Below are 144179 nucleotides of genomic sequence, written 5' to 3'. Positions count from 1 at the left end.
ACAAAGAAGGGGAACTTGGAGCTTGTGTCTGGCTTGGTCCTAGGTAAATAAAGGGGTATCCATGAATCTTATCTAAGTTACACGAAGGATGTTTTTTTTCTTCTGATTTTATTGAGATATAATTGACATACAGCACTGTATGAAGTTTTAGATGTACAGCATAACGATTTTTAAAAAGTTTTTATGGGAGTATAGTTGCTTTACAATGTTGTGTTAGTTACTGCCATACAGCAAAGTGAATCAGCTATTATATACATATATCTCCTCTTTTTTGGATTTCCTTCCCATTTAGGTCACCACAGAGCATTGAGTAGAGTTCCATGTGCTGTACAGTAGGTTCTCATTAGTTATGTATTTTACACATAGTAGTGTATATATATGTCAATCCCAATCTCCCAGTTCATCCCACACCCCCCCCGTTCCCCCCTTGGTATCCATATGTTTGTTCTCTACATTGGTGTCTCTGTTTCTGTTTTGCAAATAAGTTCATCTGTACCATTTTATAGATTCCACAGATAAGAGATATTATATGATATTTGTTTTTCTCTTTCTGACTTACTTCACTCTGTATGACAGTCTCTAGGTCCATCCGCGTCTCTGCAAATGGCACAATTTCATTCCTTTTTGTGGCTGACAGCATAATGATTTGACTTACATACATCATGAGATGATTACCACAGTAAATTTTGTGACCACACATCATCTTATGTAGACATAAAATGAAAGAAATAGAAAAAAATGTTTTTTCTTATGATGAGAACTCTTTGGATTTATTCTCTTAACAACTTTCATATATAACATACAGCATGTTAATTATATTTACCGACGACATGTGGTATAGGTACTCAACAGAATATTATTCAGCCTTAAAAAAGGAAGGAAATTCTGACACACGCTGCAACATGGATGAATCCTTTTTTTTTTAACATCTTTATTGGAGTATAATTGCTTTACAATGTTGTGTAAAGAGCCAGGAGGTGGACCCTGGGGATATCCAGTCCAGTGGATACCAGGAGATAGGTGGATGGAAATCTTTTGTTAATGCAACGCTGCTCATTGAGTTTGTTGTAGCCAAGCTGTCAGTGCGCTTGGCAATGCTGTTCATGGTCTTGGTTACCTCTCTCATAAGGGCGTGCGTAACCTGAGTATTTTACTAGACGTTTTTTGGTAGCCAAGAGAGTGCCTTTTCCAGGGAGAAATCTGTCCCTTGCATGGGCTGCTGTAGGGATAAGTCCTTCAAGGTATATATCAAGTCAACAGGGCTTTAAACTGTAGTATTTCCTCAGATGCTGGCGGGGTTGGCGGGGGGTGGGGGTGGGGGCGGGAACGCCAGCTGCAAGGCAACCTAGAGTTCCAGTAAGAATCTGGGCAGTTGTATTTCAGTTTTTGGTGATGCCAAGACAACAGGGAGGGAGGAACATTGACAATGTTAGTTTGTATGGTTGTAGGCAGCTTCGGAAGGAAAATAAAGGAACTGAAAATTTAATAGGGTTTGACAATGCATGCAAGATGATAGGATCTAGTCTAGTTTACAGGTGCTCATATCTATCAGTTACCTGCAATTTACAAAGGCTTAAACTAGTTCAAAAACAATGACCAGGGCCAGAATTTGGTAATCCACAGGGTGTGCTATAGTTTTCCAATGAAACACAAAAATTCCCTCCATCGTTACCTGTTTTGATCAAAGATAATCTCAAAGGAAGATTATTCTTTTTTTTTTTAGAAAGATTATTCTTGATCATAAAATAAAGCTCATCTCATTAGATATGGCCTGATTATTTACCCAGGCATAGCAAGAGTGGTGCTTAATGTATAGACCTTTTAAAGTTTGCTTTGCTGGAGGTCTTCATAACGAGTCTTAGAATGGACCTTTAAAATCTTCTTGAGGCTGGGAAGCCAAGCCGAGAACTAACCATCAGGTTTCACCTGCATTACCCATAAATTTGGGTGTATTCCTCTTTTCTCAAGGTCCCTCAGATAGCCCAGCTTTCCTGGGCCCACCAGCAAGAGTTCATCTCACTCACTTGTAAGCTGGGAACCCTATAAGCCACATACCACACTGCTTTTCCCAAGAGAGCTTTGTAGGCACTACCCCCATAAAGTCAACCCTAGTTCCTTAAAACTGACTGGTCTTATCTAATTCATTCTCAAATATAACATTCTGGACAAAGCCTTTGTTGTATAATCAATGTTTTCTATCATATCCTGTTAATAAGCAGATAAAATTCTTATTGAACTGATGCAATTAATTATATTACCGTGAAAGTAAGAATATTCCATAGGAGTTTCTGAATTTTGGAGGAGTCAGACAGGGAGAAAAAGGTAAATGTTTCATTTCTAGTTTTCAAAAACGTAGTCACCAAAATTGTTACAGACAGTTTAAGGGTAAAGAGAAAGGAGCTCCCTATATACAGAGAATAGAATATTAAAGTATCAGCAACATTCCAAACCATCCCTCATTAGCTCATTCACTTTTCTGTGTGATTCTTTTTCTGCTCTGTCTTGGTTTAGCAGCCTCAGGAACCCATGATAGAATGCTGGGAATCCTGACTCAGTTCAGTGGTAGGGTCTGAAAGTTGTTGAAGCAATACCATCAGAAGCCTGTGTTCAAGGGTACTTGGCTTAGCCCTTTCCCACGTGGCTCTGAGACCATTCTTTGTTAAAGTCAAAACATTCTGGACTGTAGCTGACTGGCAAACATGTTCAGGAAACCAACAGCGTAAATTAAAAAAACTATCTGTAGATGGTAAAAGACAAAATGGCCATGGTTAGCTTATTAAAGATAATTTTCAAAACTGAAAGATCTGATAAAAGTTTATTACAAGTTTGGGATTAACATATATGAACGAGTATATGTAAAATGACTCTACTATTTATAAACTAGATAACCAACAAGGACCTATGGTATAGCACAGGAAACTATATTCAGTATTTTGTAATAACCTATAAGGGAAAATAATCTGAAAAAGAATATATTAATATATGTATATGTGTGTGTGTGTATGTGTAATGCCTTTGCTGTACACCTGAAACTAACACAACGTTGTAAGTCACCTATACTTCAACTAAAAAAAAGTTTATTATAAAAACAATGCAATTGACAAGGAAATTTGGTTGTTTCTGGGCATATGCAAAACAAAATAAAATCCATCTGAAATCAAAGTGACCAAAAATATTTTTAAAAATAGGAGATGGCATGATTGTTAAGAACCTTAGCTCTTCCAAAAGTGAGAAAACTTTGTTCCTTTAAGTCATCAAGGACATGATAAAGTAAAGCACAGAAAAGTATTCTGGTAAGACACAGGATCTTTGCCTTTTAGGCAGATCTCTCAGAAGGTAAACAGAAACCTTTTATAACCTCTTGAGAGGCAGATCAATAACCCAAGAAAATTTTGTCATTTAGCAAAGAGGAAATAAAATTTTAGTTTTGCATCAGTATAATATTTGATACTAACAATCTTTTAAAGAAAATCTTATAATAAGCCCATCAAACCTTAGCTAACATTGACCATGACAAATACAATTCCCTTTCTATAAACCTTCTACGACTTTCTATATCCATTCAGATTTTGTCCTCTGCATTCCTATTCCTTGTTCTGGAGCAACCAATCATTTTACTTTAGGACAAAGCCACTCTTCTTTCCCTTAACAAAAGCACATCCTGAAAACCTTGCATACAAAGTTATTTACTATGCAATTATTTCTCCCAGAGAGTCTCATTCACATATATTGATCATAACTTTTAACCACAGTAACTTTTATTTCACAGAAATAACTATGAGGTGGATAGTTGTGAACTGTGTGTCACACACCAATGTTTTGTAGCAGAGCTTATGACTCACAACTTTTTATAGCCATATACATCTTTACAGTACAACTTCTCAATGTGGCAAAAATGAACACATTCATTAACAGATCAAAATATATAGTCCTAAAATTATGCTCAGTAGTTAATATTTCAGTATTTTATCTTATTAGAAATTATGTCAATAATCTAGCATACGTTTTTAAGTTACCAAAAGACCTTAGAGAGTATCCTCAAGCTGACACATACTAGAAAACATAATTACTGTTAAAGTATGTCTGAATAATGATAAATTTGGTTAAACCCAAATTTACAGCTTTCATCATCTCAAACACCTGGTAGATATAATGCTATTCAATCAATACACCTGTGTAAGTTCAGGAAGAACATGCCCAAATAGAGTAAAAATGTATGCTTGTATTATACTTAACTCTGATAACTGAGAAGACATCTGTTTTTATTAAACCAATAATATTAAACTAGTCTTGTTTGTGAAAGATTAAACTTTGTGAACTTGAATTCTTAATGCATTTGGGTTAGTTTTTATAAGAATACTTTTTAAAGTATTAGAAGTTAAATTTTCTTAGTTTCTAGAAATTTTAGGAATCTTTAATTTATGTCAGGGCTTATTTAACTTCAATTAAAATAAAGCTCCTTTAGAGGTTTTTATAATCTAACTTGGTAATGTCATCTGAAGGTAGGAAAATTTTACACATATATAACGTACCTACATTACATACATGTAAACAGAGAGGCAGATCGAAATATGGGGGCTTATAGCTTCAATTTTAAAATTTCAATTCACTGGTTCATATGAAAATGTGGGCTCTTGTCCTTATCCCACCGTGATATTTTTACCAGGATTATGTTTCTGGCAGATAGGGTAAGTTGAGGTTATCTGCTCAACATGAGGGCTGAAGTGTCCGCCAATGTGGAGGAGATCCCTTAAGATTTCCTTTGCCTTAATGTGTGATCTTATGGAAGCTAAATTATGCACTAAATTTGGGGCAAGGGGCTGAGCAGGACCAAGTGGCTATCCAGGTGTCTCCAAAGCTCATCCTTGTGGATAAAATACCCAGCCTGCTTCCAGGTAGTTTTTTCAGCCTCAGATGATTGCTCCTGGGCTCCTTGAGCCCCTCCAGAACCCCTGACGGGGGACGGCCACCTAGACCTCTACTGGCTATAGGGAGTTGAGGGGCCAGAGTGGGAAAGGGAGGGGAGAGAGGGGTGGAGCAGGTAAAGGTTTTGAAGGGGAGGAGATCAAGCAGTTCAAGGGAGTTAAAGGGACGGTCAGATTTAGTTAAAAGGAGGAAGAAGGGGCTTCCCCGGTGGCGCAGTGGTTGGGAGTCCGCCTGCCGATGCAGGGGACACGGGTTCGTGTCCCGGTCCGGGAGGATCCCACATGCCGCGGAGCGGCTGGGCCCGTGAGCCATGGCTGCTGAGCCGCAACAGTGAGAGGCCCGCATACCACAAAAAAAAAAAAAAAAAAAAAAAAAAAAAAAAGGAGGAAGAAGGAGCAGCGAGGGCAGGGAGTGACTGGGAAGGAGGGGTTCTAGACGAGAGTCAGATGGGGGAGTTTCCTAGTTTCCAGAGAGGCCACTGAAGCTCCCAGCGGCCCTGAGTAAGATGTTGCCATTACTGAAGGTATCGAATTGAATTCATGCCATAAGGGCAAAGCATTTAGTGAGTGGCAGAAGAGGAGGGCAGGCGCCAGATAGGGAATTACTGTTACGGGTCAAATTGTATTCCCCCCAAAAGAGATGTTGATGTCCTGACTCTGGTACCCATGGATGTGGCCTTATTTGGAAATGGGGTCTTTGCAGATGTAATCAAATTAAGATGAGGTCATTAAGGTGGGCCCTAATCCAATATGTCTGGTGTCCTGATGAGAAGATAGAGACACACAGGGAGAAGCCAGGCATATGATGGCAGAGGCAGAGATCAAAGTGCTCTAACCCAGGACATGCCAAGGACTGCAGGCAAACGCCAGGACCAGGCAAGGAAGGATTTTCCCTTAGAGCCTACAGAGGGAGGATGGCCCTGCTGACACCTCGATTCCAGACTTCTAGCCTCCAGAACGCTGAGACAACAAATTTCTACTGTTTAGAGCCACCCAGTCTATGGTATTTTGTTATGACAGCCCTAGGAAACTAATACAGGTAGTAACCCATGGGGTTCGATAATTACATCAGACCTTAAAGAAGATGGGAAAGATCATCCTCCTTGTGTTACTGCTCTAATACTCCTTGCACAACCACAGTCCAAAGAATCCTCCCTCATTCAATTCTCAGTTGAGGAGCTGAGGGAACTGCCTCAAAAAATCTCCACTAGAGGAACAAAGGAGAGACAGAAGAGGCAGAGGAAAGTCACTTTGCCTGAAAGAATCATTGTGACTCAGCACGTTATGACAGACATATGTCCAGAGCCCTGGTTGAGGATCCTGTATTCCCAGGACGCAGAGGGTCAGAGAAGCCGGTGTAAACACCTGGGTGATCACGGCATGGTCCAAGGTATGGCTGGCACTCCGTGTGAGACACGGCACCAGAAAACTGTACAAGAAAACAAATCCAGATTTAGGTAAGGGGGCACTCTTTGAAAGGACTACTGTAGGTGGTTGCCAGAGGTTGTGGGGAAGAGGGGCAGTGGGCAGCGGCTCTCTAATGGGGATGAGAGTTTCAGTTTTGCGAGATGAAAAGGTTCTGGAGATCTGTTACAGAACAGTGTGAGTGTACTTAACACGACCGAACCGCACACTTAAAAATGCTCAAGGTGCTAACGTTTACGATAGGTGCTTTTTGCCACAACTTTAAAAAAATATTGCAAAAAAAGAGAAAAGACTTATAATATGGGCAAGGGGCCTATTGTAAAACATAAAACACATTGACCACAAGATCTGGAAGCATCTCAAAGATCAGGTGGAAAATGGCCTTTTCTTTTCTACAGGGGAGTAAACAAGGCCAGAAGGAACTGGGTGTTGGCTGTGGGGTGAACAGGTTGATGGCTGGACCACAGCTCAGGGAAGGTCTTTCTTCGTGGTCAGCTTGTTTTGGGGGGAGAAGTGCTATTCTGAATTCCGATACTGGCTCAGGTTGAAGGTGGGTCAAAGGTCAGGGGCCTGTCTGGAGAGGAAAAGCCCAAGTTGAGTTTGGTCAAGACAACTAGTGGGTATCTTGTCCAGATTGGTCAGTGGGGATGGACAGTTCAGTTTATGACACACAGAATGGAAACTGGAGAGTGTGTGTCTGGCCTTGTCCTCAGTAAACAAGGGAGCCTCCAGTGTCGTCTAAGTCATTTGAGGAAGGGTCGTTCTCGGCAGTGAGGCTTTTCCTGGAACATGGAGAGCAGGGAGCCTGGTGCAGGGCTGCTTTCCAGGAGCACAGGACTCAGGTGCTGTTCAACATCATCAGCCCCCTGCAGCCGCTCTCCCTCTCTCCCTCAGTCCTCACCCTGCCAGCGAGTTTCTGAGTTGTGAGGGTTTTTTGTTGTTTTTTTTTTTTCTTTTTTCGGTACGCGGGCCTCTCACTGTTGTGGCCTCTCCCGTTGCGGAGCACAGGCTCCGGACACGCAGGCTCAGCGGCCATGGCTCACGGGCGCAGCCGCTCCGTGGCATGTGGGATCTTCCCGGACCGGGGCACGAACCCGTGTCCCCTGCATCGGCAGGCGGACTCTCAACCACTTCGCCACCAGGGAAGCCCCGGATGCTGATTTCTTAACTTTGACAACTAGAAAGACAATGAATGTTAAAATTGTGAATATTTTTAATAGAAATACTTAAGATATAATAAAATAAAAAAAATAAAGCCCGGTACCTGCTCCACTGCCTCTCACCCATCTATTCAGCTGGTGTATTACTTTCTCTTTATAACAATGGCCTCCACGGAAAAACACTCACTGTGCGAGGTTTGCAGTGAGATGTTCTGGCCTCCCTACCGCCAGCAGTTAGTTGAAAAACAGTTTAATTTGGAAAAAGAATAGTTACCAGGCCTGAGCCAGGGTGAAAGGCAGCTGGATCCTTAAGAATCGGGCAATTCGACAAGCATTGTTCCCTTCAAGTTTGTATCTTTTTATATTCCAATAACTTTTGTGTGATCCTCAGTTTTCTTTTAACACTTCAGTCAGACACAGAGTCAGTGTTTAATATAATTTACGGCTGAAGACAGGCCGTTCCTGGTCTGAACAATATGATGGCAGTGCTTGGGGGAGGGGAGGCATAGACTTGGGTTTTTTGGAAATAAGGCTTTTCAAAAGGGAAGACCCACTGTAAACCAGTAGCCAGGTCACAGCTGCACTTCCACTCTTCGGACTTAAATTCTGCAGTTTCCCTCGTATGTATGATGCTGTCCCAAGACCCACTCCGCCTCCGCATTCCCGAGCACACACATACATACACTTTGCCAGGAACGGTTTTGAATCATTAAGGGAAGGAGGTAAACACACGCTCACAGGTAAACAAACCTCAACAAATTGCTCACGTGCATTTGAAAATCCATTTGTTTATGTTTGAAAAACGGAGGAAGTCAAAGTGAACAAGGCAAAAATGCATAGTTTGAGAAGATATTCAAATAGCCATGGAAAAGAATTACTCAGCAAAACAAAGGAAAGTATGACATTACAGGAGTCGTGACATTTTTCAAGAGAGTAAAGAGGTTTTGGTTAGTTGATTGTTGAACCCTGAGGGCCTTTGACATGAGAGTCTGTTGATTGTGGAGGGGCCCAGCCCCTCCTCATGGGTTATTTGCGCCTGTGTGGGCCTGAGGGTATTTTTGTCATAATTTATCCCACCTGTGTCTGTCACTTCCTCCCCACTCTCCTCCCGTGACAGCCTGGCTCAGGTTTCTCAGGAAAGTGCTAAGCCAGTTATTAATAACAGCCCAGCGAGCCTCGCAAGCCACCCAGGAGCAGATGGTGTTTGTCACAAAAGAGAGGGATCATCTCCTTGACTTTGGACTTCGCTTATCAAACTCCTGAACAGTAAGTTTTGGTTTTTGAAAAAACGTGGCTTTTAAAATGTTGATGGAGGAGGAGAGTTTAACGGTAATCTTGCTTCCTTCTGGTAGAGGGAATATAGTAAGCGCAAAGACGCCGAAAGCCTGTTTCCCCTCCCTGCATTTCAACGTCTTTCCAGTTTTTATAAGGCTGCTTATAGGATTGATCAAAGAATTAGAATTCGATTCCTTCCATTTCTTTCTGGCTCAGTAAAGGCAGGAGGAGAAGCAAGGGGTTAATAAGATCTCAGTGACTTGAGCCAGCCTTGTGGCCATGCTAGATATTTCTGCCTTTCTGTGTTTCCTCTCTAAAGAGAGGATTTCAGTGATTCCAAAGAGAAATTTCACATATGGAAAGTGTCTGCAGGGGAATGTTGGGTGGGAGACTTGGGCCCTGTCATTTTCCATGTTTGAGATTTGGTTCAGAGAGGGCACCTGTCACATTCCACTGCCTTCCTGAGATTTTAGCCAAAGGCTTTGTCTTTGCAGCCTTTTTGATAATGGTTGCTTCTGAGAGTCCTGCAAAGTAGGTCACTGTGTTTTCTGTCTGGAAAAGGAGGACCCTGAAGCTGGTGCCCTGCCTGGTCCTCTGAGGAAAGGTGAAAGCTGACACTCCGGTCCCTCCTCAGGACTACGGACTAAGACAGTTTTCTGCTTTGGTTACATACATTCAATTCTCCTGAACATGTGCATCAGGCTTCTAAATAAGGGAGGCATCACAGGGAAGTGGAAGGAGGCAGATGCCGGCTAGGTATTGAGCCCTGGCTCAACAAGCTGTGTGACTTAAGCAGGTACTCAACCTCTTTGAGTCTCAGTTTCCTTGTTTGTGAGATGAGAGTTATAACCTGTTTGACACGGTGGTGGGTTTTACTCATAACGTGTCTAAGTGGCCAAGTATGGTAATATTATTAATGAAATCCCTCATTTGAATTTTTCCTGAATCTTCTTAACCTGGAGCCTCCAATGTGGTCTTTGATGGGAAACTTTAAATTGCAGAGACGATAATTGGCTTTTACTGCTTTTAATAACTTCATCCTTAGGATGGTATCAGAAGTGGGAATGCTGAGGATGGGGGCATTGGAGGATGGCATATGGTTAGCTCAGGACATTAGGCTACGGCTAAGATCAATGATGACGGGGAACTTCATCAAAACAATTTCAAAGCATAAACTATTATTTTAATAAACTTATCTGCTCTGCTATAATCAGCATTCTAAAATTTTTCTGGGACTTGCCTGATGGTCCAGTGGTTAAGACTCCGCACTTCCAGTGCAGGGGGTACAGGTTTGATCCCTGGTCGGGGTCCTAAGAGCCTGCATGCCGCAAGGTACGGCCAAAAATCAGTAAATAAAAATAAACTTTTTCTTTTGCTTATGTGCTTCTGCGGTTCCAAAGGACTGCTTTCCCCCCTTGCTAGCTTCGATTCTGTGTCTGGATGGGACAGAAAGGATGGTTGTCTCAGAGAATAGCTGCTTCCCAAAGTGTTTCCTTGTACACTCCGGAGACAGGATGAGATTTTTGTTTTCCACCGCAAGCTGTCATTCTGCAAATGTTTATTTAATTCTCACTGTGTGAACACACAGTGCTAGATTAGCAAAGGGTCAGTAAACTCTAAATATGGTAGGAGAAAGAAGTCATTTTATGAGTAACTCTGTTACAAGTCAGAATGGGCTTGTTCCGTGGTACATTACAAGTACAGACAGGATCTGGCTGGCATTCCACAGGGCCATCGCGTCCAATACTTATCCACTGAAAGTGGGCATTATTGGTCAGACTTCCCCTTGGAGAGCTGTACATTCTTAGAAAATGATTCGGTGCTTTTCAGGGCTCCTCGTTGGGTTCACCTTCTAAGTAACAAGCTTCTGAGGCACAGAAAAATGCACCATAAAGTCGCATCTCATCCTCCCCGCCTCCAGTTTTTTTTTTTAACTGAGCGCCTGTTTTGTTCCAAGCCCTGTGCTAAATGATAGAAATATAATTTGGGGATTTCCCTGGTGGCTCACTGGTTAAGAGTCTGCCTGCCAATGCAGGGGACGCGCGCGAGTTCGAGCTCTGGTCCAGGAGGATCCCACGTGCTGTGGAGCAACTAAGCCCGTGGGCCACAACTTCTGAGCCTGCGCTCTAGAGCCCGTGAGCCACAACTGAGGAGCCCACGTGCCACGACTACTGAAGCCTGCGTGCCTAGAGCCCGTGCTCCGCAACAAGAGAAGCCATTGCAGTGAGAAGCCCACGCACCGCAACAAAGAGTAGCCCCCCTCGCCGCAACTAGAGAAAGCCCGCGCACAGCAACGAAGACCCAACGCAGCCAAAAATAAATAAACAAACTTATTCATTAATTTTAAAAAAGAAATATAATTTGGTCTTAGAAGAGGTCACAGTTTTTCATTGAACTTGAAATTCTGTCCTCCAACCTGGCCATCTACCTTCTCAGCTAAACTTGACTCCAGATAACACTTAGCTGGTTTCCGAAATCAAACCTGCACCTTAATAATTCACCAGTGAATTTAGGCAAAGGAGTGTATGTTGCAGGCTGAGAAGGTAGTTTAAAAGGTTTGGCCAAATGCTTTTACTAAAGTCAAACAGGTCCAGAGACCTCTCCTCCACCCCAAACCTGGAATGACACCCGTTTGGATATGTGAGTTCTGCAGATAAAAACCCCAAACGCAACGAATAAGCACCTGGCCTCGGCCCCACCCGTGCTTTGTCACAACGTGGAAGAACTGGTGGCGAGTGGCACTGCCCTGTGAGGTTCCCGGGCCACAGCTCTGGGCAGTTCATCTGGCCTCGTAAGAGTGCGCTACAGCTGTGATTCTTGGCAAGGGCTGGGGAACTTGGCAGGGAGAAGGTTGAAAACATTTTGATTATTTTGGTTCCAGAATCTTTCTTAATGTAAAGTACCTATAACTGAGTAATTTAGGTCTTCTTAGGGGCAATGCCATCTCCTATTTGGGGGCAGGAATGGGGTAGCGGGAAATCTCAGCCTTTGGGAGTCTTGGTAGTGGATGATTAAGAGGAGGTGCTTGTTCATATGTAGAAAAACAGTTCATTTAAGGGCCGGAATATTTACTCAAAACATTTGAGGCACAGTCATAGATGGCAGAAGGCCCAAACTGGACAGATATTGACATGCAGAGAAAGCATGAGAGATACAGTTGAAGAGGAGAAAAGTAGAGGGATTCCACACAGGTCTGGGACCCCCCTGTACCCCTGGGGGATCGGGTGGACCCTCATGGGCGCTGCCAGGGCAGACAGTGCCCTGTGGCCTACATGTCTGTGCATGCTCAGCTTCCTGGGCTTCCCATCGCTTAAGTCCATTTGTTTGCTCTCGTTCATTGAGTCCATGCTCACCCCTCTCCCTCCTTGTTGGGCTGCAGGAAGTGGCCCCCTTTCTGACTCCAGTGCTTTGTCATACCCTAACCATTATTTTACCAAGTGCCCGGCAGCATGCTGGGCTCTAGGCTCACCTCTTTTACCAATCCTGAGATGCTGCAGTGACTAAGGCTTTGGAGCCAAACACACTTCCATTCAAATCCCCGGTCATCCCCGGTGTGTGATCGCGAATAGCTCACTAAAGTCTCGGGTCATCCATCTCTCCAACTAAGGAAATAGGAGAATTAGTAACTCACCTCATAAGGCTTTATGAGATTAAAATCACAGTGTGTGTAGGCCCTTCTTAACTGTAGTTACGAATAAAAGCCTTTCAATCCCCTGCAAAACAGATTGTCTCTGTCTCCAGATGGGGTGGCAGGTGAGGTGAAATGCCCGATCCATGGCTCCAGCACTAATACCAGCCAGAACCAGGATCGCAAACCAGTTCCATCCGGCTCCCAAACCTTGCTGACCCACCATCTGTGACAAGGCACGTGGTTCTGTTTCCAGGCGAAGTCCACTTTGTCGAGTTTTGTGAGTCTGACCTGCCAAGTTTTCCAGTTTTCACTTGTGACTTATTCTCTTCTGGACGCCCTGGTCTTGCCTTGGCCTGAATCAAAGCAGTTGGGAGGTGATGAAGATCGAATATCTTCAAATAGCCAAGTCTGGTGAAACGCAGAATCCAATTTATCATAAATGTCAAAAAGTCGCTGAGGCGATTATTATAGTAGCTCAGAAGAAAAGTAGCTGTGTGACCTCAGGCAAGGTGCCTTCTCTCGTTTGTCAAATGAGAAGTTTTAAGAAATTTCAAATTTCTTTTCCAGTGCCAACATTTCTGTAATATTTCCGATTTTCCACTACTGTTGTTTTTTTTAGCTGGAGAGAGAAAGATCTCCTTGAAATCGTGTCTTAATCAGGAAACAAGGTATAACAATCATGCCTGTAATCATTTCAGCGTCAAGCCATATGCCCCTTACTATTATTCTCATTCAAGCTTCCTCACATACAATGCTCATATCACTGATGAGTTGATTTCTCAGATGTCTGTTAAATTCCCTTCCTCATGTAATTCCTCACATAATTAGTTCAGAAAATGCACCTTGAACTCCATTTTAGAAGCTTACAGAACACACAAAACCCACTTCGTGTTGAATATGCCTGAATTTCAGTTGACTTCTGAATGACTCATATTTGAGCAGTTTATGTCTCCTGTCCTACCACACCATCATCTATTTCTGGAATCTTAAGGGGACAAATCTCAATTATGCCAGAGAAACAGTAGCCATCCCAGCAGGACACTTTGAATCCTAAAACCCTGTAGGCCAGTGCCAAACTCTTGTTGCCTTCCAACAACTTGACTAGCTTCCCTAATTACAAGCAAACAAAAACAAAAGCAAAAACATCAACAAGATATAATTCCCATATGATTTCTCAAGTTTCTAAAAGATAACTTTATTAAACATAAATTTTATGGGAAAGAGACATTTTCCATATGGAGACAATACTGAAAATACCCAACTTCGTGATTTTATTTTTGAAGAATAAAAATTTGTGGGAAAAGTAGACTTAATATATGGTTTTTCTTGTCGTCATCGTCTTTGGAACAAAATGAACTTTTGGTCTTCCAAGAAAGCTTCTCCTTGAGGTGCAGTTATTAAATCAATATTTGTTGAAAACTGCTTAGCATCCAGTACCGTGAGGCAGTGGGATCCAGGATGGGTAAGGCCATCCCCACTTTCTAGGAAGACAGCCCTTCCAATGGGGGGTGGCATGCAAATAACCACAATACATGGTTGTCAGTTGCAATATGTTACAGCAAGTGGGCAATAGATTCTGCCTGAGGGTGTCAGGAAAGATCACAGAGGAGGTACCTTGGGTTTCAAAGGATGAGTAGATGTGTGACAGTTTTGCATGTTTGGGTGTCCAAAGAGAAACTGAGAAGACTGATTTATTCAAGGGGTACCATCTAGGAGGTAATACGGTAGAATATAATTAACAACGATAGTCACTCCTGCTTATTAAGAGCGACTTGTGCCTAGTAGGCACTCACTAGGCACTCACTTGGCACAAGTATTGATATTATCTCATTTTATTCTCACACCACCCTACTCTTACTATCATCTCCATTGTATAGAAGTGCTAACTGAGGCACAGAGCGTTAATGTAACTTGTCCAAGGTCTCACGGTAAGTGGCAGATCCAAGTCAAACCCTATCAGTCTTATGTCAGACCCGCCTCTCAACCACCAAGTCCTGGAAGCATTCTTGTTATTTCTCTGTCCAGCTAATGTCGATAAGATCAAGGGGAGGAATTCATTGGCAGTCTAGTGGTTAAGACTCGGTACTTCTACTGCTGGGGGCATGGGTTCTATCCCTGGTCGGGGAATTAAAATCCCACAAGCCACGTGCACAGCCACAAAAAAAAAAAAAATGTTCAAGGGGAGGAACTTGTCAGTCATAGGTTGATCAGTGGGTGGATAACAAACTAATAATAAAAGAAAAGAAAATTGCAGAGAGTAAAAGCTAGTAAAACACAGATTTAAAAAACTGAACTTTCACCTAATCGGGTTGCTAGACAGTAAGCTCGTAGTAGTGGCCTGTGAATGATCCATTTACAAAGAGCAGGTTGTTTTGATATGAATAAAACTGACTCCCGTAAAACTATTCAGGCAAATTTAGGGTTCTCAGGCCCAGAGGGATAACTGCAAGACTATCCATCCCATCGTTCAGCCAGCACTTCACATATACAGAAAGGAACCAGGACTGAGGAAGAAGAGTGGCCATCGATAATTACATGTGGATATTTCCATTTCAGTCTAGTCCATTTCCTTTTCATTTGAAAACATTAATAAATCCATGTAGTTGAAACAGAGTGGCATCTGGGGATGGGAGTCCTGGGTTAGTAGCATCAAGGCTCCAGCACAGAACCTTAGGCAGTTGCTCCATCGCCCCAGTAGTGCATAATCACAGCCCTGGCACACACTAGACCCTTAATAAATGGTAATTATTATACTTTACTTAAGTGACCTATTCAGCAAGAGTGTCTCATGTTTCAACATTTGTCTCTAGGGAACTTCTGTCAATATTATCTTGACCATTAGATATTGATGGAAACAAGGAGTAGAATTAGCAAATTCCTATCGAAAAAGGAAATATTTTTGAAGTGTGACTCATGTGTTTAAGACTATAATCTTGAATCCAGTGAAAAGTGTTTTCTTTGGATTTAAAAAGAGACTTTGCAAAGTATGTTCTGTTCTTTATCTTGACCAGGAATCCACGCCTAATCGGGAAATAGTAGAGGCTGAGAGAGATTGAGAAACAGGTGAAGTCTTAGTACCAGTAATAATTTTATATAATAGAGGGGTTTTTACTTGTTTGTTTTGCATTGTTTTATTTTTGCCAGGGGACCAAGCCGTTTAGCAAATGCACTATGGTCCCAGGAGTCAGAGTTGACTTGAGAAACTTTGTTTTGTATAAAATCAAGATTATAAAGGTTTGAAAGGCCAGAGGCTACAAACTGATGGCAGGGTGAAGAACAGAGAATGCAGTGAAGTTCAACCCCCAGAGACCAAAAGTTACTGCTACTCGCCATTAGTCTAACTTACCTTGTAGGATTCCACTATTCAACCATTCAATGAACAGGTCAGTTTGGATTTAGATTATTTGGACTCTTGATGGAATCAAAAGAAAATATAATAAAGACAAGTTTTTTAAACTAGATAAGAGAGTATTCATTCTATTTTAAGTATAACATTCTATAAATTAATTTCTACAAAATAAATTGATTCTCAGTGCCTTTTGGAAATAGGGAAAAGAAAGGAACGTAGAGGCATTTAAATGGGAGGGAAAATTATTTGCAGTCATCTGAAATTTCAACATGAAATATATTAGGCCCCAAATAACCTAGGATGTCTTAAATTTTATTTTATTTATTTTTTATACAGCAGGTTCTTATTAGTTATCTATTTTATACATATTAGTGTATATATGTCAATCCCAATCTCCCAATTCATCCCACCACCACCACCCCTGCCACTTTTCCCCCTTGGTGTCCATACGTTTGTTCTCTACATCTGTGTCTCAATTTCTGCCCTGCAACCGGTTCATCTGTACCATTTTTCTATAACCTAGGATGTCTTATATCAGAAATTGGAGGTGATGTTATTTTTAACTACGACTTTTAAATACTGCATTCAAGAGAAGACCACGGTCTTGAGATAGTCACACTCAATACATTCTAGCATACTTTTAGATGTGTCCTAGCTTGTTTCAAATTTATTAATTAATTTATTTTTTACATTTATTTAGTGCATGTTTTATCCGATAAGAAGAACACTACAAATCATTTTTTTTCCTGAAAATGCTGCTGTTAACTAGCCTTTCCTGTAAAAGAATGTCCCTACAAAGAAAAAACATGTGATTACCAAGCTTCTAGAAAAGTAAGTAAGAACTAATTAGGCAAAATGTAAATCAAACACTGCGACAATCATAATTTTAATCCACAGTAAAATCTCAGTGTGCTAGTAAACTTATGATGGTGCAGAGTCTTGTCCTTCCAATGATTTAAATCTAGAAACAGATCTAACACTGAGAAGAGCCAACAGAAACCACCAACATTCCTCTTTCTCCTGAACATTTTGAATGAGACTAGAACATGTTCTTTAGCCAAAGAGACAGTGTAAACTCAAGGAAAATGAAATGTCTCAGTGAAACGTTTTAATGAAAATATGTAATTTATTGGATAAAGTGTAAGTTAAATATTTTCATTAAAATCTTTGACTGACATTTAATTTTCCCGAATTCATATTTGTTAAAATGTTTGGTTTGACAAAAATAAAATCAGTATACATTACTTTTAAGTATATGGGAAAGAAAGAGGACTAGCCATTATGGGACTGCTTTCTTTCGTTTTCTGAAGTTATATAAGCAACATCCTTTTAAATGAAAATGTGAGAAGTGGAAAAAGCAAGGAAAAAAAATCACATACAGTCCTTCACCCAAACTCAACATTTGTAGATAGTCCTGTTTCCTTTTTTTAAATATTTCGATTGTGAAGTCTAACGTACCTACAGAAAAGCCTATAAAATTTCTATGTGCGGTTTAGCAAGTAGTTAAAAAGTGATTGCCAATGTAACCACCAACCAGGACAAGAAATGAAATAACTGCTGGAGGCTCCCCACACCCGTGCAGCCCTTCCCTTCCCCTCACTAACACCACCACTACCCTGATTTTATGGTAGCCAATCCTTTGCTTTTCTTGATCAATTCACCACCTACACCATTGCCTCCCACATATACACCCCTAAACCATGCACCTTTAACTCGGTTTTCCTACTTCACGTAAATATATTTACACTGTGCATTTTCTTTTGTGCCTTGCTTTTAAAAAATTCAATATTATGTTTATAAAATTCACCACTGTTTTTGTATGTAGCTGGAGCTTAATTTTCATTATTGTAAAAATTCAATATTGTGTTTGTAAAATTCATCGCTGTTTTTGTATGTAGCTGGAGCTTAATTTTCATTATTGTATAATATTCCATTATATGCATTTATCTACCTACTAATGGGTATTTGGTTTGTTTTTAAGTTGAGGATATTACAAATAATGTTTGGATATGTATCCTGGTGTGATTATCCATGCCTGTCCAGGAGTATAATAGGTGTTCATAAGGTATGGCTTTTAATCATAATTAAATATTTTAACATAATTTTCTAAGTAGTATTTTCTATTATTTCATAGTTGTAATAACGATCATTTTGTTGGATAATTTTCCATTTATGGCTGAATGTTACAGCCTGGTCTTTTGTAATAAATTCACTCCACTTTCTAATGCTTCTAGAGCTGGAAACAATTAAAATCTAGTCTCTTAGCAAGTTTAATGTTTATAACACACTTTTATGTCTGTGCTCACTGTACTGTGTATTACAGTGGTCTCCGGGACTTATTTATCTACTTGTTGCACATGTGTAACCCTTACACATCTCTTCCATTCCCTCACCCCCTGAGACCTATTGTTTTAAAAGTGTGGTTTAGACTTCCTGCTTCCACTGCAGGGGGTGTGGATTCAATCCCTGGTGGGGGAACAAAGATCCCATATGCCCCGTGGCACGCCAAAAAATAAAATAAAATAATAAAAGCGTGGTAAGTGTTTGGCCTGCCAGGAAAATTATAGAGTTCAGTTTAAACTTTTTGTGAAAAGTTTAGTTTTCAGCTATACAATTCTGTGATATGTTGAAATCAACGTGTCACGTTTGCCGAACTCCACTCTTCAACATCTCCTTCCTGACTTCTTTGAGAGTCATTTTAGTGTTTCTCCAGGCAGGCTCCCTGCCCGGCCACTTCACAGACCTCCTCAGCATCCAATAAAAGCTTTCGCTGTGCTTTGACACAGGAACCAAGGTTGCTAAGAGACCACCTGTGCTGAATGCACTTTGTTCTAGCAAGAGCAGCTGGAGAGAAAACCCAGGAGCAGCATTATCAACCACTACCCCGGATTAAGTCAGGTGAGAAATGGGTTTCTGCGCGCTCTTCGACCCCCACTAGTTGTCTGGTCTTTCCCTCACTTCCTATTCAGTCTCTCTCTTTACCGCTGTTGGAGAAAATTGAAGGTACCCCTCAGAGCACAGACTGAAGAAACACAAGGTGGAGGTGGAGGCCATAGGAGGGAAGGAAAATCGCTTTGCGAACCCATGTGTTATTCTTACCCCTTCTTTCCCAAACATAGGCACAAGGAATTGTTGAACTTAAGGGAAATTCTAGGCGTTTACTTTGCCAGTGATTGCTGTGTAATTTGGGGCAAGTCATTCCCTCCTTTAGGAAGGGGGTTAGTTATTATAGAAAATAATCAAGATTGCTAAAAGTGGAAGAAGATACTTGTATAAATCTCATCTATCTCCCCGTCTCTCTTTCACCTTCTCTCTTAAAACTCAACCTGCCTTTTTGGGTTTGAGTGAAAAATAGCAGAAAATATTTTCCCACCCCGATCTTGCCACTTTCTAAAAATATTGATGCTCATTTTTTAAAATAAATTTTTTAAAGTTTATTTATTTTTGGCTGCATTGGGTCTTTGTTTGCTGTGCGCGCGCTTTCTCTAGTTGTGGAGAGCAGGGGTTACTCTTCGTTGCGGTGCGCGGGCTTCTCATTGTGGTGGCTTCTCTTGTTGCATGCAGGCTTCGGTAGTTGTGGCGCGTGCGCTCAGTAGTTGTGGCTTTCGGGCTCTAGAGTGCAGGCTCAGTAGTTGTGGTGCACGGGCTTAGTTGCTCTGTGGCATGGGGGATTTTCCCAGACCAGGGCTCGAACCTGTGTCCGTTGCATTGGCAGGCGGATTCTTAACCACTGCGCCACCAGGGAAGCCCTTGATGCTGATTTTAAGTTGAGTGTGTATAAGGGACTTGGATGTAAGGCCAAGTTTACATTCCTGGAAAAAGGAGTTAAGAATGGTTCTAAACTCCCTACCTGACAGGCATGTGAAATGTTCCGACAGTGCACTAAGCAGACCACAAATTAATATCTTTAAAAATTCCGTAATACTTTAAAAAATTAAGATGTTACAAAAACTGATTAACACAGAAGTGTGGAAGAAATTAAAATATTTAATGTCTGGTTAAGTGACCAAAATATGAGAAAGGATTTTGAGGAAAGATCAGGGAAATGAAAAAAACCTTGTGTTGTTTAATGTTTAAGAATTTTATCACATGCCTCTTTCCATGTCTTCAAATTCTCATTTCCTGGTGATACCCACTGTACAGGTTAGAAGAATGGCAATTTCACTGATGCCATAAGAATGATTGTAAATGACTTTGCAGATAAGACTTCCAAAATAAACTAATTATGGATATCATTGAAAAGAGAGGGGTAATTCTGGTAGTTCCTTGAGCTGTTTTTGTTTGTTTGTTTTACAAACTTATTTATTTATTTTTGGCTGCATTGGGTCTTCGTCGCTGCACGTGGGCTTTCTCTAGTTGTGGAGAGCGGGGGTTACTCTTCATTGTGGTGCAGGAGCTTCTCATTGCGGTGGCTTCTCGTGTTGTGGAGCACGGGCTCTAGGCACGCGGGCTCAGTTGTTGTGGCTCGCGGGGTCTAGAGCACAGGCTCAGTAGTTGTGGCGCTTGGGCGTAGTTGCTCCACGGCATGTGGGATCTTCCCGGACCAGGGCTCGAACTCGTGTCCCCTGCATTGGTAGGCGGATTCTCAACCACTGCGCCACTAGGGAAGCCTTGAAAGACATTTCTTGATCACTGTTTCTTTCCAGTGCAAATATGAGATTGATTTTAAAGAATCAGGGTTATAAATGTGTTCATTTAAGGACATTTTCTCTTTCTTTTCCCCCTAGGGAGCAGGAGCGTTTGGATATGACGTGTAAACACTGGATGTTAATTTCTACTACTAACCCCACAAGTCTGGAAGATGAAATTGTGGGAAGACTTCTAAAAATTCTGTTTTTTATCTTTGTTGACTTCCTGTCTATTATATATGTTGTTATAACTTCTTAGAAAGCTGACTTCCCTTACTTTACATGTGAATTTCATATTGAATTACAGTGAATAAAATTTTGTAATTTAGTATGTTGAGTGATTTTAATTTGATGACATCTCCAATTATTCTAGAAGCCAAAAGGACATTGCAATAAAAACAACATTGTATATTATTTAGTACTTTCTGGTTTATAAAACATTCACATAAATTAAAATGGAATTTTTTCCAAAAATCTACACTACTCTCGTAAAACTTCTTGATTTTTAACATGATCATTAGTTGATAGATTGACTAAAATTTGTAGGTGTAATTATGAGTGAAGTTGTTTCTTAAGGATGCGTACCTATTGAAATTTTATGTGGTTCTATTTTTTTAATTTATTTTAAAAATTTATTTTATTGAACTATAGTTGATTTACAATGTTATGTTAATTTCTGCTATACAGCAAAGTGATTCATTTATTCATATATACATTCTTTTTCATATTCATTTCTATTATGGGTTATCACAGGATATTGAATATAGTTCCCTGTGCTGTACAGTAGGACCTTGTTGTTTATTATATGGTTCTATTTTTAACACATCAAGCTTAATATGAGATGATCTTTCCATACTGTATACTAATAGTTTATTCTCATTTTCTTACGTACACATTTCATCTGTGTGTAGGTAGATTGTTTTTCTTAACCCTCCACAATTTTATGTTTCTACTAACAAAAACTTAAAGTTAGGAATAGAAGTGCTTAAACAACATTCTTTTAGGAAGATAGAACTTGTAAGAAAGGAGAGAAAACAAGGTGCAACCTGTGTTGATTTTCTGTTTGGGACTAAATGCTCACAGTATGTCATTTAATGTAAGGCTCCCAGTAACCCTAGGAGGCAGGAGTGAGTTGTCCCATTTCACAGATGAACACATTGAATCCTGGAAGAATTATGCTAGCTGGAGACCATACCTAGGAAGTGGCAGAACCAGATCTTGGGCCTTCACAATCCATCATATCATATTGCCTCCAAAGGTAAATAATAATTAAACAAGTGTGGTTAAGAAACAATCTGTAGAGCTCAACGTTTTTTCACAGTAATGTTTTATTCAAGACAATATTGTATATATTCAATACAATATTCAAGTATTTTATTCAATACTTTAGTATTGCCCTGATTTATTTTCTTATTCCACCTTTAAAAATCTTCTATCGAAAAGAGAGATTAAGTTTACCCTTTTCTCATATCCAAATGGACAATGCATTCTCTTCCACAGTTTTCTTGACTCCCTCATTTTCTGACAGTGCTAAAATATAACTGTTGAACTTCTGCCCTTTAAGCCTTTGAAAAACAAAGTTCTCTTGTCCTTTAGACTTTTTGACATTTGATGTTGGACACACATGTTTCATAAAATCCTGAACTCTTCCATGTGATGACCATCTTCTCAGATTTGGCCCAGACATTAATGCAAGGTTTCATAAGAGACCTAATGAAGTGTGAAAGGAATCTGGGACCTTTGAGACTTATTACTTCAGTGACTCTTACTTAACCTTTCAGCGGTGTTGTATATTTAACCATAAGCCAAACAGAGTCAAAACTATGTGAGCATTTGCTGTAACAGAATCTCTTTTTTCCCTACATAATATTGTCGAACACTTCCTTTTGGATATAATGTGGATGTGATGTGTTTCTCCCCAAGCCCCTCTATGTGGGATTTCTTGGAGCCTATTATTAATCAGGCTGTTGACAGGGAAGTCAAGTCACTCCCAGGCTCAAGCAATTGCTTCTTTTCTGTGTGCTTCCAGGCAGTCAACAATGTGGTTAGAAGCACGGATGCTGAAGCCAGGCTGCCTGGGTCCAGATCTTGGCTTCACCGCTTACAGTTTAATAACCTTACGTCTCTGCTTCCTTACATATAAAATAAGTGCCTGTGTCATAGGTGTGTCGAGAAGATGACATGAGATGACGGGTGCAACGTGCACAGCCGAGTGCTTGGCATATGGAAAACGCACAATCCGTGGAGGACTGCTGTCGTCAGCATCCTCAGGTGATGCTGAGTGTTAGCGAGCCTCCATCACCCTGCCTGTTCTACACCTCCCCCTTGCCCTTAGAATGACCTCATGTTATCCCATCCCGTTGGCCCGAGGATGTGATTCTGTCCCCCTGACCCCTGGCAGAGTTCTGCGGCAAGTGTAGGTATAAACTGGTTGAAACTGCGGGGCTTTTATTTGGTTATGTTATTTGGGGACCCGGCGATGACAACTGGATGTCATAGTGTGACCCCAGACAGCAGAGGGTACTTGATGAATAGCCTATTAAAAGAATGTTCATTGATTGATTGATCGATTGTTTTTTTTTTTAATTTTCTTTCAAATGGGGCTATAGTTGATTTACAGTGTTGTGTTTCAGGTGTACAGCAAAGTGATTCAGTTATACATATATCTATTCTTTTTCAAATTCTTTTCCCATTTAGGTTATTACAGAGTACTGAGCAGAGTTCCCTGTGCTATACAGTAGGTCCTTGTTGGTTATCTATTTTAAATATAGTGGTGTGTATATGGCAATCCCAAGCTCCCAGTTGATCCCTCCCTTCCCACCTTTCCCCTTTGGTAACCATAAGCTTGTTTTCTAAGTCTGTTTCTGTTTTGTATAAGAAATCAGACTCTTAATATGCAGTCGACGTGGCTTTGTCATTGGAAATAGGTCACTTTTCCTCCACTCTTCAAAAATATTTGTTCAGTTCCTTTTTGGCACGTGTGGTGCTGGGCGCCCAGGTCAAACCAGTGAATACAACATAGTTCATGCTCTCCTGGAGCTCATAGGTTAGTGGGGGAAATGAATGAATACCCAAATAGCGCAACGGCCACTGGGGGAAGTATTAGGATGGACATGCCTGGGGTGTTGTGAAGGGTGTGATGAAAAGTGTTCTGAGGGCCACCACAAGCAGCAACTCCTGGGAGCTTGGGAAACATGCAGAATCCTGGTCCCCCCGCCCCCCGCAATCCCCCAGAGCTGCTGAATTCAGAATCTGCACCGTAACCAGATTCCCCAGTGGTTCAGATGCATTGAGAAGTGCTGATGTGGAGGGAAGCTCACGGACTCAGTGTTCCTACTGTTTGGCACTGAACAGGTATGTGACCTCGGGGCAAGTTGCTTAACCTCTCTGGGTCTGCTACTCCTCCTGTTAAAACAGAACCAAGAAAAAAACAGAAGTGGCATTAACACCATCAGCTTCATGTATCACATAGAAACACTGTGACTCTTAAATGAACTGGACTGATACTTACAGGGAGATAGATAACAGAAAGGAGTCCTAGAACTCTAAGATGTTGTTATAAACATCAAGAAGACAGGAGTAGCTCTGTGAAGTAAGGGACCTGTGACTACCTTCCGCAGGATTGGAAAAGGATTGTTTTCCTAAATGGCAACAATGTCCACGGCGTATACGTATGTATGCAGCCTGGGTTAGGTAAACACGAGTTTTCTGGAATTGAGTGACAAGTACTCTACAGTTGATGAAGCATTAGTGATTCTTTAAGTGTTCACTCGAATGAAATAACTTACAAGAAAACTAAGCCAGATAGCCATTCTGAGTCAGAATGGACAGTTCCTAACTTTGGGGCGTGATTGGGACAAACTGCTTCTGTAGAAACCAGGTTCAAGGTTTTGGGGGATTTTTTTTTTTAATTTTTATTTTATATTGGAGTAGAGTTGATTAACAATGTTGTGTTAGTTTCAGGTGTACAGCAAAGGGATTGAGTTATACATATACATGTATCTATTCTTTTTCAGATTCTTTTCCCATGTAGGTTATTGCAGAATATTGAGCAGAGTTCCCTGTGCTCTACAGTAGGTCCTTTGAGAGAAGATCTGAAGCGCGTGGTGTGCACGTGACCACACAGATGCAGGCTGCTGTTCTGTGCCGCTTCTGCGTGGCTATTGTTTGCTGCCCTTCCTGCAAGCGGTCCTACTGAGCAAGCTGAAGGCAAGTTGCCACGTAGGCCACTCTGGGATCAGCAATGAGCCTAGACTTATTTATAAACCAACAGGAAAGGCCCCAGAGCTGCTCCGCCACCTGACCTGGGACCACGGTGAGGGAAGATTAGTGAAGGAGCACAGGAAGTCCTTGGTGGCCAACTGGGTTTTCAGTCTCAGCCCTTTGCCCTTTCAGCCTGGAGGTGGCTACAGACTGTTCTCTGAAGGGTCAGTGTCCCTGGACTCCTGTCTGAGGTGTGGCAGGTACAGAGGCTGACCTTTCAGATGTTGTTTACAAAGTTGATTATGACTTACCCTGTGGAGATCATTTACTCAATAAATCTTTATCAAGCGCTCACTGCCTATCTGCTAGCTTTGTAGGCACAGGGAAATATTTTGGTCCCTGTCCGTGAAGCCAAATCCGGCCTCTGTACCCCGACACCGAATTAATTTTCAGAGGCAGAGTTCTGGGTGAAGTAAAAAGAATAGCTTTATTGCTTTGCCAGGCAAAGGGGGCCACAGCGGGCTCATGCCCTCAAAATTGTGTGTCCTGACCTGGAGGGGCTAGTGAGGAGTTTTATAGTAATGGTTCACAGAGGAGGGCGTGATCAGCTCCTGGACGTTCTTCTCCTTGGTTGGTGGTGAGGTAATTGGGAGTCAGCATCATCAAACTTCTGGTTCCAACCAGTGTGGGGTCTATGTGCTTGTGGGCAGCCGACCGTTAACTTCTACCACCTGGTGAGGGCTTCAGTATCTGTAAAGAGCTCCAAGATATCATTCTGTGTATTCCTTGAGGGGGGAACCAGGACCCTGCCCCAAGGCGGCGCTATTGTTACTTGACTGCGCCTCCCTTGTCCGAATCCCCTCCCTTCCCTGATTAGCAACTCTTTGAAGCTGCTGGTTGGAACTCAGGGAAGTCGTGGAGGCTGAATGAAGCCTATTTCCTGTAATCAAGAAATGGGGGACACGGAAAGGCTTTTGTGCCCTTCTGCCGGGGGGGGGGGGGGGGGGGGGGGAGGCGGACAACAAACTGATAAGCACGTGAGAGTTTCAGATAGTCCCAAATGCTGTGCAGAAAATGAACTGGACCCATGGCAGAGAGGGTTTCTGTGGGGGAAGAATATTTTAATTAGGAGGAGCTAAGGCGCTTTTCCTGAGAAGGCGACAATGGAGCAGAGGCTTGACTGATGAGGAGCTAGCCAGGTGGAGATCTGGGGACAAGTGAGGACTTCCTGCAGGAAGAACAGCAGGTACAAAGGCACTGCGCTAGGTGGAGCTCAGCAAACCCTTAGGAAGGCCAGTGTGACTACAGCTTAGTGAAGAAGTGGGGAGTTAATTTTGTAGGATTGATAAAAATTTAGCTTCTACACAACTTCTCTGGTTTAGGGAAACTTTCTCACGGCAGAATAAGGAGAGAATGTGAGACTCTCTGATGTTCTGTGTCCTTTGTATGGTACACATCACAACTTTATTTAAACAAGGAATCCTCTCTCCAGGGGTTGCAATTTTTCCATGATTATTCCAGGCTGATCATGTCTGGCCCCTAACTTGTCATGATGCTAGGGACCTTCATGGCTCTACTAGATGAATGAAAAAGCTGTGTTTTTAGGACCGCTTTTTAAAAACTGTAAGCAGAGCTAAAACTGCATCTGCTGTAGCTTATTTTAACAGCAGCCTTATTGACATATAGTTCATATACCATACAATTAATCTATTTGAAATGTACAATTCAATGATTTTTTAGTATATTTACAGAGCTGTGCAACTATTACCACAATGAATTTGGAACAATTTTATCACCCTAAAAAGAAACCCCATACCCATTAATCCCCATGAGCAGTTACTCCCGATTTTCCCTCAACCTAACCTGCCCCCAACCACCCCTCCCGCCAGCCCTAGGCAATACTAATCTACTTTTCATGTGGGAATTTCATATAAAAAGAATCACACAATGTATAGCCTTTTGTGCCTGGCTTCTTAATGGCCAAATAATATTCCATTGCATGGATATACCATATATTATTTATCCATTGATCAGTAGATGGTTATTCACATTGTTTTTATTTTTTTAATTTATTATTTATTTATTTATTTATTTAATTCTGGTACACGGGCCTCTCACTGTCGTGGCCTCTCCCGTTGCAGAGCACAGGCTCTGACGTGCAGACCCAGCAGCCATGGCTCAGGGGCCCAGCCTGTCCACGGCACGTGGGATCCTCCCGGACCGGGGCATGAACCCCTGTTCCCGGCATCGGCAGGCGGACTCTCAACCACTGCGCCACCAGGGACGCCCCGCATTGTTTTTATTTCTGTCAATTATGAATAATGCTGCTACGAACACTCGTACCAATTCTTGCAAGGGCATATGTTTTCATTTCTTTTGTGTATACACCAACTTGTGGGATTATTGGGTCATATGGTGACTCTTCCTTTCAACTTCTGAGGAACTGCTAGACTATTTTACAAAGCAGATGACCCACATCTATAATCCTTGAAAAGGTTTCTCTTGATCTCTAAAGGAACAAGAACATTTTTGTCACCCTGATAATCCTCAGGATTTCAAATATTACACGGTAGGTCATGAAATAAAGGTTAAAATGAAAATATTTGCTCCTTTCCTCTTGAGTTTTAAAACTTCATCTGTTTTCTTTAAATCTCTATTTTACGCTATCGAGCAATCAGAGCTCATTCTTTGGGCTCCTTTTTACCCATTTCATATCAGAGTTAATTACATAAGAAATTCCTCACATTTCTTTCAAGTACCTTAGGTCCCATTAATAAAGATCCAAGTTAATATGAGATATTTTTTCATTGATGGCAATTAGATTTATTCAGCTAATTTTCACCGGATACCTACTCTAAGCCAGGCATGTTCAAGGGGCTGGATATTTTCTGTGCTGTCTCCGATTCTAGGAAGTTCACTCTATTTGTCATGTGCTAATGATCCTCATAGCTCATAAGCAGTCTCTTTGCAGATTGAGTTTTTGGCCTTTGGTATTCAGCAGCTGCAAACTTCTTATAAAATATACTCTTTTGCCACACTTAGTGAATCAAACACCTTGTAGATGATAATTATCAGTGTGGCAGGAGTTCCATTTGGTCTTTCTTTTCCCACCCACAGCAATATTCATTTCTTGATTTCTTTGGTGGTATACTGTAACACTGTGGGCTAAAGAACTTGTTGAAAAATCATCTTGACCAGCCAAAGAAAAGTTGAACTAACAGCCTTGCCAAGAATGACATCTAAGTCAAAATCCAGCCTTTCAGTTCGTTAAGACCATAGTTGACAGAAGATGGACCCAAGTTGTAGAAATACTGGTGTGGTGTGGGGTGCGGGCGACCCTGAGGAGAGATTCAGGTCTACTTGGTAAAAAGGTTAATTTTCAGACTTGGTGTGTCACTGAGCTTTGTGGATTTCCTGGGCTGGTTATCATACCTGCTTGTCACTATAGGAGCTCTTCTTGAGTGAATTTCAAGAACTCAGATGCAGGTTTTAATGAGACGTCCTTAAAGGATATTGTATATGACAGCTATTTGTAATCACTGTAAATTTGTCAGTGGGTAGAATTTTCTTCTTCTAATTGTGTAGAGGAAAGGTAGGATCAGATTCCCAGTTGTAGTGGGGTTCTTTGGTATATTCATGAATACAAGCACTTGTATAATGCTTATTATGTTAGGCTATTTGCAGCACTTTATGTGGTTTAATTCACTGATTCTTCTCAACTACCATATGAGATAGGTATCATTCTCCCACTTTTACAGATGAGGAAACGGGCACAGGGAGGAGAAGGAACCTCTTCAAGGTTACAGAGCTAATCAGTAGGCTTCAAGTTGTGTGTTTTTATCCTCTATTCTCTCCACCTCTTATTATTCAACCTCTTGGAGCCTCTGTTTCTTCATCGGAAAAATTAGTAGATTAAATGCTACAGCAAGTGTGAGGTTCTACCTGCTGATCTTCAAGGCCTCTTGACTAGTTCTAAGACTCTGATTCAAATTCAGTAGTCTCAAAAGAACATGCACGACCGCGTGTAACTAAGAGAAATAATCAGGACGCAAAGTATCTTGAGTGCTGAAATACTCAAAAAGCAGCCTCTCTGAGCCTCCAAGGATGTCTGGAGGACCAGGTTCATGGAAGGAAATGCCCACAATTATTGTTGTCCATGATGTTGAGAGTTAATTCAGCTTGCACTTGGTGGGTGCCAGCATCTGTGTGATCAATCCAAGTATTTATACTGTGGGTCATGCCACTCTAGATTTAGAAATGTAGTGGTTTCTCTTTACATACAGACTGATGGATTTGGTTGTGGATATTAGAGCTGTTGGCATGCCTCTGTCTGAGCCAGCTGTACATCTGGGGTTTGACTGATGTTTGCTTTTCGTTGCCAAAGGATGTGGCCCCTTCTTTCTAAGGTCACTTTTTTTTTTTTTTTTTTTTTTTTGTGCGGTACGCGGGCCCCTCACCGTCGCGGCCTCTCCCGTTGTGGAGCACAGGCTCTGGACGCGCAGGCTCAGCGGCCATGGCTCACGGACCCAGCCGCTCCGCGGCATGTGGGATCTTCGCGGACCGGGGCACGATCCCGTGTCCCCTGCATCGGTAGGCGGACTCTCAACCACTGCGCCACCAGGGAAGCCCCTAAGGTCACTTTAACCTAATAATCAACACTGACTCTTCTCGGTGAGGACAAGCCTTTTTCCAGTAAAACTTTGGCGTGTACTTTGCACGTACCACTACTCACTGTACTGGTATTGAATAGGTTTCTTGCTCTTTGTTTCTGTTGCATATGTTCACCTACCTATGATCATATTATCCAAACCATAGATCAGGAAATTTGAGTCAGACAAAAGAACTTGCCACCATATCCAACTGCAAAAGAAATCTTGGAAATATATTTTAAATTGGAGTTTCTTGGAATTGTTTTTATGTTTTATTACAAGAATGAGATTCAATATTTGAAATTTGGACTATTCTAGAGGATCCTGCAGTGGGAGGCACACTTCCCTTAATTTTACAGCAATTCTTTCTAAGCTCTTATGGGAAACCCGGAATCCATCCCCAACCTTTCTTTCCACTAATCCCCACACCCATCAGTTACATGGCACTTCTTAATCTCTCAGATTGGTCCCCTTATTTCAAAATTCTCTAGGTGTTAGATTTTCAAATACATATTTTTGCCTCAGCTGTTAAATCAGCCTCTGACCACTTTCTCTCCCAGTCCATCTTCCAACGTGGTTTCTAAGAGTGATGGTTTTGAAACACAAAGCCAACCATGTCATCCACTGTTTAGAATCCTTCAGTGGTTCCTCTTTGCTTCCTGGAGAATGCCTCCATATAAAGACACGGGGTCTAACCCACTGTAGAGGACATTTATTGTGTTTAGGCTAGTCAACATCCCAATTTGCTTTTGGAGAGTCCTCTCAAAAGTGTCTTGTCTTTCTCTGAGTGAGATGGTTACATTGCCCAAACCGGGCCAGTCACACTTTCTCTTCTGGGAATTTGAATCCTGAACAAAACCCTGCAAGGATGGAGAAAATAAGACAGAGCCCATTCATTTCCTGACGAAGCAGTGTAGCCCCTGCCAGTTAGATCTCCAAGTGGACCGGAGTCCTGGGTTCTCCGTTTATGCTGTCCTGCCAAGAGATGGGAGCTGTTGCTAACGATCAAAAGCCCTGTTCCTGTTTACTTCCCACTTCCTACAAGTACTCTGACCTTGAATCATTTGTAATTATCCACTGTAGTTCCCTAGCCTGGGAGTCTTTTACTCCATTAAGACTCTGCAAACGCTCTTCCCGCAGTCTTGGAATGCCCCCTTCTCAACCCAAGCAGTGTTTCTGCCTCTCTGTTCTCTTAAGGTAGCACAAGTACCCTGACGGAGGTACTTAGCACATTCTAGTGATTATTCACCTGACAGTCTCCTAGATTGCAAAACCCTTTGTTTTCATATAATGCCTGACACAGCATAAATGATTAAGAGCACAGAATCTAGAGTAAAGACAGTCTTGGTTGAAATTGCGTACCTCTGTTTTTTCGTCTGTAAAATGAGGGAAACGGTACCTCCCTCATAGGGATATATACAAGTATGCAAAGTAATCAGCACGGTGCCTGGTCATTCTCTCTTTGCCGCTGTCCCCAGCTCAATCCAATGTCTTCCTTCATTGCCCTGCTTTGTGCCCAGGAGGCTGACCCCTTGTGGGCAGCATTTCCTGGGCTCCCCCGGTGCCTGGTTTCTGCCTGGCTTTGACCAATGGTAGGTGCCACCAAGCGATTTGAGAGCAAAGAGAGAGGTAGGGGTATTCTCTCCACAGTCACTTTGACTCTTCGTCTCTGGCAATAAAATGATCTCTCTTCCCAATTCCTACTCCCTTTGGGTGGTCCCTCCTTTGCAGGTTCTGCTCTCCAGGCACTGGTAACACTAGGTCTTCCCTTTGTTACTCAAAGTCCAGGAGCAGTAATCACTTCCCACCGTCTAGTATGGGTGTCTCTTGTTTATTCCTTTAATGTTGTCCACATTGCATTAAATATCTAATTATAGATAATCCCAAGCACTTTGATGGGGAAGTATAAGAAGCTTTACACTGCGGTGGGTGGTAGGGATATAGGGGTGAGCATACCTTTCTGTGTGAGCACAGCCCTGGTGGGGAGGTGGATGGAGGAAATTCATTCATCAATTCATCAATTTCCATCTCTATTCAAATGTTCTTATGGAACATGTTTGACTTTACATTTTTTCTTTATAACTTTTGTCTCATGGGTTAGTCACCATCTTCTGAATTTTACCCAACAAACCAAAGTTGTAGCATATTGAATAGGTGACCCAAAAAATGTTTCCATGCCGAAACCATGGAGCAAAGTATTTGGACTGTCCACAGATTTTGGAGTGCAGAGACCCTGAACATGGAGTAGAGGTCATGCTCTTTCTCCCGTGTCATGTAATGAAGAAGACAAGAAGGCCAAAGCTTGCCATGTTGACCTGAAATATCGTTTGGAGCTGTCTGAAACTCTGTTATGTAGTGCACGTAAGTCAGACACTGAGGCAGAGGCATATTTAGAAAATTGGCACTGCTTCCTAAAAGATTCAATTCAATGGTCTTATGATAGTTTAAAATAACATTTATCAGTTGCACCTGTATTTTCACAAGAAGAAACTGGAACCACTGATACATTTGAACTGGGCAGCCTACCTCTGGAAGGAAACCCTTCCGCGGTCATCTATTATCTAGTATGATTACATCGTAGATCATACAAGTTGAAGTTGTAAGATACACGATGCCATGAGTGAATTCAGATGTGGGAAATGGCCTTAAAGTGTCCTGGACACATGAGGGAATTTCCTCCTTCTCTTCTTCAACACGTTTATGGAGGGTCTACTATGTGTCAAGCACGGCGGTCGATCCTGGGCTAGAGCTATGAACAAGCACAGTAAGGGGCCACACAGCCTAGCCTTACCAGTGGGCATGCTAGGCTCACACCGCCTGTATTTACCTCCTGTCTCTGCCGCTTTGGTGTCCCAACTTTGGGCGGCTCCCTTAACCTCAGGGGGTCTTAATTCCCCATCTATAGGATGAGTAAAAAGTAGTTGCTCTATGGGATTCCGTGAGATGATTGTAACTACTTAGAATAGAATAGAGCTTGGCTGAGTAAGGCAACTGAAGAATTTCAGTGATCTACTGTAGCAAAAATATTACTCAGAGGGACTTCCGGGTGGTCCAGTGGTTAAGACTCTGCCTTCCAATGCATGGGGCATGGGTTCGATCCCTGGTCCGGGAGCTAAGATCCCACATGCTATGCGGTGCAGCCGAGCATGCATTCATTCCTTTGATTGTTTGATCATTCATTTCTTCATTCCTTCAGTCAATGAAAGCTCACTAAACAAAGTTCTATTCTTGCTGCCACTGTGCTCTAGAGAATAGTGATGAACAGGACACATCTGGTACCTGCTGTTGGGAGTTTATAGTTTCGCTGTGCAGACAGACAACGAGCACTTTACAGATGCTGTCAGTCCAACACCTGGAGATAAACTGGGTGTTTCAGAAACAGTATTCGTGAAGACGTAGGGTGTTTTCGGCTATGGCCTTGAAACCAAGCAATGCAGGTCGGAAGGATGTAAAGTGGAAAGTGTGTATATGTGTCCACACACACACACAGACGGAGATGCATATTCCATGTAATTTTACATCTCTCATTTCCATTTTCATGAGACAGGGTGGTGGTTCAGAGCATGGCCCTCTGTAGCCTGGATGTCTGCATTTGAACCTAGCCTGCCCCTCATTAACTGTGTGACTGGGGTCAAATTATTTAACTTCCTCCTAGTCATTTTCATCACTGGCAAAACGTGGATGATAATAAGAGCACCTACTTTTTAGGTTTACTGTGAGCCTTAGATGAGTTAATACAAGTGAGAAGACAGTGCTCCATTAGCTTGTACCCGCCTTGACTCATTTTTCTAAGGTAGACTGGGAACAGCACAGGCTTAGCAATTAGCCAGACCAGGGCCTGAATCTCACTCCATCACTTACCAACTGAGTGACTCAGCAAGTAACTTAACCTCTCTAAATTCCAGTTTCCTCATCTATAAAATGAAGATAATGATACTTAACCACATGAGATTGCTTTGTGGTTATGAGACTGCATAGTTCTTGGCAATTACCAGGCACTCAAAGAATAGCATGTATTCCTCTTCCCCGCCTTCCTCTAAGATTAAAAATCGTTTAAGCCAGATAGCATGATGAAAGAAAAGGCAAGAAAAAGATGAAACAATATTCTGGAGAGTTGCAAGAAAAAAATTGATATAGTGTGTCTTTAAGGTCATTTTTGACATTTGAAAATTTGTCTTTTTCAACAAAAGCTCTGTAAGCACGAGGGGGAAGGATTAATCCACTTCTACTGTTTTCTGATCTTTTATCTGTTAGAGGATGAGTGAATGAAAGGGAATTAATAGCATGATCTTCAGATCTCTGAGCTAACTGCTGTAAAAACTCTAAAGTCTATTTTTTTAAGTTATTTTTATGTCAAAGTGTAGTGTCTGTGTAGCTGTGCTGCCATTCATCAACAGGGGAAGAACAAGACGTACAAAAGAGAAGGAACCTGCCCTGATGTCCTAAGTCAGGAAGGGAAGTCCGGTCAGCCGGGCAGGCACTGGACTGGCATCTCAGGGGCTGTGCAAATGTCCTCACTCTCCCCTACCAACCAGTGCCTGCCTCTGTCCTCCATGTTTCTGGCTCCCTTGCGGGGCTGAGGACCGCAGAGCGATTTTAGGTTAATTTCTGTCTTATTCTCTAAAAGCTTCAGGTAGCATATAGTCTAAGAAGGGGGGGACCTTAGAATATTTAACAAATCACAGACTTCTTAACAAATGCCCCAAATGATAACTAACAAGGCAAAAAAACAAGTGCCTTCCTTCAGGGTACCACCTCTGTATGCATTTTTCTTGAAATGCTTTCCCTTAGGTCTCTTGCCTCCCAAGGGAGGCTCATTTAAATCCGGTTTATTTCATGACCCACCTTTTCCTCTCACTCCACCTTGTTGAAAGTGCATCAACTTCTGGGTCCAAGAGAGACCCAGAAGGGCAGGGGCTGCACAGAGCTGTAGAGCCAGCAGTACTGAACTTCTCTGACCCTCGCCTCACAAACAGATCTTGCATCTTCATGTCACCGGGGATAAAACCTCTGGGTGGTTGAGAGGTCATTCTGGTCTTTACCGATTGAGAGATTTAGCGAGTAACAACCCTCTCAACTCCAGTTTCCTTCTCTGTGAAATGGAGCTAACAACACTCAGCCACTTGAGATTGCTTTGAGAGGTACTGGTGTAGCACAGTCTCTCTCTGCCAAAACCCGCTCCCCAGCCCCGCTCTGTCCTGGGGCAGGGGTTGATCAGGAACTCATCCGTGGCTTCTCTGGGTCAAATTCCATTCATAGGTAAAGTGTCGAGGTTGGACTAGATTTCTGAGTTCTCTCGTGTGTCTAAATGCTCTGCTGAGGTGTGACTGAACAAAAAACCTTCACAGGAAGGTGGAGGCAATTTTCACATTCCAGGCAGGCAATAATTTCCTAAGCCAACGGGCGCCTCCCCCCCTGCCCCCCCTCCAGCAGCCAGCCAGCTTCCACGCTCCCTGCCTTCTCCAGGCTGCATTCTGCCCACATCATTCACGACATTATGAGTCTGGACCCCCAGCCATTTTGAGTTTTTGACCCCGGAATTCAGTCTTACACTAAAGTTGGAACCATGCTGTGTGTAAGAATGAGCTAATTTTCAGTTCTCAGTTGATAGGCGTGGACTGTCTGAGCAAACATGGGAATGCTGGTCATACATTCTCTTTATAAGAAATCTGGGAAAACTCGGTGGAGATGAGAACAGGGACATGGCAACTTCAGAAACCCACTGGTGAACACAGAAATATTTTTCAAGCAGGGTTTCCCTGTCCCCCAAATGTAATTTCATATACATTGATTGGTTCGACCAACTATCAAGATATTTGCTCAGGTGGTTAGGGGGTATCTGAATCAAAGAAAAAGCTTTCTAAAAATATCTTTTATCAAAACAAGTAGAGAAAAGTACACAAATGATCAGTGTACAGGTCAATGCATTATTACAAAGTGAACACACTTGAGTAACCGCAAACCAGGTCAGAAATAGAAGAGGATGAGAAGCCCCCATTGTATCCCCTCTCCATTTTTCCTTCCAGAAACTATTTCTGGGACCACCTTCCTCTGATTCTTACTGTTACTTTTTTCCCTCTGAGGACAAAACAAAATAGTATCAACTAGCACTGGCCATTCTTTTCCCCATAACCTGAATGGAAGGCGGTAAATTGACTGGAAAGGAATGATGTGAGACGAATAGATGAACTGCTATTTTCCTACCTGTAAGAACACTCGCCGGCGTGGCCAGGGTCCACAGGTGTTTTGGGAACTTTCATCTCACATAGACTTCTGGACACGTGCAAGATGAAAAACCGCGGCTCAGGAAGCTTATGCAGCTTCATTTGGACTTCAGAAACCAACCCTTTGCAAGGTGTAGGGTCTCTGTCTAGGTCAGAATTAGAGGAGGTTCAGTGTCTAAAGGAAATGTTCATTTCGGTGATGGGTGGTCCCAGCCCCCTCTGAGAAGCTGGTAGAAGATATGGTGTCCCTTCTCAGAAAGACCTATATATGCAGGAACACAAAAAGTGCACATCACTTTACGGGGTTGCCACACCTGGTAAGCCCTAGGTACCCACCTATGGACTGTCCCCAGTCTGCCGCAGTGACTGTGGGAATCTCAGCACTCACGCTCATTACCTTTCAGCTAAAGATAGGAGTGTACTGTTAGTACAGCTCACCTGCCATACAGACTAAACGTCCTCAGATGCAGCCTCTCTCCCTCAGCACACTAAGTGCACTTCAGGGGCGCCCCCCTTTCCCACAGAGCTGTCACAAAGGGCAGCACTTGACATCCTCACTCCTCACTGCCCAGGAGCACCGACTCCACAAAGTTCTGGTGCCCGTCTCTCTGGGATCACTGCCATCTGGGGATACAGCTCCGGCCAGGAGGGCGCCCTGCCGTCCAGGAACTTGGGAGACCCGGGGAGACTCGCACTCATCCTCAGACCCGGGCTCCCTCCAAATGCACACTATCCTGGGCGGGCCGGCGCGGGCACGCGGTGGGCGGCGGGGCGCAGCGGCGCTGGGGGACGCGCTCGTGCGCGCACCGAGAGGGCCCGTGGACGGCGGTGCCCCGCTCTCCCGCGGCCTTGGTGGCTCCGGGCCGGACCTGGGCCCGGGCAGCGGCCCCCGCAGTGCCCTCCCTCCTCCTGGCCGGCCCAGCATGGCCGGGAGCCGCGAGAGCGGGAGCAGCGCCCCTACCGCCCGCCTTTCCACCTCCATCTCCTCCGCCTCCTTCTCCTTCCCTGCTCACTCAGTCACAACCGGTTCAGACTGGCCGGGGTGCCCCGCAAAGAAGAGAGACGGGGCGGGGTGGGGGGGGGGGGAAACACAGGGAATAACTTCCCGAGGAGGAGGACCACGACGAGAAGGTGGAGCCCACAGGAGGGGCCGGCTCCCTCCCTCCACGTGGCCCCCGCCGCCGCCGCCGCCGCGGGGCTAGGCGGGGGCAGAGGGCGGCGGCTCGCGGGGCAGCGCGTAGCGGGACCGATTGCCCAATACTCCGGCAGGGGCCGGGGCCGGGCCCCCGGATAAATAGCCGCCCGGCAGGACTGGAGCTCCAGGGGAGAGCGGCGGCCGCGGTCCTCTGCGCACCACCCGCCCGGGGCACTGCGCCCTGTGCTGCGCCCCGGAGACCCGCCGAGGCCGGTACCCAGGTAAAGGGCTGGAGCTCGCGGGGAGGGTGCCAGTGGTCGGCGGCCGCCCGTCTGCCTAGCCTCCCGGAGGCGAGAAGTACCTCCTCCGTCTCGGAGCCGTAGGAGGCGACCCTGCCATCCACGGCCGAGCAGCTCGCAACCGGTTCCTTGTTGGGAGTGTGTGTCTCGGGGGCTGAGAGTGTCCTCGGTGCGTTTGCGCCCACCCCATGACCCCCGCCACCCTTTTCTCCGCGGTGGGCCAGTTTTCCCGGGGCTCCGAGGGCGGCATTTGGCACGGAGTTGGAAGAGGGGAGAAAGGGAGTCCTGGAGGGAGGCCGGTGCCCTCGGATTGGGCTCAGGGAAGACATCTGCTCCGGGACTCCCGAGACAGCTTCTGGGACTGCTGGTGGCAGAGCAGGGGGTGGGGGGAAGCGACCCAGGTGAGCCCCAGTTTCCCAGAGGGCAGCGAGGCCTCGCTGGTGCGCGCAGGTGTCCCCGGGAGGGTCGCGTTGGGGGCGCCCGCGGGGGGCTCCTGAGCTGGGAGGAAAGCAGAGCGCAGCTCGGGCGAGCGCTGGAGGCACGGGCGCCTCGGCCACCTGGACACAGAGCGGGAACTTGGGAGGACTTGGTGCTTCACGCTCCATCTGTGGCTCTCCCTAGTCAACCTGCTCCAGCTTCAACAGCTGCCAGAGGCTTTGGAGGGAACTACCAACCACTTAAAACCTTGGTCATCAAAAACAGATCAGTGTTTCCTAGGATGCCTCGTCTAATCTAGCCCAAGGCCATCCATCCCGGAGGTTTAGGTAGGATTTACACTAAATATGCATATTACTTACATAGTAAGTTATTTAATATAATATTTTTTGGATCAATCTCCTGGGTCACAGTTAGTTTGGGTGTAATCCTGAATTACCTGGATTCTAGTTCAGATTGCAGTTGGGTGCCTCCCCCTCCCCTCAGTAGGATTTTCAGTTGTTCCATCAAATCCTGTTCATTTGGTTATGTCCTAAGTGTCTTAGATTTGAATTGGCTTCAGCTGTGAGAAATTGTTCTGGCTCGTTCAGAACAGCTGAGGAAGATAGAGAAGATTCTGAAGTGAAAGCACCAATTATTCATGATAGGATTACACCTTCTTTTAAATACCTCCTGGATCCAGATAACAGGGTTACCCATATCATTGCTAGGAAAAAAAAAATTCTTTTAAGGCCCTGGGAAGTGGAAATGACATGATAAAATAGCTTAACCTGCAATTTTGCAACAACTCTGCACTGACTGCCTAAGAACGTCCTTCTCTGTTTCTTCTCTTCTGTGAGTAGGCAAGAGGGGTAACAAGGACCCTTCCTGTCAGTGGGCTGAATATAGAAAAGGACAAAAGATATGCAGGGGTAGATCAGGACACTAGGAAATCTTTTCTGATTTCTGAAAAAGATGGTGGTGATGGGTGTCTGAATCTGTATCAGGGCAGATGGTGGTGCTTTGGGGGTGGACCTGGTCATGAAACTAGTGCTAGAGGATGACAGTTAGATGTAGTCAGATTGTCAAGCTTTATTTTCTCACCTCAATCTTTTGAACCCCTAGGTTTTGTAGTCTTTTTTCGAAGCGGGCTATCTCTTGAACTTAATTCATACCATGCAGTTGGGTATAGAAAGCCAGTGGGAAAGTACAAAAGAGACAATGTCTTGCGGGTTTAACTATAGCTTTACAGGAAAGTATCACCTAGTGACTTTAATTTTCATGAAAGATTGCAAGAATGCGTATACTTTGAGCTAGTTGGCCTTTGGGAGGTTCTTTGCAGACATCAGCGTATTCCCTGCAGGTAATGAGATTGAACTGTGACTTAAAACTGAGTTCAAGGAAAGAACACATGACCCGTGCTTTCAAAGAGTTTAGTCCGGTGGGAAAGATAGGCATGTTTACAAATATCTATAATACAAGATAGTAAAAATGGAATCACATGGCAGTGACATCAATAGTGTGCTACTGAATGGCAGAGAAAAGGAGAGGTTTATTCAAGGCTAAGAACTGAGAAAAGTTGCGTGGTGAGTGTAGCATTTGAGCCGGCACTTGAAGAAGGAAGAGGATTTTCTTGATGGAAATGAGGGCTGCTGGAAGTCTGGTGTGTTCCAAGGTAGCAGAGCAGTCTGGAGCGGCTGGAGCCTGGAATTTAAGATAGATAAGGCTGGGAGGTCGGATGGGGCTAGATTATGGAGGGCATGACAAGCCATGCTAAGAAATTAAAATACGATCGAACATTATTATTGTATTTATACCAACATCGTTAACGTCCTTAACTGTAGTTTATTCCCTGAAGTTCAATTTTGTGAGCTTTCCCTAAAGAAGTAAATGAATAAAATCTTAATGGTATTTGCTTCCTATAAATGTAAAAGAGTAATAATGTGTTTCAAATAGCCTTCAATGCTTTATTCAAATCCAACAGTTATTTTCCCTCTGAATCTGTAATCTTATGGTATAACAACTTTTAGTTTGATTAAAACTTTGGCTAGGAAAACACCTCCACTTTCCTGAGCCACTATGCAGGGTAAAGCCACTTTCTGTTCACTGTTTCAATTACAGATAGTAACAATGATTATTATTATTCATCTTGATTAAACACGGTATGTCAACTGAACCACATACCTTATTTTATCTAGGGAGGCATAATTTTTATCTTAATCTGAGAATTTTAATAAGGTCACTCGGCTAAGTAAATGGCATGGCCAGGATTTGAACCCAAAAAGTATGTCTCGAGAGCCTATCCTTTGGGCAGGGGCATACTATATGATACCTGTTATTAATAGTAGTTAGCAGGTGGGCCTGCTACCTGTAGGAGAAGTGGTTCTCTGTTTTTTCTTTGCATCCACATTCCCAGCATTCTGATTTTATTTTAGTTTATTTTTTTAATTGAGATACAATTGCCATATAACATATTACTTTTAGGTGTACAACACAATGATTCTAAATATGTGTATATTGCAAAATGATCACCACAGTAAGTTTAATTAACATGTATCACCACACATAGTTACAGTTTTTTCGTGTGTGTGATGAGAACTTTTAAGGTCTACTCTCTTGGCAACTTCCAAATATTTAATACAGTGTGTTAACTGTAGTCACCATTATCCATTACATTAGCCATCATTCTGATTAATTTTATTTTACAGATTCAATGATGGCACATATTTCAACATTTTAACACATCTTCAAACTGTTACATGATCTTGTACTTTTATGACCCACTCAAAGGAAACTCTTAAGCTCTTTGAGAAGAGATGGCATATGAGATGAGAAAAACATTAGTGAATGTAGCAGCCTTAAATACAAAGACCAGACCTGGCAGATTCCCTGGAAGAGTGTCAATCTCATATATTCTTTTCACTATTCCCAGCAGATCCCCCCAAATGCACCAGATCTTTTTGTGTTTCAGCACCCCATATATAATACCATGTGTCTTGATTTTTTTTTTACTCTGAAAGTGGTATAGCAAATCTACTCGTTTGTACACGACATGCTAAAGTGTATATTCAGACAACAGATTGGATTCTATATAATCATGTGCAAGTTATGCAAAACACACACTAAGCAAAGGGACACACCAGTGTATATAGCATCATCAGAGATTTCTTCACCAGAACTTCGCCACTACTACTTGGACCGAGCTTTGTGGGCTGTGGGTTGTGTGGAATCAAGATGAGCTGAAACAAGAGCCTGGTAGCATGGCATGATATGAGGGTGGGATAAAGGGAAATGATGGTACCAACTTGCGTCTAAGTGTCTGGCCCTCATTTTGCCTGTAATGACTCTGTTAAATCTCTAGATCTTTTCATCTTTTCTCAGACTCTGAATGATTTACGAATTCCACTATTTTCTGAGCCTGAGAGCAGGATTGGAAATAGGTGGCCATTCGCTGGGTGGGTCAGTAAGGGCTCTTGAGACTGATCTCTCCCCTAATAAGACATCTCTAAACCTCAGGCTCCTTGTACAGAGGAGGAAATTGAGGAGTTCTTAAAATCGAGGATAGCATATTCACAAGGTTCACCCAGGGCAGACGGGCATCACAGAGGAGCAAAGCAGACCGGCGTGGGAGGTAGGGAGAGCACAGGTGAGACTCTCAACACAAGTCGACCTACGTCCTGTGTCAGGGAGATGAGAGGGAGTGGAAGGCACTGGAGAGAACATGCCCATTCAACGAGGGCCAGAGCTACTCAGTTCCAGCCAATTGTTACATAAGAACAAGGGCCCAGTGTTGCCAGATCTTCTGAGTTTTCGAAAAAATCCGGGAATTCAGATTTTTGATGTGCAAACATTGGCAATTCATTCAAAATGGCTAAACATAAAAAATAAAATAGATTAAAATAAATAGAATAGAATAAAATAAAATATTGGGCAGGCCAAACAAAACACCTCTAGAGATCTAGAGATCAGATTTGGCCCGTATGTTGTGAATGTGCTATATGACTTCCAGGCTTCCTTCTGGCTTCAGGGTTCCATGATCCTACGCTCAGTCCATCAGATCTCTAACTCCTTTCTCCTTTGCTGAAACACGTTCCAGTACGCACCATACCTAAAGTGTGATAGCTTTGGAAGAGCTCTTTGGCAAATGCTGGACTATGATAGATTTACAAGGCCTTTAAGGTCAAAGAATGCCCTTTTCCGATGGCCATGCTGTTGACATAATTCAGAGGCCCCAGCAGTTAACTGCTTGTGTTAATTATCCCTTTCAGGGACAATTAGTGCGGTTTAATTCGAGGACTCAGAGCTGATCTCTAAATATTTTCCTTCCTGCTCCTTCCTTCTCACCCCAATGTGAGATAATAATCAGCTGGAAAATCGATCCGGGTTTCCACTTGGACAAGGTGTATTTACAGGCTTGTCTTATGGTGTTTAGACAAAGAAATCTTCATTATCTTTACCCTGGAAAGATTTCACCATGTAGTCTGTCTCTCTTCTTAAAAGAGAGCTACCTGGGGATGTCCTTGAATTGCAACAAGGTGAGTAAGTTAAGGGTTTGACTTTTGTGAGATGTGTTAATACGGAAGTTTAGTTTAGGTTTTTTTTTTTAATTCCCTCTTTTTTTTTTTTTTTTTTTGGCCAAGTCACGCAGCCTGCAGGATCCTAGCTCTTCTACCAGGGATCAAACCTGGGCCCTCAAGAGTGAAAGCTCAGCGTCCTAATCACTGGACTGCCAGGGAATTCCCTTTTTAAAAAAATTTTATTGGAGTATAGTTATTTACAATGTTGTGTTAGTTTCAGGTATACAGCAAAGTGAATCACTTATTACATATACAGTATATCCCCTAGGGTCTTTTTTTTTTTTAAAGCATATTTATATGGATCCAAAAAAATAAAATGAGAACAAAACTAGTGGACTTGCATGTGATTGCAATCCCAAATTCTTTTTAATAACTGGTTCTTAGGAGAACTATGCAGTTAAATTCTTTAATATACTATTTTTAAAGCTGAGTTTCTTGGATGTGATGTGTTCTTCGCTTTAGGCCAGGGAGCTGTTTTACAAACAAGTGGGCCTGACTCTACCTGAAAAGTTCAGAGCAGACATTGACGATGGGAAGGAAGCATCTGAGTAAATAAAAGAAGCATGGCATGTTCAGAGAAACCACATACCTTATTGTGACTGAGCTGACTGACAGAGGACCGGCAGAAGGCTCTCGATGACAGTTCTGAGCCACAGTTTGTCCTTGTCGTGGCTCCAGTGATGAGTCAACCCTCCCTTGCACTTCCAAGAGTGTGTCAACCAACTCTGGATGTCTAACATTTAATCTGAACCTAGAGACTGTCATACAGAGTGAAGTAAGTCAGAAAGAGAAAAACAAATATCGTGTAATATTGCTTATATGTGGAATCTAGAAAAATGGTACAGAGGAACTTATTTACAAAGCAGAAACAGAGACACAGATGTTGAGAACAAACTTACGAACACCGAGGAGGGAAGGGGGTGGGATGAACTGGGAGATTGGGATTGACGTATGTACACTACTGTGTGTGAAATAGATAACTAGTGAGAGCCCTGTAGAGCACCGGGAACTCTATGCAACGCTCTGTGGTGACCTAAGTGGGAAGGAAATCTAAAAAAGAGGGGATATGTGTATACAGCTGACTCACTTCGCTGTACAGCAGAAACTCACACAAATTGTGAAGCAACTGTAGTCCAATAAAAATTAATTTAAAAACCCCAAACCTGAAAGAATCGGGTAATTATCTGATCATTGAAGACATACCACCTGATATTATATTGGTAAAAACTTTGAATTAAAAAAATCAACTTTATGTTTACCCGTGTATTTAGCTAGCCTTTCAGATTCAACGGTGGGAGCGGGCTCTAAGTGCCAAGGAAGCAGAGACCACACCGCCTTCACTCCACAGTACCTTCCAAATGCATTCAATTCATTTTCTTCGAAATACACAAATGCCTTCCAAATGTACTCATTCTTTTTGTTGAATGAAAGCTGTTTGATGAATCATTTTGATATACAGGAGATTTAGGTCAGTAGCTTTTCTACACATTCATTCATTTATTCATTCTATAAAGATTTGTTGAGCTTTCACTGTATGCCAAGTACAGTTCTCAGTGCTAGGGACGTAGTGCTAGAGCTTGTGGGCTACATACCGTAACAAATAATAACATGTTGTGATAAAAGTAGTAAGAGCGGGCTTCCCTGGTGGCGCAGTGGTTGAGAGTCCGCCTGCCGATGCGGGGGACGCGGGTTCGTATCCCGATCCGGGAAGATCCCACATGCCGCGGAGCGGCTGGGCCCGTGAGCCATGGCAGCTAAGCCTGCGTGTCCGGAGCCTGTGCTCCGCAGCGGGAGAGGCCACAGCAGTGAGAGGCCCGCATAACGCAAAAAAAAAAAAAAAAAAAAAAAGTAGTAAGAGCAAAGATTGCCCAAAGTATCGTGAGACCTTCGAGGAGGAATGAGTAACTGTTGGAGGGTCTGGATGGCATCGAGTAGGAGGAGACATTTAGGCTAAGTCTTGAAGGAAGAGGCGGAGTTTGCCAGTAGGCGAGCTGGAGAAAGGATTACAGCCCTGCAGCAGCTGGGCGGGGACCCGAAGAGTCAAAGGCACACAGGAGGGAAGGAGCCCAGCTTAAGGGCTGAATTGTGACAGTGGCTTGGGAAGCACAGGTTTGGGGACATCCTGGAGGGGTGGTTAGGGCTGAATCGTTGCAGATCTTTAGAGGAAAACGGAAAGAATTAGGTAGCTAGCTGGGTATTGAAAGATCTAAATTCCTAATATATGAACAAAACATGGATTTGTAAAATCATGTTTTCATTTTCATTTATAATTTTTGAATCACATTATTCATTTGTGGCAGGCCAGAAGCTCCAAGAGGGCAGGAATAATCATCTTTGGTTGTCTTTTGCACTTAGAAATTAAACAAAAACCACAGTAAGGACATTTTTCTTGTCTGGATGCGTGCAAGCCAGAAAATATTGAGTTGAGGAACGATTGGGAAGGGAGAAATTGGAGCGGGGGAAAAACTCTTTCAAGTTTTTCTAAGCAAGCCTTTAAAAGATGCCACAACAGTAACAATACCTGTAAACATTTACTCTGTGTCAAGTACCACACCTAGTGCTTCACAGTTTATTTCCTATATTCCTCATAAAAATCCTAAGAGGAAGAAGTTCTTCCTATTCTATTCTCATTTTATAGATGAAGAAACTGAGAAGGTTTTTAACTTGCTGAAAGTCACATGACTAATAGTCTGCTATTAATTATGGTCTAACCTCAACTAGGAACTCAGGAAAAATGACTCCAGGGTCCATGCTCTAGACGAGGGGCTTTCAGTGTTTTTGACTGTGATGTGTTTTACAACCCAACCCTGCCTGCATACACAGGCACGCGTATAAACACTGAAGCCAAGTCTCAAAGTAGCGCTTAACCCTTACCATGATGCAGGAGGTGTGCTTGTATTTTCTGCTTTCATCGATTTCATTTGAGTCTGAATTTCAGTTTTCTTTCTTTGTTTTTTTTTTTTTTTTGTTTTTTTTTTTTTTTTTTTTTTTTGCTGTACGTGGGCCTCTCACTGCTGTGGCCTCTCCCGTTGCGGCGCACAGGCTCCGGATGTGCAGGCTCAGCGGCCATGGGTCACGGGCCCAGCCGCTCCGCGGCATGTGGGATTTTCCCAGACCAGGGCACGAACTCATGTCCCCTGCATTGGCAGGCAGTCTCTCAACCACTGCACCACTAGGGAAGCCCCTGAATTTCAGTTTTAAACAGTGCTGCTCACAATTCACAATTGATCTGACGACCCACGATACATTACAGAGTTTGGACAACACTCCTCTAGCCCTCTACTTTGCACTGCTTCCCAAACTATAGCTTAATACCCTTTTCTGTTAAATTCAGCAAACATTTATTCAGTGCCGACTACATGCAGGAATGTGGAAAGAACATAAAGAATATAAGGTATGGCCTGACCCTGAGGAATTTTCAGCATAGTGAAGAGAAAGACAAGTAATGGCTAATAATAATGCAGGCCAGGAAAAAGAGAAAAGAGAGGCACAAGCCACATGTAGTAGGAACATAGAAGAAGGAGTGATGAATACTGGCTCTCAGTGTATATACTGATTTAACTAGTAGTGTTTAGTGGTGTGTGTGTGTGTGTGTGTGTGTGTGTGTGTGTCTGTCTGTCTGTCTGCTACAAGAACATTAAAAGACTTTTATGGGGCTTCCCTGGTGGTGCAGTGGTTGAGAGTCCGCCTGCCGATGCAGGGGACATGGGTTCGTGCCCTGGTCTGGGAAGATCCCACATGCCGCAGAGCGGCTGGGCCCGTGAGCCATGGCCGCTCAGCGTGCGTGTCCGGAGCCTGTGCTCCGCAACAGGAGAGGCCACAACTGTGAGAGGCCCACGTAACGCAAAAAAAAAAAAAAGACTTTTATGAATAAATAGAAATGTCTTTGGTAAAGACTTTTGGGACTTAGGGCCAAAGAAGATCTGAAGACCACAGTACTCTGTGTATTATTCTCAAAGTTTCTTGAAATGGTCAAGTTATCATTGTTATTATTTAGACATTAGTTTGTCCAGTGTAAGCTCTTGAAAGATGTTAGCATGTTCAGTTATGTTAAAGAGTATCCATTAAAAAAAGGTTTCCAATCAAATTCCCAAAGTAAAAGAATGCAAACCTACGGACCAGTTATGAACCTGCATTCGGTAATAAATGCTAGGGTTAAATGGAGAGAGCCTTAAGTAGAGGCTAGCAAAAATCCTGTGGTTATACTGGAGGTAGAAGGAGGGTTATTAATATCTTCCTAATATATCTTATGTAGATTAAAAAGATAACGTTTGAAAATCCTGGCACTGTGTCTGATACATAGAAAGTGTTAATAGAAAATGGCAATTAAAAGTTATACCTTGATATGGCTAAGTAAGAGTACATTTAATTCTTGGAAATTTTCTTAGTTCCACTGTTTAGAGAATTCCTAAGAAAGGATAGTATTATGATACCCTTGGGATTTCAGGATATTTGAAATCTTTTTCCATAGCCATGTTTGATGTGGGTAAAAAAAAAAAAAATATCAAATAACTAAAAGCAGTCAGGTCTTTCATTTTAGGCTTGTCCACCAAGAAGAACAATCACGTAAGTTAGGGCGGTGGTGCACTCCTTTCGGTCAGGAACTTGACATGGAGATAACCTGGGCCTCAACCCCAGAGATCCTGTCTTCATGGGTCAAGAGAAGGCTCAGACATTGGTCATTTTTAAGCCCTCAAGGTGATTCCACGGTGCAGCCAGGTTTGGAATCCCCTGCAAAATGTATGTTTTGATGATTAGAAACGTGCTTCTGTGGAGATGCAACCTTAAAATGGGGTCCCGTGTTTGCTTTTGTGATGCCCATAGAGTCACCATTTTTTCTTGAGAACTAGTTTAGAAAACAAGATCTTAGGTATCTTTTTTTTTTTTTTTTTTGGCCATGCTGTGCCGCTTGTGGAATCTCAGCTCCCCTACCAGGGATCGCACCCCAGCCCATGGCAATGAAAGCACAGAGTCTTAACCACTGGACCGCCACGGGATTCCCAGAAACTGTAACTATTGATATAACAGAAAAGTGGAATTCTAACCATCCTTTGGGACCACATAATACCATTACTAAAAGATCCCAGCCTCTCTCCCACTCTGTTCCCCTAACTTGAGATGTTTTGCTGATTTGACCACATTGATAGGTGACATCATAGTCACGCTGACAGCTTTATTGTAACTGTCATCATCACCATTAACAATATCATCATCGTTAGAATCTTCTCAAAGTTTCCCCTCCCGCCCTCATGCCTGCTCGGCTGGAGACTACAGAGGCTGGCCGGGGCACGTGGCTTGGACCCAGAGCAGTGGGGCGACTGTCTCGGCACAGGCTGCCTGCAGATTCTTGAAGCTGCTCCTCCTGGGGCTTTTCTTGGGCTGCTGTGCAGCAGCCGGATGGCATGATGGGAGGTTGCGTGATGCTCTAGAAGCAGTGCACCCAGGCGTGGCCATTTGGGACAATGGGAAGAGACTGGAAAAGACTTCTTTCTCTCCTGGCTGGCAATGGTGTTCATGTTTGCGCTCTTTGGAGCTGCAAAGGTGAAAGTGCTCATTCCCTTGCCAGAAACCAGCCAGCAGATTTTGAGGACTTGCCACATCAAAGGATGGGGTTAATAGCATTGCCGCCACCATTGGGGACAGAACCAAATGTCACAAATGAAGAGGGAGCAGGCGACTGTCCATTCCTTTGTTTTTGCCTCTGCACTCCAGGGTGCTTAGAAAAATAAAAGTCATGCTCTCCTGAGAGAGTCCAATTATTCTGCTCTTTTGTTTTGTAAACTTCTGATTCTTTGGAGAGAGATGCTTACCTTCCTGTAACCTTTCAGTTCACTTAGGTGTGTTAGCATGGTGGAGGTATTTTATTTTTTTTTACTTGTTTGATATACTGTTTTATACCACTTTCTTCTGTTTTCATTAAAAAAAACAGATAAATGGATGTAATCATCTTCTAATTTTTGTATCATGATCTCCTTCTGCGTTGATCCCCTCCTGCATTTTTCCCCTTTTATAGAAAAGCAGGAAATTAACTTTCACCATGGTCATCACTCCTATAAGAATTTTTGCTTTTGCTTCCATTTGAAACCTAGAAGTGATGATCAGTAGAGAGGGTGGCGGGTAAGTAAGCTTTGTCCTTGACAGTATAGATGACAGGGTAGAGCTAAAAGGACAGCCAGGTGCTGGGTGCTGCGTTGGAGTGGATGGGCCCCAGGCAGAGAGTTCCCACTTGGTCCATTCACTCCCTGCTGCCAGCTGCTTTTTATCTTCTTCCCTCCCTCACCTGTGTCCTTCCCCCACTGGGATGAATATGGGACAGTTGGTCAGAAGGTGCCCTATCCTATAGGGCAGTGATTCTCACCCCGGCTACACATTAGACTGGCAGGAAGGGTTAGGCTCCACCCCGGAGCAGGTAGGTGGTAGGACCTGGCATCAGGGATGTTTAAAAGCTTCCTAGATGATTCTGGTGCCCACTGTGGTTGGGCGACAGTTTTCGGAGTGTATCTATAGATGACCTGGGTCAGAATCATAGGGTCATTTTGGTTTTTGTTTGGCTGCGCCGCTCGGCATATGGGATCTTAGTTCCCTGAGCAGGGATCGAACTTGGGGCCACAGCAGTGAAAGCGTCGAGTCCTAACCACTGGTTCGCCAGGGAATTCCCCATAGGGTGACTTTTTAAAAATGCACATTCTGGGATTCCTAAACTTGAAACCAAAATCCTAGTAGTAAACCCCAGTTTTGAATCATTCCAAATTACAGTCTGCCAATATCCAGATCTTGGTTTAAATGTTCTAAGTATTAACTAAAGATCAAAAAGTCTTAGGAGCCCTAGATTGATAAATGATTCAGTAACCAGTTGCTGTCGAGCTCTGGTTTAAGTAACCAGGAGCTACTTCTTAGAAAACGGCTATCAGGTCCCTAGAAATCCCTTATAGTTACAAAATCAGAGGTAATGTTTAATAAAGTGCTATGTGCTAGGCACTGAGCTTTGCACTTTATTTTTTTAATTAAAAAAATTTTATTGGAGTATAGTTGATTTATAGTGTTGTGTTTCTGCTGTATAGCAAAGTGAATCAGTTATACATATACATACACTCATTCTTTTTTAGATTCTTTTCCCATATAGGCCATTGTAGAGTATGGAGTAGAGTTCCCTGTGCTATACAGTAGGTCCTTATTAGTTATCTATTTTATATATAGTAGTGTGTATATGTCAATCCCAATCTCCCAATTTATCCCTCCCCCCTCCCTTACCCCTTGGGAGCTATAAGTTTGTTTTCTACATCTGTGACTCTTTCTGTTTTGAAGATAAGTTCATTTGTACCCTTTTTAAGATTCCACATATAAGTGAGCTTTGCACTTTAAACTATTATCCCATTTTACAGATGGGAAGCCTGAGGCACAGAAACATTAAGTAATTGGCTCAAAAACACATGGTAAGTAGTGTCGACTGGATCAGAACCCAGATATACATGTAATAGCAAAGCTCATGATCTTAACCATTACTCAGTTCCTACCTCTGTGGAACCAGGTACTAGAAAAACTTCTCTTCCTCTTTACCCTGTCTTTATGGTGAAACTAAGAGGAATAAAGGGAAACCATCAAGCAATTGAAACTGTTGTTAACTTGCTCCATATCACTTTCTTTCCTTCTTTCTTTCTTTCTGCGTTGCTGTGCGCGGGCTTTTCTCTAGTTGCGGTGAGCGGGGGCTACTCTTTGTTGCAGTGCACGGGCTTCTCATTGCAGTGGCTTCTCTTGTTGCAGAGCACGGGCTCTAGGTGCACGGGCTTCAGTAGTTGTGGCACGTGGGCTCTAGAGCGCACGCTCAGTAGTTGCGGTGCATGGGCTCAGTTGTTCCGCCGCATGTGGGATATTCCCGGACAAGGGCTCGAACCCATGTCTCCTGCATTGGCAGGCGGATTATTAACCACTGCGCCACCAGGGAATACCTCCATATCATTTTCTATACGTCCTTGTATATGTACACAAAGCAGCCAAAGATCCCTGACCTTTTCTTCAGAAACCTGGAATTTATGTTTTATTTTCATTGCTTAGATTCTTTTACGATGTGTAGTTGTTCCTGCACTTAAACAGAAGCTCTGTTACTGCTTTCTTTGAGGAGATACAATACAACAGAATAAGCAAAACATAATCTGATTTTATTGCCCTTGTTTAAACCTGTTTCTGGGTTAAAAATCTGGGTGTGATCATGAGCTAACTTGATGTTCTGACTCGGGAGGTGACCGTGTCTGCATCAGTTAAGTTACATGAAAGAATCATGAAGTGGAGGGGTCATTAAGGAAACTGTCAGGCCAAAAAGAAACAAAAATCTGGGTGTGTGTGTTGGGAGGTGTGTGGACATCGGTGGGGAGGACCGCCATTGGCCTCGGGGAGGGGTCTTACATTTATGAAAGGCCTCAAACACATATTGTTGATCTTATCTCCAAATCAGGCCATATATACGGTCACTGGAACTGTGTGTGTGTTCATAACATTAACTATTTTTCTTTATAAAATCAGCTTCATTGAGGTGTAATTTACATACAATAAAATCCAATAGTTATGTGTACAATATGATGAATTTTGACAAACGTATTCAGTTGGGGTTTGCATTAATTTTTAAATGACAGCTTTATTAAAATATAATTCACAAACTTTATAATTCATCTATTTAAAGTGTACAATTTGATGATTTTTAGTATATTTACAGACCTGTGCAGCCATCACCATCATCAACTCTAAAACATTTTCATCATCCCCAAAAGAAACCTCCTACCCCTCAGCATTCACTTCTCATTTTCTCCCAACCCTCCTAGCCCTAGGCAACTGCTATTCTACTTTCTGTTTCTGTAGACTTGCCTATTCTGGAAGTTTCATATAAATGGGAACCATACAATATGTAGTCTTCTGTGATTGGCTGCTTTCACTTAGCATAGTGTTTTTAAGGTTCATCCATGTTGTAGCATGTGTCAGTACTTCATTCCTTTTTATTGCTGAACAGTATTCCATTGTGTACAGAAACAGACTCACAGACATAGAGAACAGACTTGTGGTTGCCAAGGGGGAGATGGGGTGGGGGGAGGGATGGAGTGGGAGTTTGGGATGAGAAGATGCTAACTATTACATATAGACTGGATAAACGACAAGGTCCTATTTTATAGCACAGGGAAGTATATTCAATATCCTATAATAAACCATAATGGAAAAGAGTATAAAAAAGAATATCTATCTATCTATCTATCTATCTATCTATATATAACTGAATCACTTTGCTGTATACCAGAAACTAACACAACATTGTAAATCAACTTTACTTCAATAAAATAAATTTTAAAAAATTAAAAAATACAAAAAATAAAACTACCTACCACCTCAGTTAATTTGGAGAGCAAAAGGTAAATATAGTTTATAATAAAGGAAAAAATATTCCATTGTGTAGATATACCACATTTTATTTATCCATTTATCAGTTGTTGGATACTTGGGTTGTTTCTACTTCTTTGGCTGATAGCATTAATTTTTTTTTGGCCACGCCTCATAGCATGCGGGATCTTAATTCTCTGACCGGGAATCAAACCTGTGTCCCTGCAGTGGAAGCATGGAGTCTTAACCACTGGACCATCACGGAAGTCCCTGATAGCATTAATTTTTAAATTAAATTAAACAGATATCTTGATTTTTATATCCTCATTTAGGCTTTTTTTTCCCTACACTATTTAATATGCCGGGAGTCTGAAGTGGCTTAGTCCTTTCTTGACTTCTGAGACAATTTGATTAGGTCACCACAGTGGGATTTACAGTTGTACTAAAATTATATTTGGAGTTCATTCTCTTTTATAGCTATTTAATATTGTAGAAAATGCTTATAGAATTGTAGGTATAGAAATATATATGTGCATGTGTATATATAAAATAAGGATGACAATATGATTTTACAAAGAGTTTTAATAGGTAATTTAGAAGGACAATAGGGTGGGTTCTCTTTCTTTTCCTTTAAAAAATAATACTGGGGACTTTCCTGGTGGTCCAGTGATAAAGAATCCACCTTCCAATGCAGGGGACACAGGTTCGATCCCTGGTCGGGGAACTAAGATCCCACATGCTGCCGGGCAACTAAGCCCGCGTGCCGCAACTACTGCGCCCATGCACTCTGGAGCCTGCACACCACAACTAGAGAGAAGTCCGTGTGCCGCAACAAAGAGCCCACGTGCCGCAATGAAAGATCCCGCATGCCGCAAGAAAGATCCCTAGTGTCGCAACTAAGACCTGACACAGCCAAAAATAAATAAATTTAAAAATATATATATTGATATATAACTAAAATTGTTTTACTTTAGAGGAGAAATCATAAACTGCACTGATTATGAAATGTCATTGGAAAGTGACAAAATTGATCCAGTGACTATAACTTTTGAAGGACTAATGTGCTAATGTGACTTTGTTCACTAATATATGAATCAACAAATAGATTCACTTGAAAGTTTACGTTTTTGACCCGGAGGGAATTTATATATTATTTTAAAGCTTTATATTACTCATAAATTATCAAAAATCAGTCATAACAGTGCTGACACTTTTGCTGCTGATAACTGCAGATGCTGCGCTTTTCATCCCTCAGACACATGGTAGAATGGAAGTGCTTAAGAAATAGGAAAGTGAAAGTAGAAGTGGAATAATAGCTGTGATAAAAAGAGGACTCAAGAACTAGGAACAGGCATCATTACTTATACATGCTTCTTTTTGGTAATAAGTCCATTTTGTATATAAGTTCATTTGTATCACTTCTTTTTTTAGATTCCACATATAGGTGATATATGATATACCTCTTAACTACCTTGCTTATACTGTCTCCCAGTAAATGAAATTTAATTAATTTATGTTCAACTATGAGCTTTAGTATGTATTAGTGTATGTTTGTTTATATTTTAATAGAATTCACAAAGAATTATTTGCTTACCTTCATTTTTATTACAACACCCAAAGAATGATTTGTTTACCTCCATTTTTGTTAGAATTCCCAAATAATTGTTCCTCTCAATTCCCAGAATACCTTTTTCCCAAACTGTGGTGGTGGAGAATAAATGATGCATGGCTGGCTGGGCAAAAGGCACAATAGGGGAAGAGCAATACTAACACTAGAACAGTTCTGGCCGAGCAGGTCTGCTCTTTAGTTTGAGCAGAAACTTGTTACCTGTACTGGAGTCAGAACTGAAACATAATTTCTAGGCACTTTTGTGGTTTTCTAAAAAAAATTTTTTTAATATTTAAAAAATATTTTAAATATTTATTTATTTATTTGATTGCACTGGGTCTTCATTGCGGCATGCGGGATCTTTAGTTGCGGCACGCGGGATCTAGTTCCCTAACCAGGGATGGAACCCGGGCCCCCTGCATCGGGAGTGCAGGGTCTTAACCACTGGACCGCCAGGGAAGCCCCTGTAGGAGCTTTTGAATGTGTTTTCTTTTGACAGCTTTATCGAGATAAAATTCACATATGATAAAATGCCCCGACTTACTGTGTGCTGTTGAGTGGATTTTATTCAAGAGTTGTGCAAACTGTACCACAATCTACTTTTTTTTTGCGGTACGCGGGCCTCTCACTGTTGTGGCCTCTCCCGTTGCAGAGCACAGGGTCCGGACGCGCAGGCTCAGCAGCCATGGCTCACAGGCTTAGCTGCTCCGTGGCATGTGGGATCTTCCCGGACCGGGGCACGAACCCGTGTCCCCTGCATCGGCAGGCGGACTCTCAACCGCTGTGCCACCAGGGAAGCCCCACAATCTACTTTTAAAACATTTAAAAATCATTGTAAAATATTTTTATCACCCCAAAGAAACCTTGTCCCTCTAGCAGTCATTCCCCATGCCCACTCCTCAAACTGTTTTCCAAAGTGGAGTCAGCCTTTTCATCCCCACCAGCAGCATGGAAACGTTTCTATTCTCCACCTCCTGGTGTATGGTTTAGAGCTTCCCACATAATAAAAGTGGCATTAATGTAACTGAAGGAAGGTCATGAAACTCAGGATGATTCAGACTTTTGACACTCCTCACAGATGCCTAGATCAAGACAAAATCAACTCGGAATCAACCATTTTTTCCCAGGATGTAGTCCATGATCCTAGGCTCTCAATTAAAGTGACAATTCAGCCCTAGGTAATTTGGTAGTGTCTAAGATTCAAATAAAAATTTGCTGTTTTTACCTACTTCTGTAATTCAAGTAGAAAATATATCTGGAACTCTTTAATGAGATATTTAAAGGTAACATTCAGAAAGAAGTTATTAGAGAAAAATAATTATGGGGGGAACAAAGGCAAGACGCAGCTATTAACTGAAAATAAGATCAGACAGTTGTAAATCACTCTGTATTTGGCAAAAAATAGTACAGAACATTTGCATACATTTCAGGGACAGGAAGCTTCTGTGTCAACATTAAATGTTCATAAATGTCAAATACGCAATTCTGACATCCTATATCTGGGAGAATAGAAATTTTCAGCCAGTGTAGAGTTAGGGAAATAACAAAGACTTGGCATCGTTTGAACCGAACTGAATGCCATACTAGACATTGGAGCTTAAAATTTTATCATGAGTGAAAAGTAGACTTTCAACAGTCCTTTTCATTTTCCGAAGGAAATGTCTTGGAATTTACCTAACTCTTCTTTCCCTTTAACAAAACAAATTCTAGCTTTAAGAGACATGCTATCCTTTATACTTATGATAATAGAACTTTGTTGAATAATGATATTTTATTATGGTTTGTTTTACTTCATGTTCTCCTTTCTTGTCCACGGGAGGTTTATAATATGTGGAATATATTTAATTTTTTTAAAAAAGATCAATTATTTTTTTTACTTCGTTAGGGATTTTATTTTTTTTTAAATTTTAAAATTTTTATACAATTTTTAAAGGTTACTTTCCATTTACAGTTATTACAAAATATTGGCTGTATTACCCCTGTTCTGCAATACATTCTTGAGCCTATCTTACACCCAGTAGTGTGTACCTCCCACTCCCCTACCCCTGTATTGCTCCCCCCTCGCCACTGGTAACCACTAGTTTGTTTCCTGTATCTGTGAGTGTGCTTTTTTGTTGTGTTCGCTAGTTATATTTTTTAGAGTCCACAAATAAGTGATATCATACAGTATTTGTCTTTTTCTGTCTGACTTATTTCACTTAGCCTAATGCCCTCCAAGTCTATTCATGTTGCAGCAAATGGCAAAATTTCATTCTTCTGGCTGAATAGTATTCCATTGTATGCACACACCACACCTTCTTTATTCGTTCATCTGTTGATGGACCCTTAATTAGGTAGCTTTCCTACCTTGGCAATTATAAATAATGCTGCTATGAACATTGGGGTGCATGTATCTTTTCCATTAGTGTTTTTGTTTTGGGGGGGATATATACCCAAGATTGGAACTGCTGGGTCATATGGTAGTTTTATTTTTATTTCTTTGAGAAACATCCATACTGTTTTCCACACTGGCTGCACCAACTTACGTTTCCACCAACAGTGTATGACGGTTCCCTTTTCTCCACATCCTCACCAACATTGTTATTTATGTTCTTTTTGATGATAGCCATTCTGAAAGGTGTGAGGTGATATCTCATTGTGGTTTTGATCTGCATTTCGTTGATATTAGCGATGTTGGGCTTCCCTGGTGGCGCAGTGGTTGAGAGTCCACCTGCCGATGCAGGGGACACGGGTTCGTGCCCCAGTCTGGGAAGATCCCACATGCCGCGGAGCGGCTGGGCCCGTGAGCCATGGCCGGTGAAAGATATTAGCGATGTTGAGCACCTTTTCATATGCCTGTTGGCCATCTGTATTTCCTCTTTGGAAAAATGTCTGTTCAGTTCTTCTGCCCATTTTAATTAATTTATTTATTTATTCATTTTGGCTCTGTTGGGTCTTCGTTTCTGTGCGTGGGCTTTCTCTAGTTGCGGCGAGTGGGGGCCGCTCTTCATCACAGTGCACGGGCCTCTCACTGTCATGGCCTCTCTTGTTGCGAAGCACAAGCTCCAGACGCGCAGGCTCAGTAGTTGTGGCTCACGGGCCTAGTTGCTCCGCGGCATGTGGGATCTTCCCAGGCCAGGGCTTGAACCCGTGTCCCCTACATTGGCAGGCAGATTCTCAACCACTGTGCCACCAGGGAAGCCCTTCTGCCCATTTTTTCTTTTTTTTTTTTTGTGGTACGTGGGCCTCTCACTGTTGTGGCCTCTCCCCTTGCGGAGCACAGGCTCCGGACGCGCAGGCTCAGCAGCCATGGCTCACGGGCCCAGCCGCTCTGCGGCATGTGGGATCTTCCCGGACCGGGGCACGTCCCCTGCATCGGCAGGCGGAGTCTCAACCACTGCGCCACCAGGGAAGCCCCTGCCCATATTTATATCAGGTTGTTTTGTATTTTTGGTGTTGAGTTGTATGAGCTGTTTATATATGTTGGATAGTAATCCCTTGTCAGTCATATCATTTGCAAATATCTTCTCCCATTCAGTAGGTCGTCTTTTCATTTTGTTTATTGTTTCCTTTGCTGTGCAAAAGCTTTTATTATTTTTTTAAATAAATTTATTTATTTTATTTATTTATTTTTGGCTGTGTTGGGTCTCTGTTGCTGCGTGTGGGCTTTCTCTGGTTGCAATGAGTGGAGGCTGCTCTTTGTTGTGGTGCGCAGGCTTCTCGTGGTGGCTTCTCTTGTTGTGGAGCACAGGCTGTGGGCGCATGGGCTTCAGTAGTTGTGGCTCACGGGCTCTAGAGCACAGGCTCAGTAGTTGCGGCGCATGGGCTTCATTGCTCTGCGGTATGTGGGATCTTCCCGGTCCAGGGCTTGGACCTGTGTTCCCTGCATTGGCAGGCGGATTCTTAACCACTGTGCCACCAGGAGAGTCCTTGCTATGCAAAAGCTTTTAAATTTAATTAGGTTCCATTTGTTTAGTTTTGCTTTTATTTCCTTGACTTTAGGAAACGGATCCAAAAAATATTGCTGCAATGTATGTCAAAGAGTGTTCTGCCTTTGTTTTCCTATAGGAGTTTTATAGTATCCAGTCTTAGCTTTAGGCCTTTAATCCATTTTGAGTTTATTTTTGTATATGGTGTTAGAGAATGTCCTAATTTTATCCTTTTCCATGTAGCTGTCCAGTTTTCCCAGCACTGCTTATTGAAGAAACCATCTTTTCTCCATTGTATATTTTTGCCTCCTTTGTTGTAGGTTAATTGACAATAAGTATATGGGTTTATTTTGGGGCTTTCTATTGTGTTCCTTTGAAATATATGTCTATTTTTGTGCCAGTACCATACTGTTTTGATTACTGTAGCTTTGTAGTATAGTCTGAAGTCAAGGAATTTGATTCCTCCAGCTCTGTTCTTCTTTCTCAAGATTGTTTTTAGCTCTTTGGGGTCTTTTGTATTTTCATACAAATTTTAAAATTATTTGTTCTAGTTCTGTGGAAAATGCCATGGGTATTTTGATAGGGATTGTACTGAATCTGTAGATTGCTTTGGGTAGTATGGTCATTTTAACAATACTGATTCTTCCAATCCAAGAGCATGGTATATCTTTCCATTTATTTGTGTTGTCTTCAATTTCTTTCATTAGCATCTTATAGTTTTCAGAGCACAAGTCTTTTACCTCCTGAGGTAGATTTATTCCTAGGTATTTTATTCTTTTTGATGCAATAGTAAGTGGGATTATTTCCTTAATTTCTCTTTCTGATATTTCTGTGTTAGTGTACGGAAATGCAGCAGATTTCTGTATATTAGTTTTGTATTTTGCAAGTTTACTGAATTCATTGATGAGCTCTAGTAGTTTTCTAGTGGCTTCTTTAGGATCTTCTGTATATAGTATCATGCCATCTGCAAGTAGTGACAGTTTTACTTATTCCTTTCCAATTTGGATTCTTTTTATTTATTTTTCTTCTCTGATTGCTGTGGCTAGGACTTCCAAAACTATGCTGAATAAAAGTGGTAAGAGTGGGCATCCTTGTCTTGTCTCTGATCTTAGAGGAAATGCTTTCAGCTTTTCACCATTGAGTATGATTTTAGCTGTGGGTTTGTCATGTATGGCCTTTATTATGTTGAGGTATGTTTCCTCTGTACTGGCTTTATGGAGAGTTTTTATCATAAAATGGATGTTGAATTTTATCAAAAGCTTTTTCTGCATATACTGAGATGATTATATTGTTTTTATTCTTGTATTTTTTAATGTGGTGTACGACTTTAATTGATTTGCAGATATTGAAAAATCTTTGCATCCCTGGGATAAATCCCACTTAATCATGGTGTATGATCCTTTTAATGTATTGTTGGATTGGGTTTGCAAGTATTTTGTTGAGGATTTTTGCATCTGTGTTCATCAGTGATAGTGGCCTGTAATTTTCTGTTTTGGGGATATTTTTGTCTGGTTTTGGTATCAGGGTGATGCTGGCCTCATAGAATGAGTACTGAAGTGTTCCTTCCTCTGCAGTATTTTGGAATAGTTTCAGAAGGATAGGTGTTAACTCTTCTTTAAATGTTTGGTAGAATTCACCTTGTGAGGCCATTTGGTCCTGGACTTTGGTTTGCTGGGAGTTTTTTTTTTTTTTTCTTTTTGCGGTACACGGGCCTCCCACCGCTGTGGCCTCTCCCGCCGCAGAGCACAGGCTCCAGACGTGCAGGCCCAGCGGCCATGGCCCACGGGCCCAGCCACTCCACGGCACGCGGGATCCCCCCAGACAGGGGCACGAACCCGTATCCCCTGCATTGGCAGGCGGACTCTCAACCACTGCACCACCAGGGAAGCCCTGCTGGGAGTTTTTAAATTACTGCTTCAATTTTAGTATATGTGCTGCTGAAGTGAGCACTAAATTACTGCTTCAGTTTCATTACTGCTAATTGGTCTGTTCATATTTTCTGTTTCTTCCTGGTTCAGTCTTGGGAGATTGTACCTTTCTAAGAATTTGTCATTTCTTCTAGGTTGTCCATTTTATTGGTATAGAGTTGTTCATAGTAGTCTCTTATGATCCTTTGTATTTCTGTGGTGTTGGTTGTAACTTCTCCTTTTTGTTTCTAATTTCATTGATTTGAGCACTTGCCCTCTTTTTCTTGATGAGTCTGCTAAAGGTTTATCAATTTTGTTTACTTAATTTTTTATTTTATTTTACTTTTTCTTGGCCATGCCACGTGGCATGCGGGATCTTAGTTCCCCATCCAGGGATCGATCCCATCCCCCCTTCAGTGGAAGGGTGGAATGCTAACCACTGGATCACCAGGGAATTACCATCATAATATATATATTTGTTTTTGTTGTTTATTTTTTCAAAGAATCAGATTTTAGTATCATTTTATGATATTTTCTGTTGTTTTTTAAATGTCTATTTCATTTGTCTCTGCTCTGATCGTTATGATTTCTTTCCTTCCACTAACATTGGGTTTTGTTTGTTCTTCTTTCTTCAATTCCTTTAGGTATAAGTTTAGGTTGTTTATTTGTAATTTTTCTTGTTTCCTGCGGTAAGCTTGTATTGCTATAAACTTCCCTCTTAAAACTGCTTTTGCTGTTTCATAGGTTTTGGATCATCACGTTTTTGTTTTCATTTGTCTTTAGGTATTTTAAAATTTCCTCTTTGATTTCTTCAGTGATCCATTAGCTGTTTAGTACCATGTTGTTTAGCCAACATATGTTTATGTTTTTTGCAGTTTTTTTCTTGTAGTTGATTTCTAGCCTCAAAGTGTTGTGGTTGGAAAAGATGCTTTATATGATTTTAGTTTTCATAAATTTACCGAGAATTGTTTTGTGGCCTAAGATGTGATTTATCTTGGAGAATGTTCCATGTGCACTTGAAAAGAATATATATTCTAATGCTTTCAGATGGAATGCTCTCTCTATATATGAATTAAGTCCATTTGGTCTAAAGTGTTATTTAAGGCCTGTGTTTTCTTACTGATTTTCTGTCTGGATGATCTGTCCATTGGTGTAAGTGGGGTGTTAAAATCCCCTAGTATTGTGTCATGGTTGATTTCTCCTTTTATGTCTGTTAACATTTGCCTTATATATTGAGGTGCTCGTATGTTGGGTGCATACCTATTTACCCTTCAAGACTAGCTGGTTAGGCCTGGCCCAGGCTCTTATCAAATTACAGCTTTTTCCCAGGATCCCAGTGCCTGTGAGATTCTGTGTTCACCTTTTAAGGGTGAAGTCTTTATTTCTGCTAGTCCTGTGGGGCTGTCAAAATTAAACCCTGGTGGCCTTCAAAGCCAAATGCTCTGGGGGCTCATCTTCCCAGTGCAAAACCCTCGGGTAGGGAGCCCGATGTGGGGCTCAGAACCTCACTCCTGTGGGAGAGCCTCTGCAGTACAGTTATTCTCCAGTTTGTGGGTCACCCACCTGGAGGTATGGGATTTGATTACATCACAAGTCTGCCCCTCCCACCCGTGTCACTGTGGTTCTTTCTTTATGTCTTTAGTTGTAGTGATGCTGAAAGCTCGACCTCTGTGCACCAGTGTCAGATCGAATCTCAGAGACAGGGTTTTGGGTGAAGTAGGAAAGAATAGCTTTATTGCTTTGCCAGGCAAAAGGGGACACAGTGGCGTCCCACCCTCGAAAACTGTGTGTCCCAACCCAGGGAGATTTGGTGAGGAGTTTTATAGCAAGGGTTCAAGGGTGTGGGGTTGCTGATAAGACTAGGATGTGTACAGGGCCTGCACTCCTTTAATCTGGTCTCAGGTAATCTTTTAATGAGCTTCTCTGGTTCCTTTAATCTGGTCCCAGGTGGTCTTCTCTGGAATGAAGAATGCTGACATCTTCCATTTGTTGGGGGCTTTAGTTCTATAAATTGCTCAAAGATATTGTTATGTGTATCCCTTCAGGCTGAACCAGGACCCTGCCCCAAGGCTGCACTGTTGTTTCTTAGCAGCTCCTCCTTTGTCTCTGCATCCCCTCCCTTCCTCCTGATTAGCAACTGTTTGAACCTGCCCTCTGGGGCTCAGGGAAGGTCATGGAGGTCATTCCCTACAAGGAATGGGGGAGAGAAAGGGTCCGTGCCCAGGAGCCGCACAGGGTCCTGCTCGGTTTCAGTAGAAGATCTTTTCTGATGGGTTCCAGTCATTTTCATCCATAGCTGTTCTGCAGAGCTTGTGATATTGGTGTGCTCATGAGAGGAGGTGAGCTCAGGGTCTTTCTACTCTGTCATCTTGGCTGCTCTCCAGAATACATTTAATTTTTAAGTTAAAGTTAAGAAATACACTTAAATTATAAGTTAAAGTTAATTTTGTGATATCCCATCAGACTCTGTCGTGTGACAAAACTACCCCTAAATTACAGCGCTGTTCAAATTGTCTTTCAAAATGGCTTCTAATTTTGAAATTTATAAGATATCTTGTCATGCAGAGTCTGAATTTGTTAACACAGGTTAAAAGATTCCAAATTCTCAAAGGATGTACTAGAATATACTACAATGCCTGTGTTTCCTAGAAGCATATTTTTATACAGTCATATGAATACATTCCCAAACCTTTGAATATACTCATGGAATAAAACAACATGTTCTGGTACTTATTGATCTTGCTATTTTCTAGGGAAAAAACACACCACTTAGATAATATAAATGGGTTATTATTAGTGCCAGGATTTATTACAAAAAGTGTGAAAAGAATCCTATCTTGGGGCTATAAACACAGGCTTCTTGAGACACTTTCCTGTTAAGTTTCAGGAATTTCTAATTTTCCTTTGGGAGCCTTGTAAGGTCTGCCCTCTTCACTTTACACGAAACCTATTAAGCCTTTTCCTGATTCCACACCCATATTAATCTTGATCCTCTTGTCTGAGCCCCCCTTTCATGAGTCTCTACATTATTCTTTAGAACGAACCTGCTTTGTGAGGGCTTCCACTCCTGCTCCTGCCTTGATTGCTTTCATTCCCTCTGACTCCTGAAGGTTTACTATCTACCCACCTTTGTGTCACTTAACTATATACTCTCTTGTGAGCGTATCTTACCTTCCTAATGGGGTTATAAGCTCCTAGATGGCAAGGGCGATGCCTTATCTTCCTTCTGATTTCCTTTGGTATTGAGTGCAATGTAATTTAAATTGAAAGTGATCAAAAAGCTTTTTCAATGAAGATTCCATTTTTATAAATAACACTGCATTTCTGTAAATATTACGATAAGTGGGCTTAGTGGAAATTTCAGTTAATTTAGACTTTTTATGTACAAGGATGCCAGGGAAGGCATTTTATCATATTGGATCATAAGTTGTCAAGAAGGAGGATTAATAAGATGAAATTTTCAGAAAAAAAGGTATGGCGTATCTATATTTCCTGTATTTGTGGTCAGAGACTATACTCTTAAGCTTAACCTTTTGCCCAAATAGGATCAAGCAGGGTATGGATGGTTAAAGTCATCAACTTGAAATTACTGCATACTCACATGTTTATTCTGTTGCACTTAAAAGAAACAAATACCAGCTAACTTAACAAAATAATTTACTATGTTAGCTCATAGAATGAAATGGAAGGCTGGAGAAACCAGGCTTGGGTATCCCTAGGGAGCAAAGGTAGTAGGATCTGACAGAGGGTTTCTTTAATGCACCACCACTGGGATCAATAAACTCCAAATATTTTTCTTTTATTAGAGGATTTCACTTGAGATTCAGGATCCTGGGAGAGAGGTCCTACTGGCCTTGTTTGGATCAGGTTCTACTCTATAGGTCAAGATCAAGGAACCTTGATTAATAGTCCCACCAACCATCTACCCATGAGGAAGATCCACGTGCTCCAAAGGAAACTGAGTACCATTACAGCAGGGAGGAAAGGCTAGTCTATTTGTGAAATCCCCTTACAGAACATAGAATATCAGAGAACTAGCAGGTGGGCGACATCTAAGGAATAGCAGAAAGTACAGGAGAAATGTGTTGCCCTGACAGAAAACCAGAAATCACTAAATGGTATTTTTCACCATGTTCTCTTCAGGCTACAAGTATCTCAAACTACGTGACAATTAAAGGTCAGAAGCTCTTAGCCAACTCTTTATAAAAAGTCGTCTTTCTAGTCTAAGTTGATATATATGGAAGCTTTGTATTTCAAAGGTTTGCTCTCCCAAATATTTACTGTGAGAAGAATTTCTCTGGCTTCTGTCCTATGTGTTGAAATGTCACCCGAGGCAAGGCAAAAGCAAAACAAAGCAAGGCAAAGGTACTTGGTGTATAAAGGCATTTCTGTCTACTTCAGTTTGCAAACTGGCAAGGGAGATGTTCCTCACCCTTTCACTGCCTTCCCCCCTGCCCTCCAGAAAATACTGGCTTTATTTATGATTGTGGTGCTTTGCTTTGTAAACGTGTACTTTTCCTGGGGTGCTGTAATTTGAAGATTTAAATGAAGGACAGTGTCTTATGCATTTGTTTTTATACAGTCTTTTAGTCTCATTAGGTGTTTGGCTATTGCTATCATATATTATCTAGTTTAGGAAATTAAGGCTGTCTTTTCTTTAAAAGGTATTCTAAACAGGAATTTCAGAGTACTACATTGTCATTAGGAGGAACAGAATTTTATTATTTACTTTTACAATAGAGTAGGTACTGGAGAGAGTAAACTTCTGATGAAGGGGCATATCTGAACACTTCAGAGGGTTTCGATATTTGGAAGTTTAGAGTATTCTGTCTGCTAACACAATCATGTGTTCTGGGAGACTGGATTTTATACTCCACACTTTTGTGCACAGATTGTAATATCTTTCAGTTTTCAGTTATGAAATATTGAAAGTAAATTCGTACAAAATCCTATGGCAGGTGGTGACGTGATTTTTGCCCAGGGCTTTGAATGTCAAAATAGAGAAATTCACTGAGGCTCAGGTAAATTGATGGGTGTAACTATGACTCTCTTAAGGTAGCCACATGCCTCACCATCTAATTAGGGATATGCACGAATGGATGAATGATATTCCTACTCTCTTTACCTATTATCTGATGAAACTACAGCCAAGGGGATGGTTTGGCAAAAATCTGTGCACAAAGAAGGCTGTTGAACCTGACTGTAAACCTGGCATGGTGAAGAGAGACGGGAGGTGAGGATTAAGTGGGAGGCCCTGTTGGGGGCAGGAAGTTCAGGCCTGGGCCTCCAAATCCATTGCCATGTAAACTGTTTCAGAACTTATAAAGAATGAATGTTTCAAATTCCTTTAAAATATCATTTTGATACCAAAACCTAGTCAAAAGTAAAAACAAAAAGAGACAAATCTCACTTATGAATTTAACCCTCCCTCAAATAGACTGACATAATCAAAGTAGGGCATGAACCAGGGAGGATTTAGTCTACTGATTCAAGTATCATTCACTAGTAGAAAATACAGATTTTGTTATATTGAAAATTAAAAGGAGCAAATCATAATTATCTCCCTATGCACTGGAAATGCATTTCAGAAAAGTTTAATAAACATTCTTTATAATAGGGCTTCCCTGGTGGCACAGTGGTTGAGAGTCCGCCTGCCGATGCAGCGGACACGGGTTCGTGCCCCGGGCCGGGAAGATCCCACATGCCGCGGAGCGGCTGCGCCCTTGAGCCATGGCCTCTGAGCCTGCGCGTCCGGAGCCTGTTGCTCCGCAACGGGAGAGGCCACAACAGTGAGAGGCCCGCGTACCGCAAAAAAAAAAAAAAAAAAAAAAAAACCCAAAACTTTATTATAACGCTCAAAAGTAGAGACTTTTTTCCTTAACTTTGTGAAATATATCTATCGCAGCCTCGGAAGCAGCACCATGACACTTGAAGGCTTTCCCATTGAATTTAGGAACTAGACAACGATGTGTACTCTTATTATTTAACGTTATTCTAGATGCTTGTCCCAGGCAAAGGCAAAAGAAGGAAGTTAGATAGACGCGTACAAATCCAAAGTTGGGGGTAAAACTACCACTGTTTGTAGATGGTTATATAACTGTATTGTATTAAAGATTGTATGTGTCCAAGAGAATCATGCAAAAATCTACTTCAAACAAGAGATTTTATAGTAAGGTAGTGGAGTCCAAAATTAACATACAGATATTAATAGCTTTTACATATACAAACAGAAAACAAATCAAAGAAATAAGCCCAATTATAATATTAGCAAAAAGGATAAGATATATAAAAATAAAATAAAAAGAAATGTTGGGGAAAATTTTAAACACTAAGAACACAAAAATAGACTTGAACAAATGGAAAGATATGAAATGGAAGGTAGAAAGATTCAACATCATCAAAGGAGTATTTTTCCTTAAATCAATTTATAATTTAACTCAGTCCTAATGAAAACACCATCAGATTTCTTTTAGAAGCAGACAAACGGATTCTGAAGTTCATATAAAAAGTAAACAAACAAGAGGAACCAAGAAAATATTGAAAAGGTGTGCAATGATGGAGAGAGAGGGAAGGAACTATTTCCACTGGGACTTAAAATATATTTAAAAGACTTAGGGCATTCCCTGGTGGTCCAGTGGTTAGGACTCTGCGCTCTCACTGCCGAGGGCGCGGCTTCAATCTCTGCTCGGGGAGCTAGGACCCTACAAGCCTCGTGGCGCGGCCGGAAAGAAAAAAGACTTAGTAGTTAAACAAATGTGGTATGGTGAGTGAATAGACAGATCAGTGGAACAGAAAGAAAAATCCAGAAACACCCATATATTCCCAAGAATTAGATACGAATTACAAATGGCTTTTCACCTATGGAACGACACACATCATTCAGAGAATGTTGAGAAATGCAAATTAAAACTATAATGAAATACTGTTTTAAAGCGAACATATTGGCAAAAATCGAGAAGTTTCACAACACACCGTTTAATCCCTTGAACTCAATTTGCTAATGCTAAATCCCTTTAATCCGTTTAATCCCTTGAACTCAATTTGCTAATGCTAATTACAGCTACAAATGTATATTTGTAATTGACTCAGCAATTCCTGACAGGTATGTAGGAAGATAAATGTGTATGTAAGGTTATTCACTGCGGCATTGTTTTTCATTGGAAGCCATGGGGACTGGTTAAACAATTAAGAATTACTGGAACACAATGTAGCAGAAAGAAAGGATGAGGAAGGTTACTATGTATGCATTGCAAGGTATTTGTCAAGTGAAAAAAAGCAAGACACACACCAATGTATATAATGTGCTATTTTTTTGTGTGTAAAAAATTAGAGGAAGTCTTCCCTGGTGGCGCAGTGGTTGAGGGTCCGCCTGCCGATGCAGGGGACACGGGTTCGTGCCCCGGTCAGGGAGGATCCCGTGTGCCGCGGAGCGCCTGGGCCCGTGGGCCATGGCTGCTGGGCCTGCGCGTCCGGAGCCTGTGCTCCGCGGCGGGAGAGGCCACAACGGTGAGAGGCCCGCATACCGCCAAAAAAAAAAAAAAAAAATTAGGGGAAATCTGTATATGAGTTAACTTATGTACTCATAAATTAATTCTGGAAGGATATAAAAGAAACAAGAAGCATTGGTTACTGGTGGAGAGAATGGAAGTTAGGTAGGAACTAGGTAGATGGAGACTGTATATTCGTTGTCATTTTTTTTCATTTTTGAACCATGTGAATGTTTTGCCTATTCAATAAGGAAAACAAACAAACAAGTATACAGCCATATGTGTGTATTTAAGAAAGAAGACTAAGGATGCTCTCTATGTGTTGATAGGGAAGCGTTCCCGAGGATGTTAAGCAAATAAAACAAGGCATGGAATAGAATGTACAATATCCACTTTTTGTTGAAATAGGAAATCTAAGACTATTTTCTTGGTTTTGCTTGCATATTCATAAAGAAACTCTGGAAGGATAATCGAGTGTGAACATTGTGATGTGCTGCCTCCAGACCCCCTTAGGAATGAAAGATTTCTTGCTGAAGCAGCTGAAGGGCTGCTGACAGTTGTCCTTCAGGGAACAAACCCCATGGGTAATGATTGCCTCTTTTGAAGAGAGTCACCTCACCTGAGGTCATGCCCCCTTCTGGGGTGGCCTGCAATCAGTGAATTAGCAACATGGGCGTGTGAAGGGCCAGCTTCCCACCCCCAACTCAGGGCAACTCTGAAGTGTCAACCAGCTTTAGAAATCCCCTTCCTTAAGCTGCATGGTAATTTACCTTCTCCTGCTGCTGTCTGGTGTCTTCCATAGAAAGAGAACACTTTTAGTAAACCTCCTCTTGCTCATAAGTAAGAGTGTGTCCTGGGGAACTCAACGTGCCACAGGAAACCAAAAACAGTGATTTCCTGTGCTTGGGTTGGGGTGGGAACCTGGTGAACGGGGGCAAGTTTGGGAAGAAGACTTTACACTCTACACTCTATGCCTTTTTAAAAAATTGAAGTATAGTTGATTTACAATGTCGTGTGAGTTTCAGGTGTACGGCAGTGATTCCGAGTCTTTTCCCTTCTAGGTTATTACAGAAATATTGAATAGAGTTCCCTGTGCTATACAGTAGGTCCCCGTTGGTTATCTATTTTATATATGGTAGTATGTATATGTTAATCCCAAACTCCGAATTTATCCTTTTTATGATATAAAAAACATCTTTTTGGAAACATGTGGATGTATTACTTATTCAAATCAGAAATCAAAATTTTAAAGTTAACTTGGTATATCGATGATATTTTATCCTTTTCCTCTTATATTTTGAGAGAACTTATTTTATGTTTCAATTTGGGAGGAGATATTTTTAATCTAAAATACCATGCCTCGCTACACTCTAAATATGCTCTTCTTTTTTTCTTTTTGTTTTTGCTTAGGACCTACAGAGAAACACCGCCTTGATCTCACATTACAATGGAATTTAAGAAGCCACCTGACGGTGGCTGGGGCTGGGTGATTGTACTGGCCTCCCTCTTTACTCAGTTTTTGTGTTACGGATCTCCGCTAGCTGTTGGCGTCTTGTACATAGAATGGCTGGATGCCTTTGGTGAAGGGAAGGGAAAAACAGCCTGGGTCGGATCCCTTGCAAGTGGAGTTGGCTTGCTTGCAAGTAAGTGGAGAAACTTATGCTTCTCCTCACTCATTAATCATTTAATTACATTTGCTGCATTATTCACATTGTGCAAGACATAGGAGGCTGTTTTCTTTTTTTAAAGTATAGCACCTACTTTGCTGCCTTCACTGAGATTATAAACCACTCTTTCACTGTCATAAATCTATGTGACAATACAGGAATTCCATCAGAGATTCAATTGTCCATTCATTCATTCCTTTATATATTTATTTGCTACTGTGTGCCAGGCAGTGTGCTGGATGCTGGATATGAAAGGGTGAATGGCAAACACATCATTTCTGCCTTTAAGAGGCTCAGTCTAGTGAGACACACATTTCCACAAATAAGAAAGATACAAGGGTATGAGGGCAGTGATCCAGGTATGTGTGATGAACGCTGGTGACCAAAGGACCAAATATTTTTCAGCAGTCCTGAGAACAGTTCCTCTATGATTCATAATTACTCCTCTCTGATTCGGATACACCGTGATCAGGTCGCATGTCCTACATTTGTGTCACTTTCTTAAGAAAAATTTGATATGACAAAGAGTAGTCCCTTCTCAACAATGATAATGACATTAAGGATTTAAATATAGTGTTATGTGTAAGATGTATGTGATGTATTTTGTGTGACCTTCATAAAATGTCTCCAAAAGTAATATTCTTTTTTTTAATTTATTTAATTTATTTATTTATATTTGGCTGCGTTGGGTCTTCGTTGCTGTGCGTGGGCTTTCTCTAGTTGCAGCGAGCGGGGTCTACTCTTAGTTGTGGTGCGAGGGCTTCTCATCGTGGTGGCTTCTCTTGTTGTGGCTCACGGGCTCTAGGCGCATGGGCTTCAGTAGTTCTGGCTCGCGGGCTTAGTAGTTGTGGCTTGCAGACTCTAGAGCGCAGGCTTAGTAGTTGTGGCGCATGGGCTTAGTTGCTCCGTGGCATGTAGGATCTTCCCGGACCAGGGATCGAACCCGTGTCCCCTGCATTGGCAGGCTGATTCTTAACCACTGTGCCACCAGGGAAGCCCCAAAAATAATATTCTTGATAAACATTTATCAAGTATGATATAATAGTGATTCTTAACATCTTTAGACAGCACAGTAGAGCGGCTTTTTTTTTAAGGACAAAATCATATGCACTTCAGTTTCTGGAGTCATAGTTTGAGCTCTGCAGTAGTATTTAGTGATCATCAGTCTAACGTACTTGGAACTAGTGAAGAACAGACATGCTGTATACACACTACTATATATAAAATAGATAACTAATAAGTACCTACTGTACAGCACATGGAACTCTGTTCAATACTCTGTAATGGCCTATATGGGAATAGGATCTAAAAAAGAGTGGATATATGAATATGTATAACTGATTCAGTTTGTTGTACAGCAGAAAGTAACACAACATTGTAAGTGAACTACACCCCAATAAAAATTTTTTAAAAAGAACAGATATGCTAAGACGTAGCCCTGGAGTCTTATCTTGAGCTATGACCTTTACATGATTCATTGAGCAAATCACAATCTCTATTCTTATGGGGAAAATAAGGACAGTGAGTGTGGTGATTTATAAGGTATTTTTCAACTCTAAAATGATTTACAAAGAAAATGCATTGGCCATTCCTTCTTTTAAATCTGTTATCTTTCCTGATCACTAAAGGGGACTTCTTAAAACAAAACAAAACAAAAATAGTTGCTTCCAATTGATGAATTACTTGTTAAATTAAAAACAAGACTTGAAAAACAATGCTGGATCATGTGGCCACGTCAGATAAGAGAACTAAACATAACTAAACAAACGAAAATAACACTGTCATTATAAGCGTCAGAAAAGCAGGAAACATTTGCCAAGATTTGTTTGAAAGAGTTTTTCAAAATGTGGATTGTTTGTAAAGCTGTCAAAGTACAAGTGGATGATGATTGATATGTTTGAGAATATAATTTTTAGAAAATGATCTGGTGAGAAGAGAATTTTTAAATGTTCTCCAATTAGTCATTTCTTTTTTGGCTGTGTCGGGTCTTAGTTGCGGCATGCGGGATCTTTGTTGAGGCATGCAGGATCTTTCACTGTGGTGCAGGCTCTTCTTTGTGGCACGGGCTTCTCTCTAGTTGTAGCAGCAGGTTTTCTCTCTCTAGTTGTAGTGGGCAGGCTCCAGGGCGCGTGGGCTCTCTAGTTGTGGTGTGCGGGTTCCAGAGCACATGGGCTCGGTAGTTTGCGGCACGCAGGCTCTCTCCTTGAGGCGCAAGAGCTCAGTAGTTGCAGTGCGCGGGCTTAGTTGCCCCGTGGCATGTGGGATCTTAGTTCCCCGACCAGGGATTGAACCCTGAGTCCCCTGCATTGGAAGGCAGATTCTTTACCACTGGACCACCAGGGAAGTCCCAATTAGTCATCGTTTCTATTAGCAAATACAAAGTTAAACAGAAGTTCAATTACCTTGCCTTCCAGCACAGGTCAAAGGGTAATTGAAATGCTTTCTCTGTTAGCACATACTTGGAGAACAAAGCTGTTTTTCAGGAAGTCTGTCCAGGTAAGACTTGAGGGTTTGAGGTGTTCAGGGAAGCTGAGATCTTCTTAGGGATGGATGGGGTATTGGTGGTCAGAGCCGATGCTGAGGCTCTGAAAACTGAACTGCAGCTCTCCACTTTCTGCAGGTTCCTAAGTGGATGGACCAGTCTGTCTCAGGGGCCACAAGCAGCTCCCTTCACTTGTAGGCGGGACCAGCTACATAATTTGCAATACCACGTGCAAAATGAAAATGCAAGGACTCCAGTTACAGAAGTTAAGAATTTCAAGACAGCAGCAGCAGGGCAGCAGACCAAGTGCACGGCCCTTCTCAGAGCTGAGTCCGGGCAGCGGCATTGGTTGCGTGCCTACGAGGCCAGCCCCGCTTGATGGGCTGGAGAGAGAGAGCATCCCAGCAAACGTCCAGGGAATGAACAAGTACTGGAGGAGTGTTGGGCTGAAGTCAGAGCTAATCTGAGTCCTGGCTGTACCACCCTGTAGCTGAGGGACCTCGTGCAAGTAACTTATCTTCAGTGTCTTCAGCTAGATGAGAAGACCCTCGAAGCAGCTAATCAGAGCTTTTGCAGATAAACATAGAATACGGAGACCAAAGGGTTCCAGAATGAGGAAGCAGTGAGAAAAAAATGATGACTGGAGAGCTAAGACTTACGGGTGTGTGTTTGTGTACATGCCTGTGTGCACTTAAGTTAGTGGCCACTGAGTATCTGTGTTGTCGGCTTCCCTTGGCTCTTCATAGCATAAATGAAGGGACAAATCCTGAAAGCTATGTAATACAGTATTAGCAAGAGGGCGTCTAGCGGTGTTTGAGCCACATTCATCATGTACTTTGTGGACAACTTTCTTCTACACGAAAACAAACGGATCGGATCCGGTCCTACCTTGGAAATAGGAAAAGTACATCTCATCATGATTGTCAGTGATTCTTAACCAGGGAGATAATCAGAATCATCTGTAGAAAGATTTCAGCATGTAAATGCTTGGATTTGACCCTCAGACATTCTAATTCAGTCAGTCTGCAGTGGGGCCCACATACGTGAATCTTTTTCAAGCCCCCAAAGTGATTTTCAGTTGGGAGCTACCACTGGCTTAAGCCCTCTCTGCTTAGATGGCAGTCTTGCACTCCTTGATGATTCTCAAATGTATATTGGTGCTGACATATTTATAAAGGGAACTCTTGTAGGTTTCTGTCTGCTTGAATGTGTCACTGTGTATGCCATGTAAACCGTGACAAATTGTGTCCAGTGGCCCCAATTCTGGGGAATAAACACATAAACGGACATCTTTGCATCCTTTTTGATTTATATATATATGTATTATATATTTACATAAATACATCTTTGATAGTTGCTCTTAAAATCAGGAGTATATATGAATTACTTGAGCTTGTCTAAAAAGCCAGTTTCTTACTCATCGGTGCTGTGAGGTGGGGACGGAGGGTGGTCCCAGGAATCTTCTTTTTAACTAGTTACCCAGGTGATTCTGATGCAGCAAGCCATATCGTAGCTGTGAGGAACATGACTTGTTTTCTTTACCCAGTTTTGTCCAGAGAAGGCCTGGTAGGTGTCGTCCTTGACTAGTTCTGTGATCCGACCTCTGGAGATTTATAATTGAGTAAGCACAGCAGAGGTACATTTGCTAAGCAACATACAAAGTCTGCTTTTCATGTACTTGTCCCTTTAGTTCAAAAAGTGCCCCTTGGGCTTCCCTGGTGGTGCAGTGGTTGAGAGTCCGCCTGCCGAAGCAGGGGATGCGGGTTCGTGCCCCGGTCCGGGAGGATCCCACGTGCCGCCGAGCGGCTGGGCCCGTGAGCCATGGCCGCTGAGCGTGCGCGTCCGGAGCCTGTGCTCCGCAACGGGAGAGGCCCGCGTACCGCAAAAAAAAAAAAAAAAAAAAAAAACCCAAAAACCCAAAAAGTGCCCCTTGTGTGCCTGGCTCAATACCAGCCACCTTTACTTACTTGATCTTGGTCGATCCTCATAATAACACACTGAAATAGGCATTATTGTCCTTAAGGTTTAGTGACCTGCCCAAGATGAACACATTGTCTAAGAGGAAGATTGGAAAAAAAAGGAGACAAAGATTGACACCCAAGCAATGGTTTTTCTAACCTGTTAAGTCTGTTTCTTCATCTTTAAATTGGAGATAATAAAAGTACCTACCTGGGACTTCCCTGGTTGTCCAGTGGTTAAGACTCCACATCTTCCACTGCAGGGAGCATGGGTTCCATCCTTGGTTGGGGAATTAAGATTCTGCATGCTGCGCGGCACAGCCAAAAATATAAACAAATAAAAAATAAAAGTACCTACCTTATATGATTGCCATGTAGAATACTTGAGATGGTGCTCGGCATATGGTAGGTACTCAACAAATATTAGTTATTAAAGAACAACGATCCCCCACAAATAAAATTACTCTCCCAGGCAGTCCCAGCCAAACTGTGGAATCTGCAAAAGAAAGGGACCGGGCTTCCCTGGTGGCGCAGTGGTTGAGAGTCCACCTGCCGATGCAGGGGACACGGGTTCGTGGCCTGGTCCGGGAAGATCCCACATGCTGCGGAGCCTGCGCGTCCGGAGCCTGTGCTCCGCAGCGGGAGAGGCCACAGCAGTGAGAGGCCCGCGTACCGCAAAGAAAAAAAAAAAAGAAAGGGACCCTTCAGCCTGAAAGACAAAGACATTTCTAGGGGGATGGGCAGGAGGGAGAGCTGTCAAGATTGTATCTAAGCATCTGGAATTTAAAGGCCCACCCATTGTCTTTAACAAACCCAGATTTGGACAGTAGCTAAGAATAGCGGAAAGACATGCAATTCTTAACTTTATACTCTTTATAACCTTAATTCTTTCTCTTTGAAACTTGAGTAATTGAGAAAATACTAAGAAGTAGACCTCTCATCTGAATTGTTTTTCCAGATGATCCTTAGGATGAAGAAAGCTGAATATCAAGGATTCGGCCTCCCTCAGTTATACACCGTCATCACGCACACTCAGAGAATCTCTTCTCCTGTGTGTTAGGGAGGCCCAGACATCATCTCTGCTATAAGGGATTTAGAGTCTCAGGGCAGAGACAAAAAAAAAGGGTAGTAATGCCTTGAGACTTCACCACAAATACCAAGAACAGCAAGAACAAGGCAGTCTCTGGAGTTTTATAGAGATAGGCTGTGAAGTGGTCCAGAGGGGAGGGTGGGCTGGGCCAGAGGCATGGGCATGGAGAGGGCAGTCCACGCGGAGTCCCCGTATGCAAAGCCCTGGCATCGCGCTGCAGGTGATGCAGTCTGGTAGAGTACATTTGGCTGCAGGAGGAGTGATGTGTTAGGAGCTGTGATAGTCTGTGTCTACTTGGCTAGGGCTGCATTCCACGGTTAGTCAAACACTCATGGAGGTATCACTGTGAAGGTATCTTATAGATGCGCTCCAAGTCCATAATCAATTGACTTGAAGTAAGCGAGATTATATTAAATAATCTAGGTGGATCTGATTCAATTCACTGAAAGTCTTTATGAGTAGAAATGAGCTTTTCCAGAAGAAGAAATTCAGCCTACGGCTATAGCTTCATCCTGTGGGAGAGAGTTCCAATCGGCCCTTCCTGAGGCCTAGTCCTGTGGATGCTGTCCTTGCCTAGCCAGGTCCCAAAACCACGTAAGCCAGTTCCTTACAATAAATCTCTTAATGGAAGTCTTCTTCTGGTTCAGTTTCTCTGGTAGAAACCTGAAGGATTCAGAAGGAATGGAAGGTAACTGAACTAAAGGGCGATCATGGCCTTATATTGTTTTAAGTTGGGAGAAGGCACGCTTTGGTTGGTATTATGCTTCACATTCAAGGAGAAGGGTGGGACCATTTTTCTGACCACAGAGGTGCTGATACAGCAGGGAGATCTTTTGTTCTGTAGTTTTGTACTCCAGATAGATTTAACAGTCCCCTCCCTCTCTCTTTTTTTTGTCTTTAATTCCTCCAAAGATCTTCAAATCCCTAATGAGTCAGTACCTCTATCTCCGGGTTAATATAATGAGTCAGTAGCCAACAGGCTTGCCGCATGAGTTGTGAGTGTTGGCAGAGCTGGCTTTCAGCATTGTCTGTACGGTTTTACCCCCTGTTAACTCATTGCGTAGGACTGAATTCCTGCCTCCTACAAGGATGCTGTTACATTGGCCCATTCCCAGTGTGCTAGGCAGGTCTAGGGTTTGGTGAGAATCTTGGCAGGTTTTGCTGACTTGAAGAAGGCAAATGTACATGATACACCAAAGCAACCGATAAGCAAGGTGATCGGTATACTTGAGAGCAAGGATTTGAGTGGGTGTGGTTCTGTAGTAGTGCCTTTTTCTTCCCCAGGAAGATGAACTTAAAATTCCTGGTCTCAGGGACTTCCCTGGCGGTCCAGTGGTTAAGACTCCACCTTCCAGTGCGGGGCGCGGGTTCCCTCCCTGGTCGGGGAACTAAGGTCCCACATGCTGCGGGGTGTGGCCAAAAATTAAAAAAAAAAAAAGGGGGGGGGAGTAAGAAGTGAGAAACCTGCCAGTTTGTTGGGCTCCCCGCCTTGTAAGTAGAGGGATAGGACTCGTGGGCCTAATCAATCTGCTGTCTTAGGAAATCCTTGCAGTGCTACAAGCACACAGCCTGGTTACTGCTATAATTTATTTCTCATTGTACCGTCAGCATACTTATGACAGTAGGCCTGGCCATCCTACCACTCTGGGAACTCTCTGAAACTTTCTGGGAGAGAGAAGTGCATGGAAGTTGATTTCTTTCCCAAAGGGAATAATTTCTTTTCCAAAGCTGTCTTATAAAAATTACAACTTGGAGAACCACATTATAATTCTCTTCTCTCCATTGAGAATGTATTTTCATCTCTTTTGACAATACTTCACAGCCCAGTTCAAGGCTCAGTTCTTTGGCCCATGGTGATCTCCCTTTTCTGAAATCCCCAAACACATGATCTGAACCTTTCTTTTGTGCTTATTGCCCATGGCCTTAGGTTTTGATATGTGTTTGTTTTGCATTTTGGTCTAGGTCAGAAATTTTGCGTCTTCTTCTCTGTGTCCTTATCTACCATGATATGGGACTCCAGTGCTGTGTGGTCCAGTACAGTAAGCACTGGCCACATGTGGCTGTTGGGCACTTGAAATGTGGCTAGTCCAAGATGAGATGTGCTATAAGTGTAACAAATACACAGTGAATTTCAAAGACTTAGTACAAAACAAAGGAGTGTAAAATATCTCTTTAATCATGTTGAAATGATGATGTTTTCGATGTATTTGGTTAGATAAAATATATTATTGAAATCAATTTTACCTCTTATTTATCTAATGTAGCTAGTAGAAAGTTTAAAATTCCATGTGTGCCTCCTTAACTTTCTGTTTTGCAGCAGTGCTGCTCTAATGGATGCTTGGTAAATAGTGAAGGAATGGTAATGGTCAAATATTTACTCTTTTGTTTGATTAATGCAGACCTAAATTTATGTTACTAACAAACTTTTAAAGATGTGTATTCTTCCTATTAATTTTAATAGCCAGCAAAAATTTAACTCCATTTCTTCCCACATTACCCTGAAGGGCTAAAGGAAACAATTTCATCCCTTAACGTGTACATCATTCTGACTTCCTTAGAACAGCTCATCCTTCTCATTTTCTTTCTTTTTTTAAAAAATAATTTTTTGGGGGGTATAGTTGATTTTCAGTGTTGTGTTAGTTTCTGCTGTACAGCAAAGTGAATCAGTTATACATATGCATATGCATATATCCACTTTTTTTAGATTCTTTTCCCATATAGGTCATTACAGAACACCGAGTAGTGTTCCCTGTGCTATACAGTAGGTTCTTATTAGTTATCTATTTTATATATAGTAGTGTATATATGTCAATCCCAGTTTCCCAATTTATCCCTCCCCTCCTTTCCCCCTTGGTAACCATAAGTTTGTTTTCTACATCTGTGACTCTGTTTCTGTTTTGTAAATAAGTTCATTTGTACCATTTTTTAGATTCCACGAAAAGCAGTATCATATGATATTTGTCTTTGTCTGACTTACTTCACTTAGTATGATCAGCTCTAGGTCCATCCATGTCACTGCAAATGGCATTATTTTGTTCTCTTTTATGGCTGAGTAATATTCTGTTGTATATATGTACCACATCTTCTCATCCTTCTCATTTTCTAATTCACCCTTGATCATAACAAAACACTTTTTCCGCAAGAGTTTTCATTTTCATTTCCTTCATTTAATTCCCCTCATTGGCTGAGAATGATATCAATCAGTCTGATTTGCAGATGACCATTAACAAATGATTTTATGTTTTTGTTTCGTTTTGTATTTAAGAGGTTGTAAGGCTTGAAAGTCCGACCGCATCCTCCTTTCGTTCCTCATTCATCACTTGGGTTTATAGCAACAGTCCCTGACCTTTTTGGCACCAGGGACTGGTTTCGTGGAAGACAATTTTTCCATGGGGTGGGAGATGGTTCAGGCAGTAATGTGAGGGTGGGGAGCGGCAGATGAAGCTGTGCTCGCTCGCCCACCACTCACCTGGTTCCTAACAGGCCTCAGGACCAGTACTGGTCTGTGGCCCAGAGGTTGGAGACCCTTGGTTTATAGAGTTACTCCCTAATATATAGGTTCTTACCTTTTTTGAGGGAACGTGTCAGCATTGTGCCAAAGATGTTGCCAGGCTACTATGCAGGAGAATGGAATATCTTTTAAGAGCCCTGCATACGTCTTAGCGCCCCACCTGCCACCTGCCATCCTCAGACCCGTCTTCTGTTCTGATTGCTAGCTCTGCTACTTAGCATTTTCAGTTCATCCAACCAATCAAGATTAATCACCCAGGCAGAAGGTAGTAATAATGGCCCCTAAACCCCAATACACATACAACCGTGAGTTCAAGAAGACTTTTTATGAAAGGCAAAATGAATATAAAGGCAGTGATATGTAGTGTGTGTGTGTAACTATCTTCTTTTTTTTTTTTTTAGGAAATTTCTTCACCTATTTATAAAAATCCTCAAATAGAAAAAAACACAAGGAAAATTAGGCAATCTTTTGAACTGATTGATAATGAAAATAATATATTATTTTTTTCATTAAGCCAAAGTTGTGATTAGTGGGCAATGTAAGCTTTAAATTTGTATACTAAGGAAAAATTATAATTTCTATAACCGTTTTCCAGGACAGAAGTCTGGCAGACTTGGCTGGGTACGCTGCTTAGGGTCTCAGAAGGCCAAAATCAGTGTGTCAGCTGTTCTCGGCCCTTATCCGGAGACTGAGGGAAAGTCCATTTTAAGGCTCACTAGGTTGTTAGCTAAATTCAATTCTGTGTGGCTGTAGGACTGAAGTCCTCATTTCTTCACTAGCCTTTGCCCAGAGGTCATTCTCAGTTTCTAGAAAGGAACACTGTTCAAACTCGTTTATAAGGTTAAAATTATCCTGACTCTAAAACCAGACTGATACATTACAAAACAAACAAATAAACAAACAAAATGAATATAAAGGCAGTGATATGTAGTGTGTGTGTGTGTGTGTGTGTGTGTGTGTGTGTGTGTAACTTCTTACTGGCTTCCGTTTTACGCTGAAATTGTATCCTTCTCACTATTTCCTTATTAAAATATTCCTTCTTCCTCTTTAATGAAATGACAGTGATAATAGATAGTTATTACATTAAAAAATGTCTTTACTTGTCAAAATAGGAAAATTGGCAACCCAGTGATGACGTTCCTCTCTCCCTTTTTTTCTAAAATTTTATAGATTCCAAGGAGTGGAGTTACTGGTTCATATTACAAGTTAAGTACCTTTTGTTCCAAAGGTCCCTTCTGCAAAGTAAAAGACCTGAAGCCTCATAAGAAATCTCCCCTGAGAGTAGTCCTTTGATTTAATGAATCTGAGTAATTCAGATGAGGAGTGCTGAGGAGTAATCTATGGTTTATCATCTTGGAGAACTTGCCTGTTACTAGGAAGAGCTAAACACATAAATGTGTCAGTTTTGTCGATGTGACTCACTGGTCACTTCCAGTTATACTTTGCCCTAATTGTTATTGATGAAACCTGGGGCTATTGTGGTTTAAATCTGTGTAAATCAAGTCTAGAAATACCCTGGTTCTGAGGATGAGAATAAAATAGTTTGCTCTAAACTTTTAAACACCAAAATGAACATAAATCTCATGTTTTCATCTTCTGTAAATTCATAAAATTACTTGGGCTGTAAGATATTAACAAAAGTACATAGGTGTTTTTTAAATTGATATTTCTAGAAAAACATTAAGGTGCCAATGGAAATACATCTCAATTGGGAAGAATGCTGGGCTGACTTTGGCCTTAGCCCTGTCATTGATTAGCTATGGATTCTTGGTCAAATCACATGATCCTTCTAAACTACAGTTTCATCATTTTTTAAATGAGGTCTTTGGACCCTTTCCAAGGCCCCATTCAGCTCTAAAATTCTTTGTCTTTAACCTCTGACATGAAGATTTTTTCCTCTAAGTAAGCAGCAGGTGGTGGTGTGAAAGTAGAGAATTTTTTTTCTTCTAGTTTTGTTGAGATATAATGGACATACAGCACTGTATAAGGTTAAGGTGTACAGCACAGTGATTTGACTTACATCGATCATGAATTGATTACCACAATAAGTTTAGTGAACCTCCATCATTTCATATAGGTACAAGATTAAAGCGATAGAAAAAAATATGTTTTCCCTTGTGATGAGAGCTCTCAGGATTTACCCTCTTAACAACTTTCATATGTAACACACAACAGTGTTAATTATATTTATCATGTTGTCCATTTCATCACTAGTACTTACTTATCTTTTTTTTTTTTTTTTTTTTTTTTGCGGTACGCGGGCCTCTCACTGTTGTGGCCTCTCTCGTTGCGGAGCACAGGCTCCGGACGCGCAGGCTCAGCGGCCATGGCTCACAGGCCCAGCTGCTCCGTGGCATGCGGGATCCTCCCGGACCGGGGCACAAACCCGTGTCGGCAGGCGGACTCTCAACCACTGGGCCACCAGGGAAGCCCGTACTTATTTATCTTATAACTGGAAATTTATACCTTTTGACCACTATCATCCAAGTCCCCCTCCCCCATCCCCTACCTTTGGTAACCACAAATTTGATCTCTTTTTCTATGAGCCTTTTTGTTGGCTTGTTTGTTTTTGAAGTATAACTGACTTACAACACTATATTAGTTCCAGTACACAACATAGTGATTTGATATTTCTACACATCTTAAAATGATCACCACAATGAGTGTAATTACAGTATGTTACCATACTAAGATATTACATAACTTTTGACTATATTCCCCACACAGTACATTTCATACCTGTGACTCATTTATTTTGTAACTGGAAGTTCTAACCTCTTAATTTCCCTCATCTATTTCTCTTTCCCCCTATGCCCCTCCCCTCTGGCAACCACGTGTTTGTTCTCTGACTCTGTGTATCTATGACTCTGTTTCTGTGTAAATATGTTTTTTCATTTGTTTTGTTTTTTAGATTACACATACGAGTGAAATCATACAGTATTTGTCTTTCTCTGTCTGACTTATTTCACTTAGTATAATATTCTCTAGGTCCATCCATGCTGTCACAAATGACAAGATTTCATTCTTTTTTTATAGCTGAGTAATATTCCATTGTATATATATACCACATCCATTCATCTATTGATGGGCACTTAAGTTGGTTTCATATCCTGGCTGTTGTATATAATGCTGCAGTGAAGATAGGGATGCATATATCTTTTCAAATTAGTGTTCTTGTTTTCTTTGGATAAATACCCGGGAGTAGAATTGCTGGATCGTATGGTAGTTCTATTTTTAAGTTTTTGAGGAATCTCCATATTGTTTTCCGTTGGGACTGTACCAGTTTACCTTCCCACCAACAGTGCATGAGGGTTCCCTTTTATCCACATCCTTATCAACACTTGTTATTTGTTATCTTTTTGATAAAGGCCAGACAGGTGTGAGGTGAGAAGTTTTTTAAAAATAGTTTTCAGGGCTTCCCTGGTGGCGCAGTGGTTGAGAGTCCGCCTGCCGATGCAGGGGACATGGGTTCGTGCCCCGGGTCCGGGAGGATCCCACATGCCGCGGCAGCGGCTGGGCCCGTGAGCCATGGCCGCTGGGCCTGCGCGTCCGGAGCCTGTGCTCCGCAGCGGGAGAGGCCACAGCGGTGAGAGGCCCGCGTATCGCAAAAAAAAAAAAAAAAAAAAAATAGTTTTCAATTTGCTGTTTTCATCTGTCAAAGAATTTCTGCTCATTTCTTCCTTAGGCTTAATTTTATTCAAAGAATCATGTATTAGGCAAACATGATTTAAGAATTTATCACAAAATTTATGATAATGTTATACATTTTATAAAATAGTTGTTTTGGTTGTACATGCTGTGAAAATTATTACCCTTCACCCCACCCCCATCTTCCCAAACTTTGAGTTTCCTTGTAGGGTTAACATGCCTTAAGGAGCATAAATTTAAAGTCCTGCTTTGAGAATGAAACTTGAAACTTTTCAAGTATGCCAGTAACAATCTCTATTTCAATTCCATGTGCCTGTTAAATTTGTAAACACTGACTGTCAATGTCAATACAATTTGGTAAACAACATAGAAGGGTCATGACTTTATGATGTCAACATCCTTTTATGAAACTTAAAATCATTTCTATTTTTGAAGTATCTAAGTGTTTCTCGTTGGGTATACACATAGCTCAACTGTCAGATAAGTTTGGTCTTTCAAATGGATTTTCCTCCTAAAACACTGGAGTAGACTATTCCCCTCTGTCATGTAAATATATCAGTCTGCTCTTCCATATTGGCTCACACAAGAGGGCTTGAAATGACAGGGGCCAGTTCATGACCAGGGAGGAATGTGGGATGGCTCTAGGCATTGAAAGCTGGTGGTATCTCAGTGGTCATAACCTGGTCTTAAATACGTGCTTAGGAGACTCTCTGTTATTGGTAAGAACGGGCTTGGGATCATCAGATCCTGGCTCCACCACTTGCTAACAGTGAGACTGTGGATGGATGACACTATCTCTCCATTTGAGGTTTCCTAAAATGTTTTAAGATATGTACAGAAAAGTGTGCATATCATGAGAGTATAGCTCAGTGAATTGTTTTTACAAACCAGACACACCCATGTAATGAGCACATTCACATCCAGGAACAGGACGTTAGCAGTACCTAGAGGTTGGGCTGTGTTTCCTTCTGGTTATAGCTTCCTACCCCCTACCAAAGACCCCCTATCCTGACTTCTGACTGTAGATTAATTTTGTCTGTTTTTGTACTTCTTATGATTGGTATTACACAATGTGTACTTTTTCTTGTCGTATCTTTCACTCCACATACATTTGTGAGATACACCTGCATTACTGTGTATAGCTGTAGGTCATTCATTCTCATGGCCATATGGTAGTCCATTGTATGAATACACCAGAATCTACTTATACCTTCCACTACTGAGGAACATCTGGATCTGTGGGTGCTGGCTACTATGACTAGTTCTGCTATGACCGTTTATGTCCATGACGTTTGGTGTAGGTGTACATAGAAGTAGAACTTCAGAGTCATACAGCGCTGTGTTCCGCTTTGGGAGATCACGCTAGCAGTTTATGGGAGTTGTGATTGCTGCACATCCTTGCTCACACTTATTGTTGCCTGCCTTTTGCCATTCTGGTGAGCATGCTTTTTAAAAATTGGGAATAATGATTTGTACCTTGAAAGGTTGTTGTGAACTCAATTAAGATGTTTCTCTTTGCTTTTAAATGTTGGGCTCTTTCTTCTAACCATGGCATGGACAACCCTTCTGAGCTTCGGTTTCCTTCCATGTAAATAAGACTACTGGGCTGAGTAACCCTTCATGTCCTTTTATTTCTAATATGCTAAGCTCCGTAGTTGTAGATACTGTCAAGGTAACAGTGGTAGTGAGAGAGAATTTCACTATCACTTAAATCCCAGTACATGAGCAGTTGCCCACTTCCACATAGAACTGGTCCAGGTAATGGTCCCTTTTACCTGTCAGTCAACAGTGCACTTCCTTCCCCAAATTCCAGGTTACATGTAGTATGTAGGACAGTGATACTGACAAAGTCGTGCCCGGGTGGGTAGGGTAGAGGCATTTGCCCCACCTGCCAAAATCTTCTCTAGGAAGGGAGTAACTACCCTCGCTTCATCCCTTTATAAGGATGCTGTGGATAGCATTGAGTCAATCTTAGTTTATTTTTACCATCAATTATATGACTGGCCTTGTGCTGGATAGGAGCTCTGGGTAGAAAAGTTGCATGGCAAGTACAGGAGACCAAAATCCTCAGAAAAGTGTGGCGGTTAAGGTGATGCACTCAACAGCCAGATGGCCTGGGTTTTTACTTCATAATTGTTACTCTGAGGGTGGCTGCCGCTGTTACTCTCATTGAAAATTTAATAAAATCTGACTCCAGAACCCCGATTTCTTAGCTATGTGACCTTCCTCTTCTGACACTTTAATTTCCTTATCAGAAAAGCGAGGATAACGAAAGCACCTACCTCCCAGGAAAGCAGTGAGATTATAATGAAGGGAGATTGTTTATGTGAAGTAGCAGGGTGTCCAACCCATAGTGAACACACAGTAGCTTATTATTGCTGTTGTTGTTTTACAATGGAATTATTTTAAATTTCGGATGGATGATAGGATGTGGAGAGGAGGTTACTGTTAAATAAGTGAAGGTTTCATTTATGATTTTAGGTCCTGTGTGCAGCCTGTGTGTCTCATCTTTTGGAGCAAGAGCCGTGACAATCTTCAGTGGCTTCATGGTGGCAGGAGGCCTCATGTTGAGCAGTTTTGCCCCCAATATCTACTTTCTGTTTTTTTCCTATGGCATTGTTGTAGGTAAGAAACTTGGTCCCCGTGACGCTTTTCTGAGCTTTGAGAGTTAAATGTTTTACCCGTGTGACGTTTCTTATTCAGTTAATGTAAGGAGTGAAAATGCTCAGGAATAATTCACTTTCGGCAACCACTTTACCAAAAATTGTTGCTTTAGTAAAACGTCCACTCAGTGAATCAAAATACTTCAAAGGATAAATGTGGGGTTTTTTTGGTTTTTTTTTTTGGTGGTACGCGAGCCTCTCACTGTTGTGGCCTCTCCCATTGCGGGGCACAGGCTCTGGATGCGCAGGCTCAGTGGCCATGGCTCACGGGCCCAGCCGCTCCGCGGCATGTGGGATCTTCCCGGACCGGGGCACGAGCCCGCGTCCCCTGCATCGGCAGGTGGACTCTCAACCACTGCGCCACCAGGGAAGCTCGATAAATGTGTTTTAACAATGCCCATTTTGTTTCCTTGCAAGGCATGGGGAGTTTTTTTTTTTTTATTTCAGCACTTGTCTCTCTAGCACAAAAAAGGAAAAGAGGGAGAGAAGCATGCAACTTAGATGTCACTGACACCTGCCACTTCTCACTGATGTAGGAAATGCTCCCTTTCCTATTGGGCGGTTAAGCTAGGGCTCTGTTGAACTGTTGGTGTTCTAAACATCCTTGCTGTTCCACAGCACCTGTCACCAGGGCCCCAACCACAAGGTGATAGCAGAAGTACAAAGCAGAGTTTAAAGCACGTAATAATAATGATTATTTTTGTTAAAGGTGAGGCATGAGTGAAGAGAACTGAGTGGTGGGGATGATTAATGATGATCTTGGTTACAGAAGAGGAAAGGGTCCAGGGCTCAGGGCCTGAGAGCACTGGCAGTTTTGGGGGGAATGCTTTTGTGATGTATTGTACTCATCGTATTCAATGTCAAACATCACCAGACTCAGGATCCCTAGGCGCTGTTGGTGGGGAATTTTTAAAAGACTCCGACTTTCAAAGTTTCTTCTTAATGTCTGAAAGAACTGAATTCTTTTTTCTTTTAAATAATAAAAATTTATTTTGTAAATCAAATAATCACTTTCAAATGTATCCTCTATGTAAGTCCTCTATGTTTAGGAATTAGAATTTTTTTAGTAATACACCAATGTTATCATATACAATTGGAGGGAATAACAGTTGAAATACAGTGTAGGCAGAAGTTGTCCTAGTTTTTCATATTCAATTTTGAACAAAGAGAAAAGTATATTAGTCGCATAGAGAGAATGAAATATTTTATTTTAGATCATAAAACTATTATGCCCACTCTATTATACAGTGAAATGTAATTGAATATTTGCTTAAAAAGGGTTAAGAAATGATTTGGGTTATAATCAGAGGAACATAAGTTATAAATCTGTAGAAAGATTGCTATTTTCCAAATGAAATCCCGATAAAAGGCTAAACAGTTTCAAACATTTTATATAAAGAATGAATTAGGGCTTCCCTGGTGGTGCAGAGGTTGAGAGTCCGCCTGCCGATGCAGGGGACGCGGGTTTGTGCCCCAGCCTGGGAAGATCCCACATGCCGCGAAGCGGCTGGGCCCGTGAGCCATGGCCGCTGAGCGTGCGCGTCCGGAGTCTGTGCTCCGCAACGGGAGACGCCACAACAGTGAGAGGCCTGCGTACCACAAAAATAAATAAATAAATAAAAGAATGAATTATTCCTGATCAACATGTTTTTTTTGCTTTAGTGTCAGAAAAGTCACAACACATTTGATAAACGTATGTTAAGAGCCAGTTTTCTAGACATGAGCTCCATAGTACCACCTATATGACGTTTGTTCAGAAATGATGGCAAAATTCTTAGAACACAGCATATTAGGGTGGAGGAAGAGCTGCCTGCCAGCGCTGACACAGCTAATTAACAGGAGGAGAAGCTGCAGAGGAAAAGACTGGAACAGAGCAGATCTCATTGCTACATGTGGCAGCGAAGGGAAAAGCACAGCTGAGTCGGACACAACCCAGGCAGGGACACAGACACTGCGGCTCAGGATTTTGGTGTTTAAATACTTCAGAGACAAATTCCAGCAAGATGGTTGGTTTGAGTCAAGTCTGAAAGAATTTAATTTTTTTGACTACCAATATTCGTTTTTTTCACATGGGGATATTTCCCCAATAATAAATAATAGAAATTATAGCCGCTAATATTCCAGTAGGCAGTGTGTGCTAGGCTCTGCTTTATATGATCTCATCCTGTCTTCATGTGAGCCCATTTTACAGAGAGGGAAAGTGAAGCTCAAGCAAAGTGAAATTACTAACTAAAGCCACATAGGTAGGAGATTTGGGGTTGAATCCATTCAGTCTGACACCAGATCCTGACCTCTTTTACATATTTGTAATTATTTGTAGTGCTTTTAGAACTCTTGAAGTTTATTTTAAATTTAACTACATACCCAAATTCTACTCAGATCATAATCTAAATACGCAGGTCACTTGTTAGTTCTTTGAGAACAGGTTATATGTTTGATATTTTATATTACTTATTCCGTGTAGTGCTTAATACAGTTTAAACGTATACATGCGAATATGTTAATCTCTGGTGTAGAATTTGAAGGTATTCATTGACTAGTCATCTTGCATTCTTGTCTAAAATCATGAAAATAAAAATGTAGATATCTGTGCTTGTGCATGAGCATGGGATTATTCCTTTTAGGTCAAACCCCTTTTTACATAGAAAGTTGAATCATTATGCCATTGACATGATTTGGGCATTTCCCCAAAAATTTGGACTAAGCATTTAAAATTTCATGGGGTTTTACTCCCTCACATGGTTTCAAGGTTAAGGTATAGCCTTTGTGAGTACATATCCAGAGTTGTCACTGACTTAAAAATTGACCCAAAGTGAGTGATACCATAGTTATTTGTATTCCCCATAGATAAAAATGAATTTTTTTTTTTTTTTTTTTTTTTTTTGCGGTACGCGGGCCTCTCACTGTTGTGGCCTCTCCCGTTACGGAGCACAGGCTCCGGACACGCAGGCCCAGCGGCCATGGCTCACGGGCCCAGCCGTTCCGCGACATGTGGGATCTTCCCAGACCGGGGCATGAACCCATGTCCCCTGCATCGGCAGGCAGACTCTCAACCACTGCGCCACCAGGGAAGCCCAAAAATGAATTTTTAAAAAGAAAAAAAAATTAATGTACATTGTTTAAGATTTTATGTACATTTGATTGTGTTGGAAGCATATCTAAGGGTATATAGAAAGAAAAAGACAAAATTAGGTAACTGCCATAACGAAATTTCAAAATTTCTATAGCAATGGAGAGAGCTTTACCAGCCTGTGAAACTGACTTTGATTTGGCTTATGGTGTTGGAACCTTTCAGTAGCTAACCCTGTCCCTTCTCCCCATGAACCCATGATCTTCTGTTAATGAGATAGGATTTGATATTGGTCTTGACTTACTTTACTGGCTGCTGCTGGAGGTGGGGGGCGTACAGGGCTTCCACTTGGCTTTCCCCAGTATGGTAACTTTTACTTCACTGGCCAGAAACAATGCAGATAGAAGGTTATACCAACTACTATGTACATGTGCTCCAGTTAATTATCAGGAACTGGGGAAATGACTAGGATGGGCCCATGGACTCAGTGGACCTACTGTGAGCCAGACCTGGGCCATGACCCCGTATATTACCTGGCCCTCCTGTGACCCCCCTCTAAGGGTAGGCCACGTAAGTGCCTCAGGCCCCTAGTTAACAGTGCCAGTTCATTTTCTGTGTCCTACAGTGCTCAAAAGGCATCCCACTGTCCCTTGCGTATGATACCTAAATAAGTGACCGTAGTTCTCTCTGGGGCAAGATTCAGGATATTACTGTCTATATATTTGCCATAGTGTTTTTTGCAACGTCCTTCCTTCTGGAATCCTGGCCTTTCCTTCACTTAATGGAATCTGGGTCAGAAAACAGGCTCACGTCTGAAGGTTGTATATGACTCTGATTTGGCAACAGGTTCTGAATCCCTGTGGCTAGGAGGAGGCTGTCAGCTCATGGAGAGAGCCCTGGGCTTCGGGTCAGGAGACATAGGTCCTGTGAGCTCTAGCAAGCCCCTCGGTCTCCAAGAATGACTGTCGCCTCATCTGTGAAGGCGGACTCAGAAGCCTACCTCACGTAGCTCTTGTAAGGATTAAGTGAAGTCGAGCAAAATAAAGATAAGGTAAATGAAAGAGTTGAGTTGGATTTCCATAGTAAAAAATCAATTTAATTTTAATTTCAATAATAATTTTACAGGTTCCAGTAATTTTAAAGAATTTTTTAAAAGTTTAAAGTTTTAATTTCAATACTTAAAAAGTCACACACTGTAGTAATTATTGGGCCCCTGTGAGCTACTTCTTGCTAGGAGATTATTAACACTTATTATCATGGTTGACTTCTTTGTGGTTTTATTTTGTCAGTAGGCTCAGAATGTAGGGCTCGTGGAATATTTGTAGGGTAAATAAATGGGAATTTAATGAACAATGACACTTCCATTCTGTCGCCATTGGAAGTAGAGTATCCAGTTGAAAAGGAAGTGACAGGAAATTATTACACCGTCTAAACTCCTCCCTTCTGTATTATGAATTCCTTAGAAAAAACAAGAACGATTCAGTCTAACGGTAGCATATATTGAGCACGCATTCTGTGCAGTGTTCTAAGCATTCTCCTCTGTCTGGAATGAACTAGATGGTCTCTTAAGATACTATGGCACAGGCAGGGGCAAGCACTGACAGTCCAACTCTGGGGTTGGGCCGTGTGGGTTAATCTTATCTTACTCACTTGCCAGCTGTGGACTGTAGACATGTTACTTACCTACTGTTTTCTCGTTTTTTAAACTGAACATAATAATAGTAACTACCTTCTAGGGTTTTGTGGATGGATGAGTTAAAGCAATAAATATTCACCAGCATCACCATCATTATCAGTTTTGTGACCTTGGGAAATTATCCAACCTCTCTGAGCTTCCATTTGTATTTCTTCTGAAATGAGACTAACACGACTTCACAGAGATATTGTGACTATTCATGAGATAATGTATATAGAGAGGCACACGGGTGTTTAATGAATGTTTGTTCCCTTCCCCTTAAATTCCTTTCTGATCTCTTAGTTCAAGAGCACAAGCAGCAGCTTTTTGTAACTGAAGAAGCACTATTGAACTATTTGTGTAACAGATTAAATAATATAGAGAAAGAAAATTAAAGTTATATGGTATGTTTATAATAGAAAACATCAAAAAGAATAGTGAAGTGTATTAGGTGGCATAATTCTGTTTTACCATTTTTTTTTAAATACTGTCTTGAAAATGTGATGTTATCTTGTTTGGGTTTTGTAGCTAGAATGAAATGGCAGCTTGCTGATTTTCAAGTGACTGTATGTCCTACTGCCAAACCTGGTAATTCAGGCTCCTGTGTTCCCAATAACTTTACTAAAATCGGGAAAAAGAAAATGTGGTGGGAGACTGGGAGGAATGGGAAGAGGGGCCGCAGGAAATATGCCCTTAATGATTTGCTCAAGCTTCTTCCCAATCATTTCCCATTGCTTTTCTGAAAAGCACAACTCAAAACCAATTTCTTGCTTTCTCTTTTCTTCAGATTATATTGTTCCTTAGCTACCTGATTACTGTTTTCTTAATAATCTCTTCTTGATTTTGGAAAAATTCAATTTTCTCTTCCTTCATTTTCTTGTTAGTATCTGCATATCCATTGAGCTTGAGGAGGGCATAACCCACTTTCATAGACAATCTGATTCTCCTTCTCTAGTGATGGCAAATTAGATAAAGGTTGTTTTCTGATATTCGCTTTAGCAGTTTTATAAGCCCTTGTTTTTTATTGTGCCATTAAAGATCGCCTTTTGTCTCTCATGGGTATTCAGTTATAAAAAGGAACTACGATTTTCTAATTAGTCTGAGGCTAGAGCTATATAATACCATAATACTCAGGTGGAAAAGTGGGAAAATATTTCAGCATAAGGACTATTTTTGGTACTTCATTATATTCCAAGCACAGATACTGAAATCTTTTACATTTTTTCTGTCTCTTAATCTTTACAACTATCTTATGAGATTGTTTTAAAGATAAGGAAACTGAAAGTTACACAGCCAATAAGTGATAGAGTTGGGACTTGAATCCACACCTGCCTGATCCCAAGCCTGTGCTCTTGACCAGCCAGTGTCAGGTTCAAGGTACTCATGCTAAGCATATAAAGTTTGTGCTTTAATCAAGCCAGTGTCAAAGCTATATGCTTTTGTAAAGTCATGTCAATCAAAAAGCTAGCCAGTTGCTTAAACTTTTTCTTTTTTAATTAATTTTATTTATTTTTGGCTGCGTTGGGTCTTCGTTGCTGCACATGGGCTTTCTCTAGTTGTGGCGAGCTGGGGCTACTCTTCATTGTAGTGCATGGGCTACTCTTCGTTGTAGTGTGTGGGCTTCTCATTGTGGTGGCTTCTCTTGCTGCGGAGCATGGGCTTAGTTGCTCCATGGCATGTGGGATCTTCCCGGACCAGGGATTGAACCCGTGTTCCCTGCACTGGCAGGCGGATTCTTAATCACTGCGCCACCAGCGAAGTCCCTGCTTAAACTTTTAAACTTTTTCCATGCAGATGTTTTAGGCTAGAAACATAAACAGTAATTGCATTTGGATGCTCTAAACTTATCTTTTTCAGCATCCAAATTTCCATTCTCACAATTTTATTTCTAGAAGTAGGTACTTCTGGAACATTATAGGCTACTGCTTACCTTAACCTTTGGTCAAGATGATAAATCCTACTGGCTCAACTATTCTAAGAGGTGATCAAATACTTGTTTCAGACCATAGAAAAGGGAAATTCTCCCAGATGACCAAGAGGCAGGCCCAAGAGGCACACCCAGTGACCAGCTGTTCTGGTTTGCCCAGGACGAAGGGGTTTTCCAGGATATGAGACTTGCGGTGGCCAAAGCAAGAAAGTCCTAGGTGCTACACCTAACCCCTATTTTACACATAGAGTCTGGATTCTGTAAGTTTACTCTCATCACTTTTTAAGATTGCCATATTAGAATGCACTATTACGAAAATATTCCCTTTTCATAGAGATAATACTGCAGGGGGAAATGTTCATATATAAAAGTAGGGGCTTGATAGATGTCTGTTTAGTTATATACACAAAAATATGTATATGATAAAAGAATATTTAAAGACAATTCATAGACAATTTTCAAAATATGTACACAATTTCCAGTGTTTACTGCTTGTCCATTTTGTGTGATTTTATTCATATGCTGTTTCCTTAGAGATGCTTGCTTTATATTTCTGAATTAGATGCCTTTTATCATATTAGAGTGTTTTACTTCAGTTATATTTTCTTCGTATATCGCTCTTATCAGTTTAATTGATCTGGGTGTTCTTTAGTTACAGATAGAGATTAAGAAAAATGAGGAAATGAGGCTGTTAAGTGTGATTTGCCCAAACCATCATCCTGTAATACATACAAGTTGTAAATTAGTTGTATCTTTTTTTTTCAAACCATATAATTCTAATTCTGTATTCTAATGAGGCCATCCTGTTACATGAATTATTGTGAAAGTAAAAAAATCTTATTTTTACAGCTAAGATTTATTTTCTGGCCTAAGTGAAAAAAATCAGCATCATTTAATTGTAAAGCAGATGTAAAGATATATTTTTTAAAATATATATTCACAAGCATACATACATACCGTGTGTGTGTGTTTGTTATATGAATAGAGGAAATGAGACACAGAGAGGAAGAGAGACATGCAAGAGAGAGTGACAGCCAGAGTAAGAATAGATAGAAATGGTTGAAATTAGCCAATATGACTTAACATTGGGGAATTCAAATGAGGTTTATGGGAAAAAGTAGTAGAATAACTTTAACACTCTGTGCCAGGCTCAGACCTGGAACCAGGATACTCAGATGAATAAGACACAGCCTGCCCTCAGGTAGCTCATTGTCTAGTTGGGGGAGGAGACTTGTACATATGTAACTTGTAACACAGTAAAATAAGTGCAATTATAAAATGAAAGCAGCATTCAGTGTGGGTATAGTATGTATTTGTGGGAGAGGGGTTGCAGAAGAAGACTTCATGCAGGAATTGGTGCTTGAGCTGAGTCTTGAAGGGCGGGTGGGATGTGATCAGGTGGGCATGGGTTGGAAAAGGAGTGAGGGTGGTAGGAGAAGGACATTCCAGGAGCTCAAATGCTCAGAAGCATGAGATACAGTGGATAATAGGGGTCTTTTCAGAGATATCTGTTTAAGGAGTGCACACGTCACGAGGGGACTTGCAAATATGTAAAAGCTTGGTTTGCAACAGAGACCGGATGATGGAGGGTTTATCTGGACGTTATTGCAGGAGAGTAATGTGATGAGAACTGTATAACAGTGGGTTAGACAGTACATTGGTGGAAAAAGTACTGGAGGCTGAGACGGTGATTAGGAGGCCGTTGTTCAGAACAGAAAATATCTGGAGGAGGTAAAGTGAGGCAGTGGTAGTTCACACGGTGGAAGGTTGATGATTGAGGCAGTGGGAGTGATAAAGAGCGTGATGTATGGTTTGATGGGAAGAGATCAGGGAAAAGAGGCCTCTGAGGTTGTGGTCTCACCCAGAGTATGTGGAATGAAACACAGGGTATGGAAAGGAAATGCTAGAACAGGTAAATATGTTTAGTTTCACCTATGTAAGTAAAGGAAAACAATTATATTTTGCTAATGATTATGCTTTGAATCGTTAGTAGTTTAGGTATTTCATTTTAAAAATGATTATGCTTATACTGGAGGTCGATTCTCAAAATTTTTTCACTGATAAGAGTCTGATCAAAAATGACTGGAGGGGCTTCCATGGTGGCGCAGTGGTTAAGAATCCGCCTACCTATGCAGGGGACACAGGTTTGAGCCGTGGTCAGGAAGATCCCACATGCCATGGAGCAACTAAGCCCCTGCACCACAGCTACTGAGCCCGCGAGCCACAACTACTGAAGACTGCACGCCTAGAGCCCGTGCTCCACAACAAGAGAAGCCACCCCAATGAGAAGCCTGTGCACCGCAACGAAGAGTAGCCCCGCTCGCCACAGCTAGAGAAAAGCTTGCGCGCAGCAACGAAGACCCAACGCAGCCAAAAATAAATAAATAAAATAAATTAAAAAAAAAAAAAGATTGGAGACCAGGGAAGTCCCTGGCGGTCCAGGGGTTAGGACTCAGTGCTTTCATGACCGTGGCCCAGGTTCAATCCCTGGTCAGGGCACTAAGATCCCACAAGCTGCGTGGTGTGGCCAAATTAATTAATTAATTTTTTTAAATGATTGGAGACCAAAGAAGGCTTTAAGGCCGTGGTTTCCAAACTTTATATTCCTGGAACCCTTTACACTCTTTTATTTAGGACCCCAAGGAACTTTTAATTATGTGGAAATATTTATTCTGTTAAAATTTACTGTATTAAAAGGTGAGAAATTTAAAAATATTTGTTTAGTAATTCATTTAAAGATAATAATAACAAACTCAGTACATGTTAGCATAAATAACATACTTATTATGAAAAACAGTTCTATTTTCCAAAAGAAAAAGTTTAGTGAGAAGGACGGCCTTGTTTTACATTTTTGCAAATCTCCTTAATGCCTGGCTTCATGGAAGACATCTGGATTCTCATATCTTCTCTGTACTCAGTCTATTGCAATGTGCTTTTTTGGTTGAAGTTTATGAAGGAAATCTGGTCTCACACAAAGGAAAAGGGAGGGGTTTTCAATAGTCTTTTCAGGTAACTGTAGAAACTCTTCTTTGATAGTATCCCAAAACTTGATGTATGATAGTTTTCCAAGGGTTAATTGCAATATGGAACCTGAAACCACATGAATATACTTTTCGTGCTCTGTAATATTAAATCAATTTGTTTATTCTGTACTTTGAATAGGTCAGCATTCAAGTCTGATTTTGTAACATCATGAATTGGTTATGTGAAAAATATTGGTTCTCTGAGTTATGCAAGAACTTTAAAATGTTGACACATTTTATTAAACAACAGCTAAAAAATCACTTTTGTTAGTATCACCAATAGGCTTATCAGAAAATCTTTATGTGTTGGGAATCTGTCAAATCATGGTGTTGGATAAAAGTTTCCAAAAATTATAATTTTTGCCGGAAAGCTCAAATTTTATCATTGGTAACAGTTATTGTCAGTTATTTTCCTTGTTTGTTTTCAAGAAAATGTCTGCCAAATACTCAAGTCTGAGTAACCATAGTTTGTGTCTGTCAGACATTCTTTCAAATACATACAGGGTTACATGGAAAAAGTGGCTACTTTAGCTGGCTACTAAAACGATTGCATACGTGCTTTTTCTCGGCAACAATTGTAATTCAGATGAAGCATTTTTAAAAATTTTGTTTGCTTTTACTGTGAGTGAGTGGTGATGAAACATATAAGGTATGAAGTTGGATACCAATATCTTGATTTGTACTAAGGCTCTTGAAGTTTTTCCCACCATGTCTTTTGCACCAATAGCATAAATGGGAACACAGTGAAAAAAGCAGGAAACATGTCAGTATCGTGAAAATAGTTTTGACTTCATGGACTCCATTGAAAGACCTTGAGGACCATCTCTTTAATAACTGGTGGTTTAAGGTCATCCTAATACAGATGTGGGAAAGCATCATGTCACCTTCTGCTTTTTGAAAAGTTTAGAGAAAAAGCATTTCAAATTTCTGCTACTTAAAAAAAAATGAGATGATCTTATCTGAAACCCATGGCCTTGAAATAGTTTTTTAAAATTTCTTTCTTTTTAGTCTAAGGTAAAATGTTTAAAAGTTACTGTTTTAACTTTTCTAGCATTGGTATTTATTAATCAGAAATGCCTTTTTTTTTCTTGTCCCTAATGCCTACCATTTGACAGAGCCCTGACAACCAAATCACACAAAAGTAAATTCATTCCCTCTCCAAAGGCTTTCCGAAATATAGTTTTAGTTAAGGGTGACATTTTTTGGCTTCACAAAATTGATTGTTCAGGAACAGGTCTTATTTCATCGAAGTATATTATATGTAATAATGATAAATGTATAAATCAATCCAACTCATGTTTTAATGAGATAGTATCTCTTCCCTTAAATCATACAAAAGTGTGCTATATTTTAAAAGGTTTAATTAAAGTGTAATTATTTTCATCTATCTCATTTCTTTAAGAATACTTTTTTTTTTTTTTTTTTTTGCGGTACGCGGGCCTCTCCCGTTGCGGAGCATAGGCTCCGGATGCGCAGGCTCAGCGGCTATGGCTCACGGGCCCAGCCGCTCCGCAGCATGTGGGATCCTCCCGGACCGGGGCACGAACCTGCGTTCCCTGCATCGGCGGGCGGACTCTCAACCAATGCGCCACCAGGGAAGCCAAGAATACTTTTTAATGCAATCACAGATGATCATCTGGGTCCTGAGTTAAATGCTAATTTCCTAAAATGTTTATGCGTTGTATTTGTTAAACCCATGTATTCTTTCTAATCACAGTCCAGGTCGCAATTTGAAAGTAATGAAAATGACCTTAATAACTCACCTAATGAGTCATAGTTAAAATTAGTTTTTAGATGACAGCTTTTGTGTTGTTTATAGGGTGATCCCCAAGAACAGACGATGTTGCAGAAGAAAGGCAAATGTTATGAGTTAGAAGCCAGAGGAAATTTTTATGAAAAACAAAACTGGGGTTATTAGATACTTAATAGGGAGAAAAAGATTAAGCCAACAAACAGCCTTAAATATTGCCCTGTGATCTCAAGAAGGGGATAGTGAGTAGTAAGGGTTTTTCTTTCTAACTGTAAAAGAATTTCAAATTTACAGAAAAGTGGCGAATAGTATAGCAAGCAACCATATGGTCATCACTTAAATGTAACCATTGTTAATATTTTATTGCATCTTCTTCCTCTTCTTTTTCCAAAGATATTGTAAACTAAAGACATGACATTTTACTCCTAAATGAGGTAGTTTGCACCTCTAAAAGATAAAAACTTACAAATATACATTTTGCGATGATGGGATGATCTGAGAGCGCCAGAGGGCCTTTGTTTTGCAGACTGGGGTGTACCAGGCTATGAAGTCTAGCAAAATACCTTGGCATGATGAAGGGGATTTTATAAAATTGTTTAGAGGACCCAGAGGAGGAAGAACACTGAACCAAGGGTAAAGGTGTGGAAGAGAGACAGAGATATTTTAATGGGCAAGTTTGATTAAATTTTGCTATTTGGTGTGTGGTTTAACCATTTTCTCTATCTCTCCATAATGTCTTAATTTAAATTTACATTATTCATTCATGCTTTAGAAATTGGATTATATTTTTGACCTGGCCCTGACCTTAGGGTGGGTGTGGAGTGAAAACCAAGGCTGCCCAATGTGTTCATTGGAACTGTACAACTAACATCAGAGGGATCTAGGAACCCATACTTTGAAGAGTTTTAGCCAGTTAGTAACAGAATGTCCTATTAGAGTTATTTAATTACACGTCTTTTTTTTCTTGCATTGAAGTAATACTGTCTGGCTTAATTTGTGCAATGTCTTCTTGTGTTTAGGTCTTGGATGTGGTTTATTATACACTGCAACAGTGACCATTACGTGCCAGTATTTCGACAGCCGCCGAGGCCTTGCACTTGGCCTGATTTCAACAGGTACATTTTCAATATAAGTACAGCATTGCTACTCTTCAGCCTTCTAATCAAAGTTAGAAGTTACAAAGCACAGACATGTTTAACCAACCATGCCCCCACTGCCATTCACGTAGCACAATTTATTTTACTCTAGTCCTAGAAGGAAATTTTATTTTCCCCTGTAAATATGGGTGTAGCTTTCAAAAAACCCTAAAGATACATGTATGAAAAAGCTGGGGCATTAGATGTCCAGTATAATATAGGAAAAGAAAACTTATGGGTCCAGTAAATTGAGAGTCACATGCTGGTGAGAGCCTTGCTAAAAGAAGCAGAGAGCACTTAAGTAAAGCACATGATCCCTGGGAAAGAGAGGAGAAATGGAAGGAAAGTGGGTCCCTTCAGACCACTGTCAGGAAGAACAATGCTGACACCTCTCCAGCTCCATTTATTGTGGAACTTAGGGTTTTTCCAAAATACTGGTTTGTGAATACATCTCGTTGGTCTATTTGCATATCCAAACAACAGACTGTTTACACTTGTTATTCTTTTAATAATCAAGAGATGAATCACTGTTGACGGGGTGGGGAGGGAGCAGCTGTGTGTGTGTGTGTCAGTGTGTAAGTGTAAAAGCCTTCTTGCTCTGATATTGTAAAGTGGTATTTTCCTTTTCCGATGGATTTTTTTTCTAAGCTATTTAGAGAACTTATCAAAATTTCTGTGGCCAATGCTTTAGGAGTTTGCTTAGGAGATAAAGCTGCCAAGCTTACTAAAACTTGTATTTAAGTTTACATTGCTACTTGTTCGTGCGTAGATATTCCTGGGAGGTCAGACTTTCAGATAAGCTGAAGTACTTCAGTAGTGTATCTGGCAGCGGGATCCAAACTAATGTTTTGTTCCTGAGGCCAATGCAGTGGCAACAGAGTGCTTCCACATCAAATTAAATCGAGCTGGGTATTTCCCCAAGGTGGTTTAAGGAAGCATTGCCAGGAAAGAAATGTGAATCATGGCCTAGGAGGAAACAGGACCGGAGTCTGAGGGCATGGCTAAGGCAGAACTGGGAGAAGAAAGAGAAAAAACAAAAGATGGAGAACCCAGAGCAGTTGGAAGGCAGTTTAAAGAACCTGACAGCCGCATAGCACAGGGAGATCAGCTAGGTGCTTTGTGACCGCCTGGAGGGGTGGGATAGGGAGGGTGGGAGGGTGGAGACGCAAGAGGGAAGAGATATGGGAACATATGCATATGTATAACTCATTCACTTTGTTATAAAGCAGAAACTAACACACTATTGTAAAGCAATTGTACTCCAATAAAGATGTAAAAAAAATAATAATTAAAAAAAAAAGTAAAGAACCTGACAGCATCTCCCACAAGTGTGGGAGAGGGTGTGAGAGCAGGGCTGGCAGCTTAACGGATAATAGGTCTTACCTATACTGTATTTTTTGTAGAGGCACTATAACGTAGTGACAAGCCCAGATCCTGGAGCCAGTCTGCTTGGTTATGAATCCTGTGTCACTCAGTAGCTGTCTGGTGATGGACAAGTTACCTGTTCTGTGAAATTAACTGTTAAGCCTCAGTTTTCTGAACTGTAAAATGGGGATAATAATAGCACCCATCTGTTGGGCTGCACCCTGTAAGGCCTGTGCTTGCCCAGCTTCAAGACAGAAGAAAGAGCCTGGAGTCAGCGACAGAGACATCAGTGGCTTAATGGAAGGGGGAAGCTTACAAATCCAAAGCAAGATCCTGGAGTGATGCCCCACCATGTGTGGTAGAGGGTGGGCAAGACATGGATGCAGGTTTTCGCTCCCGGGGTGGGGAGGGGAGATTGCCAGTTATAGGGGAATTGACATCAGGTTGGCTTATTGGTTACCAGGAAACTAGCAGAGAGGCACACACCTCCCCACCCCTTGGATAAGAGCAATCACTAGGTGGGGCCTGGGGCCAGTATATAGGAAGGTCAGTCATGCGAGTAGGTGTAGGTAAAGCAGGCACTGGTCAGGCAGGGGATGTACAGAGAGCAAGAGAACAGCCATCTTGGGTGGTCTGACCATACACCATCACATTGGGTCATTGGGAATATTAAAGGAACATATGTGTAAGGCACATGGCAGGGGCTCTAAAAGTGTTAGTCACTATAAGTATGACCTAGGTTTCCTTTAACGTCTGAATTTATTTGTGTTGAAGATGTTGGAAATTGTATGCTGAGAGAGCTGCTCTTGCTTTCACTCAGTCTAAAGAGGAGAGCATAAGAGACTGGGCTATGGCACACTGAGCCAAAATGGATAGACTGTGGACAATCTAGATTTGGTAGAATTGGGGAGTTTTTAGTTGTAGCACATAGGAAGTTAGATGAGGCAAAATTAAGGAGCAGCATGGATCCACTGTCTTCGTCTATTCAGACTGCTGTAAAGCAGCATAGATTGAGTGGCTTATTCATAATAGAAATTTATTTCTCACAGTTCTGGAGGCTGGAAGTCTGAGATCAGGGTATCAAGGTCAGCGTGGTTAGATTCTGCTGAGAGCCCTCTGCTGGGTTACAGACTGCCAGCTTCTCCCTTTGTCCTCATGTGGCAGAAGGGAAGAGGAAGCTCTCTGAGGTTCTCTTTTATAAGGACACTAATCCCATTCAGGAGGGTTCTACCCTATGACCTAATCACCTCTCAAAGGAGAAACCTCCTAATTCCATCACACTGGGGGTTAAGGTTTCAATTTACAAATTTTGGAGAGACACAAACCTTCACACTGTCGTATCCACCTTCAGTGAAAGTGGTGACAGGAAAAACAAAACTCATAGTAGAGTTTTTCTTTAATTGAAAAAAAACCCCAAAAGCAAAATATAGTTGAAATAATGTGACCTGGGACTTCCCTGGGGGTCCAGGGGTTAAGACTTCGCCTTCCAGTGCAGGGGGTGCGGGTTCGATCCCTGGTTGGGGAGCTAAGATCCCACAGGCCTCAGGGCAAAAAAACCAAAGCATAAAGCAGAAGCAGTATTGTAACAAATTCAATAAAGACTTTAAAAATGGTCCATGTCAAGAAAAAAATCTAAAAAAAAAAAAAAAAAAGAAATAATGAGACCTAGTTGAAATATTGTGATCCAGTTGAAAGAAAGAAACATGGGCATGAAATGGAGGTTTTGGGGAAACGATCTTAATCCCTGGTGAACAGGGATTGAGAAACTAATGCTCGTGGACCAAAACTGGTCTATTACCTGTTTTTGGACAGCTCGTGAGCTAAAAATGGTTTTTACATTTTTGTTTCGTTGAAAAAAAATCGAAAGAAGAATATTTCATGGCACATGAAAATTAGGTAAAATTAAAGTTTCAGTGTCCATAAATAAAGCTTTATTGAAACACAACCATATTCGTTCCTTCATGATTCTTCTCTGGCTGCTTTCACGCTTCAAGGGCCGAGTTGAGCATTTGTGACAGAGATTGTATGGCCCACTATGCCTTAATTATTTACTCTCTAGCCCCTTATAGAAAAAGTCTGTTGACCCCTGGTCTTAATCAAAGCATGAGTGTATCTCTTATTGTTTCAGGTTCCCTGAACATCAATTCATATTCTCCCTCTTTGTGATAATGCATACTTTAGGCATGCATGGAAGCATAATTAGTGTTTTATTTCACTTTTTCCTTTATCGTGTTGATTTTTAAATTGGGATTTTATTTTTGAAGATTAAAAATTATGGTTTTACAGTTTACACAGTTCCACAAGAGAGCTCTAATTACTCTTCACTGCCCTGAAAGAATCCTGCATCTTTTTTTTTTCTCTTCTTTTTGGCCAAGCATCGTGGCTTGTGGGATCTTAGTTCCCCCACCAGGGATCGAACCTGGGCCCTCTTCAGTGAGAGTGCAGAGTCCTAACCCCTGACCCACCTGGGAATTCCCTCCTGCATCGTTCTAAGCCATAACTACATTCTCATGGGCTGTGGGCTGAAGAAACTAGTGTCCAAAGTGGAATTTTATTTTGATGCCCTGTCGTACACTTAGCATATCATAGGTGTTTGATAAAACCTATTGAATTGATTTTATATGTTTCCCTTATATTTCATGATGTTGACAGATAAAGTTAGTTGGTGAGCAAAGGGGAATTATTTATTTTCTCAGCTTAAGGTCAAAATACAGAACTTTCAAAATATCAAGAATATTTTTAAGTGTCTAATTATATGGCACTTTGTTAGAACTTCTACAAAGAAATGGTGTTAGAGAAAAATATGAATTAATAATGAATGGATGCTAATGCAGTATGGAATTATATGAAAGGTCCTCTTTTCAATTCTTTCAGTTTGTTTTCTGAAATGCTTTCAACTTTTGAAGTATGTGCCACTTTTAAAAAGATAAGGCAGAATTCAATTCATCTACTTTTATAACTTCTCAGTAGTCAGCAAAGAGACTCTTTTTTGGTAGCCACAAAAAGATACTATTTTAGCTGTCATTACATTAATGTGAGCTATTAATTAACGTTTGCAAGCGAAGTTTTTTTTCTTTGGGGATGAAGGAGTTAACTTTAAATATATTAGGAAGGGACAACTGTGGTACCAAAAAAAAAAAAAGTTTTCTTATAACTCTAAGACAAAGCCATTTGGTTATTTGTAAGAATTTTTGATGGGTTTTTACCATAAGCTTGGCATCCTATTGGGGTTTTGATATAATTTGGTATAGACCGTTTAAAAAGTATGATCAACCTATTTAGACTATTTTTTTTATTACAGATCTACTTATTTCTTTCCTGTGTTTTCACGTGACATTTCTCAATGGTATTTAAATTTTAAAACAATCAAAAACTTGAAATCAGAGCCATATAAGAACACTGCAAATTAATTGCGCTAATGTAACTTTCCATTCCAGTGTGGTTAGTGTGATCTGTGCTTAAAAAATGGAGTATTTACAGTGTTGCCCAAATGTGCAAACCAGGCATATTTTGTAATTTTAATACCCTATCAGAGTTCACTTTACTCTTCTCATAGTTTATTAATATCAAGCATCCATTCTGATGATTAACAATGGATTTGAGCTATCAAACCACTATAAATATCCTAAAACTAAAATATATCCTTCATCTCAAAAAATAAAACGTGAGAACTTTTCTTTTCCGAAAGGAATGCATACATAACATGGAGCCAGAAAAGTACTTTTTTGGTTCTTTTTTAAGTACCCAAAAAGGAGTTGCATAGGTATTTGTTAAGGACGTTGGGCTCCTGGTGTCAAGACTGGGTGTGAATCCTTCTTATGGCATTTACAGCTCTCTGATGTGTGGCAAATTTCTCAAACTTTCTAGCCCTAGGTCACTTCAAGTGTAGACTGGGAATAATAATAGGACCTACCCAATAGGGTTATTGTACGGATGAAACAAGATGGTGCGAAGTAATGTGTTTAACGCAGTGTCTGACATACAAATGCGAATTCTTAAAATAAATTGTCACTATTGTTGTTACTATCTTCAGCATTCTTGCTGTGATTTTAATATGAAGGCACACACATGAATGCCAGTGTAAAAAAAGAAATCAAATTGTAATACTAATAATGCTTGTCCCGAGAGGCCCAAATGATAAGAGATTAAACAGTTACCATTTCCTTTTTAGGTTCAAGCATTGGACTTTTTATATACGCCGCTCTGCAGAGACTGCTGATTGAGTTCTATGGACTGGATGGATGCCTGCTGATTGTAGGTGCTTTAGCTTTAAATATATTAGCCTGTGGCAGTCTGATGAGACCCCTTCAGTCCTCTGATTGCACTTTGCCTGAAAAAATAGCTCTGGAAAATGTACCAGGTAGATACTCGATTTACAATGAAAAAGAAGAGAACCTGGAAGAAAACATAAACATTCTTGAAAAGACCTACCGTGGTGAGGAAACATGTAAGAGCACTTTAGCCAGTGGTGACTGGAAACCAGAGAGTCTACTTCCTAAAAACCCAACAACAATGGCACACACAAAAGAGACTGAAACGTACAAAAAGAAAGTTGCAGAACGGACATATTTTTGCAAACAGCTTGCCAAGAGGAAATGGCAGTTATATAAAAACTACTGTGAAGAAACTGTGGCTCTTTTTAAAAACAAAGTATTTTCAGCCCTCTTCATCGCCATCTTTCTTTTCGACATCGGAGGGTTTCCTCCTTCATTACTTATGGAAGATGTAGCAAGAAGTTCAAATGTGAAAGAAGAAGAGTTTCCTATGCCACTTATTTCCATTATTGGCATTATGACAGCAGTTGGTAAACTCATTTTAGGGATACTGGCTGACTTCAAGTGGATTAATACCTTATATCTTTACGTAGCTACCTTAATAATTATGAGCCTGGCCTTGTGTGCAATTCCATTTGCCAAAAGTTATGTCACTTTGGCACTACTTTCTGGGATCCTAGGGTTTCTTACTGGTAATTGGTCCATCTTTCCTTATGTGACCACGAAGACTGTGGGAATTGAAAAATTAGCCCATGCCTACGGGATATTAATGTTCTTTGCTGGACTTGGAAATAGCCTTGGACCACCAATTGTTGGTAAGAGATTTATCTTAAAGTCAATCCACTTTACTGTTCTTCTTTGTAACATCTCTGGATACAGAAATTCATAGTGTAATAATAGCACAGATTTATACAACATAAATCTGCGTGGAATGTCTCCTGATCGTGATTTATTCAAAATCACTTTGATGTAGTTGGAAAAGCCAGTACACTTGCTCAGGAATCTGTGTTTGTTCTTCATCTGGGAGAAACCCAAAATGCCTGCTTATTCTTGTCCAACTATTTGAGAAATTCTCCTCCTCTAACTCCCATTAGGCCACTTTGGGAGTAGATTGGGTAATATATATCCTAATCTGCATTGTATATAAATTTTTTTAATTAATTTTTTTATTGGAGTAGAGTTGGTTTACAATGTTCTGTTAGTTTCTGCTATACAGCAAAGTGAGTCAGTTATACATAAACATATATCCACTCTTCTTTAGATTCTATTCCCATATATAGATCATTAGAGAGCACTGAGTAGAGTTCCCTGTGCTATTCAGTAGGTCTTTATTAGTTATCTATTCTATATATAGTAGTGTGTATATGTCAATCCCACGAACTGTATATAAATTGATGAAATTAGAGTATTCCTATTCACACTATGTCTGTCAAACTCACTTTTTTCTTCCTCCCTTTTCAGGTTGGTTTTATGACTGGACCCACACCTATGACACTGCATTTTATTTTAGTGGCTTCTGCGTCCTGCTGGGAGGTTTTATTCTGCTGCTGGCAGCCTTGCCTTCCTGGGATACGTGCAACAAGCAACTCCCCAAGCCAGCTCCAACAACCTTTTTGTACAAAGTCGCCTCTAATTCCTCTAATGTTTAGAGGAATATTGGAAGGCACTGAGGACTGTTTTCTCATAGCAAAATTGCACTGTGCCTGATATGGATGAATTTTTTTTTTTTTTACATATCCTATTCTCTATGTACTGTATATGTAGCCTCTATCTCCTGTATTTTTTTTTTTCTCTTTTTTCCTTTTTCCAAGAAGTGGGACTATTCTGTTTTACTATTATCGATGAGTTCTGGACATTGTGGTCATTTTGGCCAGCCTCAGAAGGCTTTCTCTGTGTAAAGAAATATGATTTCTCTGCAGACTCCATTAGTTCCATTGCAAGGCAGCCAGAGGAGACTCTAGCTATTTCAAAACTGGTGCAAGCAGCGTGACGAGATATGTGTGTAGCCTGCCAGGGACTAAATCACTCTCTCCTCTCTGCTAGCCTCGCTAGTAAATAGAAGACTTCGAGCCAGTCAGGAAATGAAAGGGGTTCCTAAGACAGCGTTAAGAATTGCGGTGGCACAAAATTGATCACTTTTTAAAAATGATATTTTAAACTACCGTCACCAGTTTTCATTACAGTAAGTCCCTTACCCGTGAACCTTCAAGTTGCGAACTTTCAAAGATATGGAGTGCGTTCGCATGTCTAATCACGTAAGTTAGTTCACGTGTCTGGCGTAGATTGTCACGTGCGCGCGTCCTCTGCGAGTGGTTGCGCTTTTGTGTACTTCACAGTACTGTATAGAGTACAGTGGTACAGTATCTTTATTTCAAGCCCAGGATGTCCAGAAGCAAGCGTAAAAGCAGTCATGATGTAGCTGGTACTACTGTACTTTTCAAGGTTCTATACTGTAAGATTAAAAGTGTTTATTTCTTGTGTTTGTTTTTTATGTATTATTTGTGTGAAAAAGTATTTTAAACCTATTACAGTACAGGACTATAGAGCCGATTGTGTTAGTTGGGTATGTAGGCTAACTTTGTTGAACTTACAAACAAATTGGACTGCGAATGCACTCTCAGAATGGAACTCATTTGTATGTAGGGGACTTATTGTACTCTGTTTACCTTGATGAACCACCCACATGTTTGGTGCCCACTGAGGATACATCCTTTCAATTCCTAAGGTGTTTGCTGAGTTGCAGGCAATCTCCAAACAGAGGAGTAGAGTCACTGTAGCCTTTCTTCATGGTTGGCCTCTGGAACCTCGCTCACTTTTGTTTGTCAGCATCCACTCGGCTGTAGTTTCCCAAGAAGTGCTGATTTTACCTGTTTCCAAATTGGAAGTGCATATTTCAACCATTCCGTTCTGGCAAATGGGAAACATCCATTTGCTTTGGGCACAGTGGGGATGAGTTGCAAGTCCTTGCATGTCTTGTCAGTGAAGCATTTATTTGCTGCTATCAGATTTTATCACTATCCAATTTTAATTCAAGGGCAGAACTAAAAATTTGTGTGTGTGTGGATGTGCACACGTTGTGCTCCGAGCCTGTGTGCTATTCAGTACGTGGGAAGGGAAAAAGGCAGTAAGAAATTGATACCCTCCTCCAACTTTATTCACTCTTAAGCAAAATGTTCTAGGAAGAAAATCAACATTTAATATGTTGACATTTTTCTAAAGAAATGTTTTAAAAACTTTGCTATGCATCAGAATCTTCTATAGATCCTTTTTAAAATGTAGTTGCCTGCGTACCACTGGTAGAGACTTTGATTATGTAGTTCCAGGTTGTGGGCTAAGCATCTGTATTTTTAATGAACTCTTTAAGTGATTCTGAGAGCACAACCTGAGTTGAGAATGACTGTTTTAAGATTGACAGCAGAGAAACATTTTTTTTCTCTTAAACAAAGAAACAAACCAAAAACCCATGGAGGTGAGGGGTTTTTAATAAATAGACAAGTTTGGTTCTTTAAATAGGAGTCACTCTTCCCACTGTGCCAAAATCGTCTTTTCATTTCTTTTGAAATATGTAAGGTTATTTTATACTTCTATGTTGCCTTTCTTCAAAGGCACGTGAAGCACTTTATAAGCATGAATCCCCACAGCACCTCAGTGAGGTCGGTAAATAGTGTTTTTCCAGGCAGTAAACCTGGAGTGCGGGGAATTTCATAACTGAGTGAATCCTATTCAATAACCCAATAATGGGGCTCCAAAGCACTTGGACTTCTGCTCCATATTCAGACTTCTGGAAACTTTTCTATGCCTCACTCTTTAGTCACTGTCAAGGTTAGTAAGTAAAATAAATAGCATTCAAAAAAAATTAAAGGAAATGTTTTTGTGGCAAAAGTTTCTTTTTGCCAATATCATGTTCGGGAAATCCATAACCTTTTCTTAACTTTTTTTTTTTTTTTGCGGTACGCGGGCCTCTCACTGTTGCGGCCTCTCCCGTTGCGGAGCACAGGCTCCGGACGCACAGGCCCAGCGGCCATGGCTCACGGGCCCAGCCGCTCCGCGGCATGTGGGATCCTCCCGGATCGGGGAACGAACCCCTGTCCCCTGCATCGGCAGGCGGACTCTCAACCACTGCGCCGCCAGGGAAGCGCTTTTCTTAACTTGTATGCCATCCCCACATTCATCAATGTTGATACTTGTCCAAGTGCGTCTTTACCATGTCTACTAATGTCTTCCAGCGTGTGCATTATCCATTGTCTAGGGAATGAATTTTAAGTTACAATAAAATACTTTTTGTTTGTTTTGCCTCAGTGTGGTTGCCTTTTTCCTTAGCCCCCTGAATTACAGTCATACTTTACTTGAATGTAAAAATATGAATTCTCTGATTTCACTTCAGATCCAGAATCTGGTGATATAGATATTAGCATATTCAAAAGTCAATTTGCTAAACCATTTTGACCTTTGCCTTCCAAAAAGCTAAAATATCAGTCCTACAGAATCCTTTTGAGGAAAGGGAGACAGACGCCCCTTTGGAATTATTAGTGTTGATCTTGCTACTCATTAATGGAATTCTTGGTCTGTTCCAATCACATTATATTATTCATCCTTCATAATAGCCCTGTGAGATGGGGTTTATGACCCTCTTTGTATGGTATGAAACATGATTGCCACGACATAAACAACATACACAAGTAATTTCCAAAAGCAAAATGAGAAAGGTGTCTAGCAAACCCTTTGATTTCTAACACGGCTAGAAAATGGGGCCTAGCTGGGAGGGTTGCTATAAAGCCAGTCCTTTAGGGAATAGAAGAGTCATGTTTATGTAAATAATTATTCTTAACTTGCCTATTTCCTAAGCATTAAAAAATCCCGTTTAATAATGAAATTTTATTGATTAGAATACGATCTTTCTTTTGTGACTCAAGATATTTCTTGACATTCCAAGTGCCTGGGGCTGATTTGGGGAGATATATGAAATAAGAAAGTCTTCACTGACTCTAACATCTCCTCACTTCTGCTTTCTGCTTTCTCTCCTCTCTCTCCTTCTCTCTCTCTCTCTCTCTCTCTTTCTCTCTCTCTCTCTCTCTCTCTCTCTGATGGGCCTCCTAGAAGCCGGTTGGTGATCTAGTTTTCTCTAGGTTGACCGTGTCTTCAGGGGAGAAGATTCAGCCACCAACTTTTAAAGTCCCCATGAGAAACAGTCCCAAGAATCAGGAGTTCCTGCTCTGGGAGGTCATGACCGAGCAGGATGGCAGTTGTCTTGTACTGGCCAGAAAGGCCCATGACCTCAGACAGCCTCAACTTCTAGTAATCACTGTAGGATTATCTCAACTCAGGACGTTACAGGAAATGAAGAGCTCTGGGTTTTTTTTATTTTTTATTTTTTTTAATTTTTTTTTTTTTTGCGGTACGCGGACCTCCCACTGCTGTGGCCTCTCCTGCTGTGGAGCACAGGCTCCGGACGCGCAGGCTTAGCGGCCATGGCTCACGGGCCCAGCCGCTCCGCAGCACGTGGGTTCCTTCCGGACCGGGGCACGAACCTGCGTCCCCTGCATCGGCAGGCGGACTCCCAACCACTGTGCCACGAGGGAAGCCAAAGAGCTCTGTTTTTCATAAAAGAATGTCTCCTTTTTACTTTGACTTGGAGGGAGTGTTATATTAAACACATAAATACACAACTTATATGAGCAGTGCCATACCATTTCTCCTTCATTAATATTAACAATCTTGGGACCTTTTGTTCTATAGTTGATTGTGTCTGAAGAATGCCAGTTAGTAAGATGCCTCTGAGTAAGGAGTTTCACTACAGTCAGTTAAAATGATCCGAGATCTGTGAATAATACATGGATAATACTTGGAGAGACAATTATGTACTTATTAGGGTTGATTTCTGGGTTCAAATCCCAGCCCAGTTCCTGTGGCTGGGTGATTGTCAGCAAATTATTTAGCCTCTCAAAGCCTGTCTTCTCATTTGTCATACACGTCATAGGGCTATTGTGGGAATTGAATAAGATAACCCATATGTATACCTGGCACATGTTCAGTAAATATTAGCTATTATTATTTTTGTTGTGGTCATTATTCTTTAGTGAGTGTGTGGCTTCTCAGTAGCAGGGGAAGTATCCAGTGTTCCTGGGCCCAGGTGTGGGGTATTTGCCCTGAAGAGTCTCATTTAGAAGAAGGAGAATGAGCCTTCTGTCACAGCTCTTGCCCTCCCCCATGCATGTTCTTGTCAAAATCTTGCATCCTTAGGGATTCATGACTCAGCACATTTTTCTGAAATTGCCATTCAGAAGCCCTGACACAAAACAAAACAAAACACGCTGTTCCTCCACAAATCACATAGAATCCACTTTGCAAACTGAATTACTATGGGAATTTGAACTTTTATTTTTTTCCTTAAGAACTCATCACACAAGCTGCTAGGAAGGCGGAACTGAAATTGGGCAGAAAGCAAAACGCTCCCGTTTGTTTACTGAGCACTAATTAGCTTCAGCTCAGGGCCCTTACCTCACTGCCTGCCAGTGTGCCTTTGAGATTTACCCTTGAGGGAGTGGAATTCCTTGCCAGGTCCTCTGGGATTCTATTCCTAACAGTCGTGTTAGTTGCTTTTTACTATATACATTCCTTGTCCCACCGAGTCATTTACTTTTATTTTCCCTTCAAAAATAAAAAGATATATATCTTTAAAAATTTCATCAGTTTTCTCTATGTGATAGTCTAAAATCTTTGCTAAGCAGCATGTTTTCGGAAAAGAATAATGAACTGCTGTCAAGGTGCTGAACTGCTGTAGGTCACCTTAAAACTACATAGCCACAGAGATAAGCCTGGTTTTTCTTCCTGGGAACGTCCCTAATGTGATAAGGCAAGTTGTCATTCATCCAGCTTACATCTGAAAACTCCGGAACATTACAGCGTTAAGAGGGCATTTCTAGGACTAGCCCAGATGACTCTAGCACCATAACAACAAAGGAGACCAGGTGGGACTGGTTAGATCAACCTCTAGGGAGTGATGGACCAGGGTCAGCAGCTCATTTGCATACAGTCGCCAAGGCTGCTGGGAGGGTGCCATTTTGAAAAGTCCTGGGAAATGTATCTCCCTAAAGGTCAAAGGTGAACAAGAACCAGGTGCAGGAATCATTTGAGGCGGTGAGAGGGCCATGGTAAACAAAGAGTCGGAATGAGCTCAGGCCCCTGGACAGAACTGTATGTAGAGTGCAGGTTTGTTCCATTAAATGGGACCATCCATTGTCCAAGGGTAAAAACGACTGTAACTTTCAAGGGGCATTTAGCAGTCACCAGGTGAGAGGCATAAGCGGATACAAGAGTTCTGTCTGTGCCTAATTCCCAAAGCTCTGGGAAGTGGTGTGAACCAAAGAAAGGTGACAACAGAAGCACCAAGGAACCCAAGCAGTCAGTTCTGAAGGGACTGTGAACGGATGTGCCAAAGAAATCTGAAAGTGTGTGTGTCCGTGCATGCATACGTGCGTGCGCGCGTGTGTGAAAGAGGTTGAGAGAAAGATGTGGAGAGATGTGTCTTCATTATCTCAACCCACAGCCCACTATGAAACATCTCAGGAAGCTCTTGTTTCAGAACCTGGGGCATCTCAGTCTTTCCAGAAAGACCTGAAAATTGAAAACCTCTGGGTTTTTAGGCAAGAGGAAGATTCTTTTCAGCTGGGCTACTTCAGGAAGTTCGAGGTAGATTTCCTCTGTGGGTTATTGGCTTTGCCTTAAAGGGGTTTGCCTAACCCCGCCCTCCTCAAAGGAACTTCGGGAAGGGCGTGGGCTCTCCGTAATGAGACAGCAGGTCAGCGCCTAGTTTGCTGGGCCGCGTCTGTGAGTGCGAGCGTACTTCTAGGAAATCCGGTGGAACGCCAAGGGCTGCTGTAACTACCTGGTAAGCTGGACATAAAAGATAGGTGGTAATGGGCTTCCCTGGTGGCGCAGTGGTTGAGGGTCCGCCTGCCGATGCAGGGAGCGCGGGTTTGTGCCCCGGTCCGGGAGGATCCCGCGTGCCGCGGAGCGGCTGGGCCCGTGGGTCGTGGCCGCTGGGCCTGCGCGTCTGGGGCCTGTGCTCCGCGGCGGGAGAGGCCACAACGGTGAGAGGCCCGCGTAACGCAAAAAAAAAAAAAAAAAAGATAGGTGGTAATAAGAAAATAGCCTGGCAGGGGGGAGGAAGCATGGGCTCTGGAGTCCAGCAGAGCAGGTGTTGATTTCCTAGCCCCTCCAGTTACCACCTCACTTGATAGGTAATCTTTTGGTTTGTTAAACTCTCTGAGCTCCGTTTTTGTTATTGCTGAATGTGTTGTTGGAACGTTTAGAAATAATAAATGTAAAATGTCCAGTGTGTAGTTGTTTCTAAAAAAATAGAAATTGGGCCTCCCTGGTGACGCAGTGGTTGAGAGTCCGCCTGCCGATGCAGGGGACGTGGGTTCCTGCCTCCGTCCGGGAGAATCCCACATGCCGCGGAGCGGCTGGGCCCGTGAGCCATGGTCGCTGAGCCTGCGCGTCCGGAGCCTGTGCTCCGCAATGGGAGAGGCCACAAGAGTGAGAGGCCCGCGTACCGCAAAAAAAAAAAAAAAAAAAAAAAAAAATATATATTTTTAACCCCTGCTCCCAAAAGGGGCATCTTAGAAAGTGAACCCCAATATCATAAAAGGAGGAAGTATATGGTAAAATAGTAGATACACAATATGTGGTAGATTGAATTCTAGTCTCACTGGGCATAGTATCAAGCTGTTGTTCTGCAAACAATTTTGTGTGTGTGCTGGTGGTGGTGGGGGACAGTGTATCACTACTAGGACTTGTCCTAGATGCTAGAAATACAGGAATAATTAAGAAAGCCTCTTGCCCTGAGTAGTTCATGATTTAACAGGAGCAACTAATATCCAATTAAGTATAAATGCATCAGCTGCTATTAAAAACTTACTTGTTAACCAGTTTAGGTGTCCATTCAACACATTTTGATTTAGCATACACCATGAGCCAAGTACACAAGCGTTGAAGTAATGCTGATGAACAAGACGGACATAGTCCTTGTGTTCACAATGATTTCTTAAAACGAAAGGTAGATCCCATGGTACTCTAACTAGTATTTGGGGTTTAAGGGCAGTTGTGTCTATGAGGTTGTCCTGGGGGAGAAAAAGATATCCATGTTTGCTGCTGTAGTGGATGCTGTGGTTTGTCACCCTAATATCCCTGCAGCACTTCGGCACTCCTTCCCTCAGGGGCTGCGACTGGCCGCTGAGGGCTCACAGCTGAGCTGTGCTCCGGGCACTGCCTTCAGCTGAAGGGATTATACTCCCTCCTCAGGGGAAACCAGACTCCAATAACCCTGGCCTCAATACTAATGAATGGCCTCCTTGACTCGCTTGGGACAGCTCTGAAATGCTGTTCTCTCTCTAGAGTTTACTGTAGGAACTGAGGCCTCTTGCAGTTGCATCACAGCTCAACTTTTCCTACTGCCCAGTGCTGCTTCCCCTGCTCTCTTCAAGATGCTTTTCTGGAAAGCACACTCTAATCAACTTCATGTGTGTCAACTCCCTTGCATAGTCAGCTTTTCATAAGGAAACCTGACTGAAGACACCTGTGATCCCAATACAGTGGGTTAATGGTCTGCTCATCAGAGCAGAGGGGGAAGGGAGACATCTTTCTTGAGGGCCTCTATGTGCCCAGGATTGTTCTAGATACTTCACAACCAAATCTTGTCCTGTTTAAGTTCCAAAGACTTTGGCAGAGATTGGGTGTCATCAGGCAATACTGGCTATTTATCAAGATGCCACAGAGATGCCTTTTAACCTGGTACATTTAGGGCCCATCTTTCTTGTGGCAGATCCAGATTCTTCATTTCTTATTCACCCAACGCGTATTAATTGAGCATCTACTAGGTGTCAGGCGCTCGCCCAGGGACCAAGGATGTAATTGTGAGCAAGATGGGCAAGGTGCTCGACCTCTGTGAGCTTGTCAGGGCCCCAGAGCTAGTTTCAGCCAGAAGCCTCAGATCTTATGGGAAGCTCTGGATATGAGATGGCCCTTCAGCATTGTCCCAATTTAGTTAAGTCACCTCTGACTCACACGAAGATTCCCAAAAGAATGGATATGGGGCCAAAATGCCAATTCATTTATTTGCATGAGAACTTAACAGTTCACTTGCTAGTCACCCTTTCCTGGTAGGTAAGTCCAGTGGGAAGCCATATACTAATCAGAAGGTGTTTGAGGTTCTTGGGATCAGGGCCATGGTGGCTCGTTGAGTGACCTGAGTGTTTAATAGCATCACGAGAAGATAGCCAGGTTCAACTTCGGCCTCTCTAAGGCACTGCCTCTGGACTATGCATAGTTGAGCACAGAGACTGTTTGCCTCCATGGCAGTCCGCACCATGGCTGACCAACCCCTGTTCTCTCCCCTGATGTGTTCATACCTTTAATCAGGCTACAGCCAAGTGCTGCTGGTCAGAGCCACTGTGCAAATGTCTGTTCAGAGGCATGATGTTTGATTCATACTGCTCAGAGAGGAGTCTACTTAGGCAATACATAACTTTTGCTGAGGGAGCCACCATCACCACGAGACAGGTGGGGAAACCGAGGAATCAAGGGAATCAAGCCACATGTTCCAGGTCAGCCTGCCACTGCTCAGGCCCAGCTCCTGTCCAATGATGGAGGTGGGGAGGTGAGAGCACATTCAGAAATGATCTGATCCACCCCTCTGAGCTCACAGAAGAACACACCGTGGGCCAGAAAGAGACAGGTCCAGAACAGAACTCTTCTGCCTCACTCTTTACACCTGGAAATTCATGACATCACTTCCTCCCCTTGAAAACATTTACTAGGTAACCAGAGGCATTTACTAGGTCACCAGAACTTTATGATTAGTAAGAACCTTCTTCTATGTTGTCCAATGGCGTAGCCACTGGAAACATAGCTACTGAGTGCTTGAAACGAGATTTACCTATTGATAAATTGAGATGTGTTGTATGAAGTACCCGCCAGATTTCAAAGACTTAGGACACACAAGAAAAGTAAAATACCTTTTAATAATTTAAAATATTGAGTATATGTTTAATGATTATTTTATAATTAGGTAAGATTTTGGCTATATTAGGTTAAATACATTATTAAAATTAAGTTCACCTGTTTCTTCTTCCTTCAATGTGGCTATGAGAAAATTTAAGATTACACATACGGTTCATATTATATATTTATTGGGCAGTACTATTCTAGATATTATCATCCAAAAGCATATTTAAGCAATCTTAACACACATATTTGGTTGATATGAATCTTAAGTCTTTTAAGATTTTTCTTCGATTTATTTGTTAAAGAAATCAGATCTTTTTGGCCTGTAGTGTTTCCCACATTCTGGATCTTGTTGATTGCACACTCCTGGTGTCATTAAAAAAATATATATTTATTTATTTATTTGGCTGCGCAGGGTCTTCATTGCAGCCTGAGGGGTCTTTAAGTTGTGGCATGTGGGATCTAGTTCCCTGACCAGGGTTCGAACCTGGGTCCCCAGTGTTGGGAGCTCAGAGTCTTAGCCACTGGACCACCAGGGTAGTCCCCTGGTGTCATTTAACATATTCCTTTGTAGCCTGTATTACCTGGAAGCTGGGAGTTATATCTAGAGGCTTGGTCACATTGAGGTTTGATTATTTGGGGAAGAAAAATTCATTGGTGGGTATGTACTTCCATCGAGGTGCACTAAATATCTGTCTGGTTGTATCTCTTTTTTGGTGTTAAGATTGAGCAGTGAGTTCAGCGTGATTATCCATTATCCATTTTCCCATAATACTTTCTTCACGTAATGGTTTTTGTAGCTGTTTATGATCATTGCTTATGCTCATTATGTCATTAGAGGCTGCAAAATGGTGATATTCTGTCATTCCTTCATTTATTAGCTGACATCCCTCTATAAAGAGATGATCTCCTTGTCAACTACCAATTTCCCCAAGGAACAGCAGATACAAGAAAAGTAAGGTACATATTTGATTCTTTCTCTTTATCAGTTTCAGAAAAATAGGTTGGTTTTCTGATATCCTCCAAATGTCACCAGTGAGTCCCCCTGCCCCGCCTTGAGGGAAGACCTCATTATGAACTCATGTATTTCATATTTTGCGGGGTGGTAAGTTTACAGTAATTGCAGTTTTTTCTTTTTTGATGCTCAAAACTTCCCATCAAGTTGACTCCTGAGTCCTAAGGACACAAACTCGGTAGTCTTTGCTAGTTTCTTTACTTTTTGAGATGCCACGATATTTTAGGCTCATCTTGTACGTTTTCTGTCCCAGATCTGGAATTAGTCATTCCTCCAAGGAGCCCTGCAGGATGGTTTTTAGACCACAGTCTGGGCACTAGGGTTGTTCATCACTAGTGGGTTGGAGATCATTTCTGCAAAATAGATATTTTGTTTTTCAACAGAAAATGCATCATGAGTTAATACCAGTAATTCTAATTTAAATTGAGAATCACATATTTTTACCTGACTTAATTTTCTTTGATGCTTTAAATCCTGATTTTCTTTTCTTTTTTTTTTAAAATGAAGTATAGTTGATTTCCAATGTTGTGCTAATTTCTGCTGTACAGGAAAGTGATTCAGTTATACGTATACATGTATACACACATATATATACACACACATTCTTTTTTAATGTTCTTTTCCATTATGGTTTATCATAGGATATTAAATAGACTTCTCTGTGCTGTACAGTAGGACCTTGTTGTTTAACCATCTTATATGTAATAGTTTGCCTCTGCTAATCCCCAAAACTCCCAACCCATCCCTCCCCACTCCCCTTCCCCCTTGGCAACCACAGGTCTCTTCTCTATGGGTCTGTTTCATGGATAAGTTCATTTATGTCACGTTTTAGATTCCACATATAAGTGATATATGCTATTTGTCTTTTTCTGACTTGACTTCACTTAATATGATAATCTCTAGTTGCATCCATGTTGCCACAAATGGCATCATTTTGCTCTTTTTTATGGCTGAGTAGTGAAAATCCTAATTTTCTAATGGCAGTACTTGTTCTATCCTACCATGTATATAACATTTTCAAAATAATGATATAACTATTATGAATAACATGATTACTGAAAATACTTTAAAACTGCTTTGCAGCTCTTTTTGTCCTTAGGGTAACCTATTCAGGATGTGAAATCAGATTGTTATGTTTTAGTCCCTTGAAATAATTCCTCTCCATGTGATTAAGTCACAACTTGATACTAGGTTTACTTGTGCAATACTAATTTGCATTTCTCCTATCATGAACGAGGTTGAGCATCTTTTCATATGTGTAAGACACATTTTAATTTCTTTCTTTGTAAACTCTGTTTTTCTGTAGGGTTATTGGCCTTTTCATTCTCTATGTTTAGAAACTCTTTATATGTTAAGGATATTTGCCCTTTGTGATCTTTCCGGTTTGTCATTGTCTCTTTACTTTGTTCGTGATGTCTTTTGCCATGGCGAAGCTTTAAAATTTTTATGCGTGGCTCATTTTTTATTGTATGTTTTCAAATTGATTTTAATTAAGAATTTGTATATTTTAGATATAGCTATGTGCATGTTTTAAGTTTTTTATTTAGTTATTTTTGTAATTATAAAGTTTATGAGTTATGGAGTGAACATTATGAATACTTCCACTTATGCCTTATGAGTTTTGTGTCATGCTTAGGAAGGCCTTCTCATTTCAAGATGATAAAAAAAAAGAATGAGAATATTTTTGGCTACAAGCTATAGAATATCAAATTAAAGGTTGTGAGTATATTAAGAATATGTATTATCTTGCATAGCAAAAAATCTGGAGCTAGGAAAATCACAGCATTGATTAATTTTGTAGCCCAACAGTGTCATCAAGGACCCAGTCTCTTTTCATCTTTTTGTTTTGCCATCGTAAGCATAACAGTTTATCCTCTTAGGCGGAGTCTTCTCCTGGCCTCAGACAGCCACCACTTTTCCAGGTATCACATGCAAACAACTACAGACATAGGAAAAGGAGGTACCTCCTCAGATTTCAGGTTTTGAGAATACAGAAAATCGGTCTGAAGAAGCCCTGTGGCAAGTCTTAATTCTGAATTGTGTCCTGTGCTCATTTCCAATGTAGTCACTGGCATTGGTGGTAAAACTGGCAAGAACGACTAATGAAGATTTAACCCTGGGACTTGAGAAAAGCCTAAAGCAAACGATCATCACGTATTTGAGCCTGATCTGGATTTTGTGAGCAAGGAAAAAGGAAGGAATCACCCCTGTGTAGTTCTGCAGATTTATTTCTTACATATAAATCTTCGATCCACCTGAAATATATGTTGGTATAAGCAGTAAGCTAGGGATCAAGCTTATTATTTTATCCTTGAACAACTAGTTAAGTGTCCTACTTATTAAATCATTTATCTTTTTAATCGGCTATCTTGTGACAGTTTCCAAGAGGAAACATTGAGGAAAATCTGCTGACACCATGGGAATTTTGGGTCAAGCTTTTTCAGTTCACAGTCTTATATAAAACTCCGTGAGACAGCACTTTCAAATCACATTCTGACACATACCAAATCCATAATGTAGGAACTTGATCACTGATGTTCTCTCTCCTTCTAAAATCTGGACAGACAGTATGGAGCATAACTTAAAAATCTTGACTCCTCTGCTGAGAAGTCACATGATATGCTGGCTTTTAAAAATATCAAATCTTTAAATGTACCTGTATCTTATTTATTATAAAAATAACTAAATGCCCAGTATGTGCCAGCCACCTGGTGTCCTTAAAAAGCTTAGACTTTAGATAAGGAAGAGAGACGAGAGCAAATATATTCCGTGTGTGTGTGTATGTGTGTACATTGTACATATACAATGGAAGAAAAGCAGAGTTAAAAAAAGAGGGATGAGAATGCTAGAGGATGGGGAGTGTTTTAAAATATGATTGTTAGGGAAGTTTCCACTAGGAGGTGACATTTGAATAGAGGTGTGATGCAGAACAAGTTATATGGCTATTTAGGGAGAAAGCAGTCTGGGTGGAGGAGCCAGGTGCCAAGGCCCTTAGGCAGGAGTGTTCTTTGGACTGGTGGGTGGAGTAGCGTGAATTGAAGAGAGGTGAAGGAGCTTATAGGCTTTCACTCAGGGCCTTATAGGCTGTTGGAAGGATGTTGGCTTCTCCTCAAAATGAGGCTGAGACAACTCAAGTGATGAGGGGAAGGAAGGAGAGAAGGATGGAGGGAAGGAAGGAGAGAAGGATGGAGGGAAGGAAAGAAGGGATAGATCTGAATAATGTTTTAAGAGGATCTATCTGGTTTTTGAGTTGAAAATGGACTATAGGGAAGGCAAGGGTGAGAAGCCGAAAGATGAGGTAGGAAGCCTGTTGTAGTCATTCAATTGAGAAGTGACTTGGAACAGATGAGAGGTTGGGAGAAGGAACAAGATTCTGGTTTTAGTTTGAAGGTAGAGCTAAGAATAAATGTTGACAGGCTTGGTGTGGGATACGGGAGAGCGAGAGAGAGAGAGCGAGAGCGAGAGAGAGAGAGAGAGAGAGAGAGAGAGAGAGAGCGAGAGCGAGAGAGAGCGAGAGAGAGCGAGAGCGAGAGAGAGCGAGAGAGAGGGAGAGAGGGAGAGAGGGAGAGAGGGAGAGAGGGAGAGAGGGAGAGAGGGAGAGAGGGAGAGAGGGAGGAGGGAGGAGGGGGAGGGGGAGGGATGATTCCAAGGCTTTTGGCTTCAGCAGCAGGAAGGATGGAGTTGCCATTTGCAGAGATGTTTTGCAGGCTGTAAAATAAGAGTTCTGCTCTGCACATGTCAAGATTGAGACAGCTACTGTACATTTGTGTGGAGCTGCTGTCTGTGCAGTTGGAGTAAAGCCAGGAGTCAGGGTGAGATCTCTAGGGAGTGGATGTAGTTAGAAAAGAGGGTAAAGGACTGGGTCTGGATATTCCATCCCTTAAAAATTTGGAAGATAAGATGAAACCCACAAAAGAGGCTGAAAAGGAGCAAGTCTGTAAGACAGGAGGAGAAAGAGAATAGTGTCCCTGAACCTAAGTGAAGGAAATGATTCAAGGAGGAGGGAGTAATCAGCTGGGTTACTGATGCTAATGGGTCAGGCAAGGTGAGCACTGCAGGCACGTTGTTGGCTTGATCAGTGTGGAGATCCTTTGGTGGTCTTCTTAAAAAATTTTTTTTTATTGAAGTGTAGTTGATTTACAATGTTGTGTTAGTTTCTTGTGTACAGCAAAGTGATTCAGTTATAGATATTCTTTTTTTTTTTTTTTTTTTTTTTGCGTTACGCGGGCCTCTCACTGTTGTGGCCTCTCCCGTTGCGGAGCACAGGCTCCGGATGCGCAGGCTCAGCGGCCATGGCTCACGGGCCCAGCCGCTCCGCAGCATGTGGGATCTTCCCGGACCGGGGCACAAACCCATGTCCCCTGCATCGGCAGGCGGACTCTCAACCACTGCGCCACCAGGGAAGCCCCATATTCTTTTCCATTATGGTTTATCACAGGTTATTGAATATAGTTCCCTGTGCTATACAATAGGACCTTGTTGTTTATCCACTCTATATACAGTAGTTTGCATCTGCTAATCCCAAACTCCCAACCCATCCCTCCCCCACGGCAACCACAAGTCTGTTCTCTATGTCTGTGAGTCTGTTTCTTTTTCATGGATAAGTTCATTTATGTCACGTTTTAGATTCCACATATAAGTGATATCAAATGCTATTTGTCTTTCTCTTTCTGACTTACTTCACTTAGTATGATAATCTCTAGGTCCATCCAATGTTGCTGCAAATGGCATTATTTCATTCTCTTTTATGGCTGAGTAGTATTCCATTGTATGTATATACCACATCTTCTTTATCCATTCATGGACACTTAGGTTGTTTCCATGTTTTGGCTATTGTGAATAATGCTGCTGTGAACATTGGGGTGCATGTTTTGAATTATGGTTTTCTCCAGATATATGCCCAGGAGTGGGATTACTGGATAATATGGTAGCTCTGTTTTTAATTTTCTGAGGAACCTCCATACGGTTTTCCATAGTGGCTGCACCAGTTTACATTCCCAGATCCTTTGGTGGTCTTGATAAGTTATTTGGAGAAGCAGTCAGCATACAAGGGTATTATTAGAGTAGGTTCAAAAGAGAATGGAGAAAAGTGATGGGAGACCATGAATATAAATGACTCTTAAGGAGGTTTATTCTTATGTAGGATGAAAATATGTTAACTCTGTTGAGTGACTTGGGCCTGGTGCTAATTAGCCCCGAATTACTGTTTCTGTCCCTCTGTGAGCCTTAAAGACAGGGCCAATGTGTTTTGCTTTGTTTCATGGCCAAAAATAAATTCTTGACCTTGATCATGCATGTTAATCACCTCTGGGGATGATCTGAGAGAGTGTGGACAAATCACTACAAACTCACCCACAATCCTAGAGAAACAACTGAAATGTCTGTCTGACACGTGACTCCTGGCCTTCTTTGCTGTGAAGGTTATCTCTGCTAGGTGAAATAAACTGGGACAAGGCATTCACGCTGGGCCTGCTGGACAGCAGGTGCTCTGGATGAGTGTGGAAAATAATGACCCCCTTTGATTGTACAGCACTGCCTCATTTACAAAGTGCTTTCTTATCTAGTATCTCCTTTGATCCTCATAAAAACCACGTGATGTTGGCCAGGCAGATGATGCTCTGACCATTTTACAGAGGAGGAAACTGAAGACTTCGGTGGCTGAGGCATTGCTTTAGAGCTGGGATGAGCACCTAGGACTTCTGACCATCTTATTCAGTCAGATTCCCCTGGCTAAGTCAGCTCTATTCCACTTAGCTCGAGTGATCAGCAACCTAGATCTGCTTCCCTGTGTCATGTGTTCCTGCTAACAGGCAGGGAAAGAAGGGCAGCATTTAGCTCTCACCGTCATCCTTGAACAGCCTGAGGCCGCCCTGTCCTGCCTCAGTGTCTGAAAGTCATCAACTCTAAACTCTGCTCTCTTCTCTTGGGCCCTTCCAGATTGTTTTTCATGGGTTATGTCTCAACGTTTGATGGGCTGTAACAAGCCTATCAGGTTGTGCTGGATGACATCCACTTCTATTAAAATCAAGTGTAGCTCCTTCTAAAACCAAGAGATTAAAGCATTAGGTGAAATGACCTATTAGATGAAATGACAGGGGGCCCTTCATTTTGTGTTCCTGAAATTATGTAACTTCTCCTCCATTTCCAAGAATGTTCCAGAACTAATTTTAGAGCGTGTAATTCACTTATTAATGTTCCTAGTCAAAACAAATGAAATGCATCTATATGTGATGCTTGGATAGGGGGGCATTAAGGGGCAGTTTGGAACTGAGGTGGTGGAATTGATGAAGCTGAACTTTTTTCTGAAATGGATCATGCCTCCTTTGAGATGTTAGTTAAAAAGGCCTCAAGGTGACATCGCTAGTATCCTGAAGTGGAAAACCCATGTAGAGTGTCTGAGAGTCTGTAGAATGTGGGGCCCTGGTCTGATTACTAATTACACAGTAAGTAAGGTGCATTTACACATGCCAGCTTTCATTATTCCAGGTTAACTTCCAGTTTTCTAGCTCTAGACACCTGGTGGAATTACTAAGGCCATCCTGAACTCTGAGAGGAGAGAGAACAGATGGAAATTCCTTCACTAAACACACTTGACACTGTAGCCCTGAGGGCCAAGCATCATAGGTCAGTCTACCAGAATGAAAGGTGAAACGACGGTGGGAAAATGGGTGGTGAAGCCATGCTTGTCTAACAGTGGTCGCTCTCCAGCCCAGCAATGAGCATGTATCCAAAGAGGCATGTTGGCTGGGGGTGGAAGAGAAGGGTCTTAGGATGCATGCACTTGGGAGACTTCCGATCCAACAGGCTGCCTTGAAAATAGTGAACACACATTTGATGAATAAGTGCTGATATAGCCACTCTCATATGCTTATGATAACAGATAACGAAGTAAACTCTTCGTGGACAATTTGGCAATATCTATTAAAATTAAAATGGACATAATCTTTGATCCAGCAAGTTCACTATGGAGAATTTATCCTTGTTGACGTGTGCAGAGATTTACACAAGTACTCATTGCACCATTTTTTGCAAGAGCGAAGCTGGAAATAACCTCAGTGTCTAAGAGAAGTTGATAATTGCATTATATTCTACTGATGCAGTGAATCATAGTGTAGCCATTGGATAATTATAGACTTAGATATGGAATGTGTTTCAAGACATACTAAGTGAAAGTGTAGGTGTATGTGTGTGTGAGTGGGTCGGGGCTTGCATGTATTTTGTGTGTATCAGTCAGGATCCCACTGGGAAACAAAATTTGCCTCTGATGTTTCAAATATTGAGACTGTAATGAACGGACTGTTTACAGAAGTGTGGGCAGAGACACTTAGACACCAGCACCAGTGGAAGAAGCCACTACCTCCCTACAATGGAAACTGAGGTTCTCCATCCAGATCTCCTTTCCAGGGCTGATGTACCCATTCCCAGGGACTGGGAATATCAACTGTTGTTGACTCACAGCTGACCCTTCACTGGGTTGCCCTCAGCCACCACAAGGGACAGCTTCATTCAGGTTACACTCCCTCCTGGGGGTGGCCGCGGCCAATGACTATCTGATGCAGGAACACAAAAACCCAACCCCCTTTTCTCAATTTGGGACATTTCTGAAGGGCCACCCCAGCTCCAGAGCTCCCTGTAGCGTCATCTGAGGCCTCACTGAACTGTATTTCATGTTAGCCTCTCCTTCTGGCCAGTCCTGCTTTCCTCCTTTCCTTACAGGTATGTCTCCCAAGACATTCCTATTAGCTATGTGCATGCACCTCTCCATCTCAGTCTGTTTCCAGGAAGCCTAGATTAAGGTACATCCTTGGAGCTGAAGGGGCTGAAGCGCTGGAGCCTGGAGTAGGGGCTGTGTGCAGCAGCTTTAGGTGTGGAGGCGTGCAGCTACCATCAGGGACATGGGGCCAAAGCAGAGGAAGAAGAGATACCCAAACCTCTCTCTCTCCCCATCCTCCAACCCCCTTCCTTCCATGTCATTCACTGGACAGACCCAATTGGAAGCCAGCCAGCAAGGGAGTCTGGGTAATGAAGTATGCAGGGGCCACCTCTTGGGGACAAATAGGGCATAAAATGGATTGAGAATAGGAGTGGCAAGTGGAGAATAAGTAGCACAGTATCCTCCATTAATATTAACAGGAGGAGGGCTTCCCTGGTGGCGCAGTGGTTAAGAATCCGCCTACCAATGCAGGGGACATGGGTTCGAGCCCTGGTCTGGGAAGATCCCACATGCCGTGGAGCAGCTAAGCCCGTGCGCCACAGCTACTGATCCTGCACTCTAGAGCCCGTGAGGCACGGGCATGGGCGCTCCTAGAGCCCATGCTTCGCAACAAGAGAAGCCACCCAGAGAGAAGCCTGAGCATTGCAACAAAGAGTAGCTCCCACTCCCCTCAACTAGAGAAAGCCCGCGTGCAGCAACAAAGACCCGATGCAGCCATAAATAAATTAATTAAAAAAATATTAACAGGAGGATATGTAGATATATGCACATATGCAGAAATATATGTTCATAATATATATGCATATAATTCATATATATACATAAAATATGCTTATGCATACGTTTGTAGAATGATCTAGAATAAAATGTAGTGACTGTTTCTGAAAGTTAGGGCAACTGTGCCACTAGGGTATGAAGGAGCCTTGCCCTTCATTAATTCTTTTCTGAGCATTTGAAAATCTTTTATGTATGTGCGTATGTGTTTAATATTGTATTTGAAAAAAGTTTAAAATGAAAGTAGGAATTTCCTCTTGGTAGGAAATTAAGAAGAGAGGTTGGAGTAAATGTTTGGTTCCTTCATTTGTGGATGGTTACTAGGTGCTTTATATTTATTGTATTGCGTGAATTCAAAGAGGGAAGGTCTCCGCCCTCCAGGAATTTACAGCTTAGTGTGGTGTATACGATGACAATAAAGCAGTGGTGTTGCCAGAAGGGAGACCTCTTCCAGGGCCCGAGAGTGGGCTCTTGTCTAACACTGGAAAATGAATTGTCCGAGGAGGCATATGTGCTGACAAAGCAAAAGACTTTATTGGGAAGGGGCGCCCGGGTGGAGAGCAGGAGGGTAAGGGAACCCAGGAGGACTGCTCTGCCTCGTGGCTTGAAGTCTCATGGTTTATGGTGGTGGGGTTAGCCTTCTGGGTTGTTTCTGGCCAATCATCTTACTTGTGCCCATATTTGGTCTGACTCAGGGCCCTTTCTGGTGGCATGTGCACCTCTCAGTCAAGATGGAGTCCAGCACAGGGGTTTCTGGGAGGTTGGCAGGACATATTATGGGCTGGTGTTTCCTCCTTCCTTTTGTCCCCTCCCAAATTCTTCCAGCTGGCAGTAGCTTGTCAGTTCTGTGTTCCTTACCGGGACCTCCTGTTGTGAGATTACTCTTGAATTCGGTTATTATGGTGCCTGGCCAGGGTGGGTGGTTTCAGTCAGTGATTCCCTAACAATGGGACAGGACTGTAAATGGAGGTGGACTGCAAGGTACAATGGACCAGAAAAGAAAGTGGGTCTAAATCTCTCTTACTTAGCAAGTCTTCATCTTAAAGGAGGTAGAGCCAAAGCTGAAACGATGGATACCAGTGTCATCACACTTGGCCAGTAGAACTCATTAAGGATAAGGGGAGGGTAGTGGATAAGTAATGGCAAGAGGAAGAAGAAACCTGTGTGGTATAATCAAGAGTTTAGGTATTGAGAATCCTTGGAAAATGGTTTTTTTTTTAAATTTTTTTATTATTAATGTATTGGCTGCACTGGGCAGCACGCAGGATCCTAGTTCCCCAACCAGGGATTGAACGCGTGCCCCCTGCAGTGGAAGCGCAGTCTTAACCACTGGACTGCCAGGGAATTCCCCAGTTTTTGTTTTTTTTAATTGAGGTAAAATTAAGTGTACAAGTTAATGGGTTTTGCTAAATGTATACACCTGCCTAATTTCCATCCCAATCTACATTTCTATTACCCTGGAAATTTCCTGAGCCTCCCCTCCACTCAAGCCTCACTACCCAGAAGCAACCACTGTTCTAATTTCTATCACCAAATAGTAATTTCACCTCTTCATGAACTTCATATGAAAAGAATCATTTAGGATCTATGCTTTTGTGTCAGACTTCATTTGTTTAACATAATGTTTTTGAGATTAAGCCATGTTAAGTTTGTGAGATAAAGTATGGGATGCTCAGTTAAATTTGAATTTCAGGTAATAAATAATTTGTAGTAAAAGTATGTCCAATGCAGTATTTGTAATTTGATACAAATTGTATATTTGTAATCCATATCATTTTGTTTTTAGTAGTTCATTTTTTGAAAAATGATGAGTAATACTCTATAGTATGAATGTACCACAATTATAGCTAATTTTTCTCCTGTCAGTGATTGTTTAAGTTGCTTTTGGTTCACGTGAATTAAGATGCCGTGAACATTCTTGTACAAGTCTTTTTGTGGTTACATGTTTTTATTTCTCTTGGGAGAAACATCTAGAAGTAGAATTGCTGGGTTGTGAGGTAGAAACGCATTCTTTTTGGTTATAACAAACTCCCAGTTTTTCATTTTATTCTCCATGGAAGAATTTTGAGCATTGGAGTGATGTCAAATTTGCATTTTAGAAATATCCCTCTGGTAGCAATCTCAAGCAGGTGGTAGAAGGCAGGGGCAGTACTGGAAGCAGGGAGGCTGTCTGAGACCATTTCAAGAGTCCAGATGAAGATGATGGGTGCTTGCATTGTGGTGGAGGAGAGGATGAAAGGAGAGATATTTAAGAAGCTGACGCAATAGGTTTCTTTCTTTTTTTTTTCAATCCCAAAGTCCCCACCCCTCGCTATCCCCTTTGGTAACCATAAGTTTGTTTTCAAAGTCTGTGAGTCTATTTCTGTTTTGTAAATAAGTTCATTTGTATCACTTTTTAAAAATATTCCACATATAAGCGATATCATATGATACTTGTCTTTCTCTGTCTGACTTATTTCACTTAATATGGCAATCTCTAGGTCCATCCATGTTGCTGCAAATGGCATTGTTTTATTTTTTTATGGCTGAGTAATATTTCAGTAGGTTTCTTTTATTAAAAAATATTTATTTACTTTTGGCTGCGTTGGGTCTTCGTTGCTGTGTGCGGGCTTTCTCTAGTTGCGGCGAGCGGGGGCTACTCTTCGTTGTGGTGTATGGGCTTCTCACTGCGGTGGCTTCTCTTGTCACGGAGCATGGGTTCTAAGCACACAGGCTTCAGTAGTCATGGCTCGCGGGCTCTAGAGCGCAGGCTCAGTAGCTGTGGCCCCACGGGCTTAGTTGCTCCGCAGCATGTGGGATCTTCCCGAACCAGGGCTTGAACCCGTGTCCCCTTCATTGGCAGGCGGATTCTTAACCACTGTGCCACCAGGGAAGCCCCATGGACTTCGAATTTAGAAAGACCACAGCACCGATTTGCTGTGTGATATTAAGCAAGTTGTTTAACCCCTCTGAGTGTCAGTTTCCTCCTTTGTAAAGTAGGAATAAATAGTCGTACTCATCTCTTTGTTTGGAATGATGATTAAGATAAGGTCTGGAAACACCTTAGCATAGAGCTTGGGACATCATGAGCATGTAGTAAAGGGTAACTGTGAGGCTGGCCACAGCCAGGGGCTGTACTCTTGGAAGGCACCATGTTCCTCTTTAGTCAAGTCCATACTACTTTTGTCACTATGGGCTTGTATCTGCTGCTTCTGCCTCCTCATCTAGCGGAAGCCCTGGGAGTCTGGGGGATCATTCTAAGTGCTGTGCATTTAGCTGGGCAAGACGTTTCCTCTGCAGCCTCCTTCAGCTCCAGAGCAGCTGTGACTAGAGGGCTGAGAGAAAGCCCTGGAGCAGAGTTCTTGTTCTCCACAGTAATGAAAGCCTTGCTGCGCTTGCCAGGTGTAGGGCCATGGGTGTGATTCCTTAAGATGTGCAGACAAGTTTCCATGTACCCCAGGGGGCGCAGTAATCCAATGCCTTGTCCTCTCAAGCTGACAAGGGATTCATCACTGGTGAGCCAGGGCATAAATATCTGCTCTTCCTCCAAAGATCTAGGTAAAAATGGCTTCATTTCCAAGGTCTGTCGTTGCAAGGATTATGTAAGAGCTACAATCCAAGAGATGAAAACTTAACTATCCTCTACGCAGGAATTTTTGAGCCCAGTAACAGCTTGGAGATGTCACCAAACCGGACTTGGGTCTGCTCGCCTGACATGCAGCAAAGCCAATCTGCTGACACCAGGTTGTGGTGAAGAAAAGTACAGTGTTGATTGCAGGGCAGCAAGCAAGGGAGTGAAAGACAAGCTTCAGATCCAGGCCACTTGTTCTTTGAGTGAAGGGTTTTTAAACAGGGAAGAACAAAGAGGCTGGGATTAATCACTGTCTTGTGACATTTCTTCATTGTCATTTCCGGAGTCAGGATGTCTCTGATTTAGGATTCTCTGGCCAGGTAGTCTATGGCTTGGGGGCCTGTTAGCTCATCTTGCCCTGGAGAAACAACCTGAGTTTGTGCATTAATGATATCTATAATAATAATTTTAATACGTTAACGGTGTTATCACCAACAGCAATTTCGTTCATACGATTCTGATTGATTAGTGCTCAGCACAGGATTGAGGACCAGAAAGGGAATAAAGTTTTGGATAGGGAGGTTAATCATAAACACAGTGAGGGAACTCGGTTTTAGGGGGACTTGGGTTCGGAGAGACAAAGACATCTATAGGTGAGAAACAATGAATGGGGATTTGCAGAATCAGATTGAGACCTTGAAGTACAGACTGAAAGTGACTTGGTCATTTTACACCATGAGGATTTCTGACAAAATGAACTCTAGATTCTGGCTTTCTTCACCTTGCAGACCCCTCAGAGATTTCCTGCTCCTCGTTTTTCCCAAGTAGCTTAACCCCCAGGGGGAAACTGTCCTCAGAATCTCTTTGGGAGAAGTCAGCCTCCTTTCTGGATGTGGAGGCTGGTCTGAGGGCCACTATGTGGCCTCCTGACACTGCCCAAGAGTCTTTCCATTTCTTACCTTCAACCAACATATATACAAAGGAAATACGTGCAACATACATCTGTGCATTTTCTCACAGTGCTGCGAGCAGGGAATAAAGGTCTGGTTAAGACTTACCCTGCCACCCATGACCTCACAGTGTCCTTGGGGAAACCATCATACAGATACGTAGAACACAAATTGAAGAATATCACTGATACAGAAAATGCAAGCTTTATAGGCGTGGGTGAGATGCAAAATATTTGACAAGTAGAGTCACTGCAAAGGCGGCATTTCTTACCAACAACCAAGGCAGGGCGACTAAGTGGAGGCCAGGTGCGCATGGGGCATTTGTCTGCAGGGGGCCAGCACTCCCGCCAAGAGTGTCAACTCTCCTGTGGGTCCAGGCCCATTCTGGGGGTGGTGGGGTGGACACAGGAGATGAGTTTACCATGAGCTGGCTGGGGTGTGGACACTGCAAGGCTGAGGGACTTGAACACCCAAGTCTGTGAGGACACAAGGAGGGGTTGGGGGACCAGGGCGGTGTTATCGTCCTGCTGGTATGAAAGTGTTTCAGTATTTTACAAACGACATGCGTATCAGTGCTTTGCTCCTAGAGTGGTAATATCCAACAGAAATGAGAGCCGCATATGTAATTTACAGTTTTTTAGGAACCCAATTAAAAGGGGAAATTAATTTTAATATTTGATTTTACTCAGTAGATCCAAAATGTTACCATTTCAACATGTAATCAATATACAACATGATTAATGAGATAGTTTACATTTTTTTGAAATCTAGTGTGTGTATATATTTTTTTTGTTAAATTATTTATTTTTGGCTGCTTTGGGTCTTTGTTGCTGCACGTGGACTTTCTCTAGTTGCGGCGAGCAGGGGCTACTCTTTGTTGTGGTGCGTGGGCTTCTCATTAAGGTAGTTTCTCTTGTTGCAGAGCACAGGTTCTAGGCATGCTGGCTCAGTAGTTGTGGCTCGCGGGCTCAAGAGTGCAGGCTCAGTAGTTGTGGTGCACGGGCTTAGTTGCTCTGTGGCACGTGGGATCTTCCTGGACCAGGGCTCAAACCTGCGTCCCCTCCACCGGCAGGAGGATTCCTAACCACTGAGCCACCAGGGAGATCTCTCTAGTGTATATTTTAAAACTATAGCCCATCTCAATTCAGAAAGTACCCAGTGGGCACATAAGGATACTGTATCGCACAGCACAGGTCTAGAAATATTGTGGGGAAGGCTCTTCTCTCTCTCTCTCTCTGCTCCCTGGATTTTAGGAGAGGTGACCTCCCAGTTGTCTAGAATTTCCTGCGGGATGTTTCTGGGGTTTCCTTCACTGTTCAGCCCACCTATAAATGCACACAGACCTTAACAGCTGTAGAATTTACAACAGAGACACGGTGGCTTTTTCAGCTCTGAGCTCAATTACATTTTACCTGCCCCGTTGGTTAGTGCTGGCTTCATTAACAAGCCAAAGCATGACTTAATTGCTCTTTAAGCTCCTTTGAATTTTCAGACCTAATTTACGTGTAGCCTGAAACTCGGACACCTGTGGATTTACAAGGCTAACTGGGAATTCGCTGCGTGCTGCCTTCCTTGCTAGGCCCTTCCTAGGCCTGCATCTTCCTCGTTAATTCAGCCACCTGAGATGAGGGATCTTTGCTTTCCTTTTTTCCCTCCTCCTAGCAGGTGACGCCCTCAGCTTCAGAAGCATTTCCTGTGCTTCAGTGCCACCTTGTGGTTTAGGCGGAAAAGTCCAGAAGTAGGCCGCATCCATCTTGGGGTCATTGAGCGTAATTAACAGCCTTGAAGGACCATCTGGCTTTTGTTGTCTCCTTGAGGCTGAGAGGAAATGAGATTTGTTACTGGATATGGAAGGTCTCCTACAGGCTAACTGCCTGCTGAGAAATCAGGCGGTGTAGTGGGTCCAGCTTGAGCTAAGCAGAGTCATGCAGAAACATAAATCCGCGCTGCTACTGTTCTATTATTTAAATTGAATTGTGTCCACATTTCACAGATGACTCAGCTCAGCCAGAGAAACTGACATTTCTAGCTGCTGTTACTGTACAATGATGAGCTCACGTTTTGAGTTGCTCCAAGTTAGGAATGAGCTCCTGGCTGTCGGTGATACACCCTGAAAACTGCATTCGCTCAACCTGCAGATGAATTTCACTAAGATATGTGGGTTTGGCCAGCGCTGGTTGAAAATAAATAGCATTAGAAAATGGATGGATGGGGCAGAAGCTTAACCCATATCTATAACCTCACCTACTTCCCTATTATCTCGCACCCATACTCCTTTATCCCTTTATCATTTGCTTCTGGCAGAAAGGTTACAATTTCCGTACTGGTCCAGAGAGGGCAGTTGATGGCCTGTGGTCACACCCTTAGTCACTGGCAGACTCTCGCTGAGTAACTTACCACTCATAATAATTGACTTCTGCTTCGTCCCACAGATTTCCTATTAAAAATAAGTCGTCAGATTTTTTTTTTTTTTTGCAGAGATATGCTTATACTCAGAGTGATAAATAGAGGCCCCCGTCTCCAAACACCAGAACCTTAGGGGATGTGTTTAACTGTTGTCACCCATTCAAATCCAAACTCTCTCCTTCATTAGCTGTGTAACTTTGGCAGAATGTTTACTGGTGAGATTTCTGCGCCTCAGCTTCCTCTTCTCATTAATAACATTTAAAGGCCTTACAACAGGGCCTGGGACTTGCTAGGGATTCATTGACATTGAGAATCACGGCTAAGAGGAGGCAAGTGAGGGTGCAAAATGACTCTGAAAGTGAGTGCCTGACTCCTGTCCTGGCCCTGATGATAATGATGATGATGAAGCTGATCCTGACATGGCGTTCACCTTTGTCAGTCTGGGCTGCTATATCAAAGGACCACAGACTGCGTGGTTTATAAACAACAAAAATTTATTTCTCGTAGTTCTGGAGACTGGAAGTCTGAGATCGGGGTGCCAGCACAATTGAGTTCTGGCGAGGACCATCTGGTTTGTGGATGGCCATCTTCTCATTGTATCTTTTCATGACAGAGAGCAGAGAGGGAGAGATGGCTCTCTTCCTTTCTTATAAGGACACTAATCCCAACATGGGGGCTCCACCCTCATGACCTCATCACCTCCCAAAGGCCCCTACCTCCTAATACCATCACATTAGGGGTTAGGATTTCAACACAACATTTGATCCATAACAACATTATTCGGAGTGTTAATGTTATTGTTGGGTCCAAAGTGAACCAAGGAGACATTCTGAGGGGCAGCTGGACAGCCCTGTTCTCATCCTCTTTCTCTCGTTCTGAGATTTTACTGTAAGGGCTTCAGTCCTAGCGTGAGGCATGAGAAGATCTCAGGAGAACAACACATTAAGCTCTTATCCTGTCCTTAACATTTTCCAAAGATTTATCTTGAGAGGAAGTTTTAGCAGGGACTACTGAGGGAAGAATAGCAGAGGACAAGAGACTTGGAACTGATTAGAGAGGAAAGAATGCAAAAAAAAAATGTGGAAGGGGCAGTTTCCTCTTCTGCACTCCTTTTTATGAGGATGGACACCTTTCTCAGAAGCTCCTCGAAGATGCCTCCTTTTTTAAAAATTTTTTTAAAATTTAATTTATTTTTTATACAGCAGGTTCTTATTAGTTATCTATTTTATACATATTAGTGTATATATGTCCATCCTAATCTCCCAATTCATCCCCCCGCAACACACACTTTCCCCCCTTGGTTGAGGACCACTGATCTGGATGGGTCCCATGCTCTTGCCCCGGCTGTGACATTTTTGGCCTCTAGTGTGGGAAGTGGACTCTGCCAGCAGGGAAGGAATAGGGGTCATGTGGTCAGAGAGATGACTAAGTGACTGAAACACAGGGCAAGAACCTTAATATCTCTATCCTCAGTTTCTTCGTCCATAAGTCGGTGTTTCAGAATTATGTTCTGCTATAGAGTGAATATTTGCATCTTCCCAAAATTTGTAGGTTGAAATCTTAAGGTCCAATGTGATGATATTTGGAAGTGGGGCCTTTTGATGGTGATTAGGTCGTGAGGGCAGAGCTCTCATGAATGGGATTAGTGCCGTTATAAAAGATGCTCTGGAGATCTCCCTTGACCCTTCCGCCAATGTGAGGTCACAGTGAGAAGACAGCCATCTATATAAACTAGGAAGAGGGTCCTCACCAGGCACCAAGTCTGCTGGTGTTTTGTTCTCAGAATTCCCAGCCTCCAGAACCATGAGAAATTTCTGTTGTTTATAAGCCGCTCTGTCTATGGTTTTTTGTTACAGCAGCCTGAGCTAAGACACGTTCCTAGCAGAATTCCTGATACACGAGTTGAGCTCATAAAAGTGTACTCTTTTGCTTCCAGCATCCACAGCTCAAGAGTTTCAGAACTGTGTCATCCCAGTGGTCAGGTGTTCTTTGGTCATGAGGGCCAGACAGGACAAATGATGGGGACAAGTGAACTTGACAGATAGGGTTTGCTTCTTCCTACTAGACCTCACAGCAAAGCATGGTGGGATGGTGATGAGGAAGAGGGAGTGGGAGAGGGGGTAAACTCTACAAGGAAAAAAGAACAGCTTTGAATACTTTCTATTACTATATACAAAGTTCTTCAGAATGTGCCCATTTCCAAGACTTATTTCATGATCCGACTTAGGAAGTTGACAACCCCTTCCTAGCTGCCCTACGTGGGTGCCCTACATGGGTGTCATTTCAAATAGTGTGGCTGTAAAGCAGAAAGGCATTGGGCATTATTTCATAAAGATGTGACAAGGTTGACACCCCACCTCACACCGTGCTTAACACAGAAGGCAGATGTGGGTACTTACACATTCACATGTGGCCATCGTGGCAGGAAAGTTAAAAGGGGCCGTTGACATGGTTTAAACCACAAGTGACTAGGACATCTGTGATGCTCAAAGGAGCGTAGACTACACAGAGAAGGAAACAAATAGGAAAATGTCATTTGGGAAACTATAATGAGAGTATTGACCCAGGTAGGCACGATCAGCCTGTGTAAAAGGTCGCTAGATGGATGGGCAAGGAACAACTGAACACTCCTATGGTGTCCAAGTAATACCACACAGGTACATGCTCAGAGGCAAGGTGCAACCTTTACAGTAATGCGATACCAGACCATCAGTACCTTAATCCAGGGGTCAGGCTTAGCGCCACCAGTGGTGTATGGAGATATTACAAGTCTTCTGATGTGACACACCTTGCATCCATTCAAGCCTTCAGATTGAACTTCTGTTGTACAGGGACAGCTAAACAACACTGTAAGATAACAACAAAGACAAATCCAAGTCCAGAAGGTGGGGCATTTTCCAGGATATTTGGGGCTATCTATTTCATGCCAGAACTAAGTTAAAAGAGATTGAGGGAAAAAAGAAAAAGGTGCAATGCCATCATCGTCCTGGATTAGATATTGGTTTGAACAAACCGGCTAAACGGCTTTTGGAGTCAATTGGGGAAACTTGAATATTGTCTGGATGTTAGCTGATGTAATAATGTAGAGATCATTCATTGAAAAAATAGATAATAGTGTATGATCTTATGTCAAACATAAGTAGATATATATGTAGAAAATGACCCAGAATGACATGCAGTAAGGTATTAACAGGGGTGGTCTCTGCATGGTTAAAAGATGTTTTTATTTTTTAAGTTGTTTGCATTTTATTTTCTACAATGCATAGGTCCTGTTTCTATAACTAACAGCTTATTTAAAAAGGTTGTTTTAAAAATTATTAAACCAAACATACACAGAGGGGAGAGAATGGAAAAGCCTTGCCTGGTTAATTCTCAATTTTGCTGAAATCTGTCTCGATCTAGAAAAACAGCTCTGAAAACTAGCTGTGTTGTTTATTCTCACTCCCCCTTTTCCCTTCAGGAGCAATTGTTGAAGCTGCTGGAAGTGGCCGCCTTAAATATTTTCTGTGACTGTCACGCAATTGTAATCAATCTGGCTACTTCCACCCAGCAAAGGCATTTTCTCAGTAGGATTCTTGGAACATATGTTAAAGCTTAAGAACTTCCAGGACAAGGTATGTTGAATGCTTTTGCTTCTTAATAGTTGGGAAGAATTGCCTCTCCATATCCCTGCCCAAGAAAACCTGAGACCCAGAGTCAGGAAGTGATTACTCTAGGACGGACAGCTGGTTAGAGGACAGAAACACAGGCCTCCTGATGCCTGATCCTTGGTTTCTTTCTTCCAATAATTTGTTCATCGCATATCGTCATCCCTTCTGTGTGGGTGTGAGGGGTACACTGAAGCAGGTACCGCCCCGGCCCGCAGTCCTGGGTCCCTCTTAGTGCTTTGTTTCTCGGGGAATGCCCTCCCCTAGTTCAAACGATCCTTGTCTTTTGGGTAATGAACTACAAATCCAAATGTGCTTATATAAATTATCATGTGAGAAATAAGAGATTCTGAGTTCAGCACCACAGTTCAATGACAGAGGCAATCGTGTGTCTTCGCCCGTTGGTTGGGAAAGTCAACAATCCAGCGGTTATATGTGGGAAAATAAATGAGAAAGATTGTTTTTTGCAAAATCAAGCCTTCTCTCTGAACCACATGGTATCCGGGGGAAAATGTTCTTTACTGCATTCTCTTACTCAGACAGAGCTCTGAAGAGATTTAGGGACTCATTCTTCCGCTGACTGGTCATTTTGCAAGTATTTCTTAAATGACCTTTGCAGGCAGAAGCCACAAGTCAGGTGTGGCTGGAAGGAGAAAGGCCGGGCTCAGCATTTAAGTTTGAATCCTTTCTATTTTCCATAGCGGAAGAACTATCCCCAGAGGGATGGAGCTGGACATGGAAACAGATTGTTCCAATAACCAGTATTGATTGTTTCAGCAGTACAGGCAGGGCCTGAATTCTTCTTTGGGAAGACTGCATTTTATAACTCTGTAAGAGTGCATTTCCTTATATAGCACAGAACATACGATAAATATCCATGAGCTCGTACTGATGAGTAAAGGATAGAATAAATTAAAATATGGTGGCAAAGAGGCAAATGTCCTATGCAGAAGGATTCCAAATAATTTATGGATCTGTTCCCCCCCGCAGTGAGGTGGAGCCTAGCACCCCTTAACTGCGGGCTGTGTGTGGCGACTTCCTTCCAAAGAGAACAGTATGGAAAGGGAGAGGGGAAGAAAAGAGTAACCGTATGATGGAGAAACCTGACAAATACTACTTTATCCAGTTGATCAAGGTCAACATCAATAGTTATATATCATGTTAATACAATATACCCTTGATACAGTGTAATGAAAATGTTACTTTACTTCTGCGATGCTCCTCCCCCAAAAGCCTGTAGCTGTAGTCAAATCATGAGAAAAACATTATACAAATTCTGATAGTGGGACATCCTACAGTACACCCGACCATTACTCCTCAAAACTGTCGAGGTCATCAAAAATAAGGAAATTCTAAAAAACTGTCACATCCTAGAGGAGCCTAAGGAGATATAATATAACATATTCTGGTTGGGATCCTGGAGCAGAGAAAGGGCATTAGATAAAAAACTAAGGAAGTCTGAATACACTGTTGACTTTAGTTAATAATGTATCGGTACTGGTTTATTAATTATAACAAACGTAACTGTCCTAATGTAAAACCTTAGTAGAAGAAACTAGGTCTGGGTTGGGTATGTGGGAGCTCTTTGTATTATCTTCTCAATTTGGGGGAGGAGTAAAATTTAGAACTATTCTAAAAGAAAACTCTATTTTTAAAAAATACGTTCTCTACCAAGGAGGTTTGGGGAGATCTTGTATTAGATCTTATAGGTGAACAATTGTTCTGGGATAGGCACTAAATACTCAAGTGGCTGTAGAACAGTGTATATGGCGAAACAGTCACTTATTTATTTATTTTTTATGGGGGTAGAGTTGTTTCACAATGTTGTGTTTCTACTGTACAACGAAGTGGAGTTCCCTGTGCTGTACGGCAGGTTCTCATTAGTTACCTGTTTTATACATAGTAGTGTATATATATCAATCCCAATCTCCCAGTTCATCCCACCCACCTTTTCCCCACTTGGTGTCCATACGTTTGTTCTCTACGTCAACACACTCACTTCTTTTTTATTTATTTATTTATTTTTTGCGGTACGCGGGCCTCTCACTGTTGTGGCCTCTCCCGTTGCGGAGCACAGGCTCCGGACGCGCAGGCTCAGCGGCCATGGCTCACGGGCCCAGCCGCTCCGCGGCATGTGGGATCTTCCCGGACCGGGGCACGAACCCGTGTCCCCTGCATCGGCAGGCAGACTCTCAACCACTGCACCACCAGGGAAGCCCAACACACTCACTTTTTAATGGCTCTTTTTTTTTAATAAGATTAGGTTTACAGATGATGTATACATAATCTAGATAGTGCATATGAAAACAGTATGCTTTTGTGTAATTGATTCTTAAATAGCTTTTTTTTCTGATTACAAAGTTATATTTATCTTAGAAAATTTGAAAAATATCAAAAAGCTCAAAGAAGAAAAATTTAAAGCCATCTCAAAGCAAGAGGTCTCAGTGTACAAGGCATTAAAGATACTTGATATCTTGAAGCGCTGCAGCGCTTTCCATGGGTGATTTCCAACTGAAGTAGCTTGTACATGTGTCTTTTCTCAAAGGTCAGAGCTGAAAGGACATCCTGCAGAGAAGGTCCCAGTTCCCTCTGTCGTCCTGTTCTCATTGCTGTATCCCTAGGTCAGAGGGGGGAATTGCTCATTAAATTGTCTGCAGTTAATTTTACTCCACACCTGAGAAGGTCAGGAATTAACAACATGATTGCATTTGCCCTTTCTAGAAAGTGGAGTGTGTGAAAATTATAGTAAGTAGATTATTATCACACATTGTACAAGAGCTCTGTGCTTATTTGGATATTTTTTGAAAAGGTAGTTTTTCTCATTCAGGGTTATTGTGGGAAAGCCAGAGAGTGTACTGAGAGATTAAAATAGGGTTATGTATATGAAAGGAGCTTTAAAAAGTTCAATATGAAGAATGCATTTCTTTTTATTTTCCCTTTTTTTTTTTTTTTTTTTACTACCTATACCGGGGTCAGCAACATTTTTCTATAAAGATCAGATGGTAGATATTTTAGGCTTTGGGAGGCATGTGGTCTTTGTTACAACTACTGAACTCTGTAGCACAAGATCAGTCATAGACAATACAAGTGGACGTGACAGGTTTCCAATAAAAGTTTATTGATAAAAACAGGTGGTGGGCCAGATTTGACCAAGGGGTCATAGTTTGCCTGGCCCTGATGGGCACACTTAGGGCCTGATCTATATCCAGCTTTGCATGTTCTTCTGGACGAATTGGCTTTGGTGACTATGCATGGGGTGAAGCCTGAGGCAGTGAATGGGCTCAGTAGTGTTACAAGAGGGGAGAGAGGGGAGATGGGGAATGCCATTATCACCAGAGTGACTGAGGAAACAAACCCAGAGACTCAAGACTGACTTGTAAGAGGATGTCTTTGTGGGTTGGCTGCTAGGAGCACAAGACCCCACATCTTCCCATCTTCTTCTTAGAATTCCAGCCCACCATGGACAACTGACTCTTTTTTTTCAAAGTTTATTTATTTATTTTTTTTTACGGTATGCGGGCCTCTCACTGTTGTGGCCTCTCCCGTTGCGGAGCACAGGCTCAGCGGCCATGGCTCACGGGCCCAGCCGCTCCGCGGCATGTGGGATCTTCCCAGACCGGGGCACGAACCCGTGTCCCCTGCATCGGCAGGCAGACTTGCAACCACTGCGCCACCAGGGAAGCCCCGGACAACTGACTCTTCCCTTTTTTTCCCACAATACCTGTGAGATGCAGCTGGGACAGTCAGAAGAAGACTTTGCCAAAGCCTAGGGGGTAACAAAAGGGAAGCATGCTGCAGAGAGCACTGTGAAATGTGGACCCTGCAGCACGCGACTGGTGCTTAGCTGCCGGCGTTTCTGCACAGTTGCAACTGTGGGGCTCCAGAAAAAGAGGGAAATCCAGAGAATGATTTTCTTTGACTTATTCACTGATTTCCTCCCCTGGTTTTATTTGTTTCAGAATTATTATTTTGACATAGCGGTAGGGGGAGTGGTGGCTGCAGTGATGAGAGGAAGATTAGGCAAGAATCACCGGAAATGTCTGTAGACCCCCAGATCTCCCCCATTACCACCATCATGTCTGCCTTCACCCTATAAAGCCCTAGCGCTGAGACCCTCAGGAAGCCGGTGCCAACGAAGGAATGATCCCAAACAGGCCTTGACTTACTTGGGCGGGGGGCAGCAGGGGTCAGTGGCATAGAAACGCATATGTATTTGTTTATTTGCTTATTTATTTTTAGGGGCGAATAACCTTTTAATATGGTGATAACTATTTGCTACTTATTGTTTGACAAAGATCCATTAGTCTTTGAAGTTAAGTTCTTTTTCTTTGTACCAGCTGCTTCAAAGTTTTAGACCCATTACAGGCCAGTGCATTATCCAGAAAAAAAAAAAATTCTAGATCTTCAGACCCTATATGGTGACTTAAAGGTTTGATTCCCTTTATGATAGTAGCTTTAAATGTTGCCTATTTATATGGTCCCACGAATCTTTGTCCTGTTTTGCCCGTCTGAATTTATTTTGAAGATCACTTTGTATCTACCATCTCTTAGCTTATACGTTTCAAATGTATTCACCCAAGTTCAAAGCTTTTCTTACCTTACAGAATATTTGCTACAAACTCTTTTAATCAAAACCTTCGCTTGCAACAATAATCTAAAGGGATTTCTACCAGATTCTCTTTCTATTGTCTATTTACTGAGATGGCCATCTCTTTCTCCAAAGTTCCTTTAAAACCTACCTGACTTAAAGTCATAAGCAAGATGTATTGGGGATAGGGGTCCCCGCACTATAATGTGTCCCCCCAGGATTCCAAACATTGTGACTGATTGTTCAAGAGAGAAAAAAATAGTATCAGTCAGCTATGGATTAGAAGGTGAACGCAGCAACGTTAATTGTAATACAAAGTCGTGGCTTGGCGTTTTTAAGGCTCATAACCTTTTTGTCCAGGTATAAACCAAAGGTGAAGAAAAACCCTGAGACCACGTCAGCATGTGCCTCCTCGACTTTATAAATCATGCTATGTTCTTACTGAAAGTAGAGTTAGATCAGTGCCCCCAGCTAGCGAAACGTTCCTCTAATATCACAGTTATTTGGAATGAATTGAAGTTTTATTTTGGCTGAAGAGGGAGTTACTGGGAAAAGTCTGCTCTCCTAGGATATCAGCATTGTGTGTAAGGGATGAAGGCTGCTAGGAGATCTGAAAGGTTATGGCTTGGGGACATTTTGCTATTTAAACAGATGTCTGAAGTTTCATAAATACGATTGAGGTCCTCCAACCATTTGCTAAAAAAAAAAAAAGGTGGGCTTCCCTGGTGGTGCAGTGGTTGAGAGTCCGCCTGCCGATGCAGGGGACACGGGTTCGTGCCCCGGTCCGGGAAGATCCCACATGCCGCGGAGCGGCTGGGCCCGTGAGCCATGGCTGCTGAGCCTGTGCGTCCGGAGCCTGTGCTCCGCAACGGGAGAGGCCACAGCAGTGAGAGGCCCGCGTACCGCCAAAAAAAAGGTTTTATCATGGCATATGAGTTCAGTAGGAGAAATATGAGAAAAATTTTTCTTGCCTGCTGTAAGTTAAATAACATACTTCAAGAATATTCAGTAAGGAGGGACATTCTAAATACTGATGTTTTAAAGGAAATTATATTTGTGTTGTGTTACTACTAGAGATGAAATCTGGCCTAAGCTAGAAAGAGGCCAAACCAGACTTAGAACATAGGGTTTCTAACTACCATGTAAGGTCATTTGCACTATCCTCTGTGGACTCATGAACTCAGAGTTACATGTGGACACGAAAAACTAAAAGTTCTTGCTGAGATCCAAAAATACTTTAATTTACTGCTGGGTCTCATTGCTCTATTTATGTTGAAGAAATGAGTGATCAACTTTGGCATCGAAATATAAATAAACTGCCCATCCATCATGTTGTGAAGGTAAAACTACATTTTATGCGATGTAAGCAAACATAAAATTTGCTACATTACATAATGCAATTCCACTGTATTAAAAATTATTTTTAACTTTTTATTTTGAGATAATTGTAGACTCACATATGCTCATAAGAAATAGAGAGTCCATATACCCATCACTCAGCTTCTCCCAATGGTAACATCTGGCATAATTTATAGTACAATATCACAACCAGGAAATTAACATTGATATAAACCATTGACCTTATTCAGATTTCAACAGTTTTACATGCACTCACGTGTGTATGTATTTAGTTCCATGCAGTTTTATCACACGTGTAGAATAGTGAGACTACTGCCACATTGAAGATACAGGATAGTTTCATCACAAGGAACCCTCGCGCTCCTCTTTTATAGCCATGACCACTTTTTTTCCTGCCCTGCTCTCTAACTCCTGGCAACCACCAATCTGTTCTTCATCTCTATACTTTTATCATTTCAAGAATGTTATGTAGGGCTTTCCTGGTGGCGCAGTGGTTGAGAGTCCGCCTGCCGATGCAGGGGACACGGGTTCGTGTCCCGGTCTGGGAAGATCCCACATGCTGCGGAGCGGTTGGGCCCGTGAGCCATGGCCGCTGAGCCTGCGTGTCCAGAGCCTGTGCTCCGCAACGGGAGAGGCCACAGCAGTGAGAGGCCCGCGTACCGGAAAAAAAAAAAAAAAAAAAAAAAAAAAGAATGCTATGTAGATGGACTCCTACAGTATATAAATTTTTGAGATTTTTTTTTGCTTGGCATAGTTCCCTTGAGATCCATTCAGGTTGTTAGGTGTGGTAATAGCTCATTCCTTTTTACTGCTGAGTATTACTCCGTCATCTGGATGTACTGCTGCTTGTTTAACCATTTACTGGTTGAAAAGCATTTGGATTGCTTGCAGTTTGGGGATATTATGAGTAAAGTTGCCGTGGACATTTGTGTATGGGTTCCTATGTGAATTTAACTTTTCATTACTCTGGGGTAAATGCCCAAGAATAACTGCTGGATCACATGGTAAGCACATGCTTATTTTTATAAGAAAATGCCTGCAGAATGGCTGTACTATTTTACATTCGGACCAGCAATGTATGAGTGATGTACTTTCTCCACATTCTTGTAAGCATTTTAGGTTATCATTATTATTATTATTTTTTTTTGCGGTACGCGTGCCTCTCACTGTTGTGGCCTCTCCCGTTGCGGAGCACAGGCTCCGGACGCTCAGGCTCAGCAGCCATGGCTCACGGGCCCAGCGGCACGTGGGATCCTCCCGGACCGGGGCACGAACCCATGTCCCCTGAATCGGCAGGCGGACTCTCAACCACTGCGCCACCAGGGAAGCCCACTATTTTTTATTTTAGCCCTTTTGATAGGTATATAATGATAGCTCACTGGGGTTTTAATGTGCATTTCCCTAGTGGCTAATGGGGCTGAACCCTGTTTTATGTGCTTATTTGCCATCTGTTTATCCTCCTCAGTGAAATATCTGTTCTTGTCTTTTGCCCACTTTCTAAATGTTTATTACTAATTGTTTAAACTGTTGAGTTTTGAGTGTTCTTTATATATTCTAGATACAACTCCTTTGTCAAATATGTGGTTTGCAAATATTTTCTTCTAGTTTGTAGCTTATCTTCTCATTCTCTTCAGAGGATATTTCACAGAGCAAAAAAAATTTTTTTTCTTTTGATGAAGTCTATTTTTCAGTTCTTTATCAATGTTTCCCCTTACGGATCATGTTTTTGGTATTACACTTTATTTTTATCCCTGTCTATTTTCTTGAGCTACACATATTCGCAGCTAAGAGGAAAACTTTGAGTAGGGCACTGTTGTGAGTTCCCTATGTTTTCATACTCAGCAATTTACTCATGTTGGATGAACGTTGATTACTTGCTTTCTAGCTAGCTGAGCAGTGCAGGCGGTGACTGGAGTCCTGGGAAGTGCCGACTGCATTTATTAAGACATTTTCCTCCTTGTTCTCACAATTGAGATTCTTTCTGAGGCTTTTTTAGTGGTTCTGGTTTTGGGGATTGCACTAGTTGGTCTGTGCTCCAAGCTACAAACCTAAGAGATGTACAAAGGCTGTTTTACTTTATTGCAAGGAGTCTCTGTAGCACAGGGGAAAGTGCATACATGGAATTCCAAGGCAGCCATTCCCAAACTTGAATCTTCCGAGCTGTATGAACTCTCCATGCTTCCATTTTCTCACCAGGAAAGTGGGGATAATAATCCTCGCTACTTCATAAAGCTGCTGTGAGAATAAAAGGAAATAGTAATGCATGCAAGGTATGTTACAGAGGATCTGGTGTACAGATGTGCTGAATAAATTACCTGTTTTGATCATAACCTTTCCTTTCTGCCTGCATTCACATTGAGATTATTTTTACCTAAAGTGAAGAATTTCAGAGTTCCATAGCTGCTCCCACCCCCTCATCAAGGAGAACAGGAAAAAGCACTAGTTGTACCTGGTCCCTTATTAAGGAGGGGATGAACACAATGGGTTTACACAAGGGAGAGGAGTGAATTTACTTTGCTTATTTACAAAAGAGATGTTATCCAGTAAATACCTCTTCCTTTGCAATTGTTTAACAGAATATACATCCCTAATAAGTTGTGTGCCCTCAAAAACAAACCCGAGATAAGAATTGAGGTTTATTTAGAATATGATCAGAGAAAACACCCTGGAGGAGTAGGCAAATGAAACAAGGAAGGAAAGGCAGCCACAAAAGGATGTGTTATCAACAAGATACCACTCTAGGCAGCAGGAGTTGAATTCCTCTGAGAAGTCTGAGAGACAGTAGAGAAGCTGGGACTCAGAGTTATCTCACTGGAGGAGTGAGGGATCTGGATATCTGCCTGCCACTTGCCCTTGGCATTGGAGGATGTGTGCTCCAGAGTGGGAATGGATTAATTCCCTGGCAAGTCCCATAACTCCAGGACAGAGAGAGCCCCCAGGCAAGCAGATAAGCGTGATGGCCATTGGAAGTTGAGGAAAATTGTAAGTGTCAAGGGGATGCAGCAAGGCTTTGATGGTGTCAGCTACAGTCTGTTTCTTGCCTCTCACACATCCCCTTGTGTCCCATTTTAACTTTACCTCATACTATTTCTTCAGGTTTGAGGCCAGTCACTAGGAGTTAGTGGACAAGCTACAGTCCCCGCTGTTGCCATTGGTTTCGAGGACATCACTGCTGCTTATCATCTCTTTCCTCCACCGTGCACTCGAAATCTCCCTCACCCTCAGCCGGCACTTGAGCACCTGGAGGTCGCTTGCCAGCTGTCCCCAACCTTTTTGGCACCAGGGACCGCTCTTGTGGAAGACAGTTTTTCCCCAGACTGGGGGGTGGGGGGGTGGTTCAGGCGGTAATGGGAGCCATGGGGAGCAGCAGATGGAACTTCGCTCGCTTGTCGCCACTCACCTCCTGCTGTGCGGCCTGGTTCCTAACAGGCCGCAGACTGGCACCAGTCCGCAGCCTGGGGGTTGGGGACCCCTGGCTTACACAGTGGGGGAAACCACACCTTCTTCTCCTGCGGCGTGGACCCCTGTTTAGAGTTTTAGTGATTCTGTAGATACAGTTGCTTGGTCAGAGTTCCTGGAGGGCATGGAAGCATCAAGGGGGCTCTGATGACTTCTCTGGGTTCCAGGCCTATTCCTTCTTGCCCCATGATATAGCAGCAACCCTATCTGCTTACAATTATCAGCGCTACAGTGCTAGAGCTCTGGCAGTGTAGACACTACTTGCTTGACCTGCCCATGATGAGAGCTTTTGGTGGAACCCTTACTGTTTCTTCTGGCAGAAGCATTACCCTCACCATTGGCCCATCCATACCCTTATTCCCCAGACCTAAACTAATGTGGGAGTTTTTTCTGGGGTAAGGATATCATCTAAATTATGCATCTGGGAATGGAGAAAATGATCCACTGAGAGACAGACTTGGGCCAGTTCTCTATTTACTGCCTAGTCTTCCCTTCACTCCCTCCACCCCAGTAAGAGGCCGGATGGTGACTTGCTAGGACCCTGTACCAAACAATCTTCGAGTGATTTGGTCATTCTCTTCTCCTCGGTGTACAATTACATGGGTAAATGGCTATGGGTCCTTTGGGCATAGGATTAGGGGAATTCTTCTGTGTACTTGCTCTGGTTTTGCAGGTCAAATGCCTTCAGTGGCTTCAACTGGTTGGCTCTGGATCTGAGGGCCGATTGGTCTAGAAACGAGGCAAGGACTTCCCTGGCAGTCCAGTGGTTAAGACTCCACACTTCCAATGCAGGGGTTGCAGATGTGATTCCTGGTTGGGGAACTAAGATCCCACATGCCCTGTGGCATGGCTAAAAAAATAAAAGAGGAGATGTTAGAAGCAGGCAAGAGCTGGAGTGTCTATTCATCAGCTCCTATCAGTCACTGGTTGAAGGCTGTCCTGGGGGAGCATTAATTCCCTGGCGTTCCTGGTCTGCCCAGCAGGAGCAGAGTGGGTTCCTGTGATTGGACAAAGCCCTTAGGCAAAGAGCTGAGGTACTGGCAGTGGGAATTTGAGCAGATAGGCACGGAAATGATAAGCACCGAGGGACCACTGGGTGTGGGGCTCCAACCACATCATTGACAGACTAGTTCCCGCTAGTTTGGAATAATTTGGTCATAGTATTACCCACTGGTATCAGAGGGTTCAGTGGATTTCTGCATCAGATTTCTAACTGCTGGATTTCTAACTCCAGCATTTGTCTTTCCCTATACCAGTTTATAAATTGCCTGTGGCTAGGATTTATTATTTCCCCTCTAAATAATAAAAAAAGCTCATCAATAAGTCACAAAAAGTAAAAATCAAAATGAAAAAGAGACATTAAAAAAGTAAGTCAACTATACTTCAGTAAAATTAAAAAAAGAGAGACATAAAAAAACCCACACATATGATCATTGAGAAAATACTGTAATAGGGGCGTGGAGTAAGAGCCGTAGGTGCACTGGAGAGAAATTTATTATTCTGATGAGCAAGTTAAGGGATGGAAATAGGCAGAGACCTTGAGTATCTCTGCTGATTCCCTGGTCTCCAGCCTCATCTCCTCCGGCATCAGGACATCCCCAGGAGATAGATAAGATGTGGAATATCGTTCTCACGTTATCAAAAAGGAAGATGAATAATAAAAAATTAACATGTTCAAGGTTACATCGTGAATTTTAGGAATACAACTGTGCCTCTTGGTTCCCAGTTTAATATTCCAATGCCTGCTAAACTATTCTTTATCTCACTTCAGTTGTGATCTCAAATTATATTGGTAAGCTCATACGCCATAATCTGTTTTCTCTGGGGGAGTGCAGAATTACAGCCTATTCATCATCCATATTTGCTTTAGAATGAAATGTGACTTTTATGTAACTACAGTAATACATGTATGCTGTAAGAACGCCTTGCAGTCTGAAAATGCTACAAATAAATTGGGCAGTGAAGACTAATATGCTACTGAAAGGTTATAATTTTCAACGCTTAGCATGAGTCAGACTCCATGTGCCAATGCTCTCTTGAAATAGGGTAGACAGCTCTTCAGCGCTGAGCAGAAACACGGTGGAACTCATCTCACACATTGTAAATGTGTTGTACCCACTACCACAAATGACACGTGGAACTTGGGACCTCTTGTTGGAAGAGTGAACCCAAAAGCCATGTCGCCTATAGCAATATCTTCCTGTTAATTTTGTTCATACACAATTTGTTCATCCTGAAATTTCCCTTTCAGGAGTATTTTACATCAGATGGCCCTGTGATGTACTTTCAATTATATTCCCACATAGAAT

The 144179-nt window shown here is 41.9% G+C and overlaps 2 protein-coding genes and 1 long non-coding RNA gene across 9 annotated transcripts; 2 read left to right on the top strand and 1 right to left on the bottom strand.

The window, feature by feature from the left end:
* The first annotated feature begins 8323 nt into the window (after nt 1-8323).
* MRLN (myoregulin) lies at nt 8324-20720 on the top strand. Its single transcript, XM_032607274.1, has 3 exons — nt 8324-8776; nt 18552-18663; nt 20493-20720. Exon 3 carries the CDS (start codon nt 20512-20514, stop codon nt 20650-20652), a length of 141 nt encoding a protein of 46 aa, XP_032463165.1. The 5' UTR covers nt 8324-8776; nt 18552-18663; nt 20493-20511; the 3' UTR covers nt 20653-20720.
* A 4517-nt stretch (nt 20721-25237) lies between these two features.
* Nucleotides 25238-36542, bottom strand: LOC116741652. Of its 3 annotated transcripts, none has more exons than XR_004346225.1 (3): nt 36431-36542; nt 35450-35731; nt 25238-25346 (listed from the first exon to the last, which is right to left on the bottom strand). It is a non-coding gene; the product is annotated as an uncharacterized LOC116741652 (long non-coding RNA). The 3 variants fall into 3 exon arrangements; XR_004346224.1 differs by having other exon boundaries at nt 36483-36536; XR_004346226.1 differs by lacking the exon at nt 36431-36542 and adding an exon at nt 35908-36308.
* Nucleotides 36543-36579: 37 nt separating this feature from the next.
* SLC16A9 (solute carrier family 16 member 9) lies at nt 36580-105697 on the top strand. 5 transcript variants are annotated; one of them, XM_032609174.1, is made up of 7 exons: nt 36655-36885; nt 67576-67808; nt 70453-70975; nt 83003-83146; nt 95649-95744; nt 101302-102219; nt 102866-105695. In XM_032609174.1, exons 3-7 carry the CDS (start codon nt 70948-70950, stop codon nt 103051-103053), a joined length of 1374 nt encoding a protein of 457 aa, XP_032465065.1. In that variant the 5' UTR covers nt 36655-36885; nt 67576-67808; nt 70453-70947; the 3' UTR covers nt 103054-105695. The 5 variants fall into 5 exon arrangements, with proteins under 5 accessions (XP_032465064.1, XP_032465065.1, XP_032465063.1 ...); XM_032609172.1 differs by lacking the exon at nt 70453-70975 and having other exon boundaries at nt 36656-36885; nt 102866-105697; XM_032609173.1 differs by lacking the exons at nt 70453-70975; nt 83003-83146 and having other exon boundaries at nt 36580-36885.
* Nucleotides 105698-144179: the final 38482 nt, after the last annotated feature.

This window comes from Phocoena sinus, chromosome 16, assembly GCF_008692025.1.
Source record: "Phocoena sinus isolate mPhoSin1 chromosome 16, mPhoSin1.pri, whole genome shotgun sequence".
In the NCBI taxonomy this organism is placed as follows: domain Eukaryota; kingdom Metazoa; phylum Chordata; class Mammalia; order Artiodactyla; family Phocoenidae; genus Phocoena; species Phocoena sinus.
This window is presented reverse-complemented; position numbering and strand designations above follow the sequence as displayed.

What these genes read in the sequence shown, in the direction of transcription:
- MRLN (XM_032607274.1), top strand. Translation starts at nt 20,512, where the DNA reads ATGACGTGTAAACACTGGATGTTAATTTCTACTACTAACCCCACAAGT.
- SLC16A9 (XM_032609172.1), top strand. Translation starts at nt 67,613, where the DNA reads ATGGAATTTAAGAAGCCACCTGACGGTGGCTGGGGCTGGGTGATTGTA. An exon ending in TTCCTATGGCATTGTTGTAG is followed by an intron (nt 83,147 to 95,648) that starts GTAAGAAACTTG and finishes TCTTGTGTTTAG; the next exon opens with GTCTTGGATGTGGTTTATTA. An exon ending in ACTTGGCCTGATTTCAACAG is followed by an intron (nt 95,745 to 101,301) that starts GTACATTTTCAA and finishes TTTCCTTTTTAG; the next exon opens with GTTCAAGCATTGGACTTTTT.